The 144,179-nt window shown below is 41.6% G+C and overlaps 1 protein-coding gene across 2 annotated transcripts; it reads left to right on the plus strand.

Annotated features, from left to right (window-relative positions):
• Positions 1-8,683: 8,683 nt before the first annotated feature.
• Positions 8,684-80,130, plus strand: STAC (SH3 and cysteine rich domain). Of its 2 annotated transcripts, none has more exons than XM_042043709.1 (11): positions 8,684-9,203; positions 32,354-32,627; positions 51,887-51,987; positions 54,144-54,225; positions 55,658-55,773; positions 60,117-60,198; positions 64,399-64,463; positions 65,348-65,436; positions 68,660-68,711; positions 68,837-68,974; positions 77,098-80,130. In XM_042043709.1, exons 1-11 carry the CDS (start codon positions 9,087-9,089, stop codon positions 77,194-77,196), a joined length of 1,215 nt encoding a protein of 404 aa, XP_041899643.1. In that variant the 5' UTR covers positions 8,684-9,086; the 3' UTR covers positions 77,197-80,130. The 2 variants fall into 2 exon arrangements, with proteins under 2 accessions (XP_041899643.1, XP_041899644.1); XM_042043710.1 differs by lacking the exon at positions 8,684-9,203 and adding an exon at positions 13,780-13,909.
• Positions 80,131-144,179: the final 64,049 nt, after the last annotated feature.

Genomic DNA, 144,179 nt, shown 5'->3' on the forward strand with positions numbered 1-144,179 from the left:
ACTTTTTATTTTTGTTTCTGAGCATGAGGTCTAGGAGAAATTTTTAGGCGACTAATAATAAAAATTTAAAAAACCCAAAACAAACAAACAAACAAACAAAAACCCCACCAAAACAAAACAAAACAAAAAAAAAACCAAAAAATATACCAGCCAGAAAAATAGGCCTAAAGTGTTTTGGACCAAAGTGGTGGTAGAATTTTCAGCTGAGTGCTTGATTATGGTCCAACTTTTTTGGTCTAGGCCACAGGAAGGCAGGTTTCACATCTGTGGCATAAGAGAAAGGTCCATTAAGCATTTTTGAAAAATCCTGGGATGATCTGAGTACATTATTACAGTTCATGGAGAAATGGCTGTTAAGATATGTTCCAAGCACCCTTATAATTCCACTGGGTGCAATGGATTAAAAAAATAGATCACAAAGAATTCAAAACCTTTACCAGCTATCTGCAGCTAAAGCATGTCATCCACATCACTCTGCATCCTTTGCTTTTCTATGTGGGAGATAAAAACATATTTCCTACACAAAGATCACATAAGAGGGTCAACAAATACAGAGCAGATTTTTTTTCTAAATCAGATTGTTCTCTACTTTTGATGTATGGAGTCCTCAGTGCAGTGATTCTTTTCCCCCATCTCTCCTGAGCATAACTCCCTATCATTCAACGTCTTCAATACATGAAGCCACTACTGTGATAAATATGCAGCCTGTGAATGTATGTGGATGGGTGTGTATATATAATTACTGATTAGGTTCCATCTTTTCATTTCTATGTCTTTGCTTAAGATATCAGGTTTGAAAACAGCAGTGGGCTTCTTTCTAAAAAGAAAAATGGTTTTCTACTTCTTCCTCCAGTTTCTAGTAACCAGTGCAGAACAGAATTCTGTTCATCATATCAAACTGAGAGGAGGGGAGCAGCAATGGGAGAATTTTGGTGATAAAATATTTGAACTACGGTCATTTTATTGCACAAGTTAGATTTACAGTGCCACTGGCATTGAGTAAATGCATATCCACTTTTTAAAATGTTTGTTTGTTTTCTGTAAAATTTAAGACCAGACAGAATCTCAAACTATCTACTAGTTGCTGTACAAGCTCAAAATAGAACAATACGTAGCTGGAAGAGCTCGCAATTTACATACAAATTTTCTGTGTTTGCAGAAGTTCATATCAGAGGGCTGATCACATCACCTCCTCTATATTCCAGTTTGATTGCTAGAACTTTCCTTTTCATGTTTTCTTGTGAATCAAACCCTTTTTCTGACAGAAAATATCTTTTCCTAATGTCTCATCTCTTGAATGTTGAATGTGGAATGCAGAGTCAGCTAGATTTCCTTGTGTCTGGACTTCCAGAGGAAGGCCCTAGTTTGAAACAATCCCTTACATTATGAGATGATGGATATCCCTTCTGCTATAAAATTCTGCTTTCTTTAGTTGTTGGTCTATTGAGTTTACGAAAGTCCGACAACCTGCACTCATTTCTGTTAGTTCTGCTTTTGGCTAAATTTCAACCATCCTGATGCTCATTTCTCAGTTTTCTTTTCTTTCCTCATGGTCCAGGTAAAGAGGCTAATAAGACAAAGAAGTATTATGGATTAAAAATTAAAATAGAATTTTAAAATTATGGAGATATATTACTTAAATCATCATTCATGTAACTTTAAGTGTCTCAGTTATCTTACCAAAATCATTTTGTCCAATTATATGGATAAATCTCCAACCTACTTCAGTACTCTGCTTATTCAATGTCTGAAATCATGGACCTCAGTTATTAGGCATGTGAATTTGAGATACCCCTTTCCATGGAAACAGCAGGAGAGATCCAGCTCTTACTGTGTCCGGTGTGCAATGCCATTCTGCCTGAAGAATTCAGACAGCTTCTGAGACATCAGAATGACAATTATTGACAGGTTTTACAGCAGGTGGTATGACTAACAAACATAAGGAAACCTTGAGCGAGTCTTTCTTGATTCCAATGAAAATATAAATAGTTATGAATGAGGAAGGTAAAAACATACTTTGGACAATTTCCCCCTCATTTTTCTTTTATTTCTCCTTTTTTATGACATTTGCACTTCTAGAATCCTGAATATCTTTGCTAGTAAAATCATTTGCTCTTGCAGCTGAGCTTGACCCTTTGAATAATAAGAGGCTGTGATATGTAACTCTCAAAAGAAGTGGTGGCTCCCGGATGCTCTGTGTTGAGATTTCAAATGGACATCAGTGATCAAATCCTCTCCTATTGCTTTAAACATCAAGATGAAACAATGGTTTGAAATGAAGAACAATAAAAGTAGGTGTTATTTCTATGAAGAAACCAGGTTTTAAAGGTTCTCAACTACAATACTTAGTAGTTTAAGTACAGCTTGTATTCTTAACAGTAAGATCTGATTTTTTCTATGTAAATTGACCTGAATACTATAAAATAGTATATTTCATAGGCTCATGGGATTGTGATAGTCTTGTCTTTATTAAGAAGACAAACTTACCTTCCTATTATCAGTTTTCACTGAGCTCTAAGACTTTTTACTGCTTCAAATAAAACAATACAAATCATTATAGATAATCTCTTGCAGTGTTTTTAAAGTTTATGTTTTGCTCAATTAAGATTTTATTTCCGTTTCTATTTTGAATTGGTAAATATATGCAGAGCTAAAAACCCAGCTACCATCAATATCTTTCAAATTTTGCATCTTATCAAGAATCATGGAATAAACCAAATATGCTTGGTCTGCAAGATATTCACCTTTTCATCTAATTTATAAGGGACTGAACAATTACTTTCTTGATTCTTGTTTGAGAGCTGTGATAGATCTTTATAGTAAGTTACATAATTGTGGGCAACCCTCATCATACACACTTCTATTCCAGTTGACACATGCACTAATCTGATAGAGTGAAATGTTAATCTTGATAATAATTTCTTATATTTCTACAAAGCTTTTCATTCTTTAATGTCCAAAGGCATTTGAAAGATTTGCTGTGCACTACTGAGTTCTACAAACCCTGTAGAAAAGCACCCTGTCCTGACCAAGGTCATCAGCACATTGAGAATTCTTTTTTTCTTCCAAAGCAAAATATGTTAGTACAGCAGTTGCAGGTTTGCAGTCAACAGTGAGGTTCGTTTTGCATTCAGCATGCATATTTGCGCCTAAATATTACAGCGATAAGCGTGCTCTAACTACCTAAGACAGGAAATACTGTGCATGCACAGCCTGTTAAAAATTGGTGCATACCCGTAAGATATCTAAAGAAAAAAAAAAGCAAACGATATAGATATGGATATAGATATAGATATAGATCCTTGTGTTCACCACCAGTTATGCTGGGAATGCTTGCCAGACCTTATTTTGGATTCTATTTACAGTCTAAGCAAAACATTGCTCTCAATGCGTTTTCACTGACATTAGTTAAGAAATAGCTCATGATGATGGTATTCAATACCAGAGCAAATGGAAAGAACAGGAACCTGAAACAAATCCAGTAAAACTCTGCAAGCTGTAATACCCAGCTCATGCCTGGAAAGAATAACAACCAGACAAAGGAATTTAAGGAGCAATTCAGGTCAAGGAAGGTCTAGGGAAGGAAGAAGTGATTGAAGCCCCCTTCTATTAAAAACCTTTCAGGAAAAAAAAAAAAAAAGCCTGAGATCCAGCATGGTTACCCTGTTGGGGCTTCCTCCCACCACATCCTGGAAAATGCTGAGGATAAAAGAGACATAGACCTGGATGAGACGGTATGATTTTGTGAGACCATTTTGACTGCTACTGAGAGTCACGAGGAAGAGTCTTAATGACTATCCCAGGAAACAGAAGTGAAGCAGAGTCTAGAAAGAGTAGAGGAGATTATGTTATTTATCATAACCCTATTATCTCCTTCGATTTTTTGTGGCATGGATACTCTGAAAGGGCTTAGTACATGGCTAAAACAGCACTGCCTCAACCCATTGAACTGGTTCAGGTCATTCCTGTTATAGTCATATTGGATCAAATCAGTAAATGGCTATTAAAAGGCAGGAATTTCTAGGAGCATCTGTGAGTTGCAGGAAATGTTGCTACTGATTCTTCTTTTTATATCACATTCCTATAAAAAGTGAGAAGGAATCTTATTGCCAGCAGAGATGTAAAATCAGGTCGGGACTGTCGCTGGTTATTTAAAGGTATTGCCATGCTTTTTGTAAGACTGAACATATTACACGCTGTATCTTGGCTAAATTCCATCTTTTATAATTACATCCTCTTCTCCCCTTCTCAAACATTTCTCGCTGTCACAAGAGGATGCAGCATTCTTCATTTTCCTAGTCTAGATGCTGTGTAGCAGTGTTTCAATCTCATCATGACCTCCCTAAAAGATATATTCAAGCTACCCAAGATGCAGCGTGATCTCTGCATCACTCCCTGTGGCATTGTGTGGATGGAGGGAGAGAGGGCTTTGAAATTGATACTCAGGCAGAGATTACGGTTTTTTCCCGCTTAAGTACAAGCACAAATCTGTTGGTTTGGCTTCCTCCACAGTTACTCATTCGCTACACTCCCTGGAGCAGTGGGAGGCTTAATACTTTACCTCTAAAAAATACTTTGAGATTATTTAGTCAAAATGCAAACCACCAGTGTTCCATTAGTACTGGGAATGCTTTCAGAGCATTGACCAGCTTTTGCTTCCAGCTTGATGAGCTGATGATTGTAGCCCTGGGATGGCATTTAGATAAGCAGAATCCACAGGGATTTGTTAGTATGTTAGCTGCTCAATGAACTGCCAAGACTGTATAGTAAGCACAAGGGGTGTGTGATTATAAACAAAAAAATCCCAGCCACGTGATACTATTTTATTCTTGTTTTCCCTGTGGGTACAGTGTTTGCTGGAGAGAAGACCCCACTAGCCTGTCATTTGGAAACATGAAAGATACTCTGGGCAATGGTCCTTGCAGTCTAGCAGCCAGCTGTGGGTGAAGCAGATATTTGAGAGAAGAGTCCAGTGAAGATATCAAGCAGTACATCTGGCCAAAAGCACCATGCCAAAAGTAAAATTCCCATCACAGATGGCACTAGATGGGTATCCTGTTGCCAGTTTCCACAATGACAAAGTCTATTCAACAAAGAAACAGAATTATTTCTCACCTGGAATGCTCAGAAATTGGACTGAGGGACTTGGGGTGAGGCTGATCAAGTTTCACTGCAAGTGCCAGAACTACAACTAGGTTTTTTGTGTCTAATAGATTTCTGTGGCTCTCAGTCTGCATCCTCTTGAAAGTTTGACTCTCGGTGGACTTAATTCTGCTTTCCTTCAAGAGTCTGCTTTAGAGGAATCCAGGCTTCAGCAACCAGACTGATTCTTCATTGCTTTGTGAATTTCTAGAGTGGCACATAGTGATTTAAACCAGAGTCATCTATAAGCAATATCATCCCTATATGCTTCCTTAGACCCTCTTTGCTCAGAAGCATGGGATGGTTCATGCACCAAGCTGTGAATGCTGATAATTATATCTCCCGCTTTCTTTTTAACTTATTTTTTCTCTAGTAACATGGGAGTCTAAACAGAAATAAAATATTTGATAAGTACTGATTTCTTATCATTCCTTTAGTGAAATCCAGCACTGTGCATGTATATTTATGGCAGAGAGGTTCTCAAATATTTCAAAGGAATGTCCATACCAAAAAAGAAAAAAAAAAGGGAGGTAAAATACACAGCACGGGCCAAATCCCATCAGCTTAACCTTGCCACTGTGGAGGTCTCCAGCAGGTAGGACTTGGGGGTACAGCAAGTGTGTATTTATATATTCCTGGAGTCAGGAGCCTCAGGGATGCTCTTACCATGCTGGCTTCAGCCAGATCTTAGGAATAACTGCTGGAGTCCCAGCGTAGAGGGCTATGCCGCACCACACCCTGTCACCTTTGTGTGAGGGACCAGAGAGTGGGAGTGAAGGAGAGCAGACAAGACGCAGCACCCATGCAGCCAGCACCAGACCACCAGCAGAGGAATGCTTGGCAGGGACTCCAGGCAATGCTCAACAGCCTTTACACAGCGAAACAACTTCAGCTGGGGGCTGAAAATTGGTGCTCATGTTTTATTCATCCAAATTGCTTTTCCCCACTCCAGAAATCTACTCCTCTCTACACTACAGAAGCTGTTCAATTTCCTCTTGTTTAGCACTGTGCTGCAGTGCTCCCATTTCCACTGAGTACCCTCATGTAGAGACTGATCGGCAGTAATCACAAGTCCAGCTTCTCAGGAGTAAAGTGTGGGTGAGAGATGTAGGTTCGTCTAACTTGATCAGTCTGTTTTGTTATACTGAATATTAGATTTTCGATAGCCAGCTCCTGTGGAAGGAAATAAAAATGTTACAAATCCAGTTTCTTTTCCTTTTTGCTTTTTTGGTAAAATTTTATGTTTGAGTCATCTTTCCCAAGCTAATTGTCAAGAAACTGACAAATCCATCGTGGTTGACAAGTGAGTAATTGGGAGAAGAGAGGGAGTGCAGCAGGTGTTAGTACTAATTTGGTAAAACAATTAGAGTAAAGAGTGGTATGATAGTCACTTACACAGTCATGACGTTACAAGCTCTTCATACAAAATGCATGCAGGATTTTACAACACTTAGAGAATTAACCATTAACCAGCCACTCCACATCCATTTCAAAGGTAACCTGCAAGTTCGCTGTGTTTGTGAACCTCTTAATGGGAAAGACCAGATCACAACACTAGTGGGGAACCAGACAAAATTTAGTTTTATGATTCTCGCCTGTCAGGTTGCTGGGCACACAGAACAGTCCTTGCAGGGGACAGATGCCATGCACTGGATATGGCTTGGCTGTTCTAGGCTGGACCATCAGGGAAGGATGCTACTGCCAGAGCTGGAGCATTCAATTGCTGATGCCCTGCCAAAATCTCCATTGACCACAGCTGCCCTAATTCTCCCAAACTGTGGCTCTGAGCAGTCCCTGCTCATTACTAAGAGGATGATTTTATAGCAAAGCCCAACTCTTACTTGTTGAGTGAATGAATGACCTTTGTACCTGGAGAATTCCTCTGGCTCTGAAGGGAGTGGTCTAAGACACTGCTGCATTTTAGAAAGCAAACCCTTGGAAACAAATTCTTCTACTTACCTGCCAAATCTGCCCCTCTGAGCTCTGTATTTCCTTGCTTCAATCTCAGTTGTCACTGCCACTGCCTCAAGAGCAAGCAGTGTTGTCGTTTAGATCCCTGTAATCGTGTTAGTGACTACAGGCCAAATAATAGGTTCTGCTGGCAGACCCTTAAGACACTCTTTTGTTCTGAAGTAGCTGTACAAATAGCATTGCAGCATTTCATCTTTATTGTCTGCTAAGGATTTTGGTATCTTATATGCTCTGTTTCAAAAACATAAAGATCTTTTCCCCATCTAAGTTCAACTCCTGAAGATTCACTGGGGATTCAAAGAGAAGCTAATTTTTTTTTCTGACTTCTGCATAGTTATTAAGAATAGAGAAGCTGCAGGGCAATTTCTGCTCTGGCTTTCATCTGTATAACCCCTACCATCTTGTAAACTTGCTTTCACTTTCACACACTGATTATTTGAGGTGAAGTGGGCCTGCAAGGCAGCTCCAAGTAGCAGTTGTGTTTCTAAAGGATGGGGCCAGAGCAGAATCTGGTGTCCTCTCCCAGAGCTGCAAAGTACTAAAGATAATCTCTGACTCAGACTCCAGCAAATCACCTCCAAACACCTGTATAGATCCCCTAAGCAACTCTTTTTTTTCTTCTCACTTTCCAGGATGTAAGTATTGCTATTAGGAACACGTTTGGGTTGGGGTTTTTTTGTTTTCTTTAAATGAAAGAGTCATCTCCACCAGCCATATGGAGTGGCTCCCGCTCAGCTAAGCATATCTGGTGGGAAGCACATCCATTCAACCTTTCACAGTACAGACCTTAATTCAGCAGGGAAGAGAGCTGACAGGCACCTTTGCAGCAGATTTAAATCAGAGGCAAAACCTCAAGCAATATAAAGCAATCTGAGCCAGACAGCAAAGTCATGCTGACCTTCTGCCGGTAGTACTGCAGACCCAAGCGTGACTTCGGGTTCTGCATCCTCAGGAATGACAGCACTGGGGAAGCCACCAAGCTCTTCCCAATGGCTGCCTCTGCTCTGCTGCTGCCTGATGGAGTGTTATCACTATGACAACCTACAGGTATGGGATGTGCACGATAGTGGGAGCTCCGGATGACCCAGATTGCGTGTGCATGGCTCAGAGCTGGGCTTCCCTGCCTGGGAGGGAGCAAGGAACACGTGGATCCACAGGTAACTCTCCCCTGACTCTGTCCTATCATTTGCTAGCAAGTTTGGGTTGTGGGCAAGGTAGGAGCCTTAGAGACACTGAGTAGCTAGGATTTTAAGTAATCTGCTCTGAAACGAAGAACGGGAAGACTCATTTTTCTCCTCTTTCTAGGGCCCTTTTCCTGGGCTTTTTTTCTTCAGTAAAAGACATGAAAGAATATAAGGGCACCCTTCAACTCTGTCTTCTCCAGCCTGTTAAAAGGTAAAATGCTTCCAAACTTCATATACACTGCCTGCCTCTGTGTGTGCATGCGTGTGTGTGTGTGTGTGTGCATGCGCGCATTACTTTGTTTCACTACTATGACAGCACATGCTTCTCCGAAGCTATTCACAGCATTAGAAATACAACTCCTCCCTCCAGTGCCCCGTGTGTGTGTGTGCGTGTGTGCGTGTGTGCGTGGCTTGGGCTTGCTGCTTCAGCTCACTCCTCTCAGATTGTGGGGCTGGCGGTCACGACTCTGCTCCACACCTCCAGGCTTCATATGGAGGGGAGGAGTACCGGGGAAAAGCAGGCACACAACTGACCTACAGAACCATCGATAACTTACTCCCTCGCAGCACAATTGCATAGGAAAGGGGAGGGAGGAAGGAGGGGAAGGAGGAGGGGAAGGGGGGGAAAAAAAGAAAATCCAGAGAATTCTAGTCTGGCAAATATAGTGAAACCAAGCGGTCGGAGTTCATTTGCTCTAGAAGACCAGAGAAGAAAGAGGACGTTAAATGAAAAAAGCAAGAACCATCTGTAGCTTTTTTTCCTGATAGTAGCAGTGTTTTAGAGGTAAAATGATTCCTCCGAGCAGCACGACTGAAGTCAGCGTGGATAGTGTGGAGAAAGAGAATGAAGTGGAGAGCACAGAGCAGCCCCCCTCTCCAGCATCAACTACCAGCCAGGAATCAAAGGTACTCAGAGAACGAGATTTGTTGGGGGGTTTTTTTCCGTCTTTCTTTGTTTTGAAAAGAGATGCATTGCTTTGATTTTCATTTGGAGCCCTGTGCCAGGATCAGCGGCAGAGTGCTATGAGCCACCTCTGACTGCGGTGCCTGCTCCGACACTCCTGCTTCTGAATTCTCCCTGTCACCTCAGGAGTCTGCACTGGGAAAATACCTGCCTTTTGAGATGTTTGGGTTTGTGGATTTTTGCCTGTGTTTTCTCCTCCTCATTACAGTAACGTCCTGGGGTAGTGACAGAGCTCAGGGAGGGGATCACTGTCAATGGATATTGTTAGTTATTTTCACATCAAGTATCACTGAAAGGGTTTGGTTGGAAAAATTGATTTTTCTCAAAGGTTCAGGGAAAATAATTTTGTCTGGGGGCTTGGGGTATTTCACCTGATTTTCCTTCTCTGGCAGACTCATAAGTGAACTTTCACTGTTTAATGAGTCTGTTAAAACAGGAGATAAGTGACAGTTTTATCACAATGAACGTTATGTACACCACCCAGAAAAGGATTTTTGTTTTCACAGCCTTTTTTCTGAGTTTTTCAATGTGGTTCAATTTACCTTACTGAAAATCAACTTTTAGCTTAAATGGCATAGCCTCTGAAATTTTAATTGACTCGCATATGAAAAGTTTTTCAGACTGCCAGGATGTTACTCGGAAGACAGAGAGGTAAAAGGTAAAGCAGTAACCTTACATAATGAAAGTTCTGTGCACTGGATAATGTGCTTTTACTGATCCTCTGTTACTTATGATTGATTCCATGATAGCACCTGACAGATCTTTCTGTGAACTTCATAGTGATGCTGTGTAAACATGTAAAAATAGGGAGGTCCTTGTCACTAGGGGCTTACAGGTGGGTAAAGCCTCAGGAGGTACTGTGTGAGGAAAACAGCTGCTAGACAGGGAAGGTTTGTGCTGGCCTGAGTTTAAAGGCAGTGTCTTCCTGGCTTTGATATGGAAAGACTGCTACATTATTCTGCAGTTATAGCTCTCCACTTTCTGGAGAGTGAGTTGAAATTGTCTGTGTGGGTAGAGTTTTGACGTGGGCTTTGGGATTTTTTATTTTATGTATTTATTTAGATGCTATACTCCAAGGAGGAGAGCTAAGGTATTCCCTGTGTAATACACCCTCTTTAAAAGAAAAGAGCTCTTCCAGCAACAATAGCATACAATATTCACTATGCACATTTAGCTCAACTGGAGTCTCCCTGATTCATGGAAAATGTAAAGCAAATGGATTATTGGTATAAGCCCAGGCTGTAAAAGGATATGGTACCTAAATCCCACTCCCCTGAGTCCACTTCTCTGGAACTGCTGAACTGTTACACAGCAGTGGGAAGCTTTGCCCCTAGTGAGGTCCCAAAAGTAACTGCAGCCTTCACTGCACTGCCAGCACCAGCTGCTCCAGTGTTCTGGGCTGTGCACAGGGCCCGGTGGGCTGTGTGCTCCCCGTGATCCCAGCTATGCTCCTCACCCTGTGCCAGAATGGTTAAGGAGCTCCATGTGCCACTTGATAACAATGGTGCTTGAGGGACTTTCCCGCTGGATCACAGAATGCTGTTCCCAAAACAAACTGACTGGCATGGATCCAAAACTGAGCGAAAGTGAAGAGCTTCACAGAGGGTTCCTTCTTGCTGTTTGTGCTTCCAAGGATGACAACAGGAATTAGGCACATCTGGCCAGGGAACAAATAGGCTACAAACTAGTTTATAATCAAACATTATCATCATCTATTGTCTTTTGAGCATTTGAAGCAATACACTGGAATAGGCAAAAGCTATGACCATGCAGTTGATGCCATTACTTGGATAGAGATATTCTTAGTAAACAAATTATCTGTGTGTTCACATTTTAGAGCTGCAAATATGATCAGATAGCATGATGTACTGTCATTTCAATAGATAGAGTCAAAAGAGTCTTCTGATCACTGGGGTAATAAGCTTTCATTGTTTGGTCCAAGGAAACAGGAAGATGGAAAAAATTCTGTGATTTCATAAAGATGTTGTGTGTGCTTGGGGTTTTTTTTTATTTTCTAGGATAATTGATATACTTCAAAAACTAGAGACTGACAGAAGCATTGGTCAGTGCTTTTATCCTGTGGTGTCCCATGCTGAGGGAGCTAGCCTGTCATTCACAGAAAACTAAGCTTTCTTCAGGTACTCTCTGCTGCTTAGGTTAACAAGTTCATCTGCTGCATTTACTGCAGAACAGTTTGTGCAGTATCTAACTACCCCACAATGACTTTTTTGTGTGGCAAAACACTCCAACCTTGACAATTTTTTTGTGTGGCAAAACACTCCACTTATTATGATTCCAAATGTATGAACAGAACCAACACGGATAATAGCAACCTTCAAAATGCATTTGATAACACTTCAGCAGAAAAGCAATTTTGAAAAAATAACGTAGAACTAATAAGCTGCAAGCTTGTGTCCAGTCCAACTGAATCATAGACATTGGTGGCACATAATCCCTTGTCATAATAAAGCCCAGAAATCAGTTTTATCTTGCACCCTCCAAACTGTACTTAGAAGATGTCAGGGAACAGGTACTGCAACTTCTGACTAGCGCTGAGTTTGAGAGGCAGAACTTCAGGCTGCTACAAGCAGCCAAAATTTGGAAGGATGACTCTCATGTGTTAGTCACACACCTCTGTTACAGGAAAGCAGCTCACTCTTAAACTCATGTAAAAGCCTCCCACCACCTTTTCCCATGGATTAGGAGCATAGTTGCAGTTGAGAATACCCTGGCTGCTGAAAGAGCCATCCTGTGGTACTATGGGTACAACTATTGTGCTAAAAACACTAGAACCTGAACGGCTAAGAATGTTGCAAAACTAAAAATTAATTTATTAAATTTATTGGCTCTTGAAAACATTCATTTCACACCTTAGTATGACTTGAGTGAATACTTAAAGTTCACTAGGAGAATGACTTCAGGAGAGTACCACAAAAATGCATGTAATTGCTAAATTTATTACATTCATGTGTTTGTGGTTATGGCTCCCACCTGTTTGGGTCCTTTACATCTGGTTTTCAAGAAGGCAAATTACTAGTTTGCCAAAGACTTTTTTTAATTTACAACTCAGCAAGGGAGGAAGTCATCATTTAATGAATCCTGAGGGAAAATTTCTTCCTGGTGGTAGCAATTAAAGACACACTGCACACTTGTTGAATCACTAACTTAGCAATATAAGCAGAAATCTAGTAGCAGCAATCAGAGATCATATTTCTGATGTCTTTTATCTAAATGTACCTTGGAATTTAATAAAGAAAACTAAAATTTGAAGGAATATGTGTCCAAAGAAAGGAGTCCTACACATGGCATGATTTCTTTATGTTTTGGTGTAGCTGGCACATAATTTTAACTTTGTACTTGTTTTATTTCACTGACATTTGTATATGAAGAGGAAAGAACCCATCTGCTCATTTCTTTAGTATGAATCAAGTTGTTATCACTCTTCTGTGAGCAATGGCTGGGGTATTCCCGGAAAACAGGGTCTATCTTTGAAAATTCCCCTAGCACTTTTACGTTTTAGGGGACACCTGAGCATCTACAATGTTTGAGCTAGTACCACTAGGGTGGATTAGCACTGCTGATCTTCAAGCTATTAGTTTCATGTCAATATGTTAAATGTCTTTCAGGCTTTCTCATACACCTCAGAAGGGGTATCAAGTCCTGCTTCTACCATTTTAGGCAATCACATAAAAGTTACTTATTTAAAAATATTGATGGATTTCTGTGAAGACCAAATTTTATTTCTCACAGTTTTTCCATTTCCACCTACTTTATTTAATAAAATACAGCTATAATTGGGTTGTACTGTAGTCACGCATCTTTGGAAGGATTCAAAATTTTCCTCTGAACCGCAAATTTGTGTGTCTAAGAAATTGCTTACACTCAGGTCAGCTAGGTAATTTGAACAGCTAAAAAACTGAAGAAAAAAAGATAAATTGGATCTCCAAATAAATATGGTATCTGGACTATGTATTTCAAAAAATAAATGAGTCAGTCTCAGTCTGACACTTTCACACACTGACCACCTAGTGGGCAATATTCAGGGAAATGCAGACCATTATCTTCAAATTCAGGTATGGCAATTCAGGAGATGCAGCACAGTTGTTCCAACATGAGCTAACCTGATAAGCAGTACATAAAATGGAAGTTAAAAAGAATAGGAAGCCAATAAAAGGATTTAGCATTGAAGTTCAAGATGTAGACTTCATTTATTAATATCCCCCACATCGATCAAGAAGATTGAACTTACAGACCTGCTGGATCAGTAGAGCAATATTGCTTACATGAGGTTTCAAAACCAGGAGTTAATATTGGATATTGAACAAACATAAACAGCTTGAAACTCTTTGGATTGTGTGGGATTTAAATCACATAGGACTTGTGCTATGCTGTTAAGCAGAGATCTTCCCCACTTAAAGAGTTAATACTTTATGAGGCTCCATAGATGGTTACTCATCAATATTTTAAAAGGGCAGGGAGTATGGTGTGCAGTTAGTGTTTCACTCTCCACACCAGTGATAAATATGCAGCATGTAAACTACTGCTGTAGTCTTCAAAGGAATACCAAACAGCTTAAAAACATCCCGTGAAAGGGGAAGAAAGAACAGTTCTCCTTCTGAGTGTTACTTCCATGCCTCTGTGTAAAATGGTGAGTACATGCTGTGAAGGTAAGACTAAGGGAAAGAAATTAGATTAAGTATTTTTATGTGTTTTGCAACAAATTATGTAAAGGAAGGTTTCCTTAAAGCAGGAAAGTAATACTCTAACCTATCAATGTCTCTTCAGCAGACTCATTCTTGTGTTTACACTTATTTTGAATTTTCTTTCTTACTCTCATTCTGATTGAAACTCTCTGGTATTGTTTTTACTTTGATATATATGTCAGATAAATTTCTAGGCACTTTGGGATATCTAAGACAAAATAGAAATGTGATCAGTTCATTCTCTTCTATCCACACTTTCAATGGTGCCAAAATGGAGAAGACATCTATTATCCTTCAACAACTAAAAATGACTTGACTGAAATCTATTGTGGTAAAAAGAAAAAAAAAAAAAGGATTTTAAAGAAGTGCAAATTTTCACTGAAAGAAAACAAGTTGTTTACACAGATGGAAGAGAGTTCAGTCCACAGTCACAGTCTCTTAAGCTGTATTCTTCTTCAGAAAGTCATTCTGTTGAATTCAGCTTTTACCACTACTTTTAAAAAGCCTTTCCAACACCTGTATGGTCTAATAATGGCATGGGGATGTCCTCTAGCCTTCACCCTCTTGTAATTTCCGTCTATGTTTATTTTTTGCCAGCTTGTGTGGCATTGTAATTTTAATAATATTGCTTTAGTTTAAACATCTCTTTTCCATTCTTGGTGAAGGTTTCTATCACATAAGAATAGACTTTCATCTCTCTTACCAGCCTTTTATTTTCTATACTAAATAATCTGGACTGACATAAAATAAACTCTCCATTCTTCATCTTATTCTAGTAGCAGAGCTGTGCCCCCATTTCGGTATTGAATAATCTTTCTTGGAAAAGGGTGACTGAATTTGTGCATGGCATTCTCTACGAGAGCTTGTACAGTATCACTAACTCCCAGAAACCTTGCCTCTAATGTTGTGTCTCCTAGTCACTCCTTGGTGAACCAGAGGTCTTCATTCTATTTTTCTGCAATTTCCAGGGGATCCAGGCAGGATACATTTGTCTGTCCTCATCTACAGTGGCTTGAATCAGGTCTCAGGCACAGAAGTTTGGATTTCCGCTGCTGAACTTCATCACATTTCCCTGAGCCCATCCCTCAAGATCCAGGCCTCCCCACATGTGACAAATGCCTCCCACCTCATGTTAAAGAAACTTCCCTGTCCAACCATCCAGGAGCCACTCTGGCACAGTCACTCTTGGACCACCCAAGCTGGGACCGAGGCCCCTTCCCAGCTGCACATCCCATACTCATACGGTCACACCAGGTTTCCTTACCCACTTGATCCCAGATTTCCCATAGCACATTCTCAGCCATTTCAATCCTTAACACAATTTAATCACTGTACAATAGCAAAACAACAGCTTGAGGTGGATGCCTCCAAGGAGGGACCCCAAACCAAGGAAACCCTGGGGGTTTATACCTTTACAGGTAAGCGTGGGAGAGTCTGGAGTCCTCGGCTCTTGCGGTGTCTCTGAGTGCCACCAGGCTGTGCCACAGGTCCCCACACCCTTTGTTATGCAAAGGGTCAGCAGTTCACAGTCTTGCCTGGGGTCCTGCCACCCAGAGCTCAGTCTGCAGCTGCACACAGAGCTGTCTGCACTAAATGTATTCCTCAACAGTGCCAGAGGGAAATGGCCTTATGACATGTGTAATCTTTGCAAAAAATCCAGTAATAAGAGTAGAGAGAGCGATATTGACCCTAAGACTACGTCAGTGCTGTTCTCTGAAGAACTCTGCCAATAACCAACCCTCAACTTCATCTTTCAACAGTAACCATCTCCCACTGAACTTTCCATAAAACTTATTTACTATTTTCCTTCTTTTCTGTCTTGGCTAACAGATTTCCTTTCAGCAGCATATTCAATAATTTAAACAAAATCCAAGTAGACACAATCTACCTTTGACCTAAAACATTTTCCAGAAAATTGTCTAGAAAATTGTTCATCTTATTCATTACAACTGATCTAGGAGGATTTATCTTATTTTTATTGTTTCATTTTGATTTGGTTTTGTCAAATTCTCTTGAGGTCAGATCTACAAATCTGTATTTGCTGGGATCACATTTTCTGCCTCTTGACAGAGACCTCCATTTCACTTTACATCATTTCTGTCTTGATAAAGCTTGTTAAGGAAACTTGTTTCTAGACTTTCAAAGTAAAATTTTATAACAGAGTTTAACTAGTTTCTTTTCTCCCTTTCACCTCAACAGACACATTAAACTGCTTTTTTAATGTCATGCCATAAATTTCTGTAATCTCTTTCCTATTATTCCTTTTGTTTTTCCCTAGGATCATGGTTCTGAGAAGAAGGTAAGCTGAAGTGTTTGCTGAAGTTCCAAACCAGTCTTTTACCCCGTCTTTACTGTACCACAGTCTTTTTCTTCTTTTTCGTTCTGTAGCCCAAATCTGTTCATTGACATTTCCTTAAATACTTTTTCAAAGAACTCACTCAGCTTTTCTTGATAATTAATATCATTTGACCTAAGGAACTGTGCTTGAAACATCCGGGGTTTTTTTCCATACCATTTGTTTTACTATTTTCTTTCTCTTGTTCCCCTCCCCACCATTCTTTGCAGACTCTTTTCTTAGTCCAAATTTCCTTTTTGAGGTAACTATTTTCATGCAGTTTTCCAAGAGCACCCATTCACAGAGCCTTTTTATTTATCTTCATTTCATAGCATTCGTATTAGTATTACAGCTTTGAAGAAATTATATATCCCTTACACATCCAAGCACATTCAAGACAGCTCTGCTGCTTTCCAGACCACTGCTGAGACATTCATACCTTCCTACTGATACTAGTTCAGGTCCTTCTGTGCCATGCTCCAAAGAGTGATGGAGTCTAAAATATACCTCTAGGTATCTGAGAGTGCTGAAGGCTTGAACTTTCTACAAGGGAATGGAGAACATCAATTTTGGATTTTTGAAATCCAAAACCTGGCTTAAAGGTTCATTTTTCCCATGCATTTTATTTAATTTAAATGCAAGTAAATCATAACAACTTGATAGAAAACTGTAATTCTTTGTATGACAGGCATTTTGCCTATTGCCTAGGAGCCATTGCTGTATACTCCTGATGGGTAGAAGTTTGCATATTTGATAAATTTATACTCATGTTTGTCAGGCAGAGGACTAGGCTTTCAGATGTGAGCATGAGTTGAATATTCTTAACACAGTACTCAGTCCTGCACAACTTCCAGTTGCATAGGCAAGCAGTCATTCAGTCATTCAGTGTTAAATGAGCACTTCCAAGGCAAGTGCTGAAGCTTAAGCAAACTTTGCACGTTCGTTAGCAAGGAGGACCAGCTGTGAAAATGAAAAATCTATGTGTGAGCAACTGACTTGACTTTGTTTTCCTTTGACATACACCTCAGTTGGAGGAAACTCCCTTTAATTCAGTAGACCAATTGATAGAGTAAATGCTCCTTGTCAGGGAATTTAACTCAGGAATCCTGTAAAACGTATTTACAATGGATGTCTGAAAAAGAGTTTTCTGGAGTCTCTGACATCAGCAGTTAAATACGACAAATGGCTTGCACATCTTCTTATTTATTAAAATGAAATGAGTTTCACGTCTGTAGTCTCACATAAACATGCTAGAGGCTCATGGAATATTTCTCCCTGACAGGTCAGCATTTCTTAGCTGACCTGTTTCTAAGTGATGAGAGTAGTTTGCTAAGTACTGTCAAATGGAAGCATTACTGTTTAGGGGCTGCAGTGGTGTTAAAAATATCATAGCATGAATAATTGTGAGAGAGAGGTATTTCCCAGCACAGGAGGCTGCAAGTTCAATATGGAACTGCAGTCCTTTAGGCAAGTAACAGCAACAACTTTAATGCTTTTCTTTTCTGTAGACATAATATGCTCCATCTCTGAGTGCCATTTAAAAGCTTTATTAAAATGCCACACATGCACTGCTTTATTAATAAAGATCATTTTAGCAGTCTAGTATTCTGAATAGAAAAGGAAAATGAAGCTGACCTATAGTAACCGATGATTAGGCTTAACGAAGAAAGGAGCAAGATATTATAAACTTGTATTCACAAAGCTATTAAAATCTGCATTTAGAATATTTTTTTTCACTTATTCATCAGAGTAAGACAAAGAAATGTGTGTTTTGGAAGCACAGCTACAGGTGAGAGGGCAAAGTCAACCTGACAGATTATTATAGCAAATACTGTTAAATACGATCTTACAGACAGATGCCATTACCACAGTATTTGACTTCTTTTTTTTTTTTTTTCCAAAATTGCTCATTCTTAGTGAAGGGAGGCATCAGCTTTTGTCAACCAAGGGTCAGATTTCTGGCATGATGCAAAAAAGTCACCTTCTAAAATGTCACTTATACAGGTGCACTATTCATCATTGATTTAACAGTGTTTTCCCTGCCAGTTTAAATGCTGTGGTTCCCAAAATCAAACTATCTTGAGACTGAAATGAGAGTCTAAAAGCCCTTACCCAGCCTTTGTGCATACAAAGGGTGAGAAATGGCCTTGGACGGGGTATCTCCATGATCACAAATAATAAACCTTCCAGGCAAAATTCAGCATGGTAAACTTCTGTGCAATTAAATTGAGAATCCAGTTGTTCAGATGTTTCAACCTCATATGCATTTTTAAAATGCACCTACTGTTATCAGCTAGTATCAGTCAACTCAAGGACCCAGCATATACCATTTTTGTTGTACCTCTTAGTGTACTTATTTATATTATTTGTAAGTGTTATTAGATAATTTCTCACTTATGTTCACACATCCTCTTTTAATTTAAATTATCTAATCAAGGAATAATTTACAAATAAACACAAGGTAACTTATTTTCCAGACATTTCTGGTAAGGAGCATTCCAGCGAAATGCGTGCTTTAAATAAAAGCACTTAGTGTTTATTTTTCAATGTCAAAACATCTGATCTTGAGGAATTGTTCAGTTTCTTGATTGTATAAATTTTTGCTGGGGAGGTTTCCCTGACAGCAGGTGAAATTTCCAGAGAAAAGAGAAAAAAAATTGCATCCTAGGTTATGTTGTACAGCCTCACCTGTAATTAGAGACCAGCTATAGGCAGGTAAGTTAGTAGTTCAGTTCCCCTATGTTATAAATGGAACACAGACCAAAACTGTTTTATCAAAGGTGATTTAGAGGAAAAGCCTGCTTTGTGTGATCTAAATTAGCCTCTCTGAGCAGAAATCTTTTTCCATTGACCATAGCAGGCAGCTACAGCTGAGTTAAAAGCTCAGATTTAAGTGAGGTGAAAACCACTGGGATTCTGTCAGAGCGAGGTCTTGAACCTTGCCTACAGAGACTGGTCAGCTGTCTGTTCCCCTGCATGGCTAGTCTGTCTGACTTTCCTCTCTCTGGCCCACAGCTCTCTCAAAGACATTCTGAAAAGCTGCAGTTGTTTTTTATGCATACATAGAACAAAATCATTCAAACTTTGAATATTTTTGCTAAGCAGAACTGCTGTTTTCTAGCCGGTCCTGTAATGGAAAGCTACGCACCTATGACAAAAAGAGAGAAAAGTGTGAGCCTATCCAGGCTTCAGAATGTGAAGTGCTGCTGTTAAACTGTAGCCACAAGATGAATCATGTACCAGTTTCGTGAAGTATGGGCACGCAGGAGTCTTTGGCAGGTTCACAGCAGTTAGATCTACCTCCTGTAGTTAGTTGTAATGATAAATGGATTTCATCCTCCTGACCGTTACACATCCAGGCAAACAGTTACCTTTTTTGCTACCTCACCAACTCACTCTCTGCCTTTCTTTCTTCCCTCTCTGTTCCTATTCTCAAATGCTGTAAACCATGACGAGGCTCTCTGATACAATGAGTCTTTACAGGAAAAACTTCCGTATTTCCAAGCTTAGCCAAGTTTAGAGATTTCTGTTAAGAAAATGGATGGTGGTTCTTCTGTTAGGGAAAAGGCCTTTTTATAAACATTGTGTGGATGCAGACACTCATGCCATAAGTACACTTGGGAAAAAAGCAAACCCACAGTTTGTACTTTCCCTTTCACCTATACTTCAGCTGTACTTGCATTATTCACTTGCATTTAATTTCCTCACATTTTCTGGTTTTACGTAGTCTGTTCCTCGTGTGTGGATGCCTATTTATCTCTTGATGTAACCTCATCGTGCCTTTGTATGTAGATACAGGAAACTATACACAAATTTAAAATGTGGACAATGAGGTAATACAAAACATTCCTTAAGGAGAAGAAATAAAGCCTTCTTCCTAGTTTTTCCATCTTGTCCCCTCCTTTCTGGGTAGGTAGCTGGGGACCAATGCTACTCAGAAGATCCCTTTTCAAGTGCAGTGCTGGTGAAGGGCTTTTGAGCTCCTGCCTACCCCAGAAGCTTAGGCTCCCACAGACTTCCCCAGGCTGCAATTCTGCCCTTCAACAACACTGGCTTTTTTAACAGTTCCTGCCTGGCATCCAAGAAAAATGCTCTGGACATCTTCCTTAGATATTATCAAAGCTAACATGAATGCCAACAGCTGTAATAGACCTACCTGAGTCCTGCAAGAATGTAAACAAATTGAAAGCGTTTCATAAAGGTCCAAAAAAATGACAGTCAAACCTTAAATGAAAAATCTTAATAGAGTGATTTTCCTTTGAGGATAATGCAACTATGACTAGATGCTGGCCAGAAGTAGCCACTCAGTCTGCTCAAAGAAGCATCAGTTCTTTTTTAAACAAGATGAGAAAGCTAGCCTATTTTTTTTCTGGCATTGTAGGGAACACACTGTAATAAATACAATATTCCTGAAGTAGCAATAGAGGTAATGTCATTTCATCTTTACTACCAGCTACTGAATTCCAGGAAAAAAAAAAAATCTCCTTTCCATGAGTTAATATCCTTCCAGTACAGTCACACTCATAGCCTCTGCTGCATATATTAAAAAAAAAAAAAAAAAAAAAAAACCAAACAAAAAACTAATGGGAGAAAATTGATATAAATCTCAGAATTTAGCAATACACTTGATCTTTAGTTCAGCAGTAGGCAGTAACTGTATTTCTGCTGTAATATTTCACATGCCTTATAAGTCAGTGTTACTCAGCTAACATCAAGAATTTTACCTACTCTGACTGTAGAATAAATGAGACAAAGCTAAACTCTTCCTGGAAGTCCCCCCTCTTTTGCAGGATTCATATTCACATTCTTTAAAACTCTCTTTTAACTTGACTTTCCTTTCTTCTTCCTTCTATGTCCCTGCTTTCCTCCCTGCCTGAATCCCTCCTGCAGCCCCATGCAATATGCTGTTCCTGTTAAAGTCACTGATATTATTTTTGTCAGACAAGGCTTCACAGTTTTACTGGTCCAAGATCCCTGACTTTCCTATCAAAGCAGTAACTCCTATTACATTAAATAACTGATAACTTATGTCAATGACAACAGCTCTTTTCTCTTGCAACACCAAAATTATGAAGCTCCATTTATTAGGTGAGCACAACATCATGACAGTATTACAAGCTTTTTTTCAAAAACATTATTACTATTATTAGGTGTTTGTGTGCAGGATTTCATTAGCAACAGTTTGACTTTAGAAAATTTTGATGAACTTAAAAAAGATTCTTAAAATTCAGAAAAAAAAACTTAGTTCTTCAGAAAGAAGAACTTATAGTCTTAAATTCTCTTTTTTCATATGGCATTCTGTATGCAACTATCTTTTTACACAAAACCAGCTATCTCAGTATGAAACCACATTTTTACAGTTCAGTCAATCTTGAAATTTTGATAGAGGTAATTTGAGAAGGAAAGTTGTGCAGCTGGTGAGGATAAAAATAAAATGTTTTTGTTTTGCAGGGTTGATCTTGAAACAGTAGCTGGCTAAAGATATGTTCAGCAGCTTGGAGGTTTAGGAAAAAATATAAAAGAAATGGATTAGCCTGAGGCAAAAGGAGTCAAAAATAGATCATAAATCTCATACTTAACAACTCCTGCTAACATCTCCAAACATACGTATTTACATTGTCAACTTCTTGAAGCAGTGTTTAGGCCTTCAAATGTCTCCATAAAGTGCCAAGTAACTGTGTGTCATCTGTATGACAGTATCATCATCAAGTTAAACAGATTTTCCATGTGGAGAATTGGCCTATTCTTTATGTAGGACATTGAATGCAGTTTTTGCTGGACATGACTAAAAAGTAATAACAAAAAGACAAAAGACAGAGTGAGACGGAAACTTTCTGTAGCAGTAACAGATTCCTTGGAAACTGGTACTACAAGCACAATTTTCCCAAAAGTTTTTGGAAATGCTTTTTGAAAATCAGAGAGCTGCTAGAGTATATTTGCTTAAAGGGATAAATGCATGCTGTATTTTGCACTTTGAGAAGAGCTATAATGGAAAATGTACCAGATCTGGACCAGATCTGAAAATAAACGGTCTTTGTCATGATGGACATTAAGATAACTGGCTGCAGAACAAATGACAAGGAAAATGTTATCAAGGTAGAAAAAACTTTTAATTGACACAGCATTTTTTATGTATGAGGTAGCTGCCATAGAACTTTAGAATTGAAAATACAAGATGAAGGAAACCCTGTGGGTACCCAGGAAAAGCATGGAGAAGCCCAGAAGGATTAACTAACTTTGCTCCTCCTATGCTATCAGCTCTGCCCCCAGATCCAGGACTTCATGCCAGCATGGTGTCAGGGCAGCAATGTGCACCAGGACCATGTGGATCCTGTTAGACTTGTGGTGTCTAAACCAGCATTGCCAGGGTGGCCAAGTGTCCTGGCCTTCTGAGTGGCTGGCAAGAAGCAGCGTTCACATGATGAGACATGCAAGTGTTCAGGAGGGATAAAAGGCAGCAAATTTGCTAGCAGGTTGCAAAAGTATACACAAGAAGAGGAAGGGAACCAAGAAAAAGAAAAATTGGAAGGGAACCAACAAACACTGCTAATATTCTGTGTATAAGTTCCTATGCCGTATCTCACTGAGAAGGGCTTGAAATGGAAACATGGAAACGAGTTATAGGATTTGGATCTGAATCTCTGTTTGTGAACAGGGAGCAAAGAAGGTAGTGAGAAACCTGTGGGATCAAGTGAGACAAAATATCTGCTTGTAGGCTTCTCTTAAGCCAATAGGCCATACAGCACCCGAGTTCTGGCATTGTTTTCTTTCTTTGACTGAAAACCAGAGTAATATAATCTCAAAGTTAAAGCACAGTAGCTAAGCAAGAATTGGACAGAATTTATTCACACAAAGTATGAATTGATACAAGTGTCTAGGAAAGACAGAAGAAGCAGAAGTGTAATGTCTCCTGGATCTATCTATATTTGGTTGTGGAGCAGCAGAAGACAAAGGTGGTTTAAGAAAAAGAGGAGGGAATTTAAAAGTCAGATAGAATCAGCCAGGTAATAGAATGTCAAATGGGGCCAGGTGTTTTTTCATGCTGCATGAAACATAAAAAGAAACATAAAAAGTTTTATTTCAAAATATACAAACAACAAAACGACCCCTCCAACCCTGAGCCATTACTCAGGATACATGCTCAATGAAGTCAGTGGGAGTTAGCAGTAAGCAAAGACCTTAGGATTTGGACCAGTGACAATAACTTTTTTGTAGAGCTGAGTACTTACATGTTTTTGTTGCAAAGCAATTTTAACAGTGTAAGTTCTGAGCCCCAGAAGTAAGAGTGGAAACACTGACAGAATATTAACTATAACAACTCCCAGTAGATCTCACACTTCCTTTTTGTTTTAAGATGACACAAATGTGATAATTCAGTATGTGGGTTGTGGTGTTCACGTTAATTTGCCCTCAGTTAGTATCAGCGTCTCTGCCAGATGTATTTCCATATTTGCTTCAAGAGATATACTACCATTTAAAGTATTATGAAACAGCTCTGTTAACAAAAATAAAAGGAAAAAAAAAAAAAAAGAAAATGGATACAATATATTAGGGGAAACTACTGCTGTAGGTAGCCCAGCATTTTTTTAGCAGAACACTGTCGTGGTTTGGGTTTTTTTTAGAGGTCCAAGGGTGTTATACTGAGGCACAAGATCGATAGGGGAGATGCACATTTCATAGAGGTACAGACATGAGATACCGTCAAGGATGATTAATTTTACATTCACAATCACATTTGCTCCAGATTATTCATGAGAAGGAAAAGAAGCAAAACTCACATCCTGTTATTGTCAATCTTGAAGACTCTCAGCAGGTAGTTACCAGAGTAGCTTCTTTCACCTCATCAGGGCTGCCTGGATTTACATCACTCTGAAACCCAGCCTTTTAATCTCCAAATTTCATTGTGCCACTTCCACCTCACCAAAGATTAGTAAATGACTGAATCAGGAGTTACCAAAGGGGAATCAGTGTTCCATTTAGAAGCTGAAATGGAAAAGAGCTATCCAAAAAGAGATGCAAAAGATGAGATTCCCAGAAGGGACCTCAGAGATAACAGTCCAAATGCCTTCTACACCAAGGGACAAGAGATAACAACATCCTGATAGAGGCAAAGTATGGAGATGACTGGCTGCTTAGCAACCAGGTGCCTGAGGTGAACCCCAAAGTATAAAACAAGACGTTGTAAACACCTACCTGTCTTGAAATTGAAAGTACAGGCTGATTTTTAAAAAAATGGAAGGACTATTCCTAACCATGCATTTTGGTTTCAGGAGGAAAATTTGGAGACAGTTCAGTTGTCAGACCACAAAAGGGAGACAGGACTTACACAGAGGTCTGCACCAGACACCTTTCGTAACCTGAATTATAAAGGATGTCCTGCAGCTGTTGCCACCCATGTGGGAACAGTTATTTAGCAGCAGGGAGAACAGAATCCTGGATATAGGTACAGGATTTGTAGTCTTTGCCTCTGCTCCTGAGAGAAGCAGCCTGTCTTTTGTTAGGTGAGGCAGCAGAGGAGATCAAAGAGACAAAATATTTTGCAACACTGATATTTGATAATGACTGGAGTGTTCCTTAGTTTGATTTGCAAAGTGTTCTGATTTATGCACATGTTGACAAAGGAGGGAGAATTGATGATCATTGAGCTCAACACAATGAACCCAGTAGATCTTACTTTGGGACTGTTAATCTGATTTTCGTCAATTGGATTACAAATTTAGGAAAGCTACAGTACAGATTCTCTGAAAGATATTGTGACTTGTTATCTTGAAATACTGCAAATTTGAGAAAGATTCTCTCCTAGAAGCAGGCTGGAGGCACACCATGGTTGAGTGATATTATAAGCATTTTCCACACAAAAAATAAACTTGAATCAAACCTGTTAGGAAGTTTGAAGAAATACTGAGATCTCATGAAGATAATGTAGCATACACTCTTTTCTTTCTAGATTACTCTTTCTAACACAGCTTGATTAAAAGAAATCAAAGGAATACATCAAAATAGAGCTGTTCAAAAACACAGAAGCAAAAATAGTGTTAGATACAAAATTTGAGAGTTTGGGTGTGGATTTTACTCAGTTTTTGATAAAAAAAGCCTTACATTTTTCTTCATCTTCATTCATACAAGTATTTATTTTGCATATGTTTCCTTCTTTTTATAAGATATTTTAAACTGTTTAAATGACTGTTAGTCTTTTGAAGTTACTATGAAAATATAATTTAGCAGGGAAGGAAACATGAGCACAGGGTAAGTTACAATTTCCTAAAATCTAATAGAGTGTCTTCTCTTTTTATGCCTTAGGACTAAGTAGACAGTTTTGACCATAATAGAGAGAAAAAAGGATTTCCCTGAGATGTGATGGCAATTGATACACTTAATAAATTTTGTTTCCTCAAATCTATCACTCCCTGTACTGCATTACTTTATTCTGTCATATCTGATACTGAATTTTGAAGATATATAAAGAGACTTTTCATATTTTCAGGCCTTAGAACTTTGTGTACTTTATTTCATGTTTGTCTCACATATTTGCCAATCCTGGTTCCTTTCAGTGTTAGAAGATGACTCACCTTAGGATAAGTTCAAACCAACTGCAGGATAAATTGTTGGGAACCATGTGCATTTTTAGCTTGGCTTAAACCAAACCAGAGTCATAGAGAGTGAACAGCTCTGCTAAGCAGTTTGGCTGCAGGCTGACCTCTTGACAATTCAGAGGTCGCTAACTAGAGATGCAAACACACAGGTGGCAAGGATGTAGTGCATCAGGAGAGGGCTGAGGACATGGGATTCACAGAGACATTTGTGGGAGCAGTGACACCTGGGCATCCCTTCAGATTTCATGCTTTCAGACCCTGAGGCTCTTTCAAGGATTTTTGCTGCTACACTCTGTCATGTCAATCAGAGCATTTCATTGTACTTTAGGACTCTGTGTGTGAAGCAAAATCACAGAAAGAGCCTTGCCTGGAAAGGATTATATTCTAAATAGGCCTGAGAATCCGTGAGTGGATTTAAAAAGTAATATAAGACAGGGAGGAGAATCTGAGGACGATGATCAGAGCTGCAAGAGCCAAACAGAGTAGTTTTAGGTACCCAATGAATCACTAATAATATTATTGGTAGATATTATGGAAAATGTCTCCTCTTTGACTATTTCAGTACAATATTCAACCAGAAAGTTTGAATTATTTGCTTTTTACAACAATAAAAAACATATTTGTTCTAACGCCAGCTATGCAATCTTCTTTGGGAAAATACACAAATATAATACGTAGCAGATTCTGCAATAATGAACACTCCCTCTTTGTCTGTAGTGGATTAAAAGGATACAGCTTCCAAGAGAGCTGACTAGAGCAAACACAACTGCATGATAGGGCCAGATTCTCAGACTGTATAAATCATCTGCAATTGAAGTCAGTTTAGCTAATTGTACCAGCAGAGTATTCTGACTATTTATTATTTAGAAAGAAGATGGTAGAAATCAGCTTTGCTTACAAATTTTATCATGGGTGCTTTGCCAATAAACAATACAACTCCTTAAGTATTAGAAAGATCATTTTATCTTGTTAATGTTATAAGACATGGTACTCCTCTCATCAACAGGCAAACACATATATTGTTTATGAAATTGCATACTGCCTTTAGGCATGTTATAATCTTATTTTTGCTCATTAAAATGCCAAGGCAGACCATTTTCAACTCAAAATAAGTAAAAAACCCACTCTTGTCTGTCCTCAAAATTCACTTGCTTTTGTATCTCTCAGTTTTAAGAAGAAAATCATTAGCCTTCATGCTCACAAAAAGTAAGCGCTCCTATTTGAGCTGGTTCCCTGTTGGCTCTGGACCAGCACAGCTAGCTGGAGCCCAGAAATGCCGCCAGGGTATCTTACACCCTGGTAACATCCAGTCCTTCAACAATGCTAGTAAACAACTGAAGTACGTTCTGAGAGTTGCTAATACAAATTGAATGTTCTTTGACCCAGAAAATGGACTGTACTCAGTAGAGGAGATGCCATTCATCAAGGCTTTGTTCTCTCCCTTATTTGAAATGCTTTTGGTCTGAGTCCCTTTTGGTAATATCCCCTGTACCTGACATTTTCTCTAGCCAATCTACACATCATCTGAGCCAGGTGTGTTGAAGTCCTTCTTTTACAGAAATGTTAGAGTCAAATAATTTGGAAATTTGCTATAAGAAACTGCAAGGAAAAAGAAGTGGCTCCTTACAGAAGGTGGATGTTTATCTCACAGCAGAGTGAAATCTGTTGACAGAGCAGTTTTACTCTGCATACTAAACAAAATAGCTACATTTTATAAGGCTTGCGGGATTCAAACTGGCTTGATGGCTCATTCCAACTCTGTTAATACCCTGTATTACTTGTAGTAGATCTAATAATATCGTTAACACCAGTGTAAAAAAAGGGATAGAGAACAGCAAGCAATATTTTTTTTGTTTATTGCTAGCACAGTAACAATATAGCAAACAACTGATGCCTGAAAATGAGGGCTTGGTTATATGGTCGGTCAGTGAATTAGGGTTGAGAAGTGTGTCTCACTTGTTCATTTCTCCTGGAAAATAGTTAAGAGTGGGAAGGTACAGAACCAATCTCCTCATCGGCCCCACACTGCACAGGAGCCTCTGCTGCTGTCAGGGATGGTTAATAGTGTCTGAGAAAGCACCAAGACCAAGCATGTTGGGAAATTACCTGATGTGTGCATTCTGGGGGCTCAGCAGCTCCTGCTTCATTCTTCCCATCCGCTTCTACTGAGCCCTGCTGACTGCCGATGTAGACAAGCTGGAGAATCAAGGGGAAAATTGTTCCTGGATACCAGGGAGCACTTAGGAGCCTGAATACAGTACTCTGCAACTAGGACACATGTCTTTGTAATTGCAAAGCTAGGGATTATAAAACAGCTCAAATCACTTACATCTTTCTGATTTTCATGGGAAGTTCTTAAACAGAAATTGTAGAAAAGCATTGGGTGCTTATCAAATAAAGTCCTGGTGAGGGCAGGTGCAATTGCCACTCACAGAAAAAGCAGAATGAATTTGAATAACTGTTCTTTTGCTGCCTCCTGTTTTCTGCTTATAGCAGCTAAAGAGCTGTAGTACAGGGGAATTAGGAATGGAGGAGTGCTGATAACAGAGCTTCCAGATCCCTTGAAGCTTGAACATTCAGTGACTTGGAGGAAAATTGAGATTGTGCTGCAAGATACAGGAAAAAAGGTTAATCAAGCTCTGAGATTGAGCTATTGCACTTATCTCTACCTTGCCTGTGGGGTTAGTATGTGCAGTCACTGAGAGTCTGTGTGACTGATAAAAAGCCTTTAACTAGAAAAAAAGATTTCCCCCTTACTCTAATTTCAAACCACAGGAACATCCTGGCTTTAATATCAAGGATTCATGTTTCTGAAGTGTCAACATTGTGAAGGCTCCTGATGGTACCACAAGTCTAGAAAACCTCCTGTGCTTCTGCGAATGTTATTTTTATTTAAGTGAAAGCTAAATTGCAGCCTTGCTTACAGTGGAGAAAATTTGAAAGTCTTAAGAGATTTATTTCAAATATGTTTCTTAAAGCCTTTTTGTGCTTGGCTTAGGGGTTGTTTCAGTCTCAATACGTGATTTTTCACTGAAGAGTTGAAGTATTGAGTGTAGGACAACCTTAGCTGCAGGGTTTTTTTCCAAAGTTTTGTAGTGTTTCTTCATAAGGTTTAACTTTGAAATCATTCACTCTGCAGAAATAAAGTATTAAGTAATAAAATTTGCATACATTCCTCTCTATTGAAAGATTTGATTTCCACCTCAGGTGAACGCTCTATTAGGAGTTGTGGCATCACAAGTGCATTAACTCAGTTTACAGCAGACCAAAATCAGACATTTATATTACATGCCTATTACATACATTTGAAATCTTGCAGTAAAAGAACGGGGATAATCCACACCAAATTTCAAAATGAGGAGATGGTACTATTTAAGTAAGGGAAGTGATGCTTGCTCAGCTGTAGCCTAATAATTACTTAAGCTTTTATGGTTTTATTGTTTATACAATATGTATAACAACCAGCCCTTGCGCTTGCTTGGGCCAACTTTTCCTAAGTAAACAATCACATACCATTACCCTATTTCAAATTCTTTCATGAGCCTAATATGAGAAAGGAAAGTTGGATCTGATTTTAAAACCTGATGCCAATCTTCTATGGCCCTGTATACTCTCTCTTACGCATGAAGGGCACAAAACATGCTGATCTGAGAGGTATTTTTAACAGTAAGTGTGTAATTAGCAGTGCAAAATGCTAAATATTGCCAATATTCTTCATTTTCTCAGAGTCACTTCTGTACACAAATAACCTATTTGGGATGTAATAGTCCCAGACTTCCACTGGTGTTTTAGGTATGCAATGCAAGCCAAACATGTAGGTGTCTTCCAGTCTGAATGCAAATGGGCATGAAATCTGTGTTTGGCTAAAGACAAGGATGCCCATCTTGTCTGGGAATTATTGAACTGCATGAAAACAGGATGGTTCTCAAAGAATTTCAGAGAGGGCTATCAGCTTGTGCAGAGATGCCTGCCAAATCTGTGAAGGTAACTTTCTCAACTCATTCTTGGATATGTGTCCTATGTACATTCTGTGAGGGAATGTACAGAATATGCACAGTTTCATGCTCACCGTAGAGTTTCTGCGTAGAGTTCATGTTTGGGCATGTATGGCCTGAATTCTGGACTGTTCTTCCTTGGAAAACTTGACTTTTCTGCTTGGGGGAGGAAAGGCTGCTAGTAGATTCCTCAACTGGTAAATAGCTGTGCACAGGAGAATGGGATAAGGACACTAAATGCAAAGCTTCTTAGAATGTACTATATACATGGTCCAAACTAGCAGGACTGTTGTTTCATGATAAAACAAATATTGCACAGCTTAGGTTTCCTTCTCTGGCAGGAGCAGCATTTTGAAATTTAAATAGCTTCATGTGGGACTGTAGAAATGGATGGCAAATCAATAATGGATGCCATTTCAGTCACCTCGTGGTGTTGTAATTCTCTGTGTTTTGCTACACTAATTAGGTCTGACTTCAGTGAGAAACATTTCAGGAGCAAGGGGGTGAATTATTGCTGTGTCCTGGCTGTCACTGGGGAGATGAAGTAATCTCAGAACTGAATAACCTCAGTGATTTCAAGAGCCTGTAACTTAACATTCAAGAGGAAGAGGGAAGGTCTCACATTCTGATGGTGCATTTTACAGTGAGTTTTGGGCTCAATCAGTTCATGTCTCAGACTCCAGATCAAAGAGCATCAGAAACCATAAACTGCACTTACCTCATAGCTAGCATTTAATTACTTAATTGCTCTTATTTTCGCATTGCCCTAGAGACTGAGAGTTTCCTGCAAATAGGTATTTCCTTCATTTGGATCCAGGGCTCCTTCCCTGAATCCAGAGTGAGTTGTGGGTGAGGTAGGTGCATGTGGGATGGGCTCCAGGCTCTGATGGCTCCCTACTCCCAAAGTCACTGTGGAGGAACAACTCAGGAAGTAGAATGCAGTTTACTTCCATGTAGCAAACCCAAACATTGTTAACTGGAGGCAATGGCAGCTCCTTGCCCATTTATTTGACTCTGGGATTTTATTGTGAAACATTGGGTAGAGAGCTGTTGTCTCCCTCTCCAGGAACAAGCTACTTGTTTCTGAAGGTGGAAGAGCGGCTTCCCCCCAGAGTGTCTTGACTCTCCTCTCCAACAGCATGCTGTCAGCCACATCATAAAGAAAACAGATGGATCAGGAACAGAATCTAGGGAGAGCAAGTGCTCTGAGGCCACTAAGTCAGTGTGACGTACCAGTTCTACGCTTTTTTGGGAAAGCATGTGAACTCCTTCCCTTTATATTAGTGTGAATTATGATTCCAAATAATCATTGCTTCTAACATAAACAGTTTCTAATATAAACCATTCCTGCTGGTTACCACAGACAGCCTGAGAGGCATGGAAAATTTCAGTTGTCACATCACAGTCACCCAGAGAATAGCAGTGGTGATTGAAATTATTTTGCAGTGGTTTGAATAATGCTGAGTGAAAGGTGATACAGAATTATTGCACTTCAGAGAGGGCAATAGCAGAAGAAGCAGACTCAGAGCTGGCTTTCCTTTTACCTGGCCTCTCCCTGTGGGATGTCGGAGCTGACAAACCCACTGATTTGTGTGGCTAATTTCCTAATCCTTTCTTTGCCTCATCCAGTGCCCTTTGCAGCCTTATACCAAACTGGGGAGGAGGATGGATGAGAGGATGGCTAATATGGCACAAGAGAGTTTACAGATAAAGAGTTCGAGCTAACAACTCTAAGTTAGTAATGCTTTATTGTGGTGCTTGATCATCTGACAATCAACACACAATACAATAAACAAGAACATATGTGAATGTGTGTTAACTAGTATTAATTAATGCATTAGCTATCAATTGGCCAGCTAATTACACTCTTACTGCTGTTAAGACTTCTTTCCTTTAAAAAAAATAAATGAAAGTAGAATTTCTTAGTCAAAGCTAATCAAATGCATATAATCTTTGTTTCTGCCAAATTCAAAAAAATTAAGTATATCAAATATATTTACTGAATTCAGTTGGCGTGTACCACCATATAACAGCTGTTCCTGTAATGGTTTTACAGACTGCTTAAGTACTGTTAGAGGGTGAATAATACTCTAAGTTCCCATATGCTTGACTACAAGGATATATTCTCCAATGCATACAACTTTCAGCAATGCTTCTTTGCTTCATACCTGCAAATAGAGACCAAAAGAAGCATTCATTAGTGCTATCAAGTTTATTGTCCATCAGAAAATATATGTAGCGTAGGTTGTTTTCTGATTGGGATGTCTTTTTTTGCTCGGAAATTGCTGGTTAAATTCTAAACTTTATTAAATTAGAATTTAAATTCTAAATTTTATTGTTCAGGTGGTTCAAGGCCTGATGGTAGCTCCCAGGTTCACTTGGCAACAACACACCCCAAAACCAGCAACCTTGCATTGCTTTTAAAGTAGAAAAAAATTGTGATTATAACTGTTTTATTTGCTGCAGCTGCAGAAACTGAAACGATCCCTCTCCTTCAAGACTAAAGGCTTGCGGAGTAAAAGTGCGGACAATTTCTTCCAGAGGACTAATAGTGATGTGAAATTGCAAGTAGACTTGATGCCTGAGGTGAGCACAAGCACTGGGCAGCTCCCCAACTCAGAGACCCATGTGTCTTCACCCACCAGAGTCCAGCAGCTGCCAGAAAACAAGACTCACATCTTCCAGGAGCACATCTTCAAAAAACCAACCTTCTGTGATATCTGCAATCATATGATTGTTGGTAAGAAACCTTTTTTTTTAAATCTCATTGTGTGTCCATGCTAGAACTTGCAGGGTGACCTTTCTCTAACTTCTGTGAGCCCAGATGTCTACTTGAGAATATTCGTGCAGAGAAGTTCTGGACTTACATCATATCTGCCACAGGCTAGCACAAGTTCTATATTGGTTGACAGATGTCTTGCCTTGTAGACACATATTGTTATCACAAATTACAGGTGAGGGATTCAGCTAGAATCAAACTCCTCTGTCATTCAGGTTATACTGAGCACCAAGCACAAGTTCTGTTTTATGCTACACTAGAAGCAGCAGAAATCCGTATTGCAAATATGTCCACTATCCTCACTCTTTTCCACACCAGTAATTTAAACTCTCTTGCTCCTCGTGTCTGCCCTCATAGCCCACATGGCCCCCAATTCCCTTTCACTGTGGTGACCATGCCTACCTTCCTAAGCTGTCCCACATATGACCTAAGGGACAAGAAGTAGCATCTTCGGGGTGGTAGGCTCTTATCTGAGAGTGTGTGTGTGTGCGCACGCGTTGGCTGTCTAGGGGGAATATTTTGGGACACCGGGTCAAAACCCAAATGTAACAGCTGAATTTACACTGCAGACTTTCTTGGGATTCTTCTACCTGATGCCTGCTCTGCACAAAACCTCATATTAACTTTATACCCTTGAAAGACAGGCCTCTCTGCTCACTGAAACTGTCCATGAGTATGTAAGTTCCTGCCAGGGACTGAGTGACAGACACAGAGGAGCTAATTTTGTTATTGTCTCTAGTGTGCAGAAAAAAACTTCATGCTGAGCCCCTCTTGTAAGGTAATTTTCAGTGCAGTGTGAAGATCTAAAAAGCCAGCCTTCATGCAGATAACCTATGGGGCTGTGCAAGGAGATGTCAAGAGAGAAGTGCAAGCACCTGGAGGTGTAGAACGTGCATGGCCACCACAGTGGGAAGCTGCAGGAGTTGCTATTCAGAAATCTGATCCTAGAAACTCACATCCTCATGGATAGTGCTGTGCACGTGATTTGGTCTTCTTGCTTACTTACCATCTCTTTGTCCCAGCACAGTAGAGCAGGAATAATTTCAATGGCAGTTTACCAATGTGAAAGTGAGTGACACGATTTCCAAGCTTTTAGGCAGGACGAGGAGTTAAACACTGATTTAGCTTCATGTAGAAGTAGTACAGGTCTTTGGGTATAAAATATTGCCAGTAATTTCTACAGCTTACTGTAAGAAACTTATGTCCCTTAGCATGGAAGTCATTGCCTTTTAGGTAACAATATGGTAAGTTCTTGAAAGATGCTGAACGGACTGCTCAAGATTTTTCAGATGAGGGTGCTCAGTGTTCCCCACATGGGTGAGGAATTTGTGTTCTTTGGAAAAGGCAGCTGTCTACAGAACATTACATCTCATGCAAGACAATCTTGCTTCCATAAATTAACTTATATTCTCACTGCACCACAGCTGTACTGAATCCAAGGAAACTGAGGAATTTTAATCCCAAATTTTTCATGTAATTTTCCAGTCTTTTAAGGTTTTTTTCTACTTGAAGTGGTAAAATAAATGAAAGACAGAAGCAGTAAAGTATCAGTATCAGGGAAGTTCACAGTCCAGAGATTGACAGGAAGTCTGGGAGAGCAGTTAGTTTATATATGGAAAAAGGCCCAGAATTTGTCTCCTTCAGTAATGTGGATGGATGCTCTATCAAAGCTTATTTTCACAAATATATCCTGCAAATATAAGTTCTTTGAATTTCTGGCAGCTTCTTGTGAAGTTGTATAGAGATTAATATCATCACAAATCTGCATGACTCAGCAGTACTGTTTCAAAATACTGCTGCTCATGACGGATTATTGCTGGCAGAAAACTTTGCAGAGAGTAAATCCAGTTCATAAACACCCATGCCCTTCTCCTTTGCTGGGCAATCTGTGTCCGCCTGGAATAGGAAAGTCCTGAAGCACAGCCCTAAGCTTCAAAACATCAGCTTTAACCCCCCCATGCTTTCTGAAATTTTTTCTGTTCTCTCTGCTGAGGGCTTCGCTTTTCTCTTCTGTATCTCAGCCACTTCGATAGCTAAAGAGGCCTTTTATAATTGCTGCAGAAACTAATGTGACCTATTTTGTCTGGTAGCAGTCTGAGTCAGGTGAATTGCTCTGACCTCCTCCAGCTCATCTTTGCTTGGAGGTAAGGCAGAGAAGATGTTGAGAGTTTTACCTTGTAATGCCTTAGAGTATAGATGCCCTGATTTTCATAGACAAATGTCTTCTCTATTCCTGCAATCTTCTCTCTTTGATCCTTACTGCAGTCATGTGTAGTTTTGCTGTACTGTATTTTAAGCAGCATGGTAGATTTAGGTATTACTGTTTGCTGTTCAATTAATCCATATAAGTTGTGCAACTGTGGTTATAGGAATAGTGAAACGAAACAGGCAGCTTTCAGGAAACCCTGTCAAGCCTGCTCCCAAAGACAGACTGAAAAAGCCTCACTTCTGTTCAGGGACTCTGAATTTATGCTTGAAACATGGAGCCTATTTGTTCTCTCCATTTTTATTTTTCACAGACAGTGACATTTAAGAACAATGAGTCTATGACTTTAAATTCCTCATTGATGAGAATAAAGGCAAAGACAGATACATGTTTTGAAGACTGGAGGAAAGAGTCCAGGAAAATTGTGTCTTGACTTTAGATGGTTTCAGTTTTGCCACCAAGAATGTTTCCAGGCTCACCTTAAATGGCTCTCTGATCTATGAACTAAGCAGCTCTGTTTGGTACGCGGCAGTGTAATGAACAGTGCACAGCATGAATGTGCACCAACTGCTTCAGTCTCACTCGTGCGACAGAATCTCTCTGTAGCTTCAGAGTGAACAGGACACTTGGAGCACAGGCAGCAGGTTCCCTATGCTGCTCTTTTCCCAGCCAAATGAAAGAATTTGAAACATTATCTTACTACAAAAAAATACGTGCACCGTCTTTGATTCCTGGACACTGTGAGCCAAATATTGCCTTTGGGATGCAGTATAATCAGTATATATATATATATATATCAGTAAATTTACTCTTTCAAATGTTTTTCATGCATCCCAGAGTGCAATGCAACATATTCACAAGAAAATCTGTTTATTGATTTGATTTCAAAAAAGAAAAAAGAGTATTAATAGTGTGCTTCATACCTCACTTCAGAGGCAGGAGTCAGAGTGTTCCTACTAACTGTACTAGACTGGAACTCAAGTGCCACCTCAGTAAACAGAAGAAAAATTTCATACAGAAGCAGTAATTTTCTGACAAATTAAATAATGGAGGAAATTTCCCATTTGAGGGAGCTTTGAAGAGTGCAAGCAGAATCCATTTTACAGCATCTAATACTCCAATAAAATCATCAGTTCTAATAATGAATTCAACAGTAATAATTCACATAATTTCAGACCAAATCAATAGTGTGTTGGAGCAGACTCTGTACTCCTCTCTCCCACTCACTGTTTTGCTGCCGTGAGTGCCTAGCATCAGTTCGTTTAGGACTGAGGTTTCAGCTCCATGGAGGGCTACATATTTTCCTAAACATATCCACCCTTGAACATCCTCTCACAGTATGTCTCTTAGAAAACCATTAATTTACTGGGTTTAGTAGTAGTATTTATTACTATTTTAATATCTAACCCCAGCAAGGGAAAATTTTGATAATCAAAGTGTCTTGTGGAATGCATTACTAGATCATCATTTAGGAGGCACTGGATTTATGGGGTTTTTATTTCACATCACAGTGAAAAGAAAACCAAGTCAGAATACCTCTGAGTTTGCTTCATGTTATCTACCACTTTCTGTGTTTAGCAAGAATGTGGTACGCTTTGGCAATGGCAAGTTAGGGGAGGAAAATTGCCTGGCACCAGCAAAAATAGATACAGTTAAATTAATGTTGCATCAGATTACAGTCTTAAACTATGCTGATCAGAAGCAAGTTCTTGCTCTTCTTCAGTCTCTGGTGTGTCATCAATCATCTCTGTGACACTTCACTGTTGAAGAAAACAGAATGTCAGTACTCTATAGTTGAAAAACATTGTGTATTTTTTAAGAAAAACCTCCATCTGTAGACTTCTCAACGTTTTACTCATTTCCAGATCATTTCCTGTGCTGATTCACATGGAAAAAATGTTATTTTCCACATATTCCAAGAATATTACATGTAATTAATATATTCCCATCTTGGTCAAATATAAGTAATGCAGCAAAAAAGTAAGGCGCCTTGCTTTTAAGAATATATTGCTTTAAAGTCAATCTTTTAAAGCTGTGTTTTAAAGAAATAGATGCTCATTTATAACATCACACGTTTCTTTGTGTTTCTAAAGTGTACTTAGCTGTTTCACTCCATTCTTAACTATGGTACAAAATTTTAACCAGACACCTGGTGTTTTGGCATACCTGTCAGAGCATGTTTGCCTGGAACAAACTTGCAGAAAGACCAGAAAAAACTGTGGTCTGCAATGCCCAGTAATAGTCAAAACCAGGTACTTCTGGATCATGCCACCCCTGGCTTAGGTACCTGAGATACATGCATGTATAGATGTTCTCAGAGCAACCAGGTTTCTGGTTTGGATGCAGATTCTCTGGACCTTTGCAGCTCTGGAGGTAAATAACTCAGTACCTGCCTTCTCAGGGAACTAACCAAATTCCACTTAGAGAAACCTGTGGAAAACAAATAAGCTAGTAAAAAAGATAAAACCAAAATATAGCTGTAGCATAATTTCCTTTCAGTCTATTAATCAATAGTGCTTAAGCAGTGAAATTTTGTTATCCCTTCAGTATTGACTCACTCCTATCACCGTCTGTTCCGGTTTAGCCAGTCATTCTGGAGTTTCAGACAGCCAAAAAAGTACCATGAATAATTCTTTCTCACTTCATCTTTTAAAAGCCGCCTGTATTTCTTTATTTCTCTGTGCAGTTGTGGCTGCTAGAACTTTCAACCACTTTTATCCCCAAAGCTGTATTGAAACATCCTCCAGAAAGTTAGGCTCAAAGCTGATAAATTGGCAAGGTTTTCAAATGCAGGAATAAAGGAAAGAAAGAGGTCTGGATTGAAGCCATGGTTCCCCTTTTGTATTAGATCCTGCATTTGAATTTCTTCTCTTAGACTATCAGTAACTGCGACTAATAAGTACTGGAAAAACTCCATGGTTAGAGGAAGTGTTTATATAACTGTAATTTATGTGGATGTTTATTAAATATAGAAAAATTTCACAGGAACTATGACACAGTGCTTTCTGCCTCCAGTCTGATCAGCTCACTCCTAAAAAATACGCTTGAATTTTTTTAAGCTTGCTGCCTCACTTCATTAAGTAGGCATTCTGGTTTGGTCCAAACCTGCTATGCTGCCTATATGCAGCATTATCCAGGTAGACAAAGCTGCAGTAAACAGTCACAGATGGATCACCACTTCTTGGCAGCTAGACAAAGTAGAAGTACTCTTGGAAGCGTGACTCTAACTGACTGCTTTCCCAAGGCTATGGTGGTTTGGAAGATTCCTTGGACAGAGATCTTGGAAAAACCAAAACCAAAAAAGGGCATTTTTATTTATCTTGCAGGATGAAGGAAAAAATAATGTTATTTATTCAGTCCTGCCCTCCACTCTTCCCAGTCTCTCTAGCGTCTCCCAACACAGATGATCTTGAGGGAAGAGCTTCATCAGTATGGAAGTTGCAGGGAAGGGTAAAGAACTTCCAGTGAGGAGGACATACTCCTAGAGCAGGACTTGTGTAGTCACAGCCGAGCCTTCCCACATCTACTTTCCGGATGACAAACTACTGCTACTACTATATCAATTTCTGTGTGAATGGTGTTTGTTATTAAGACTTTTCCCATGGAAAGAGGCTTTCAAAAGCAGACTCCTTTTGTTTTGATTGTGAGGAAAATCCATGAAATTATGCCTGACCAATATGACTGCCCTTCTGTGATGGCATGACTGGCTGGGTAGATGAGGGGAGAGTGGTGGATGTTGACTACCTTGACTTCAGCAAGACTTTTGACATTGTCTCCCCTAACATCCTCATAGGCAAACTGAGGAAGTGTTAGATGAGTGGACATTTATGTGGATTGAGAACTGGTTGAATGGCAGAGACAGAGAGTCTAGATGGACACTCACTGCTAGTGGTGTTCTCCAGGGGTTGGTACCAGGTCCAGTCTTGTGCAAATTATTCATCAATGACCTGGATGAAGATGCATCCTCAGCAAGTTCACTGGCATTACAAAACCACGAGGAGTGGCCAATACCCCAGAGTCCTGTGCTGCCACCTAGTGAGACCTGGACAACCTGGAGAGTTGTACGGAGGGGAAGCTCCAGAAATTGAGCAAAGGCAAATGCAGGGTCCTGCACCTGCGGAGGAATAATCCCAGACACCAGCACAGACTGGGAGCTGACCTGCTGGAAAGCAGTTCTGCCAAGAACGATTTGTGGGTCCCAGCGGAAAACAAGCTGTCCACGAGCCAGCAGTGCCCTTGTGGCCCGGAAGGCCAATGGCATCCTGGGGTGCATTAGGAAGAGCATTGCCAACAGTGCAAGAGAGGTGATCCTGCCCCTCCACTCAGGCCTGGTGAGGCCACGTATGCTGTGTCCAGTTCTGGGCTCCTTGGGCAAGAGATACATGGAGCTCCTAGAGCAGGTCTGCTGGAGGGCTACAAAGATGACTGGGGACCTGGAGCACCTCCCTTAGAGGACAGGCTAAGGGAGATGTGTCTGTTCAGCCAGGAGTAAAGGCAGCTAAGAGGGGATCTCATCAATGTCTATACGTACCTGAAAGGGGGTGTTCAAGAGGATGAAGCCAGGCTCAGTGGTGCCCAGGGAGAGGACAAGGGGCAACAGGCACTCATCTGGCCATTATCCTGTGCAACCTGCTCTAGTAGAACCTGATTCAGCAGGGAATTGCACTAGATGATCTCCAGATGTCACTTCCAATCCCAGTCAGCCTGATTCATTGAAAAAGCGCCATTGTATAACCTTTTCAATAACTGGTACCAGGTGCCATCCCATATATTACTAAATGATCCACAATCCCTGTCTCTACCTCCTCATTCCCTCCACTAAATTTACTCCTGTATTTAGGAGACTTCATTTCAGTATATGACAATGCATAGCTCTGGGCACGTAAATCTTCTTCTTACTCTTTTCAGAGTCAATATGAGTGAGAATTGCTTAAGTAATCTCTGACCTGCTGTATTAAGGTTTAGGGCAAACAAAAACATGGTCATCTGGACTCTCCAAAATTTCCAAACAGTGGATAGTTTGTCTGTTAAAATAAATAAAATGGTAATAAACAGATATAAAGATGCAGAAACACATATGGTATGCGCAGTACAGGTGTACTCCATCTACTTCTACTCCTATTTTTGATAAACATGACAAAAAGTATCCAATTCGCACAGCCCCACATTTGTAGAGAAGCTACAGGGGGCTACACATTATCCCTGCATTAAATTATTATTTTGCTTTGTTAACAAAGAGTTAAACACACTTTAAAGCAAATATTGAAAAGCAAATATTTAGTTTCTTTATCCTCTGGGAGGGCTTCCTCCTCTGAGATGAGGCAAAAATGTTATCAGTAAATTGGATAATCAAGAACTGCTTAGCTGAGAAAAGAGGGTGGAAATATATTTTAAATTCTAATTTGTCCTTGAACAGCATCAAACATGTTTCACATTTGTTACTAGATAATTTTCAAGCTCACTTTAATTTGGGGGAAATTGCTATTAATATGAAACTGCAGTTAATCCTTAGTCAAAAGAGACTTTAAAAAATGTTGACCAACATTTGCTGTTTAATTAGGTGGAAAACAATAAACATTTCTAGAACATCTACAATTAGTATTTAAATGTGATGTTAGCCATGGTGGTTTTTAACCAAAAAGTACATTAAAAAACCACCAAACACCCTTCTCAGTAGTGAGCAGGCTCCTGGTACCATTGCTCCTGGTATCAACTCTAGTGAATAACATAATGGAAAGCTCAAGGTTTTTTAAAGGCCAAGTAATGAAGCAGAATGCAAGTGGGGTTTTAATGTCCTGCTATGTACTTTTCCAGAGCTCACATGGGACATCAGGTGTTTACAGATAAGGAAATTAAGTGCATCTTCTTTAGAGCTGACCTTCTTGTAAGAACATTATTTTTCTCTTTAGAGTCCTTGTCTATCAGAGTGTCACTGTTATGTGGATAATTATAATGCTGAATAGCCGACAAAAGCATTATCTAGAAGCAAAATTATTAGAAGCTTTACCTTACTATGAGTTGTAGAAGTCTTAAAATGAGGCGCTCAACAGAAATGCTTTTGCAGGAAGTAGAGCACTGCCATCATGTAGAGTAAAATGCCTACCCACATTTGCTTGTTGCTGTCCTTAATATAGAAGGATGTCTCAGAGAGCAGTGATCCTTGTGGCTCACATGGAGCATCGCATGTTTTGCTGCTTTGGTAATAGGAATGCAAGTAACTGCAACTTCACCAATGCTCTTCTCTGAACTGCCAAAATTTTAGTTTTCCAGGTATACACAACCCAGAGCTGTTTTCCTCTTCAACATAAGTTTATCTTGTACACTGAAGGATGCTGCAAACACATGGCCTGACTTCTAATTCTGAAGACATGGTCTGTTAAAAATGACATGCAGTTGAAAATTATGATTTCATTGTAGTTTCCTTTATAATATGCAGGGAGTGATCTGTGTTTATCTGCACGTCTGTTTACAGCAGCAAGGTGAGATGTTGTCTGTCTTGCAGTGTTTATTACACTGTAATAAATTCCAACGTGGGGAGCATCTGGGTACCAGGTTTTATTGAAGAAACAATGACATTACAGACTTTACCCTATTTATTTTTTCTCACACTAACTCGCTCCCTCCCCACCACCCTTTCATTCCCTAAGTTTCCCCTTCCCTGCAGGGGGCGTCACTACTAGTGGCATTGGACAGAAAGTCACGTTTGTTCCTGCTGTGATGCTGCTTGCAGTTGCCCATCTCAGACACAGTCCCTCGGCATCCCCTGGCATTGATGTCCATCACTGATGTACAACATTGATGTCCATCATCTTCAGGATCTTCCTGCATTTCCCAGATGCCTCCCAAGGCCAGGATCTTCACCTTCTTCTTCGGCCTCCTTCTGCTTTCTGAGACCACTTCTTCCTTTCAGGAATTCATCTCCTGGGAGCAAATCTTCTTTCTGGAAACCACGTTCCCAGTTCCTCCAGTCTAAATAATATATGGGCATAAGAACAGCACATGATCAGCCTTTTAACTAGTGCTCTGGTCTCCTGTCTCTTTATTAACTGGAGGATTTGGGATACACCGCTTTTTTTAGCCTACGTATCATCAACATTTCCAGCAGCCAAGAGTGGTTGCAGCTTGCAAGTAGCAGCCTTCTGCCTGAGAGTTCAGGGGTTCAGTTTCAGGGGTTCCGTTTCATACATTCACCCACACACTTACACAGCAGTTACCTGCTGCCTGCTCCCGTTCACAATTTCAGCAGTTCTTTACTTATGACAGCTCCTAAATCTTAGTATCTGTATTGACATTTAGCTGTGTGCCAGTACGTTCTGGCACACTGATCTGCTTTTTGCTGGACTTTTGGTATACGTTATAGCTTTGTATGCTGCACAACTGTGCAACAGACTGATACAGCTGCCGAGTCTTTTGCTACTCCTATGGGTTTCCCTACCCCTGATAGTGGTAGCACAATTGTGGTTGATGTTAATTAAGGTTTTTGGACAACAAACCATGTATCCATGCTGGTGCAAAACACATTTGTAGATGAGAAAATGTATGGCTTGTGTTGGTTTGGCTTGTTCCTATGGGAATCCAGGGTGAATTCAGGTAATGCAAATACTGTCTAGCCTTGGACAGCTTATAGGTAATGCACTGAATTATTTCTGTTGATAGACAAAATCCTAAAAAGAAGATTTTTGGTGGTTTTGATTTAATGATATAAATACTTAGACATAGAGTGAAGCTCCAGCTTAATGTCCCTGGTTTTTTCACACCCCAGATTGACCCCTGGGTAGGTAATGTTCTTTTTGCTTTGCTGAGCTACATAAACTTCTGTACAATCATTTGACAGAAGTTTTTCTTACTCATTTAATTAGTAATTGATGCCACATGGAAGTGTACCTGTAGGTGTGCTTTAGGCCAGTACTGCTATGTGTCAAGTAATGAATTCTTTCAGACCATAACAGTGAAGGCTGAGACTGCCTCTTTGAGAAGATGACAGTAGTTAATGAAGTGTTTTTACTGCCCAACCTGTGTGATTTCACTGAAATCGGTAACTATTTCTGGAAAAAAAATATTCATTTCCTCCACACACACACACCCCCCCCACCACCCACACCCACCCTCCCCCCACCCCACCCCAACTGGCACTTGGTGTGAAAGGGGTCACTTGAATGTTTTTCCATTGGTTGGAAATTGGGAAGAATTCACAGAAAACATGATTAGATATTGGAAGGGGCTGCCCAGGGAAGTGGTGGAGCCACTGTCCCTGGAAGTGTTTAAGGAAAGCCTGGATGTGGCACTCAGTGTCATGGTCTGGTTGACGGGGTGGTGTTAGGTCATAGGTTGGACTTGATGATCTCAGAGGTCTTTCCCAAACTAATTGATTCTGTTATTCTGTGATTCCATATTTCCCACATGGAAAAGAAACTGAAACACATTTTGCTATAAAATGTGGTTGTAAAATTATGAAAGGTAGAAGCACACTGTGGCTAACTGTAGAAACAACTTCCCTGAAAACTGATCCCACCAAACTGGTATAACTACCCAGTTACTTATGGTGAGCTCCCTCTAGTCCAAGCAAATCATGCTGTTGATTACACCTGTAGCTTCTGATGAGGTCCTCCTTAGCTATGTGTGATCCAAGGGAAGAAATGGGTTTGGAACAGAAATCTGTCCATGTGGCCAAATCCTGACCAAGCACTAGATTTTAGCCACATGTAGTTATCTTCTGTTGTTCCACTTCCCATGTCCATCACTAGTTACTGTAAAATGGAAAAAAAGAGGGAGGAAGAGTGGTCCTGGTAAGTCACCCTTCAGTATTTTGCCCCATTACCGCAGGCACTGCCAGTCAGTTTGTGCTAACACAGACCTGCAACAACACTGGGAGGCTGTGCTGGTGAGGGAGTGGTTTTACTGCAGGAGGAAAGAGCCAAAACCCTCAGTAAGTCTGAAACAACAGAAGGCCAGTGAACAACTGTCTATATATATACCATGGGGCTTTTTGGGCTTTTTAACTAAACAGTTTATAGTTCTAATTGATTTTCCTGATCTTCTGGCAAATAGCAGTCTCTCATTTCAAGCCCACTGATGACGATGGAGCCACATAAGCAACAGGCTATGTTGAAAATCCATTAGCAGAGCAGAGAGGACGTTAAATCCCTTTGCTGAGGACAGACTGTTCTTTTGTTCTGTAATTCTTTTCCCACATTTTCAGCAAGCTCAAAGTCCTGGTCTTCATTTCACATCATAGTTTTTGTTCGGATTTCTGGTTTCTGTTTTCCAACTCCTCTGTAATGGTGCAAGGCCTTTGGAAGATAAATGCTTTGGCACATGTGAGCAGCCCTACTAATTTCAACTGCTTTTTCAAAGCATTTCAAAACACAGGAAAAAAAAGGCTGCAACTGGGCAACTTTTCATTTCAACACGTGTAAGAACACAGGTGCAGATAACCTGAGCCTGTCAAAACCGAGATCTTGTTTGAAATCTGACTTTCATCATCTTCATTCATCTCAAGAAGAGTTACTTAAGATGCTATGTTTACTAATACTGCAGAGACCAAGATCAGGCATTCATCTCTGCTTGTCCTCATTTGAGATAATGCATAAAGCCTAATTTCTCCATGTTCCCTTGTCCTGTTCAGCTCTGGCACCAACACCTCCCATAGGCAAGTCTATGCCTATCTTCCCTGAACTATTTTCCTTCTCAGCAAAGCAGCCCAGTGCAAAGACTTATAAGCACAGGCTCATCAATTTTGAAAATTATCTAGAAAAGTAGATGTTGATATATCAGTGTCAGTTAGTTCAGAGCAAAGAACGTTAGACATGATTTAGCGTGTTTAGAGCACTGGGACTTTTTCTTTCAATAATAGCTGTTAGTTTATTTACCATGGCTTTCCAGCATCCTAATTAACATTTAGATGATCAAAAACCTGAGATGATATTTTAAGAAATGCGGAGGTGGATATTTCCTTTCAGGGATAGACTTTTATAGCAAAGCTGCTGAATATGTGAAAAGTGCATTTTGAAAAAACTTCTTGTGGCCAAATTTTTAAAAGACTTTATTTTAGCAGGGATATTTTTCATCTCTATAACAGTCTTGCAGAAAAACCTGCCCATTACTGCCTCATTTTTTTCTCAGCATGTCATTTCTAAAGAAAACTATGTCACTAGGAAGTCAGTTCTAATTTTATGCACTGTTTTGTAGCCTGCCTACATGCAAGGCAACTTTTCTTGCTATTTAAACATTGGATATTGTTATGGAGAAACTGGGGTAGGCACTCAAATGGACCCACACCTCTCAGTGACATATAATCTAAAATTTATTCATTTGACAGAATAGGTACCACGTTTGGATATCAAGTCCTACTCTACGGAACGTAAATATACAAGTTCCAGCTTCTCTCCACACCCCATTTGGTTTAGAGTGACACAAGGTGGACTCAAGGGAACAGGACACTTCAGGCAGTCAAGGCATCAGGTCAAGACCTGGCAGCTTGGGCCCAAGTTCAGATGTTCTTCCTCTAGCTCCAACATGTTGTTGGATGTCCCTGTACAGTATAGCCCATCCCAAGAAATTATTGATTTAACACACCCAGAACTCTGTACATTTTGAACTAGCAGATTTAACTGTAAAAAACAACCCAACCCAAACCTTAATAAAGAAAAAATCTCATTATTAAAGAGTAACTCTGTGTCCATCAATTTGAATTCTCCATCAGGCATCAGGCAGCAATGACTTCCAGTGTTCAGCCCTCTAGGGTGGCTGGGGAAATCCGTGTTTAGCCCTTGATCTATAGCTCACCTGATGACCAGCTGAGGATCTGCACCTCTGTACTCTCCAAAATGTCAGTTGGGGCAAGTGATGAGACAGCATCAGTTAAAAAAAAATAATCAGAAGGGTGCCAGGCGTTAGGACAGAGGGTAGTTCCCAAGGTGGCAGGAAACACTTGGGGAGGCTGGAGGCCAAGGAGGGGTGAGAAAAGGACTTCCCAGCTCATTCTTACAAACCTAGTGGTTTGGATGAATTAGGCTCAAGATTTTTACTTGAAAGATCTGGATCTCTCATGTAGAAAATGCCATTTTCTGATCTTCTCACAGCTCTTGATTGAGATAGAGCAGGGGAAGGAGGAGCGCTTGTCCAGCAGCAGCCAGCCACAGGGGCAGGAAGCAGCTACAGAGGAATTTTTAAAAATAGTCATCACTTTCAGCATCAGAGCTTTTATGCAAAACCAGTTAATTAAAAACTAAAAAGGGGGCATGAGAGGAGACTGCACAAAGGCTTAGAGATAACTGCAGAGGCACCAGTCCCATTTTGGGGATTTCCTCTTTTTAAGGTCACATCCTAAACCCTTCACTTCTGCAATACTGGCCCAGCTTGTTTAAAATTCTCAATTTCCCATAAATTTTGGCATGGATGCAGGTTTCTGGTGACAACTGTACATGCATTTAGGGAGAAAGGGGCAAGACACTTGTTATTTTTATCAGCCTCCCACAGCAGAAGTTGAAGTTTTATGGAAATTATGTAATTTTAAATGTATTTGGTTTTGAAAGTTTTAAATTAAAACAATTTCTGACTGGTATGTTCCTCTCAGGTGGAATGATAAAAAATAGTGGTCACAGCTGGATTAGCTGGAGGTGACAGTCTCTCTGTGTCTCTTTCCCTTCCTCTTTCTCTCTTTTATAGACTTGAACCTTTTTATCCTCTCCTTTTTGTTTTTTCCCCACTTTGGCGTAAGTGCCTAATATAGTTATGTTTATACAGCCAGTATAACATCATGTTGTTACCAACATTTGCAGTTTTCTTTGAAATTTCTCCAGGCTGTAGGCCTTGTTCTCCCTCTCCAGCTATTAATCTTATGTTGAGACTTGAAACAACAGGCAAAAAGCATCATCCAACAGTGCTGGGACCATAGCTGTGCTGGCCAAGAGGATGATACAGGTTCCCTTTGCATGTGTGTGACAAGCAGATTCTCATTTGCACTCCTTAGGAAAAATGTGACTTTCCTGAAATGCACAGTAGTTACTAAATTGCTTTTGTAGGAAACACAGACATAAAGAGTTGGAATCAAATTCTGCCCTGTTCCCTCTGCCTTTCTCTGCCTTCAAATATTTCCATTCACCTATATTGAGGTGTTCTGTTTCCATTTTGGCTTCCTCCAAAAAAGACTTAGATTTACAAAAAGTGATGCAGTGTGTCCTTTTAGTGGTATTTAAGGTCATATTATCAGAACAGTTTAAGATTCAATTTTCCATGACTCTTCTGGAAAACCTAGCCACTGGTTTAGATATTCAAATGGGAGCTGACCCAGTCATAGAGTATTTCTGGCAAGGTGTTATTAAACATGACCTGCTTCTCAAAACAATGCATCATTCCAGACCTAGGTGCCTGGATACATTAGCTGATATCTGAAGAAAATGACTGGGGAGAGCCTCATTTGTAAGTTTATTTAAGAGCTACTTGGGTATTCTGACATGAAATTTCCTCTTTTTTTTTTTCTTTTTTCCAGTGAAATACTGTTTCTTTTGTCAGTTTTGGCTTTTTTTGTTTGAGAAAGAAATATCAGCCTCTACAGACTGGGAGATAAATAATACATTAATGAATAGAACACAGAGGACATTTGTTCAAACATCTGTGTGGTTTTTTCCCTATGTGAATTTCATTACTACATTGACACTACTTCATTCACTGAACAGGACATGTTTAGTGTTCATGGACACTATAAGTCATCTAAACATATCTAGTACTTTCCATTCTAAACCCTCACTTTTGGAGTTTGCAATTTTTACAACTTAAACATTGGCATGTGGGCCAAAATAGTATTAGTGCAACCTCTGACAGTTTTACCCCTTAGTCCCTCAAAGGAGAACCATCTCATACAACTTTTGGCAAGAGACAAAGACAGTGAGCCCAAAAGAAAGCTCATGAGGCTATTAATTACTTTGTATTTAGAATAAGGCTAATGTGGTACTCAAGAGATGTTGCTTAAAGACACACACTGACTGAGGAAAGTAAAAAAGAAATGTTGAATAGAACTGCCCATTCACCAAACACTGTCTGTCCTGTTTGGTGAATGAAGGTATTGTGCCTTGAATTAAAATAGTGAAAATCACATCTCCAGACAGCAACCAAAAAGTGACTGAGCAGAACTTTGCTCTGTCCTGCTCAGTATTTAACAACTGGCTTAAGCAACCTTAGTCAGGGTCTTTGGAAAAGAGGGTAGGAGGGATTACTTTTTGAAGGTAATAGCAAAAAGTCCATCAAAGCTGTTAGTCTATTCCCCCTTTGAATGAAAACCAGACACAAAAGTAGTTAGGTTACTCCAAGTGGAGCTTAATTGTTAAGCCTTTAGTTCCTGTATTTCTGATCTACCAGTGACGGAAATTATTCCAGGTGGGCTAAGACATGGCAGTGAGTACAGTAAGCGAGTATCAGTAGCTTCCAGCTTTGCTTTCAGGTTGGCATAGGGGAATACCTGCTGGTGGGAATAAACAGTAGGCTGCAATCAAGCCATCAGCTATTTAGGGGGTCAGGAAGCAACCTAGAGACTGATGGTCAGGCTTGCAGGTTGTCAGTGTGTGTTCAGCAGAAGTCCCTGAGGAGACTTTGTTAGTGTCTGAGACTTCACTAATTGGAACACTGCACCTTCCAGACAGTCCTGTGACCAGCTTAAATACGAACTCTCTCCTTACCCTTCCTCTGCCCCATGCTTCAATACACAGGAAGATTAACCCCGTGGGAATAAGCATGCCACAGAAAGGCTTTCAACTTCAAACAAGGCTTGGTACCCTATGGCAGTGAAGTGAAATTATCCTCAAATAGTCTGCCCTATTGTGTTGTTGTAGCTATTGCTATTATTATTACTATCTTTGTCATTGCCTTTTTTTTTTACCTTTATGAGTCATTAATGCCACTTATTTTCTATTATTTAATGTATGTTTCAGACCAAATTCCTAACTTTCTTATGCTCTCTGGGGGAATTTATTGGAAAATAATGTTTCAACACATTGCTATATCCTGTGCCACTACTTTACGCATAATGAAATAACTCTCTTATACTGGTGCATGACTGTAGAACCCTCACTATATGCACTCAGCTTTAAATAACTTCCTTGCAAGATCCATGTTCTGTCTGCTTTTCTCCTATTTCAAACTACCCAGATGTCTCCCAAAACCAGCCCCATTCAGACATCTGCATAAATGGGAGGCCAGAAATTGGTTCAACGAGTCAAGCCCTGGTCTCATTTGCACCTGTACTGAATGTGATCTCTTCTCCATGATGTGAGCTGTGACTGTGCCTCGGTTCTGAATCTCAGGAACTTTTGGGTCAGATACACTGCCAGTATGTATTTGTCTGATTCCTGGCATGCACTGGTCTCGACACTGGCTTAGCCATGGGTCTCTGAGGTGGTTTTATTTAGTGTAATGGGGATAAGAAATGGAAGAAAAAATTATTCTGTGGAAAAAAAAGATGTGTTTTGTAGAAATGCCATTTTCAGAGCTTGAGATATGGTGGTTAAGTGTTAACACAGCATAAATGCTTCTTCTCCAAGCTCCTTAGTTATTCCTCAGTGAGAGGCAGGGAGACACAAGGAAATTTTTTTCCAAGCTAGTCCCACCATAAGCCAAGTAGTTAGAAGTGAAAATGGATTGAATATTGGAGCTTTTGGTAGTTACAGGGATTTCAATTTGATTTACAAAAACTTCTTGTAGACTCAAGTGTGTGGCTGAAATACTTTTCTTCTCTTTGAAGCCACTACTTAGCTACTCACATAAAAAATATGGCATTCAGCAATGGAAATACAGTGTTGCTCTTTTGTAATTCTCTTACTCATTTTCACATGACCACAGATTATTCTGAAGAAGTTGGGGTCTGATTTTTGAAAGCAGCACAGATGCTTCACATTCATTTTGCTCATCATTTGGACACACAATTGTTTTGACAAATGTGTATATTCTGTGATCACATGGTTATTACATGTAAGGACCAATATGCACCTTGTAAAGTTAACACTAAAATGGCTGGAAGAGCATAACATAGTCAGCAGGAAGGACTGTGAGACTGTCTGCCTTTACACAGCTAAAGCTTAAGAGTCTTTTGGTACAGCAAGTAAGAGTTATGCTACTACAGACCATCATGAGAGGAGAATTAGACCCAGTGTAAGCACTGGGCCAACTGTGATGTCATTTTCCTTTGTTTCATTCTGCCCTATAATTATAATGAAAAACTGTGAGGGAACTACTCTTTTCTTAGTGCCAATTGTTGATCACCAGGAAGGGTGATTCATCATTTCATCATCAGTAACAAAAGCACAAAGCCACAGAAGTCAATATTGGTTTGGGCATGTGTAATTGAAAAGAAACTATAACTGAAAAGATCCTCACAGCACACTAATCCAAGTGCAACCATGCTGAAAAAGAAACCAAACGAACAGGCATGTGTTCTTCTAAGAAAGCTTGGAAAAAAGACCCCAGAAAAGAGGCTAGAAAGGATGTCTGCACACACTGAGAGGTGGCTGAAAGGCGCAACAAGTGGGGAGCAGGCACTGACCCCAGTCTATGGAAGTCCCTAGGGCACACCCCACACTCAACCCCATTCAGTCCCTATCTCTCCAGCAGTCTCTATAAGAAGGTGGGGAGGATCTCGGTTCCCTATCCTACAGGAAGCACACAAGTGAAACACCTGAGCCTGGTTCACTGAAACCACCTATGGCTACCTCAGCCTGCCTTATCTGGATTGAAAGTGGCCACTTCAGACACCCCTTCCTCTGAAAGTGGAACTTAAGGCTTGGGGTTTGGCACCAACTTGATGAAACCTTCCCTGAAGTGCTTCTTTGTCTTTGAAGGTAGCACTTCACTGAATGAAACTGGCAGCATGTACGTGGTGTTGACTACTCAAATAACCAATGAGCTACATGAGTACTTTCAGATGCAGGATCCTTCTGACTAATATTCCTATCATGTCTGACTAATGAGGGCTGGTTAAAATGTTGAGAGTTTTTGGGGGTTTTTTACTACTTTGTTTCATACTCACTCTCACATTAGATATTAATGAACAGATCTGCTGTTTACTTGTTCTGTTTACACAGTCCTGTAGGGATTTAAGAGCTACTGCAGCATCACTGGCTGTATGAATAAAAGTGACTGTTCCTGACTGCAAGCAAGCAGTCTTGGGTCTGTCGTTTAGAAGTAGGTCCATACTGAAGATAATGCAGAACTTCTGTTGGCCAAGTGGAAGAAATCTGCATCTGTAAGGCAAAATTTCTCCTGTAGCTCCCCTACCCGTGACAAATAACTTTTCCACTGGCAAGGAAGGAGAGCACAGTCAAACTCATGGCACCCTCACTGCCCCACTCAGGGACATGCAAGGAGCCCTTCCTGCACCCTCTGAGTAGAGGATGGTGAGAGAAGCAGTCCCTGGGAGCAATTGTCAGTATTGTTTTGAGCATGTGTAATTGAGAAGAAACTAGAACTGAAAAAAATCCTCACAGCACACTAATCCCGTGTAACCACACAGGAAAAAGAAACCACACAAACAGGAATGTGTTAGCCTGTGGGTGGGCAATGGCAAGGGAGCTGGCTTAACCCTCTCACATACCCCTGGAGCTACCTCTCACCCACACAACCTGGGCCTCCACTGATGGCTTGGCTCCCCAGAGCCTGGGTGCTCCTTCAGTGGCTCCCTCAGGCATGCACAGCCATGCCAAGATCTTTCAAAAGAACAAAGGGGTTTTGCTTGGTGTTCATGAGGCAGAGACACTGTTGGTCAGATTATCATATAGCAGAGCATAATCTAATACGTATCTAAAGGCACCAACAGCCTGGGAAAGAGCCTGGGGGACAAATGGCTAAAATGGAGAGGCTGTAAAGAAAATGTGTGTACAAATGTGCACTTTAAAAAGTAGGTAAGGCAAAGAATGCTGTCAATATTTGTTCTACTGCAACTGACCTCATCAGTTCTTTCAGGTCACTTGCTTAAATGGATGGAAACTATTGATTTTGTCTAACTCAATCATTCCCGTGCATTTCCCAGGGATGAACGCTAAGCACGGACTGCGCTGTAAGGCTTGTAAGATGAGCATCCACCACAAGTGTGCAGACAGTATCGGACAGCAGCGTTGCATGGGCAAGCTGGTAAGTGAGCAGCTCAGGGCAGCTTGTGTTGGAGCCACTTCCTTTGTGTGCCTGAATTCCACGTGTGCCTTTAGCTGCCGCATTAACAGAACCCACACCAGATCACTCTACTGAGGTGGGAAAAGCAAAGACAGGTGGTGGGTGCCCTGTTGTGAATTTGGGCAATTGCTGCTGCACAAGAACACAAACAAAACCAAAGCACAAATCTGGTCTGCTTTGTGGATGTGAAAATACAGTTACAGAATACAAATTTAGCTAGCTAACAGAATTAATTACCTTGATTTCAACTGTGCTTGCTGCAAACCTCTCAAAGAATGCTATAAATTAATCATAGTATTTCAGTGGGGTTTAACAAATCAAAAATCCTTCAAATTATGTTTTATTGTCTTCTCCACTGCTAGAGCTTGAATAAAAAAACATAATTCACCTTAAAAAGAAAACCAAAGGATATTTCACAGTAAGACACTACAGAGTTTGAAGTAATCTCTCAGCAGGAGGGGCTGGGAGGAGCCTGCCTCTGTATGGACACAGCACATTAGTGCCTGAGTTGCCTTCTGAGCAGCAAAATCTCATGACTGGCAATGGCAGCACATTGTGTCTGAGATAATTCTAACCCACCGTGTTGACTGTTATGGGAATATGGTTCTTTTTGGTTACTTTTGGAAAAGGAACTTGGAAAAATACCAGCTGGAATGTGAAAACTGAATACATATATTCATGTTGCAGATGTTCTCAGATTTGTTGCAACTTGAAGACACTTGAGACAACTATGAGCTAAAACCAAAGAGTTTCACTATGTTAAGTGATGGGAAAACGCAGGCATTGACTTCAAAAGGGCTACAAACCCCACCTTTCCCTGGAAAGATCTTTTCTCTCCAAGAGTGTTCACTGAAAGCTACTGTTGTTTATATCCCTGAGGCAAGTCTTTAGGTATCTAAACCATAATCATAGTTCTAGTGTGAGGCATTCTGGTATAAACAGTTGGTCTGTGAAGAGCTGAATGACAAGCCCTGGACAAGGCAAATATTACATCATGTTAATCGATTCATGCATTTCTTGATTCCAGCCTCAGCTCTTGTGGTTACCAGTTTACAAAAACAGAAGAGTAGAGACCAAATTTACATCAGGAAGTTGTCAGCAAAGTCAGAAGTTTTGTAAGCTCATGCTCATACTCTGTCTCAATCTAGCTTGGAGGTAAACCAAGGCCAAAGAATCTGGAACTTATTCCTCTAAGACTCCAAGTTTATCAGTCGCCTCATTCTTTTTTAGTCTTTTCTGCAGCTCATTACCTAAAGAACTAGTTGTCTATCAGGTTTTGACGTACACTGGAATGAGGATATGGAAAATACGCGTATCTCTGTGAATCTTCCCCGCTTCTCACTGTGACTAGAAGTTCTCACAGCCTGCAGACATTAGAAATCAGAGAGACCATTTGTGAAGCTCCAGTGCCTCAAAGGCATTCATTTTGAGTACTGAGCATTTGCCTGAACTGAGATATGTTTTTAGAGTGATATGGGCCACTATTATTTGCCATATTTTGGTATTCTTTAATGGTATAGCTTGAGTTGTTACAGTGCATTTCTCTACAAGTGGACACTGTGGGGATATCTGGTAACAGCTTGGAGAGTTTTTTGACCTTAGAAGACAGAAAAAAAATAAAGCAGTGGAAGTTGCAGTCACACAGCAGTAAACCTTAGAAAAGCCTATAGAAAGGTTCTAAATTCCTTGGGTTTCACAAGTGCTTGTGTGGGAACATGAGGATTTGGAGTTAGGGTGGGGAAGGATAATCACATGTCTAATACAACACAATGAAATTCACATTATATAAGAAGATAGGGAGAGGGAAGCTTCCCAGAACCTCTAATGATTCAGCACTTCTGCTGTAATTAATGAGTGCTGCTTTTGTGTAAGACAAAGGAAAAAGGGGAGCTGAAAATGAGCCCCTCCTCCCAGATAAATATGGGTAATTGTGTTTTTTCTAGGAGAAAAATCAAATAAATCTCTGATCTCTAAACCTCACAGTGACTGAACAACAGGAGGCAAATTTCCAGCCTGACCACAATGTTCCACCATTAACCAAAGAGCTGAGGCTATTTCTACTTCATCAATCAAGGCATGCAATGCACTTCACTTGGTTTTGTTTTTTCTCCCTCCAGCCAAAGGGATTTCGACGGTACTACAGCTCACCACTACTCATTCATGAACAGTTTGGCTGCATCAAAGAAGTGATGCCTATTGGTAGGTTTTGATTGCTTTTCCATTCAGTGTTCTTTTGGCAGGGCTCTGCAACAGCAGCAGCAGACTCCAACCTTGGTCTTTACCCTCAGCAGCCTTCCAGCTCCTTTCGGTGACTGGATGCCCTTCTTCCATCTCAGGAAAGGACCACCTCAAAGATACAAAGCTGGAAGAGGAGAGGGTGTGTCTGTTGTATCTTTCACTCAAAATCCTGTACACATACCTTTTAGCAATTACGCTGTTTATAATAACAACTACCTGAGATCAAGGTAGGAACTTGCAAGGGGAGAAACACTGGAATATTGAGATGAAGGTCAGAGCTGGGAAGAAATCGATAAAAGACGGGGAGATCAAAACAGCAGGGGGCATTCAAATCACTGGTCTGGCTTTTGAGGGATGCTGCTAGGTTCCTGTCCTTTTTCGTCCACACTTTTTACTTTCCTCATATTTTTCCTTATTTATCATGTCTACACATTGTCTAAGAACTTGAGAGACCACTTTTTCCTCACTGTAATACCAAACTTCTGAAAATAAACATTTTGAAATGGAGAAGTTAAGTTTATTCTTGTAAATATTTTTACCCACCAGTACTCTAACCAGGCAAAGCTGGAAGTACAAAAAATGAAAGCTAAAACTAGGCAGGCAGTTTAAAACTACTTGTCTGATAACATTTGCGTTGTTACTGTCAGCAGTTTAAAAAAAACTGATTACAAGGATTTCATCTAAGTTTCTCTTTCTAAAAACACCCATCATTTTTATCAGAATAGAAACATTTTGAATAAACTCTGGCTAAAAGATAAGGGGTGCTTTGCTCTAATCAAAATCCAAAATCTCTTGTATTTTCTCAGATTTTGGATAAAACTTCTCTCCTACATAGTGCTACAAAGGTACCGTATTCTACATGCCCACTGCCTTGTGTCACAAGAGAGGTTGAGGTCTAAGAATGCAAGATATAGAAGACAGTTTGCACTGAATTTGCATATGCCCTTTGAAGACATCCATTTCTCTTCCATGGGAGATGATTTTTGTGGCTAGCTATGAGGGAGACCCGCTTTTGAGAGCAATCCAAGGAGTCACTTGTAGAGACAAACATGGATTAGAACCTCCTGGTACTTTGTCTTCCTACCTCCACACAGGCAGCACAAGTGATGATTAGGGAAAGAGAATGACAGGTGAAGAGAGACAAGGTGATGGCCAAGAATTCAAGAGCCAGTATGAGAAGAGGATGATCTTTATGGGAGTAGAGAGGCAACAGAAAATTGATAGCAATTCCACTAAGTTCCACACTCACTTTTTATCAGGATAGTCTCTCAACTTGTGTCTAAGCATACGTACATGTTGGTAGAGGCAGGTGTTGCTCCAAGTTATGCAGGAACATGAAAAGAAATACCCTCAAGGGTATTGACTGATGCATGTTTTGCTCCTTCTGTTGCAGCCTGTGGAAATAAGGTTGACCCCGTGTATGAAACTCTCCGCTTTGGGACTTCTTTAGCCCAGAAAACCAAAAAGGGAAGTTCTGGCAGTGGCTCTGACTCTCCCAACAGAAACTCTGTAAGTATCCCACATCTTTCTTCTATTTTCTTTCTGGAGGAGCAACGGATACTCATTCACATGAGCGTGTATCAGAGTTCACAAAATTTGTATTTAAAACTGTAAAATAAACCCTAAAATCTTACTCTCAGCTTCCATACAGAGACCAGAAAACTTGTTATTTTTGCAAATTCAAGTTTTATGTATCTTTTAGATGACTCTTGGGAAAAAGAGAAAAGTACTAATTAAATTAGTAAGCCGTTTTCATCAGATTGGGAAAGGAAATAGTAATCTTTTTTTTTTGCATATCCATAGAGAAGTGTAACAGAGATATGGAACTGTCAGGCTGGAGTAGATGCATAACGCCTGTTGTTGATGGTGGCCATTTGCCCTTCACAGAAGTGATAATGATGAGTTAGGAGTCCTCAGAGCCTAGATTTAAAAGTGCATGACCCCAGTACAAGCCCAGACAAAATTAAGACACTGCTACTGCCATAAGGCAATAGAGTGGGACCTCCCCCCCTGTCCAGCGCAAAATCATGAGGGAGGTATTACAGATGGGGGCTTCTCTCTCCAAACCCCAAATACAGACAGGTGTGCTCAGGTTGTTGTATGCAGACAGGGATGTTTTAGCCTTCACGCTAATGTTTGTCATTCGCTCTCTCCAATCATAAGTCACTTTCTTCAGGACCATGACAGGAGAAGTGGAGAAGAACAAGGGAAGCTATATCCTACATTTGCTATATCCATACCCTGTTCAATAGTAACAATTGCCAATTTCATCCTTACAGAAATGGTTATTTATCTCAGTATTGGGATCCATGAGATCAGGAGCTCCTTCATGGTGTTGAAAGAACATTTCCCACCCTCTCAGCCTCTCATAAACAGGCACTTATGCCTATGTTTGGGGTTCTCTTCCATTCCCAAGAGATCCTCCCCACTCCACCACTCCTCCACCCCCAAAAAATAATAACCAAAAAAAGAAAATCACACCTGAATCCACTGGAGGCTAAAGCTGATTGTCATCTCTAAAAATCAGACCCATAGTATCTGACAATCTCTTCTGCACTCATCTCAGAATAAAAATCACTAGGTACAGAGACATGACGAGCCTTGGTCTCCAGGTCTCAAAGCAAATACTTATATGCTTAATATCAAGTCACGCTAATATCTGTGTATGTTTGTTACAACATTTCCCTGGCATTTAAATGCATTCTCACTCACACGGCTGACCTATAATCTCAGGTGGTATAGGTGGACTCTAAACAGACATCAATTCATGTCAGATGGGAAAGAAGACAAATTAATTTAAGCAAGAACTAAGTGAAATCTGCAAGGGATTTATTAAGGCACATGTCCTCTATCCACCCCTATTTGTGCCTTAAAAGGAATTTGCTAATTCTCATTCTTTTTTAAAACCCAAAGTGACTCTACCACCTGCCGCATTGTTATTACATTTATTTCTTTCAATTATTTAATTTCCTTTGAAACAAAATTTCTACAAATGTAATTATTGCTTCTAAATCAATAAATTTTATGTTGAATTATAAATGACAACTCAAGCATAGAAATCACTAATGCTGTGTCATTTTACCCTAGGGAGCTGATCATAACTAGGTGAGGTGTGGGTGTAGAATTTAAGAATGCAAGTTCATTACAGGAATTTCTCCAGGGTATTGAAGCTGAGAGAGAATATAATGTGTCAGCATACAGGAAATAGAAAACATTATAGAATTGAACAAACAGACTTGAGAAACCATAAATTTTGCCAGCACAAGACTGTGGATTGAGACAGGGATAAAAAACAGCTTAGACACAACCCTGAACAAAATTATGGGGCCGTGGTGGTTTAAAATTGACTTGTGACCTGGGAATGGGTACTAACCAGTGGCTGCCACAGGGATGTGGCACAGGGGCCTGAGAAGCATGTGTAGTTAGTAACTCAGAGGGACTGAGGCCTTTCCCCAGTGATCCTCACTTCTGGGCTGCTCTGCTCCCCTCCAAGAAGAAGCAGCAATGCAGCTGTGAGGCTGTGCTGCGTCCCAGGCCTGGGAGATGGTGTGTGCTTCAAGGTTCTGCCATATCACCTAACCAGGAACACCAGGGACACAGGGACACGTGGGATACCACTTCACCTTGCAGGTGGTGTCCAAGCTGTCGGAGGCTTTGCTCCAGGTCAGCACAGCAGAGCTGCTCCTGCTGAAGGTGGTGAAAAGCATAGGTGACTGGCCTAGGAAGCCATGAAGCTTCCATACTGCACGCAGTTCATGTCTCTGCAGAGAGTAGAGACAACCACCTTCCTCTAAACTAGCCAAAGTATTTTTAACACGACTGAGCTGTGTGGACGTACTCACTGATTTTTCCGCCCGGATTCTGCATTTCCCATAAAAGAAAGTGGCCATATGCTCCAGATTTACTACCTACTGCTTGCTTCAAAACTGTGCTTTTGCAACCCACATTTAAACAAAAAGGCACTTGAGGTGATGTAAATGTGAATCTAGTTCTTGTTAGCTTTTTGTGGATCAGCTCCTCTCAAAAGCACCTTTGCACCTCTATTGTTTCTATTAGACCATTTGTCATGCAGCCCTTGAGTGAAAAATCATTAAGGGTAACTGAGGTTACCTCAGAAGGTTTTGGATGAGGTATATACTGAAGAGACAGTCAGAACGCATCCCATATGCACTAGAACCTAACAAAATGACATTAGCTGCTAATCAGCAATAACGAAGCTAGTCCATGAAAACTGAGGAATATGTTGTAGCAATGAGCTGAAACATAGCTGGGACTTAATCTTTTCAACAAAGCCCGTCTTTCTCTTCTCCACCCAGCAACCAGAATCCATAGATATGCTCTACACTGTCTCTGTGTAAACTTTGCTACTGCAGTACCTTCTCATCCTTGGGTGACCTATTTGGGCAAGATGCAAGACAAACATGACCTGCTGCAAAAGGCAGGGTCTAAAAACAAGGAGGAGCAACAGAGCAGCAAAGTAGAGGGTTCTTAAAATAGCAAGGGAAACAAGACAGCCACAAGATACCTATGGTACAAATCTACTTTCAACCTCTTTGTTCATTAGTTTCCTTGGATGGAGAAGCAGCTAGGAAAGTACTAGATAGGAGAAATAAAACTGTGGAAGTACTTTCTAAAAACAACTCTTTTGTCAACGCTAGTAGAAGGAAAAAACCCCAACGTATAAAATCTGTAAAGCAATTCAGATTCTGCTCCCTGAACAAAAACAGTGAATGTTCCTGTGATGCAGGCAAAGCTCTGCAAAACAATAGAACGAGCTATGTGTACAGTACAATTGTAAAGTGTCATACAATAACATTAAATCCTTCTTATTACTTCAAATCTAGAAATAACTAGATTTAACTAGATATTACTAGTTATAACTAGAAATAAATAAAGATTAGGAGAAATGTAAGTATTCACAGTTCTTCAAATTAGAGAAAGCACCTGACTCGAGTTCAATCTATGGGTTTTTTCTCATTATCAAAAACGTAGAGAGTTCAGTAACTGAAGTTTTGCTAAGGTCAGACTCACACAGAGTTGTTGGAGCAGCTCCTCATTCCTGTTGGGCTATACAAGGAGAAGCTGACTACCCAGCCTAGGAATCTGGTGCCATATGCAGGATATACTTCTGAGGCTTAAGATTATGTCATCCCACGTTTTCCTATACCCTAGAACACTGGGTCCCTAATCATGATTGACATTAATATGGTACAAAGAAGAAATCATACTAATTCTAAAAGCAACACTTAGGTTTCAATTTCCCTAACCATACTGGCCAGATGACTGTTTAAAAAGAAAGTGAGGACAGATATTTAAAGATTCACTTCATCAACTCCATTGCACTCCAGCTCTTTCTTTTACAGCTTTTTAACAAAATGAAAATGATCCTTACATTACAGTTATCTTACTGAATAATGTATTCAGGACTAATATATTAAAAGTCAGTAGTTTCAACTAATGTTCAGTCTCCTTGGTAGATAGCTATTTAGTATACCTGCAGAACCTGCAAATTCCCTCATGCCCTCTCTGTTTTGTACAGAGAACCACATTGCTTAGCATAATCCTTTTTTCCTTAACTTTCACTTTATTTTATACTGCAGAAATCTTTTGTGCTCCAGACTGTAAACTTGGTCTGGTGTTTTTTTCTGGGCTTTCTCTGCTCCCTGTGCAGTAGATATGTCCTGTGCATCACCAGACCCAATGTTTCCTTCCATCCCATCAGGCTGACTCTGCTCTGCTCTGACACCACTCAAGTACCACATTTCCCAAAGACCCTTGCTGTAGTTTTATTTCACTTCATCAGTCCCTTTTTCTGGCTTATCCCATCTCATTTGCTGTTTCTGTCCCTGCAGACAGCTGACCTGGTAGAAGTTCCGGAGGAAGGCAATAGTTCTGCAGGCAGCCTTGACATGAGCAGGAAACGCAGCAACAGCGGTGAGTGATGCCAAGCCAGAACAGCACCTTCAGGTGTAAAGGCCTGTGTACTGCCTGTTTCACATGGGGGGTTTTGGCATGTCCATGTTGTAGCAGCCATTCTGGTTTTCAAAACAGGAGGTGAGTTGGTGCAAGAATTTGGGGAATGCTTTTTGCCATTCAGATGAAATTGAAGCCACCACTTTTCTTAATTTGCTGTGTCCAGAGCTGCCACTGCACAAGGTTCAGGTCCATTCCCTATCTCCTGTCTTTACTTCATGATTGTAACTCTAGACTTAACATGTTTCACTTCCACATTGGCAAAGTGGAACAAAAGTAATACTTTCTTTCTTTTCCATGTGTTTGATTTTTCTGCTTGATTTTGTATATCATAATCTCTTTGGGAGAAAAAACAAATCATAAAAGATCTGTGTGTCTGTAAAATATACAACACAATGAATTTTGATTGTAATTGCAACTTCTCAGTACAACTGTAGTATGTGCCCAGTAATGTTAATGGCCCAATTCCTTTGTTTGATTTGCAGTACAAAAGTAATGTTTCTTACAGCATTGGCATGATGAGATTTGAAAACCATCATAGCATCGAGATCTTAGTAATGAAATCTCCGCCACTAAGAGTTGGTGTTTGTTACCCTGTTCTTGAATTCAGTCATGGTGGAGGAAGTCATAAACAAAAATATTATTGCTAAGCACAACTTCAGGCCCAAACCATCAGAGCAGCTTCTCTAGCAGCACTTGAAATCTGCTTTGCTGAATCTCACAAGATATACAGAACAAAAACAAACCACACTGAGCATACCTATCTTCTTCGTGCCACCCCCCGTACTCCTTACGTACTGCTACCAATTCATGTAGGTGAAATGCCAGCTTCAGCTCTCTGTTTACATATTATGTTAACTCCTTATTGCTTTCCTCCCCTCTTGGTCCTATCACCTCTCCTCACTGTGTTCAGTCATTTCCTTCCTCTCATTTTGTGAATATCTCATCCATGTTATCTGATTTCTCCTGAAAATTTTGTTAGGTTTTCTGTCTTGCAAGTGCAAGTTGACCTGACCTGGTTAAAGAAAATTCAGTCTGTACCACATTGTTTAATCCCACCCACCTGAGATTAAATCGACCCTGTTTGAGTGTTCAGATAAGTTTTTATTTCTTTGGAAGTCAATAGTTTCATTTCTGAAACCCAAAGAAACTTTTTTTCTCTGAGTTCTGTATTCACTGAATGCACAGAAAGGCATTCAAGGAACTTACTTAAAGAGATTAGTTTAAAAACTCAGCATGTGTCAAACCACCAAATAACTTCTGCGGCACATTAACGATTCCTTTGATCAGCACTGGCTTTTTTACAATCCATCCTTCAGAGGCTCAGGCTATAAATTATGCATCAGTCACTCCAAAAATTTCCTCTTGGTAGATTTTTAATAAACTGCCTGCACTGTTTGCACAAGCTATGGAAATGGTAAAATCCTTTTCAGAGTGTAAAAATCCCTGGTTTTTACTTTTTTTTTTGTCTGCTGCTGCTAGGACAAACAAATATGAAAATAGATGGATTCCTGTTGTGTGGAGATATGAACGACATACCTCTATGGCTTTCAGGTTCAAGTGCTTCCTATTAACATCCAGAGACCATGAACTAAACATAGATTAAAAATTTAACAAAGTACATTCAAAATATTGTTAGAGTGACTCATGACTCCTTTCTCCTCAGTTGTCCACTGCCTTTTTATCAGGAAGTTTCACATTAATGCTTTGATGACTCAGGTCCATTCCAGTTGGGTTTGTGTTCTTTGGGTTTTTTCCTATTAAAATACTGTCCTCTGCAAATAACTATTTAGGAAAATGTATGTCTGATGCTCTTCAGTAAAGGGGAACAGCAGAAAACACAGCTTGCAGAAGGGTGAAAGGACCCAGCACATGTGTGCCCATGTAATTGCCCATGTAGAACTCCTATGACAACAACTTCAAGGGGAGACACTTTCATTCAGGCCCTGGTGTAAATCCTATGAAGCAAAGCTTCCCAGTTTACAACTGTGAGATGGCATACCTAATTTCCAGCCCTTCAGCCTCCTCTAAGCCAGTTACACTCTTTCACTGCTATGAATTGCCATCTGTAACAGAAGTCCCAAAAGCCAAAATGCACTTTAGGTGACATCTATGAGCCTATTATCAACAATGATTTGAGCACTTTCCCCTTGAGTCAAATATGGGATGTCCTCCCTGCAAACCCAGTTTTGGTGAGCACTTCTCAGCCACAAAAGGGTACAGTTCAGCTCCATCCACATGTGCTGGGTCAGCTCCACAGTTCATGAGGCTGTACATTAGAAACTTGCTTTATTTTCTGTCACCAAACAGGAATTACTCCAGACATGATGCTGAAGTACTTTTACTTCATTTGGTGAATGACTTTTTGCAAGTCCAAAAGATTCCTAATTACCCAACTCAGTATTCACCAGAATGTCTTCAATTTGCCTCCTAACTCCTTTTCCTCTGGACATGAAAAACAAAGCATAGTGATTTGAGTAGGATTTGAACACTGCCAAGCTGTAATAGCACCACTTTAAAGCCCTTCATACCGATGCTAGACATATATATACCCCTACATTAATGATACAGGAAATTAGGTTTATTTCTAAGTTTTTCCTTCTGGTACATCTGACAGTCTGCAGGGTCAGAGCCCCTCTGCAACAGGAGCTGGTGAGGAGTATACTGAGGCCCCAGGTCCACTGCAGTCAGGACAGCCAGACAGAGCTTGTGACATTTTCAGGTTAAATGTGGCAGGTATCAGCTCACATGCTCCCTTCACATTCACACATTGAACTTTATGACTACAAGATTATCTTATATTTTGTCAGAGAAGATGTGTGTGCCCATGAATGCCTGTCACTTTGTACAAAATCTTTCTCATGTGTGTTGCAGCTGCCATTTCACTTGTCTTTTATCTGTTACAAGAACAGTGTCTTGTTTTTCAATATCCAGGTACAACTCTCTACTATCAAAGAACCTTTCTATTTCCCTCAAAAAGCTTCTCCACAGACTGTTAGGTTGTCAACTACCATGTAGACTAGTCCCAGAAATACGTGTTAATGAAAGAAAGGATGAGCAAGTGAAAGAGCAGAGGAGCAAAATTCAGCAGTTTGGTTTTCCCTGGATATTTTTCCCCTGAATGCATGTAACTGCATGACAGATAAACAAAAAGAAAATGCCCCCAGTCAGCCTGATACTACCACTTTGGAGATTTCCAAATTGTTAGACATTACAAAGTCCAGCTTCTGCTCAAAGCACCTACAGAGGTAAATGGTAGGAGAAGACACTGATGGTTCTAGCTGCTCAAAGACTCCAGCTATTAAAATCATATTCAGACTTTACCCAGAAGCAAATAACACTGGGCAATTCTTAAAATGTGAAGGGGGAATTCAGTCAAAATGATAAAGCCACTGTGTTTTTTCTTGGGAGATAACTGAGGACAGGTATCAGTCAGCTCATGAATCAATTACAATAGTGGGTAACTGGTTATCTATCAGGTGTGTTAGGTGCTGTGACTGTTGTCTCATTCCATGAGTTTCTGATTTAGTAACTTAAAAACAAATTTCAGCGTCTACAGGCCTGTGTCTGAGTTAACCCATCCTGATTTAAAAGCAATTCAGGTACCTCCTGTAAATTCAGAGAGAGAAGCAGTGTATCCAGTGCACCCCAGGCATGGACTATCAGAGAGAGGGACCAAAGAACGCTATCAAACACTTAGAGATAGAGGTTAAAGAGGGGAAGGAAGGGGTTTTGCATACAAACTTCCCCAGTATTGCTCATATATGATCATCAGCTTTTTCAGGTGCTTTAACATGGAAATACTGCTTATCCTAAACATGAAAATACAGTACTCAGTGTGAGAACAACACATTTTAAATAGCTGGACTTTAAATAGTAATGCACTTCTAGTACCTAAGTTCTGTTTGTAGTGCTGTACTTGTGTATATTCATCTGATCAAAAGGGTTTATTTGTTACACTTTTAAATTCTTGAGGACAGAGATTGTGTCACGTGCCAAAGGCATACGTGGTTTTTTTGGGTGTGGAAGGGTTCAGAGGAGACCACAAGGAATCAAAGAAAATAAGGGAGAAAGGGAAGAGATCAGCAAAATCAAGGGGATCCTGTTAAGGTGAAGAGTCTTTAACTACTCCTAAAATGTCATGTGTTTTGTTTATTTCAGTGTTTACATACTCCGAAAATGGAACAGAGCACTTTGGAGAAGAACCAAAAAGCATACATTCCCCGGTATGAGCATACATTTTGTGAAGATGCAATGGTAATGGGAAGTCATGTAAAATTCTTGTTTTTATGGCTGGCTGAGGACCTTGAGTAGGTCTGTTGGACCACTGATACCTGACTGTTGTGTTCTTATACCATTTCTGGGACACTGGCCACAGCTGAGCACAATATACAGTACTAGATGGCTTTTGGTTTATCCTTTGTGGTCACTTTTATGTTTTTCTGCTTATTGCAAATTGATTTGGGAATACAAAAGATCCAGTGTGCAGGCCAAGTAATTACAATAGAACTGCTGTAATGCAAAAATCACAGACTTCATTTGGAAAATTATTTAGTATTTGTTTTAGCTGCTTTTTCTTTTTTTCCCCCAGATTAATAGTGGAAAAAGCGAGGAGAAACAGTAGCCAGTCTTCTCCGTTGAAAACCCAGCACAAAAAAGCTTTCACACATTAAAATCACTTTAAGAAAGTGATTCTCCTGCTCTGAATTTGGACCTGTACACTGTACAATTCTAACTCCATCCATAATGAGGACTGTAGACTAGACACCTTATATAATGCCAGTAATACACTACTGGGCTCATAAGAGCCATACATACCACAGAGAGAGAAAAGGCAGACTCATTTTTAATACCTCATCCCAAAGACCAGCCTATGCAAATTTCTGCTTGTGTTCCTTGGAAGCCTGGAATTTGATCTTGGAGTTCAAATAATCTTATTTCTAAATTAAGACAGTTACTGCCTTAATGGCCTGCAATGTACCTGGGCCATGGTCCTCCAAGCTGTGAAACAGTGAGATGATTCTGGCTAATTTATTGTAAGATCAGGTTCAGAACCAAATTCCTTTACAGAGCAAATACTTAAATTTTCTCTTTCTCTTTTTTCTTAAAGGGACCATTTTATAAAAGCACGTTACAAATGAACACCTATGTTGCCTTGTACAAATTTGTACCACAAGAAAATGAAGACTTGGAGATGAGGTAAACCCCAAAATATTTGTTAGTTGATTTGACCCATTTGCACTGATGGTCATATGGTTATATATGACTTTGGGGAAGGGAGGGTTTCTTCTGACACTTTCAATACACATTTTTAGAGAGGTAACCACTTACAGATAAAAAGATATTCTCACAGTTAAAAAAACCTGATGACCAATTCTTTTGGCAAGGATACAATAGATTGAAAGTTTCAAAAACACTTATATCACTTTAGGAGCAAGATGGCTTTCAGCTATAAAATGTTCTGGCTTTCAGTTGCTTTGTTTTTCAATCAGAAGTTTTCAGCTAGGAATTCTCCACCAGGTCTCATGCTATTGCTAAAAGATTTACCAGTCCTGTTTGATCCTCCCTCTTATTCAATTATGTCTGAAAAAAAAGAATGATGTCCAGCTGCTGGATGGCAGTGTTTTCACATGAGAGTTTTGCAAAATAAACTTGTTAATTGCTATTTTTAGCACTTACTTCCTCCATTCTGCATCAGTTGCTTGCATTCATTACAAGGTTTAATCCAAGCCCACTGAAGGAAAATGACAGCTTTTCTTTCACTGAAATTATTTTGCTCATGCTACTCACATTCTGAATGGTCTTTCTAGCGTTCTTACTGTGAAACATGTCAGCTATCTTCAAGGCATCCTCTCTATCAAAATAATCATGTGTGTGCCACAAAATTTAGGGAATTGCCAGAGAAATGCTCCTCTCCTCAGCATCTGCAACACTGAAAGTCCTTTTCCTGTTCCCAGCTGTGCCTTCTCACTGCTCTGGAACTAAAGGGTGCGATGTAAGAAATTACAAGTTCTCCTATCATTCTGCTTTGCTGGCATTTCCTGATCATTATTTTAGGAATGTCAGCTCCTCAGGAAATAACCACAGTATATGGTAACCTTTAGTGCAACTTGCCAGCTATTCTGCTTGCGGGATTCCATTTTTGCATCCTGCTCTTTAGGAGTGTATTCCATCTTGCACATTCCTTCTATTAAATAGAACACCTCTCAGACAAGCCTGAACTGGACTACCATCCTCATCCAGACACAGAAATCCAGAGAATACATCATCCTTCAAAATTCTCCTGTCCCTCATTTTAGGGGAAAAAGCAGCCTGTGGTCTGAAATGTGCTGTTTCAGGGGATACCAGGCTCTTTCCGGGGATACCAGCTAGGTTTTAAACTGGTATTACTCAGCCACAGCACCACTGTTTGTCGTCCCATGGTCAGAAATTCAGTAATGTACGTGTTAACACTGTTCCATAAGGGATGCCCAATAGCTGGTAATGCTGTTTTGTTACTGCAGAGCGAGGCAGGATTCAGCTCAGTTGCAGGAGTTCCCATCTAACATAGCTGAGGTGCTGGAGGTGGGTTCTGCAGAGCAGTATTGTCAAGACTGACAAGTACTGTCCTGGGAACCTGAGCTGGTAACCAGCCAGGCATTGATCAGCTCCATCATAACAAAGGCAAATAGCAGGGGAAGGACCTGAGTTGAGAGGAAGAGTCAGGGCAGATTTCTGCAGTTCCCGGCTCATCTCTGAGAGGATACCGTGAGTGTCAGATTACTGCAGCGGAGGTGTGTAGCCCTGATTTCAGCTGAAATTCGAATTTACCACAACCTGGATTTCTTCCCTAACAGCAGGAGGAGCCAGTCAGATTTTCCAATGCTCTGGCATAAGTAAAGTAGGGCATTGCAGTAATACACTTATTCTAAGAGATGGCCTATTATTACAATAGAGAATCCTGAAGACAAGCAACCCCATGTTTCAGACACTGCAATGAATAGAATAGAACAGAACAGAACAGAACAGTTGGAAAGGACCTACACAAGCACCTATCTTGCCACCTCCTCAAATCTAGATCACTGAGGCAGAGCAGACAATTTATCCAGGGTTGTGATTTACAGAAGAAAAAGATGAGACCTGACTGATTTCAACCAATAGAGAGAACCAAGTGGATTAGTAGCCTAAATCTAGGCAGCAAGAATAACAGGTCCAGCTTGGATTTCTATTTTGATAAAGACATCAATATCAGCTCTCTCCTAGAAAAAAAAAAAATCAGCAAAATCAGCAGGTCTTCAATCTACAGTTCTCAGTGCTCAGACAAGTGAGAGGGAGAGACTTTAGGTTCAGTTGCCATCTTTCTCTGACAGCCAAATGAATTTATATTTTCTGGGTTATTTTTCTAACAACCAGGCTGAAGAGTACTGGGTGGACAAGGCTCTCTTAATCCTTCTTGTTGAAAGTGGTTTTCCTTTCAGTCTAAGGGCTCCAATGATGTCCTAGAAAGAGCCACGTTTTCTATGCATGTTCTTAAAGAGCATGTTAAATTAGACCTGTTATCCATCATATGCTTCAGATGTGTTTTCAGGCTCTTCTGCTGATACCTTAACACTACAGTGAGCCTAACAGGGAAAGCTGAATAAATAGGGGTCAACAATTAATTTTATTAAGATCCAAGAAATGTCTGTTATCAAATAGACAGACCTTTCTGGAGGTAATCCCTTTGGAAATGGTCTCCCACTTACTTTCTACAACATACCACTATAATAATTACATAGGAAAGTTGATGAAGTGCCAGCAGTGGGGGAAAAAGGTCAAATAACTGTTCAACTACCTGCACAAAATCAGCTTAGCAAATTTTGCTATTAGTGTTTCCAGTCTAATTATCCTCCTAGGTCTGCTTTGGAACTAGTCAGCTGGATGCTGATACTTAGCAATTACAACCCAGCACCACACATTATAAAGGTAAATATGTCCCATTCAAATCAAAAATACATTCTTGGGCAGAATTATATCCCTGCTGACTAATTGCCTTTGTCAGTAAAATATTTTCCTGCTGCCTTCCTTCTGCAATCACAGCTTGAAAACACAGATGATGAAGTAGTGTGTCCCAACAGTGTGAAATGTCTTAAAGCCAAGCCATAATGCCTTTAACAAGTAGGGACTGTATTTTAAACAGCCTCTTAATAAACAAGCAGCAAAACTTCCAGTTCACAGATGTTGTCTCAAAATAAAGATCCAGCCCCAAGACACAGAGGCTCTCTTTCTACATTACCATGTGTGACTGAAGTACACCTTGCCACCTTATTGAGCCTACCTGCCGTGAATGCTCAGACAAAATAACCATGGAAGGACTGCCTTCCTATTTAGAAGGGAATTTTGGAAGCTGATTCAACATGACAATTAAGAGTCAACTTACATACTATTCCTCTTCTAATTACAGGCCAGGGGATATGATCACTCTTCTGGAAGACTCTAATGAAGATTGGTGGAAGGTATGTGCTAGTCATTTTCTATCTGTTTTCTTTCCACATGGAAAAATATCTTGTTTTCAATACTGAATTTGTATTAAAGCTGCTACAGTTAACAATCTTTTACTATCAATATGTTTCCTTCACAGGGGAGAATTGATGACAGAATTGGATTTTTTCCTGCTAACTTTGTTCAGAGAGTGCAACAAAATGAGAAGATTTACAGGTGTATCAGGACATTCATTGGCTGCAAGGAACAGGGACAGATAACTCTGAAAGAGAATCAGGTAAGATCCTCTGTGCTGGACCCTCACTGGACTAGAGCATCCAGCAGTCTTACCAATAACTGGAGGGAAAATTGTGCAAGATGAGGACAGGCAGATTTTTTCACTGCAATTTTGCAAGATTTATTATTTGTATGGTAACAGTGTCTAGTAGCCAGTTAAGAGCAGTGGTCGCCTTGTGCAAACACATACTCAATTCCTAACACAGCCTGAATTTCCAGTGTCACGGACATTCATAGTGATACTTTACATATTTCACACTCTCTTCCTGACTTCAAAAGCGATTAACACAGAGTCTTAGCAGTAGACCTTGTGTGCCTGAAAAATGATCTGGTTTTCTCCTCACTATTAGAGCTAATCTAATAAAAGACACTGGCTCCCTCCTCAGACCTTAACTTATCTAAAGATCTAAACACAGCCCGTTGTCTTTGCTTCAACAGGAACAGAGTTAAGACAGCATCACACAAAGCTGTAAATCCTAACTGTAACTCTTCTTCGCCAGTTGCAAGGTATATTTAATCCTTAATTTTTTGTGCCACCACTTCCATACCCTCTCTACAGGCCATATTACATCCTAAACTATAAGTGCTCCTGTGAGCTAAAGGACACCACATACAATGAGGACTTGCAGGGTCCATTCACCCTGGTGTATTTAGAGCAGCTCCTTCTACTTTATGTCCTTCAGGTGGGTTCACTAGGCACAAGCCAAGACTCAAAACATGCATTAAGGGACAGATTTGTGGCATAAGCTAATGTAAATAGGAGGATGACATACTAAGAGTGATGCACAGCTTGAGTTCTCTGACACCTGGATGCAGTAAAAAGATATTTTTCACGGCATCTTGTGAGGCCTAATGTTGTTCCACATCATTAGGTCTTTCCTTTCCTGTGACAACTGTGTCATATCACCAGAAATGGTTTGCCTTACAGTGCCTGGACAGCCACTGATTTTAATAAAGTAGAGAAGAAGCCAGAACCAGTGTGGACTTCAGGGCCATGGATTTTTCCATGCAGAACTTCTTTAACACTTCACTCCATTGGAGGATAAGATTAACTTACAGCTTTGCTGCTGCTGATTTGTGGCATAGCAAAACATACAAGTGCTAACAATCCTTGGGTGCACACACACAGTTTTTAAGGAAGGCACACAAAAACAGTGACCAGAATATATTTTAGCTGTCCCTGTACGCACAGTACGTTGGGAAGCCCTGCAGCTGCTAGAAAGAAAGTTCTTACATTCTTTTTACCCAACATCTCTTTTAATTTTTTTTCTGTCTGTGCACACAGACAAAAGAAATATTACCAAAGTAGAACAAGAGCCTTTGGAGGCTTTGTGTTCTAAAATAAGCAATACACAAGGGCAAAGGTAGGAAATGGTAGTGTTGGAATATGGCATGCCAGCATGAGGGAATGGTCAAGATCTGCACCACTTCTCATTAGTGGGCATACCAGATCATTTCTGTCAGCATGGCTACTGCTGCAAGCAGTGAGAGCCCATTTTCTCACAAAACCACAGTTTCCAAGTGGGCAGGTCTGGTAGCTTCATCTAAACATAAGGACCTTCCTATTGTCCCTACTTCATAATAACCTCACAAAGGGAGCTCGTAGTCAGGGGTGCGTCATCGTCTCTGGGAAGACAGGAGGTAAAGAAAGGGATGAATCTATCCTGTCTCTCTAATATCTCCTTTTTTTTAGAAAAATTTTCATCTCTATCTCAAGCCCACAGAAATGCTGAGGCTGAATATGAATGCTGTCGGGTGCTCATTTGATGTGGGAGAGGCTACAGTGGAAGAAAGAAATAAATATTTGTTGTGAAACAGGGGGCAGAGACCACACTGCACAAACACATGAATGCAGAGACATGAGAGGAAAGTAGCACAGCAAACAGACCCTGCCCCACTCTCACACAAATTATGCAAAAGGGGAACATTTAAGTAGCTCGAAGGCCATTTTGGGTAATTTCCAGATGGGATGGCCACAGTGAGGCCATGGGCATTCATCTGCTTCCTGCTGTCTCTCCATATAGGGCATAATTTTTCGTATTTTTCTTATAAGAGAACAACTCTGCCTTCACTGTGGAAAAACTCTTGCTGTGAAAAACATTTTAATTATTATTGGGAATTTTTGACTTTAAAAATTTATTTTATATTTCCAAAGTCAAATTTCCTTTCTTCTTTCTTCAGCCATTTCTCTTATTTTCCATCCTTTAGTTCTCCATTGTTTTCCATGTGAAGCAGAAAGAGAGGTGCAATAGGGGAAGGCATGAAACAAAAAAGTCATCTGAATGGGAGTTGTGGGAAAACTTTGGCAGAATTTTTTGTTTGTCTTTTGTTCTATTGGGAATTTCTGTGGGATGTCATCAGCCGTTTTACCTGTCTCTGGGCACAGTGTTCAGAGTGCTGTGAGTGCAATTTATCTACTATGTGCAAAACACTGACTTCTTCCAGATCAGCAAGAAGGGGAGATTATTCGTCACTACTAATTCCTGTCAAATCTCTCTTTAGCTAGAAAAACTCATTAACTGGTCTAATAAATTCCTGTGACGGTAGTATGGCAAAGTCACTTCACTGAGTCACTTTCCGTGTGGTCTAACAAGAGTACAGAACCATTCTGACAACGAAGACAAGGATGATATACTAACAGAAAAACTAATCCAGTGACAATAATATGAATTTTCTTTATTTTGCTTGATACCTTCCATGGTTTATCCTTCAGGTCTCTGTCCCCATTATGCCCTATATGAATTTTTCTGGGTAGAGTGGCTACTCTCATAAGGCAAGAGGCAATACATTAACCAACAAAGCCACATGACTACCCGAAGAAAAGCCGTTTCAGGCAAGCAGAGATATTTTCAAAGTTTGAAGCACAGTGAGTGAGACTTTTTCTGGAATCGTTTGGCAGTTTCATGCCTCGGAAATAACATTTGGAGTTTCAGCTTCATGTAAACCTTTTTGGCAAAGCCAATATTCAAGGACAGGGCTGAAGAATAACCACACAATTTGTTAACCCATCTTGAGCAATGTGCATGAGCTAGTCTTCACAAAGGATCCCTTGAAAATTTCACTATGCAATATGAAACCCAGCCTGGAGAAGAAAAAGTGTACTGCTTCAGAGACACCAACATCTTGGAGTTTAGGGTTCACTGACAGATTTTTGAGACTTAAAACCAATTCAGAAGATGACTGGGCACCACAGGGCTCAATCAGGGATCTGTAGGAGGTAAGCAGGCATAGTCCTTCACATAAGTAAAGCAAGATTATCAATAAGGAAACCAAACCCCACCAACTTCTGTGGCCTTCCACACTTTTAAGCTGTCTCAAAAACAATATGAACTGCATAATTTCCAACTCTGATTGATTTTACCATCACTTGTATAGATAACATTTTCTCCAGCCTGTAACTTCTGCCCTAGACTACCCAAATTCATTACCATACATTATACAAATACTTCTTTGCATGACAGCAGGCTCTGATTTGACCTCTGTTCACAAAAGAAAAAAATCACAATATCTAATACATCATCAATAGTTAGAAAAGCATCTCTTAAAATGTCTTTAAGGTATTTGTTCATCAGTTTTAAAGAAGTCAGAATAATCTGCTGTTTGAATGTCTGCTTTTACTTTGAAAAAAATAGCTACTCACACCCTTTCCTGGCTGCATCTGACATCTACAGTCCCACTAATACAAATTACTTTAGAGATGGGCTTTTTGTAATTAAACACAATTGATTTTAAATTGCACAAGTGATCATGGGCAACAGAAATTACCCCAAACTGTGGCATTTGTAACAAACTGGGAATCAGGAACTCTTTGCCTCATCCAGATATGCACTGTGAGTTTACATAAAAGTCAGTGCAACAGATCCATTTCATGATGGGTGTTTTATAAATGTCACATATCCACAAGACTAGGCTTAATAAGGCAGGATTGGAGAATAGGTCTACAGACTCAGAAATCCACGTCTCTCAGGTTTTCTGATTAGCCTGGATGCTTTGTTGCTACCTGGCCTTTCACCTCATCTTCTAGGAGTTACTTTATGTCCCCATATTTTTGGGATACTGTAAAAGAAGCTGAGATTCTAAGAGCATGACTCAGCTGCCTTTGAAAACCAGTTTCATCACAGTGACTTATGCATTCAAATTAAATCACTTAAAAGGCAAACTCAGCACTGAAAGCGATGTTGCAGTTCTGCATGTGCTCCCCAGCTCAAAGTGCTGCACTTCACAGCCAGGCTGAAAAGGAACAGGGTCTTTCTCCAGCTATGTCTGATTTCTATTGACATCAGTCTTACTGAGAAGGGATTGGTGTCCCCATTCATTCAGGGATGCTAAGTGGCACACAAGATTTGCAAGAGTCCAAAACAAGGGCACAGATCATTATGCATGCACTTCAGTCCAGGTCTTCTTTAAAATCCTAAGTGACATAGGTAAAACAAACCGGTGTTCTTGGTCCAAAAGCCAGTGAAACAACTGACATAAAACCGTTCATCATCGTTTTCACTATAAATGAATGGGTATGGAAACTGAACTGCTTAACATTTCCATCCACAAGGGTCACATAGGCAAGGACTTCAGTGCACTGGCAGCAGCAGATGTAGAAGCTCACAGTGTCCCTGTGCTGTCACTCTTGCAAACAGAAGACTTGATCTTGCAGACCTCTTGACCTGGCACTGTCTGCGGGCTCCAGGACAGCTCTTGAAACTGTACTGCCCTCATAACCAAGGTCCTGCTTCATCAGAACCAGTCTGTGGCTGACAGGTTAATTATGTGGAGGAAAGAAGACAGCTGCAAAAAGTTACAGCAAGTTCAAAATTACTCCCAGAAAAAGAGAACTGGCCACTTCAGCCCAAATTCAAAGCACAGGACTTAGAAGAACAGGAAAGTATTAATGACCATACAGCTTGAAGGACAATTTCCTAATTGCTCATCTCCCCCACCTGCTTCAGGGCTGACTGACAGATAAAAAATTCTCAGGGAAGATGTTGACAAGTTCAGACAACAGCCACAATCTGAACATCTGTTTGTTTTGTTTTTAGCGTTTTGAGTATTTTTTAAAGAAAATTAGACTAAAGAATGGGGAAGTAACTTTATAATATTAGATCCCACTTTCAGATAGTTCTGAAGATAACTTGTTGAGTGAGAAATAGCCTGAATTGTGGTTTCTTATCCTCTGGCTTACTCCACTACTAATCTCTTGAGCCAGAGTGCAGGGATAAAAACCCAACTCTCCCCCTTTGTGTTCCTACCAAATTCACTGGAGAGTGGCTGCTCTGGCTCACTTTTCTAGTCAGGCCAGTGGCCTGCCCCACAAAACATGCCAGCCTGAGTAGCTGCCATTTTAAGCAGTTTCCAACTTTATACCTGTCAGTACGTGTGGCACCTCATGCCTTCACAACCATCATCTTTGCCATCTCTCATCAGGGCTGATCCTCAACAACAGCTGATTCATTGGGTGGGATCCAAAACTCTGGATGCTACCATACCTCATCTGGGATTACTCTGGATTTACACCCATGTAAGAAATTCAAGAGCCAAATCCCCAGGCTACAACTTGTGGGTGATATCCCTGGCAGCACTCATAAAGGGATGAGAGCAAAAGTGGCCATAGATGGTGTTTTATTCAGTCTGCTCTGAAAACTGCAGAATTTGGAGCAGCTCCAGGGCTTTGCAAAGTTCCAGCAGCTGTCACAGACCCAGGAGACCTCCTGAGTCACATGGGATTATGAAAGTGTGGCATATTGTGGCCAAGCTTACTCTGCCCCTGAACCCTCCCCTTCCTTGGAAAGTAGTGGGGAAAAAACTCTGCCATCTGGGATCTGGCACATGAAAGGCTTCGTGTCTTAGTATGAGAGAATTTCAGCTGGAATTTGGGAGAATTCAGACCTATGTATTGGTATGTAGAGTGAGAGTTCTTACATAAAGGCATTGTACTCCTCATGCCCAGTGAAAATCTAAATGTATTGCTGTAGCAAAGCACTCTCATTGATATCCAAGGAGCACTCAAACCATCAACAGAAAAAAAAATAATAATAATAATACCCCACACCACTGAAAAAAGAAGAAATTTTCACTACAAAAACAAAGAAAAACAGTTTTCAGAAAACTCGGTATTTTTCTTCTGTCCACAAATCATTCTGCTGACAATACGAGACAACAGGGAAAAGCACTCCGTTCTTCCAATATGTTCTGCACAGCACCAGAGAGGTTAAGCAAAAAAATGCATCAGGGTCAGTGAGCAATGTAGACCTGCTGGAGATGTGATTATTCTTTGGATCCTATCAAAAAGCTAGATATCTTGCAGACATCTTCAGTTAAGAGAAAAACACAGTGGTGGAGTGAATCATTCGTATTAACCAGCCAGGTCTAGGTGCAGGAGAAGGTGCAAAGGCACACGGCAGTAGGAATCAACTGAGAAGGGGAACTTTTCAACTAGTGCTCTTTCCCACTCTTGGATAGTCTTCCATACTTGGCCATTCTTAGTCTTGTGCTTCTTTGCAGGCTTTCTTTTCTCATTGTGTCTTTCTCAGAGACAGAGACCAACATGGAGCAGTAGCTAGAAACACCGTTCCATGTCCATGTGCTTTGCACCTCTCTGTTTTGAAGGGTGATGTGACTGCAGAGGAAGCAGATGCTGTGCTGGGGATTCATGACATAACTGAGTTGGGCTGTTTTGCAACAGAACCTAAACTAGACAGCATCAATTCTAGACCGCTCCCACGCTTTCCATGTGGTTTAGTCCAAACAACAATACATCATTCTTTCTAATTGCATGTCAGCCCTGTTGGTGTGCTCAGTCATTCTGCCCCAGGGATCCAGTTCAGTTAGTGTTGAGTAGGCAGGTTAAGTAAGAAAATTAATGAGTCCATTTACTTTCCAAAACTTTGTTTGCAGGTAAAGAGATCAACCTCCCTATTTCCAAATACTGGAGGTGACAAATATGAAGCAGCTTCACCTCCTTCTTATGACATTTCATTTCCCTCTGGCAACACTAGTGTTGCTAATAAATTTTATGTACGCAACAACAGGACAAGCTGGCCCAGAATTCAGATGTGGTATTTAGGTGTCACCCATAATAGTCATGCTGAAATGGATTTATCCAGGAACACTTTGGAGCTATTTTTGTTCATTTCATATCCTCTGAATTATTGTAAATAAACATTGCAAATACTTATCAGACAGAGATGAGTGTTAGTCCAGATAGAGGGCTGGCACTGACATCATGAGAAATCAGTTTGTGGAGTGGTCTCAATAGGACTGTCAGTTTTCCAGCTATATTTTAACCGTGTTTGACTAGTAGGAAATATATAGTTCTTTGGCACAGACATTTGAAAACAATTCTTTATTTGGTGTGGTGCTGTGCCCAGTCTAAAGTGCCTATGCCACTAGGCTTCCAAATGGTTCGGCCATTACCAGATGTTTCAAGAAGGGCCTTAAAGCGGAAATGCCTGAAATCACAAAGGTCATGAGGAAATGTAAACCTTTACCACAATGTAATATTTGTGCTATTATAAAGACCACATTATAAAGATTTCACAACTGCTTCCCTGTGGAGTAGGTGTTATGGAAACACGCTCACAGAGCTGGATTCAGGTCACACATTTTGGTATCCAAAACAGGCATCTGTAGGCGCAAGGGCTGAGTAAATAACATAATCCTCTGCTCATTTGAGAAGTGCCGAGGCCTTTAACATGCAAAAGAGAATATGCCTGCATTCAGATCAGCTGCTGGAAGTGACACACAATTACTTTTTGCCACCAGGTATTGAGGGAGTCAGATAGCTCATGATCTGAAAAACCCATTCCTCTCATAAACAGACAAACTAAAGCATGATCATTACAGTAGGCTGAAGTCATAATTCAAGTTTCAAAATCTTTTATCCACCACAAAGTTCTTTGCAATTTTAATGTCTCTCATGTATATGTGGCACTTCAGGGAGACGGGGAAAAGGTAACTCTGTAAATATATGAGTTTGAGATTCTTATCAAAGTAGTGAAAGTCCAACAGGGATTGTTCTACTTACAGAAATAACTAGCGGGATGTCTAACCTACCTGATAAATACCCTGGAATAATTTGTCTCTTTGATCATGGCAAAGAGTTTAACATTTTCATTTCTTTTTTGTATTCAGATTTGTGTGACTTCTGAAAAGGAACACGATGGCTTTATCAAAGTATACAGCGGGAAGAAGAAAGGCTTTGTTCCCATAGATGTCTTAGAAAACATCTGATTCCAACAGCCCACTCACTGCAGTAGGAGCCCTTTGTTGGCAATGCCTGTCTGCCTCATCTCACACTGTGTCAACCCAGATGGGCTGTCTTGCAGATGTTCAGGGAAATAGTGAGAAAACTGCAGCAACAAGAAGAAAAAGACATTTAGACTGCCACAGCAACACTAAAAATAAGAAAAGTTGAATGTTTGAAAGAAAACGTAGTCAGAAAACACCAGGGAAATGAGAGGTCCTTGGATACTAACAGGAATAAGGTAAGGGGGGGAAAAAAGCCTGGGCTGATCTCTGGTGCAAGATGGCTGCTACAGCCCTGATGGAGACAGACAGCTCGTTCTGAAGGACTAAACTTGCGTCCTGTTCTTGTGTCTTAGAAAACTGTTGGACTGCTTTCTTGTTTGAAGTGTGTATTTTGGGGGAGGGGGGGAAATACAGTTCAAACTGTCCTCGTACTACAGTCCAATGCTTGTAGTAAAGTGTGGCTGTGGTTCTACAGTTTTGTCCCCAATACCAACCGAGTTTAAGCGTTTAGTCCTGGTGTTTAGTCTCACAACAAATCAGTTTGGATACACCGTGTGAATGTCAGTTCGAGAAATGCACTGTGCCCTGGAAGCTGGCAACTTTCTGTGCAATCTTCCCATAGGAAAGAGTAGCAAACGTGTGTGTCCTTTGTTTTCTCTGTATATGAACAAAAGCTCTCAGCGTATGTTGGGTGTGTGTTGGCTGCTCTCATAGGTCACAAAAATAGCTGGTCCTTGGATTCACAAGCCTGGTTGGAAGCATCGCTCTCTGTTTCCTTCACCTTTATCTGGTGATACAGAAAATGGGCAAAGTGCTGGGAGACAGCCACAAGCTTGAAACATTTTATATTTTTCTGTGTTTATTGCACTTAAAACATTTTATATATTAATCCTATTTATAAAAAATGAAACAGTTATCTAACCCACTGGAAGACTGAAAATGTTAGGAAAGGACATTAGGCTGCACACAGGACTGAAGTCTGTAATTATCAAAATGCAGAACTCCTGACAGAAAGGCACTGAGTGTCTTTGTGGTGTGTTCACACACCAGAGCTCCCTTCTCCATTTGCTAAACAGAAGTTTTGCAGATTCAGCAGTAAATACACCAACATAAATTTTTCCTTGGCATAAACCACCATGATCATCCCTTGAATCTTTTCCATGCTAGTGAGACTGTGCAGACATCCCTGTTTTGTCCATATAAGCCCCCATTTTCAAACGCGTTTCGGGCGCAGGAACCTTTTGGTACTGGGGAGCAGTCTGTGAGACCTGTGGGTCTTGACCAAATTACACAAGTCAGTCAGTGCCAGTTCTGCTGTAGAGCAGGCACCCTATGGTATTTGAAGACAGGGAACCTAATTTCCAAGCATTTAATTGGATGTAATTGCACCAAATACACTTAAACAGCTTAGCATGTATTATGATGTAGAGATTAAGCCCTATCCTAAAGCTCCCTGCTGAATTCATGCCTTCTTTGACTAGCTTGAAACTGAATGCCTGTCTTTTCTGTGATTAACCACAAATTGGTGTCCTAAATCCTGATACTGCATGCCAGGCTAGTATAGGCCTTTGCAAAGTTGATGCTCTTTCTAAAAAAAGCAGTTACTGGTCCTTTTCCCATATATTGAGGTAGTTGGAATCTGTGTTGAATAATCCAGGTCTCAGTAGCTGAGTTGCCCTATTTGAATAGCTGATCTTGCTCAAAGCCTTATAAAATCCAGGGGAACTCTACCCTTGACCAGAAGTTCTCAGAGCAGATTGGTCTTCAGCCTCTTAAAGATATGTTTTGCAGCTCTTATGTATGTATGATTTAATTGCAGAAGAAGTTGCAGGGCTGTCAGCTCCTGAAACATGGCCCTTTGTAACGTAACTGGTCCATACCGATTATTGACAAATTCCTGGCTGATCAAAAGTATCTGATTTCATATCTTCTGTGGGAATATCAGTAGGCTTTTTTTCCACTTCAAGCAACATTTGCTCAGCTCATTTTCCTAAGTAACCAATAAACTCAGTGGGAGAGGATTCTGATAAGATTTAAGGATCAAGAGGAAAAGCAGTAGAGACGTATTAATCCACTCTGCTTTATAAGATTATTTTTTTTATATATTCACCCGCTCAAAGGAAAAACTCAAGTGTTTGTTACAATTAAAGTATTTCCTATCTTTGATCAGGCCTGTCAAGTGGACAAAAGAAAATCTATTTTAATCTATACATATGTGCTACTGTTTACATGATTGCATCATACTGTGATTCCCCCTTTTTCAGTCTTCTATGACTTTGATTTATTCCTACAATGTGCATCGTACTATTCAGAGAATTATATGAATATTACCTACAAATCACGATGGCCTTTAATCAATGTCAGTTTGATTCCTTTTGATACTGAGCAATAAATAATAAAGTGACTGAGTAAAAACAAAACAGGCCTTATGTGGACTGCATTATATCTGAGGAACTATTGCTTCTGAACCAAAGCTTTCATGTTTATCTTTTCTTTGTGGTTTTGGTTGGTTTGTTTTGTCTTTTTACTGGGCTTTTGCTGCTGTTCAATATGTAGATGTAATTTATGCCTAATTTAGCAAGAAGCACATATCATACATGAGTCTTACTTTAAGCATGTGATTCATTGGCTATTTCCATGCTTAAAGCTGAAGTACTTTGCTAAATTAAGGTCATTTTACTCAAATTTATTTTGGATGCCTTACTCTGAATCCAGACAAGTATCTCATCACTTTTTTTACTACCATATGCAGTTTGCAGTAGGTACTGTGTTAGCAAGCAGTTAAAAATCAGACAGAAGATGGAATGGATTTTATCTGACATATGCTCAGAAAAATTGAATTTTAGGAGACAAATGCTGCTCAGATTTAATTTAATATTCTGCTCAATAAAGACTATGTGATGGTTGGAAGGAGAATAGAAGTGTATGTGTCTTAGCTTTCTTGCATCAGACTATGGAATCTTCAGTTACCCACCTTGAAGAACATCCACTAAACCCATCAGCAATAGCTGCTACTGAGCATTTCCATTTAAAATTTACAGCACTTGCATTTGCCACATTTAGCAAACCATTTCTAAAGTATTCCTGCACTGTATGTAATATGTGTAGACTCAGAGGAAAGTTGTGTGGTGGGGGCCACCCTGAACACTTGTTTCTGGCATATCAGAAAGTAGTTTTAGCCATTCAACATCTCATCACAGCATAAAACTGGCTCTAGAACATTTTTATAAGTGCTAGGAACAGTTGACCAATGTGAACTGAGAATGAGCTTCCTGAATCATGATCTTCTCCCATCAGTAAATAACACAGTATCTCAGTTTGCTATGACCTCTTTCTACACCTGGCCATTTTGACTCAGTCACTCCATCTGCAGATGAGTGCTGCAGCACAACACCATTCAGCTGTGGATTCATTGCCCCAGAGGAACTACCACACTTATGCCTACAAACATTGGATACCTTTAGAATTGCTTACAGGCCTTTTCTCTAATTATTTGTTGAGATTCAGTTGACTGGATATAGCACTCGGTGCCATCAGAGGAATCTGCACAGGGTCAGCAGAAAGTGACATGGGAGATTTGGAAGAGCTGCAACTTTCTAAAGAAGCCACTGGAGACCATGTAGGTTTTCTAAAATGGAACTAGACAGATGTCTTTGTAAAATGAACCCAACTCATTTACTTTAAATACGTGCAGACAAGTCTGATTTATTGAGCATTTAAAAGACATCTTTCTTTCCATAAAGGATGCTGAATAAATGGAGTATGCCATCTCAATCTTATCCCATTTAAATCCAAAGGAAAAAAGAATCCTTGAATGCCACAGGGACTAAAGATCATTATCTCGCAAAAGGTTCATCAATGTTACTGTTCTCCCAAAAATCTATGATGTAATTTGTCTGATCTAGTTATATATCTGTACCAGATAACATCTGACTACCATATATCTCATATTTTTTACAGTACCTCTGAAGTTACTGGTCATGATTACTATTAGAAATAAGAAAAGATGTGCATTTTTCCCCCTTTTTCTTTCTATAGAATTTCCTTTACTGGCTGGTGAGTAAGGGTGGCTTCCTAAATAACACACATAAAGTAAAAGGAGGGAAGAGTGTGAATGATATTCCCATGCATACTCCTTCTGTACTTTGCTCTACTACAAATAGGATCAGACCAACACAAGTGTTTCATTTCATATTTGAGCCATTTCATAATAAATGTGGTCCCAAATTATCATCCATATTTTGCACACTACACTTTGCGAAGCAAGGAGAATAAATATTTTCCCCAGTGGGAATATGTGTCATCACAATGTTGAGTTTTCCACGGCTAAAAAGAGCAGCTGGATCTAAGAGGTACATGAGAGTTATTTTTAAAACCATCCTTTATATAGAAAACGGTTATGTGCCTAGAGAATGAACACTTGGCAGGGTTGATACAAAAGAGGCCCTGAAAAACTTTAGTAGGACTGCTGCAGGTCAGCATGTACATCCATCTCCTGAGTGGCCCAAGAAACTCCACACAGAACTTGCCTACATTAATGTCATTTGCTCAATCAAATAAGATTAAATTAATTTCTTATTTTATTCATGCACATAAAAGCAACACATGCATGTGTAAATACACACGTGTATCTTACGTTCATTAACATCAACCCAACTGCAAGAGTACATGCCCTTAAAAAATACGTCATGAATTTTTCCTTATCTTACTGTGCTCAGCACCAAGTTAAAGTGGTGGATGGTGCCCAGTAAGTACTGAGACAGGCAGCTAGATGGACAAAGTCTAGAAGTTTTATCTGTTTTAGACAACGTAGATAATGTAGAAAGCCAGAATTGCAGCAGCTGAACTGGAAATAATGCAATACATTGAGCAGAGTCTAGATGCTCACTGAAGTGCACGTCGTTCATCAGGCAAAGAGAGGACTGCATATCATGTACAAAGTGGCAGCCTGAAAACATTGTCAGAACATCATGTAAATCATACTGCTTTGACCCAGGTGCCTCACAATAATGAGATATTGAAAATAAGGAATAACTTCTCCTGGGATGCCTGAAGGAGAGGAAGCCAGGAGGCCTTAAAAAGTGCTAATCAGTCATACATGCACACTGTGAGAAGCACGCCTAAATCTACCTTTGTTAGAATGAAGTAAATCAACGTCTGGATAATTACTATGCTACCAGCAGTTTGCCTGCTGACGGGGTCAGAGGCTGACAACACAAAACTGAGAGACCGTGAGAGTTGTTTCAGTTTTGCATCACAAACAGGAAAGAATGAGACATAGCTGTAGGTAAAATTCAATGTTTAACCGAAGCAGTGCAGCAGTGGTACTGAAGCAAACTCTTCAATGCGTGTTGTCTATTCCATGTAGCCCTCTCTCCCCAGCAGGGCCAGTCGGGGTGGCCACAGCAGCAGATCCCACCCCTTGCTCTCTTCCAAGGGCAGCACTGCAGGTGCATGGGCACAATTACAAAGCAGACCACTGGGCTCTTTCCAGACTATCCACCCCATGCCAACTGAGCCAGCCACTCTTCATTTCAGCCACTGTCTTTCCAGCCACTCTTCATTTCAAGCCAGTTCAGTTGCTGTCTGGCAACTGCTTGCCCTTGTGTCTGGCAGAAGAAAATAATAATAATAATAATAATATAATCTCAAGGAAAACAGGAGCCAAACAAAGCAGCAGTCTCCAAAACCTTGGAGTGTGGCCTTCCTGCACACCCCTACGGTATTGCAAACTGCACTGCAAAAAATGGTGGTTCTTTGTGCCTCCCTGAGATGTGTCACTCACCTCTTCTGCTCCTGGTCCTTCTCTGTCTGGGCAGGTTGCAGCACCTTTCTCACCAGCCATCCTCATTTTACACCCACCAAGTCCCACTCTTTCCTGCCAGGAGAAACTTGTCAGGCCCATCCAAAGCATTTGCTCTGTTAAATATTTGCTGTCAAGCTAGTTGTCCCAAGAAAGGCAAGTCTGGCACTGGCCCTGGCTCAGCAGCCTTCCCACATGGACATCTATGAACCGCTTGAAAAAGCATCTTTCAAAGGGATGTGGGCCTTCTGTGAGCCCTCTCCCCACCAGCACAGGGGATGGACAGGGTCCATTTCCACATGATGAAGGATGGAAGGGAGAAACCTACCTTATTTTGAGCCTTTGGAACAAGTCTGTGTCTCTAAGCTGAAGCGTTGCATCAGTCATAGTAAACATGGAAGAACAACTTCTGGTTTTAGCCCATCCACATTCTTTATGTGTACTTCATTCTTTAAAAAGTACTTTATGTCTACATCTTGGCTCAAGAAATGCAAAGTGAATGCAAACCTCTCCCGCTTTCTCCTTCACTCACTCCACATTCTAATCAGCTGTTGCCTTCTGTCTTTCTGCTCAGTCTCCCCTCCTGGCTTTTCTCCTCCTGCCACAGGTGATGCTTTCTGCATATATTACCCAAGGTACAGCAACATCATCCAGCCCCATTGGTGTACCTGTATCTCAGCCAGGGCTGAATATGGCCAGCACAGCCATATGGACAAATTCATCCAAGTACTATTAGCTAAACTGATAGCTACTACTGTGGTGTGACAGTCTAGAAAAACCCACTGGAGCAGGGAGGGGTGGGGGGAGTGTTATTGGTATTTATATAGTTTGTAGCATTTTACCATGTAAAATATAATGGTAAATACACAAAAATATAATGGTAAATACACAAAAATAGTCCAAGACAAAATTAATAGCTTACTCGTATCCCTCATCTTATACCTGCAGCTTTTAAACTGCCTGCTGTAGTTTTCCTGTAGAGATGCATACAGTCCTGTGGCTTCTAGAGGTTACTGTAATACACATTATTAGTACAACTGGCAGGCATATCTGCTTTACTGACATCCCAAACTAACTCACAGGTGTTTTATGGAAAGAACAGAAAATTAGTTTCATTCCTGTATTTAAATTTTCATTGGATGCTAAGGCATTTCTTACAGTTTTCCTTAGGAGTGCAAAAGCTCCCACATACCCAGACTGGAATAGAGACATTTCTTCCTGAAGACTGCAGCACCAAAAGCACTTCTATCCTCCACATCACTTGCAAGGCTCTGCCCTCTGAAGACCCCAGAGACACCACAAAGAACCTATGCTGATTCTCCACCCAAGTACCAGGAGTGCAATGGGACATGCAAGCCTGCATGCAATGTTAACTGGGACAACTTCTGTATCCTGCACTCTTACCCGCATTTTGTTCAAATAAAAGCTGGCAGGCTGGGCCTACCTGTATCTACATGCAAAGCCTTGTTTGTAGGCTAGGTCTCAGCTACCTTGCAGCAGGGCTGGAGTGCAGGGTCAATTAGCTGTGCAGAAAGCACCACTTCCCAGTCTGGGGTCAGGCAGCACCCACTCAGGTTTGCCCATATTGTATTCACAGGTCATGATGCTATAGCTTGGTTTCTCAAAAATCCCAGTGGCCTTTATGTTAGCTCATGTGACATTAGTAAAAGTTGTAAAAACAGTCTGCTTCTCTGCATAATGCACCCCCCAACACACAAACCCAATTACCATAACACATCAGCTGAGAGATCAGATGCTGGAGCAGACACACAGTTCTTTATCTGACTGCACTGTACTCACCCCTCAAACTTCAGTTACATGAAGTCTGTTAACTGAGAAGGAAGCACCTTAATTTCTTCTGTTTTAAGTGCTTTTTAAGAAGTCTTCCTGCTTCAGTGCTCCAATTACATCCCTCATAGATTTAGCTCACTAGTCACATTTAATGCTAGCAATTAATGAAACAATCTGCAGCAGGCCAGAGGCATCAAAGGAGCCTCTTGCCTTCAGTGCTGTCTCTGTGAGTGAACTCTGCCTGCCAGATCAGTGCAGCATTGGGTGGTAAACGGAGTAGGAATAGTCACTTTTGCTCTCATGGTGGTTCTACCTCCAGACTAAACCAGATCATCCTCAGCCCCTGAAAGTCCTTTTTTGAAAGCACGCATCAGCAGGTAGTGGTCTTTGCATGTTTTAACTTAAAGATCAGGATGATACCCCCTGGCCCTTCATAGCCAGCTTTCAAAGACACTGCCCTTTTGTAAGTAAGATTTCACCCTCTTTTAAGCAACGTCACTGTGGTCTTGATCTCAGACCAGTCAAGCAAGGACCTGACAATTAGACAGAGCAGCATACAATGTAATGTAGCCTCTGAGTCTCCCTACAAAAAGATAAAGACTCAGCACCCGCTTAGTGGAAATCCAAACACAGATGGGATAAATGCCTTGCCTTCCCCCCCACCCCCACTGTCTTGGGAGCCAAGGAAGGAAGAGCTGACAGTGCTAATGAGATATGTAGCAGGTGATGTAATTATCATCTGAGAGCCTGAGTAGGATGAGACAGATGTTACTTTTAGGGTTCATTTTTCTATTAGTGACACCTGTTAACTAGCTTATGTCATCCACCCCTTAGCACACCAGATACAGACTAATATTAAAAGAACTGTTTTGAGTAAAATCAAATAAGTGTAGGTGATACCAAAGCCATACTCGAGGCTTCCCTTACACAGTGGTAGGAACTGTAAACAGGGACATAAATGGCTCTTAAATAAAGTAAGTATGCCATTCCTGCTTCCTGAGAATCTGTCTTGAATATATTACGTCACCACAAGTCCCTTATTCTCAAAACAGAATCACCAGTTTTGCAAAGATGTCTTAGTTTTGGAGACAAAATTTCAGGAGGAAACACTCCAGAGTGAGTGTCTGCTCCGAAGGGAAAAGGGCCTACCCTTTTCCTCCACCAATAAGACAAGTGGGTCACAGCAAGTGAAAGTAGGAAAAAACAAACTGTTTATTAACACACAAACAAAACAGGGTAGAACAGGATAAAAATAAAACCTCCAAATACAACAAATTCCCGGAGAGGGAACAGACACACAGGCTCGGACCAGCCGGGGCCACCCCGCAGGCTCCCCGGACTGGCGAGGAGGGAAGGGAGGCAGTGAGGCAAGGGAGAGAGAAGAGAAAAAGAACAAGGAAAAAAAACCCAACAGAACCTTTTCCCAGCTATGCGGAACACAAAAGAAACCCAAAGAGCAGCACAGCGCTCCCGGCGCACTCCCTCCGAGCCCCAGAGCCCCCCGAGCCCTTGGGCTGAGCCATTAAAGTGCCCCGCACTCGGTCCCACGGCCCCACCCCCCGGGCCCATCTAAAGGCACAGCGGCCTTGGGCGGTGAGCGGGCGGTTCAGGAATAAAGCGGCTTCATAACATCACCCCAGGACAACAGAGCTGCTGGGGAATGGTGACTCTCTGCTCATCTGCAGGCCGAGAAATAAGCTAGTTAACCATGGGTTTGAGTTTATTGTAGGAAGGAGGGCCCAGCTGACATTCAGCCGATCAGATTATGTGGTGCTGAGGAACGTAGGCAGCTCTCACCATAGAGGGAACGGAACAAGGAGCCTTCAAGTGTGTAAAAGCCACAGGTGATTGTCAAATCACAGTCAAGCACTTGCAAAAATACCCAACATAACAGGTCATCACTAAAATAGGCAGGATTTGTTTGGGTGCTTGATTTTGCCCTAGAGAAGATGAAGGGAAGCAAGAAGACTTGATGGATCAATTTAATTCCCTGCTTCCTGTGTGGAATATCACAACAACAGTTGTATTCTGTGTGATGTTTGGATCTGTGTTCATCCATGCTACTGAAGGCTGTGGACAAGGGTGATAAGAAATCCATTAAACATGGGACAAGGTAAGTGAGTTAAGACTGTAAAGCACTTTGAGTGTTGTACCTCTAGAGTCCAAAGTGCTACCACAAGACAGACACTGGGCAGCAACTAGTGCTCTATAAATCACTGTAGACTGAATTAGATTGTCTCTAAAATTACACCCACAAAAAGTGTTGCTCTTGCTCTTAGGCTTGTCTGGATTGTGGGGAGCAACATAAGAGCTTAAAAGAAGGTGGTGTTAACAGTGTCAACAGGCACAGAAATCTATTTTGTGCCACCAGTCCAACTTGACAAGAGAAAAGAACTTTACCTTTCCAAGCTGTGTTCCCTCATTTAAATATTTTTCAACTAATTAACACTGGGCACCAACAGATTTGATGTTCCTTGAAGAAGAGTGAAACATTTATTACCCTTCTTGTCTTCCTTCCTGAAATGATTGAGGTGAAAGAAAGGTTAGAAAAGAGAGTCTTTTCTTGGTTGTCTTATTTCTCTTTTGTCTTTCACATTGGTTCCAGAAATGGAAAGTCATTAATCACCTATCAAGACAGCAGATAGGAGTTGCCTTGGGGTTAGAGAGGATTGGAGAAGATCATTTAAGCATGACAATTAATTGAAATGAGTAAAATAGGGACAGACTCTTCATTCAAAAGTAAGTAGCAGGTGATAGGCAACAGATTTGGACTGGTATTAAGAAAAATTGAGTGAGGAATCTTAGCTGCTGAAGATGGAAAGTAGAAAATTAGTTATAAACTAAAAAGAAAACACAGTAAAAGAATGGAGAAAAAAGTTTATAGTGATAATCCCAGTTTATTTATTGTTTCATTCAGCTGGAAACCTCTGGCTCTGCCTTTCCTCCTAATTATGTTAGCTGTGTCAGTACTACACAGGTGAAGCAGTGGGAGCCAAACAGCAGCATTTTGAGGCTCCCGAAGAAGAATGTTTCAGGCAGCAATTGCATTAGGCACGTCTGTGACAAAGTTTTCTCTTCCAGTTAGACTCCAGAGACACTGCAGGTATATATCCTGGAATTCTGCAGCTGCTGACTTGCATGAGCTCTCATTTTATCTTTTGCTGATTTTATTCATCCTGTGCTTTTGGCACAGCTGCCAACAATTCCACCATCCTTCTCTTCACACAAGCTTTCCTCTGTGTAAAGGACACACTGGGCAGCTCCTGCTGACCACTCACCTCTCCCAGATTTGCTGCAGACTCAAAGTGAGGTTTTTACTGGGCAGGCAAAATGACTGCAACACCTCCTGCTTTTATGTCCTTTCTGAAGGAAGTGCCAAAAAACTGAGGAAACAGACTGCTTTGAAGAGCCAACACAACACAATAAAACCTGCCCACAATCTAAAAATACCAGAAAGATTCCTGTGAGGCCTTTCCTCTGAAAAATCTTACGTTAAGAACAACTGGGGATTAAATGCTTTTTACCATGTTCACCAATTAAAAGCCTGCATTCATAAAAGTCGTTGGGAGATAAGACTTGACCAGCATACAATATTTTAATTGCAATCAGTTTTCACGTGGCTTACTTCTACCTCTTCATTAAGCTCAATACATTCTCTACTACATAAACTTGATGTACAATACCCCTGCAAAATGCAAAAAATTTCCCGTTGGAAGCTCAAAAAATCCCAACTTCAGCTTCTATAAAGTGCCATTTCTGTAAGAACATGGCATTAAAAAAAAATTAACATGGCAATGAATGTTGCTTCTTATATACTTAGATGTTTAAAGATGCTGTAGGGCTACAGGGTTAGGTGGTGTATGTTTGCAGGGTCTGCTATTCTTTCCTGTGAAGATTATTTGAATTTTCAGCCACGGTCTGGTGCAACACAGGGAAAACACACTATGCTGCAGTCACAATCCAAATTTTCCATTGAAGCAGCTGCCAAAAAAAACCCCTTTGGTCTCAGAGGAAACTTGAGAAAGGGAAAGGTTTCCAGGAGGAAAAATTAAATTCACTAATATTATCGGCTGACTATGAATTGTTTCTAACTAGAAGAAAGGAGGAAACAGGACTGAAATTTTATTTCAGAGGCAGCCACATTTTCAGAATTTCTCTCCTGCCTGTTACTGAATAACTCACAGTCTTTAAACTAGGGTAGAGGCAACCACGACTAAGTGTCCATCTTTTCATCTTCATCGTGTCCTGAATGTGCATCTCTAAGTGAATCCTTGCATGCAACCATCAAAGGTTAGGGCCTATTGAAAGTTACCTCTTGGAGCAGACTTTGGTCCCAGAGTGGTGGTTTCCAGGTAAATTAGTCATTACTCTCCCTTTCACCTTCATTTAAAAAAAAAAGGCAACTGAAAGGGTCCCCTTTGAGTTGTGAATGGCTTAATAAAAAGGCATCCACCCACCTCTTGGAGCTGACAAGAGGTTCCTCTGCTACATGTGTGAAGAATCCAGCTATGACTTCTTAATTCCTGCTGAACAAAAGACCAATTTTGATCCATCTTTGATGACTTCTATTCAAAGTTCAGTATTTGGTGCAATAATCATTTTTTGCATAAATATCCTGTTCAGCTCCTAGGCTAGAGCATGTGGAGCCAGGTTGATCTAAAGCATCCATCTTGAGGAAATTAGAGAAGTTCATCATAAGCTCTCAGACATATTTGCACTGCAAAGATAAACACCATTTATGCATGACTTGGCTCATTCTAAGTCTTGAAAGAGTGATAACACCCAAAACAGCTGTGACTGAGGTTCACACACACTGGGCTGTCATTTAGTGGACCTTATACAAATTACAGTCCTGCTGGCTTCAGAGAAGAATTGTTCTGCAATGATCTGTGATGTCTTTTAAGGCTGCTGTAATCACATGTATCACATTTTCAGGAACTGGAAATAAATCTCAAAGACCTGCAAATAAATCTAGGGAAAAAAAGTTCAGGTAGCAATTTCATTAAGATTGGGAGCTTGAAACTAGCTCTGCTGCAACATGGCAGATTCCACTTTTCAAAAATGATGTTTTCTTCGGATATGTTGGCTGGTACAATTCTCTTCACATTGTCGCGGGTTCAGTTTGTAACCGGGCAGAAACACCAATTTAGTGTAGTGGTTTGGTCCAAAATACTCATTACTGTTTATCTGCTGTGAGATAAGAATTAGGAGAAATGCAAAGCAGGCACCAAACTTGAAAGAATATAAAGCAGTTTATTAACAGACCTAAAAGAGGGAAAAAAAGAAAAAAAAAGTTATACCACCTTCAGAACTCTCCTCCTCCCCCCACCTTCCTCCCTTCTCCCACTGACAATGTGAAAAGACAACCCTTAAGATGTTCAGTCTGTTTACCACTTCCATAATAACCTTGTTTAGTCCATTTAGAAAGAGAAGTCTCTTCTTGCTCATGCTATGAAAACAGTATCACAACGAGACAGCCGCCCACTTCCAAATATTGTTCAGTCCATTTAGGAAGAGGAGTCTCTCTGCCTGCGTGTGAGTCCTTTCCCCCGACTTGCAGCTTTTCCCGCAACTGCTTTCGAGGGTCCACTCTTGAAGTTTTTTGGGGTACAATTTTAAGGTTGAGCCGTTCAGAAACAAAAACAGAGGCCCTTCTCCTTCCCTGGGAGCAAAGGGTCTTCATCATCTTCATCTTTAGGACTATCTCTGGGAGCATCTCTAGGGACTGAGGTTTTCTCCTTTCCCGTTTGGAGCAAAAGTCCTCATCTGGTCCATCTCTCCCTGTCCAAACTCCTCATGAAATTACAGCTGCATCAGCATCTGCCTATCTCAGCGCAGGTGCTTTTGCTTACGAGTTGAACACTCCACCCCCCATATCTTCATGAAATTACAACAGGATACTCTGATATATCATAGCTTCACAACAGAATTTCAGCTTTAAGCATCTCCTCTCTCTCTTCCCTCAGGTTTTCAGCTCTTCACAGCAATAAAAGGGTTAATCTCACCTCGGCCTTGCAGCTTTGCAGCTGGAATGTTGAATTTTTCTTATCGCAGCGGAGAGGGGGGAGAGCCGAGCTGCTCCGGCTGCCCACGGCAAGGCAGTGGGGGGGGTTCCACGGCTGGAACAGGTCCATCGGCTCCAGGATGGCCGTGGCCTGGCCGGGCCTGGCCCAAGCAGGGCCTGGCCGGGCCCGCTGGCCCCCACACGGGGCCTGCAGCCACCTGTCCCAGTGCCAGAAACGAGAGAGAGCTTGGAGGGGGAGTTTGCCTATTCTTAAATGTGGATCACAGAGGTGGTCACAACTTTAAGTGGCTTAGAGAATTGTCCATATTCAAACTGGCCAGCTGATAGGTTCTATCAGTTCCCAGAGGAAACTGTAAGCACCCCTTAGCAAGGACATCCCTTCCGGGACTATGCTTGCTAACCTATGACACACATGCACTATTACTGCTCAGTATATGGGGCATGACTCATGATATAGCACAACACAGAATGATAGCTAGAGAAAATTGAGCTTCTGAAAAGTGAAATTAAAGGGGAAAAGCCACAGGAATAAATAATGCAGTTAATAAATAGACAGACAAGGCTGGAGCATACAAATGAGATGTCTCAGGGTAAGTTTCAGCCTGTTGTCTAACCCCTGGCAGTGGGCTGTGGACATGCTTTATCTTTCTAGCATCCTCAAGGAAGAGTCAAATAGTTAAAGAGCAGCATGAGGCCACCTGCTACTAAGTGCAGGTATGCTGGTACTTGAGGATCTAAGATTTGTATTTTTTTTCCACCATCCACTTGTCTTTAGTCCTCTGATAAGCAGTCCCAGACTGCCAGCCAGCTCTGCCCACCTGCATCCTGCAAGGACAAACACCCACTGCAACTCCACTATGATTCAGGCCTCAGCACTGCAACCCATTCCCACCCAGAAAACCTCCTGTTTGCTCTGGATGTAGTGGGTCCAAGCCCTGCCACACACATTCCCTTGGGAGGAAAGCCAAAGTCCAGCTTTGCCCCCACAGTAAAGACATCTGTGGTACAAGTACCACAACTTTTTTAATGTTGTTTTTTGATAGTTTGTTTGAGTTTTTTTACTGAATATCTCAAAGTTCTTACTATGAACTTCCTATTTGTCAGGTGGGGTCTCTTATGGCATCACGTGACTTCAAGCACTGCTTACAACTAATAAATATTTGTGCAAACTTTGCCCTGTTTGAAGGAAAAGACTTTTTCTTACTTCCAGTATTTCATACTGAATGGAATACACATGCAGAGCACAATGCAGGAGCTGAGCAGAGCATGACTTACCGCCTCTGCTGCTTCCTTTGGAGAACAGAAGAGATGGCACGTTTGGCAATTGGAAGGCAAACAAACAGAAGGAACAGTCCTCTCAAATCTCTTGCTGCTGTACTGGCTCTGTAGATAAACACACAAAACTAAGTTAATTATCAGGCCTCTTTTTTTTTCCCAAATGACTATCACTCAGTAGTAAGATGCAGAGGCTGATGTTATAAAAGGGTGGACAGTTTTAAATTAAATTAAAATAAAACAATAACTTCATAATGGCTTTTCCAGAACATAAGCGTCCTTCTAGAAAAAAATAATCAGATGTTATTGTAAGAGCTGATAAGATTTCACACCCAAATTGCCACAACATTGAAGCCTAAATCCAGGCAACTCACATGTTGTTTGTTATCCTTAGCCATATATGCCTTTCACTGGGCATGCCACATGCCCTTTCATTCTGCCTTGTTTTCCATACTCAGAAATGAGCTGCAAAAATTCTTCTCAGAAATGCTAGGATATATGTGCCCAGGAAAGTCATCTCGTGTTGGCCCACCCACTCACCCTCCCACTTGACAGACATCTTTTGTTAAATCAATACCACAGAAAAGCCCACAGAACAAGTTATATCTTTCTCTGAGCAAGTGCATATAGCACTTCAGCTTTGATCACCCTTGAAACAACTGAGAGCAAAATAACACTGACAATGCCCTCTATTTTCCTGAAGAGTTGAATCCGAGAGGAATAAATTAAATACTTGTGCTCCATCCTTACTTTTAATATGATGGCCTTCATCCCCATTGAGTGAAGTCCCAGAGGTGCCATCGGGGTTTTGTGTAGGCAAAAGTTTTACTTGTCATGGTTCAGACTAAACAGGTCCTAATCCTGCTTCTGTTGATGACAGCTGAAAGACTCACAGAGAATAGAATCTGACCTCTCACTGCCTGTGTTATAGCATTGAAAAGAGTTAAAGAGCAGAGCAAGAATTAAACAAGATGGATTAAGAAATTTATTTTTCAAAGAAGGTACGATGGAAGAGGCAGAGAAGGAAGAGATGGAGATTCATGCATTTGCGAAAAAGCTTAAAATTTCAAGACGAGAAGAGATACATTAATGAAACATCATCATTAATAATTAGAATGTTTAAGGTGAATGCATATGTATGTATTCCTGAAAGAAAAACATATTGTACCCAATGAAGTTCATATATGTCCACCTAAGAGGTTACAGCCAGGGTGAGGGTGATGCTATGTAGATTGTCACTAGAGAAGAATGCGTTTACAAGTCAGGTCTATGGGAGAAGATATGTTCTGGGAAAAAAGGATGCCAGCCCAAGGACACCATCAAATCCCTGTCCCTGTTTATGGAGGTACTCTAGTGCAACAAAGTGAAAGCAATCCTTTGCTAAGTACTCCCTCTGGTTCTCCAATAAAGGATGCACTTGCTGATATTAACAGACGGAGAACTAGAAACTAGTAGAAACTGACATGGAACAAATTACAACACCTAAAAAGTTATTCTAGATTTCTCCTTATCCTTTGATTTTCATTTTTTATGTTCTATAAATAAAAATTCTGTGCTGAAGATACCAGGTTAAGATCTAGGATGGTCAGGATTGGGAGAGAGGAGTTTTCAGAGTACGTCTGTTCAACAGAAGTTTTATTAAGAACTGCTAATGTTGATGCTGAAGTTCCAGTTCAGTACTAGGCAAATACAGCTCTAATCTTTTTGGAAAGTCATGACAAAAGATACTCACAAGGAGGTGAATCACCTGGAAACAGACCCATTCAAACATGCCCACAGACACAAGATGTCTCCCAGACATACCTTTAGAGATACCACAGACCTTCAGATCAGGACAGTCATATCCTAGAACTCACTGAAAAGAATGTAAGTTCTACAGGTTTCCCACCTAGCAAAACAGAAGTTTGAGCAGGAAGCCCTAAGGATTTAATAACAGATCCTAGGACACATTTGAAAAATAAGCATGTGACCTGCTGTCAGGGAGATTGTGCCACCTGTGCAGGCAACAGAGAGAAGTTGAATACCAGCTACAGAACTAGTTACAATTTTGGTGCTGAAAAACCTAGTGCTGGAAAAGGCATAAAAAATGATGCCAGACACATCAAAAATTACTTTCAGCAAGACAGTTACTCAGAAACTCATCAAAAAGATGGTTTCTAAGTAATTTTTTTCACCTGGTGTTATTGCTTTCAGAGAGCAAGGCCAAGGCCAGTGACAAGTTCTTTCATCCAAAGAAGACATAAAAAGCACGAAGAACTCAAAGATGAGAAAAATTCAGACCTATGCTTTGAGGAGCAAGGGTAACTGACTGATTGGAAAAGATGGCAGAAGAATGATAGAATTTGACAAAGAGAAGACTTAGAAAACTACCTTCATTCTGCACAGAAGCTACTAGCCTCAAAAAAGCAGTAACACTGCAAGACCACGAATAACCCAGGAAATGTGACAGATGGTGTAAGGGTCATGTCAGAACTTAACCTCTGACCTATTATTGAAAATCACTGTTATTAACCTGAAACATAAAATGGGAGTCAGTCACTGAGAGGTGTTTCCCTGTAAGTGTCCTTGCACTAAGCTATTCAGAGCATTCAAAGAAACAAAAAGGAACAAGGAGTTTAAATGATTTTAAATGTTAAAAATGGCACTTACTTTGTCAAGAAAAGCTGCCCAAGAGTGCCCAGCTGCCATGGTTTAGCATAGTTTGGGGTTTTAGTTAAAGAGGGCTCCATCAGTCACAGAAGTGATTCTTTGCAAAGAGGTGCTTACAGTTTCCTCTAGACACAATAGAACCAATCAACTGGCTAGTTTGAATATTGGCAACTTTTTTAAAGCCACTTAAGAAGCTTGACATGCCTCTGTGATCCACATTTAAGAATGAACAGAGCCCGGAAAAGCTCTCTTGCTTCCAGCTTTTGGACAAGTAACTGGGGGGCCCGCGGCGCAGCCCAGCGGGGCCAGGCCGGGCCCTGCTCGGCGCAGCCCGGCCAGGTCGGCCATGGCGCGGCTTGGCTGAAGATTTCAGCCGCTTCTGCTCGCTGGACACCCGGTGCAGCCCCCTCGGTGCGGGTCGGGCCGGCCGGGAGACAGCCACCCCGGAGCCTCGGAGCCCTGTTCCATCTGCTGCCCTGCTCCGTGCAGGCCGGCCCCCGCAGCCCTGCTCCATGCAGGCAGCACGGCCAGCAGCGCAGCTCGGCCAGGCCGGCCCTCACCCAGAGCGGCTGAAATTTATCTGAGGCCGCTGCCCTGCAAAGATCATGTGAGCAACAGCGATAAGGGAATTCCAGCTGCAGGGCCCGGGTGAGATTAACCCTTTTAGTGTTGTAAATTTCCTCCAGAACAGATGAAGCCTGCAGACGTCAATCCTCTCCCAAGTCAAAAGAAAAGGAAGGGTGAGGGCACGTGAAGAAAACACCATAAAGACACCAAAGTCAGTGAAGAAGGAAGAGCTGAAACCCTGAGAGAGGAGAAAGAGGAGATGCTTCAAGCCTAGAAGCTGAAATTCTGTTGTAAAGCTATGGTGATGGACTATGATACATCAGAGTACTTGTTTAGTATCATAAAAGCATGGGGGGGTGGAGCATTCAAATTGCAATTGTGATCAAAAGTAACTGTGCTGAAACAAGCAAATGTTGAAGTAGCTGTGATTTGATGAGAAGCTTGAACAGAGAGAGATGAAAGTGATGAAGACCCTTGCTCCCAGGGAAGGAGAAGACCTCTGTTCCTAGAGATGAAGACACTCCCAGAGATAGATGAAGAGAACCTTTTGCTTCTGAACAGCTCATCCTTAAAATGGTACCCCATTAGCTCAAGATTGGACCCTTGAAAGCAGTTGTGGGAAAAGCTGTAAGTCAAGGGAAGGGACTTTCACATGCGAGCAGAGAACCAACCCAGGCGGCTGGCTCGTTGTGACACTGAAGCCATGAGAGAACTGTTTCTTGTGGAGATCTCCATAGCATGAGCAAGAGAGACTCCTCTCCCTAAGTGAACTGAAAGAAGATATTATTATAGAGGTGGTAAACTGACTGAAAATCTCAAGGGTTGTCTTTTTACATTGTCAGTGGGAGAAGGGAGAAAGGTGGGGCAAGGAGAGGTGTTCTGGAGGTGTGGTCTGATTTTTTTTTCTCTTTTAGGTCTGTTAATTAACTTCTTTATATTCTTTTAAGTTTTGTGCCTGCTTTGCTTTCTCCTAATTCTTATCTCACAGAAGGAAAATAAGTAAGTTATGGATATTTTGAACCAAACCACTACACTTAACTGGTGTTTCTGCCCAGTTTACGAACTGGACCCGCTACACCAGCATTAACCACAGTTTTCAATTGTCTAACCACAGTTAATCTCATCCTTGCAACCAGTTAATAGTCAGGCAGTCATTGGGAAAGGAAGGGAAGGAGGGGAAGGGTTTGGTGACACAACCCTAACAAAACCAGAGAAATCACAATAATGTAAAGCACATCTGATGTAAAACACACACATATTTCAAACCACACATATTCTAACTGTGGGGATTGCGTCCATGACACCATGACTGGCACATGAGTCAGTGGCTGTAAGAAGCAGCCCTGGGTGCTGACAGACACCTGCTCAGCCAGTCCTGTAATATGCAAAGAGCTTCCCCAAAATGCACTCTCCTAGCCAGGGAGGGGCAGCAAGCACTTGAAAGACTGGCACTGGAAGGAAGTACCAGAAATTAATCCAGCAGACACTTGTACTCTCCTATACCCTGAGGCACTGGTTTTATGGAGGAAAAGCTGGTGGGATCAGACAGGTTCCCTTGCTGGCCAGACCTGACATGGAGTGATCAGCCATATGAGTTTATATGTCATTGGTGGGAGCAGAAGACACAGTGGCGTGTCTCTGCTGGAGACGACACAGAACATCCCTGATCAATGCTTTGAAAGCAGCTTTTCTCCTCCTCTACATAACTGTGCAATCTTTTAGCATGGTCCTGGGAATTATCCTTTTTCCACTACCCTGTTTGACTTTGTTGTTGATGTCACGGAAAAAAAATAGTCAGTTGTTTACCAGAGCTTTTGATTTCTTATCAGCAGATCTGGCTATGAATAATTATATCACTTATTAATACCATAGTAAGCCAGCTAATGGGCTACAGATGCCTAACAAATAACAAGATGAGAGAAGAAAGGGCAGATTGGCAGGAGGTTGTTTGCTTTTGCGAGAGTTGAATTATAGAACTGGCTAGGATTCAAAACGATGAATCATTAAGAGCATGCACACAGCAGTTTTACATCAGTGAGCTCTATTGACTGTAGAGGAGCTAATATTGATCTACTACACATATGGGAATGGGGAAGCAGGTCCCACATAGTTAAAAATGTGTTTTAATGTATGAATTTAATGTTTGAATTGTATTGGTTCCCTGAAACACCCACACATTTCTGACATCTTGACCCAACCTTTATCCAAAGCCTTTGAAAGCATAGATGTGTCTTTTCAGGTTCACAGCGACAGAAATCTTTGAAACATGACTAGAAACAAGATCATTGTGACTTACCAGGCTTATCTTGTCTTGTATCTCCCTCATCACATTGGCTCAGTTTGCAGTACCTACACTGATGTTTCTATTAACAGAGGTGTTTCTGAATATAACATAAAAATAATTAAAGCATTATCTTACCTTTCCTTAGTAGTTGGGATTTACTTTTTTTTGTGCAAATGGGACAAAAAACTTGCCTCACTAGGCTGCAGATGTAACTGTTGTGAGCTCTGACATCAGCAAGAAGCTGCTGTACAGTGCTTTGTTCTTCACTCCTGAGAGGGAGGAAGAATGAGTGTTGCGTTCAGGGAAGGGAAGTCGAACTAGGACCGCTTTTCTACCCATAAATTTACTTCATTGTCCATTATAGGAGATAGCACAAATTAGCCTAATGCTGCTAGAGGCTACTTCATGGGGCAACAGCAAAAACAATTAGACAGAAATTATACTTAACCTGTTTTATTCACAAGATTTAGAGACCCTGGACTAACAACAATTAGACCATGATCATATGGGCTTCCACCACTGTGTTCTATCACATATTTGCATACAAATAGTAAATAAACATTTAGCATGCTGGCATGTAGTAGGTAAACAGTGAGTTTGGGATCTTAACTATAACATGAATTTTCTTTATGTGCTCAGTTCATGCCACAGGTCATACACAGATCTCAAGTACATATTTGCATCTCTCCTCAGATCTTAACATTTGCTTGAATTTGTACATAAGACCCCTCAGCAACACAGTCTCCCACCCCCAGTGACCTGGTGCTGACACCCTCTTATTTTATTATTCCAAATATCTCAGTCACTGTGTCCGTGTCACTGTGAGCCATAGTACAAGCCTAGAAAAATGGAAGCGGAACATGGTCCTCTTCTTTCATTCTGACAAGCAGGAGCACATCCACAAACTTTACTGTCTTGGCAGCCTTCAGTAATAATAATCAGCCTATTGAAATACAGACAAGAAACTCTCTGCAGGGTAGGGTTACTTGAAATACAAGACATTGTTCAATTCAAATGCTGATCTTCCATCTCTTCACTGTAAAGAAGCAGTGAGTGTGAGATACGCATCAGTTTCAAGGCAAAGTCTGTTCACAACATGATCTCCAAACATTGTGGTCTATGCACCAGTAAACAAACTAAGCCTGATGGAAATCTGTCAGTTCAGGTTTGGCTATTGAAAACCAAGAATACGAGTGATTTAATTTTCAGCTGTTTATGAAAAGGAGGAACAAGGTACAAGGCTCTTTCATTTCTCCTGTTAATCCAACCTGCCTCATCGAGAAACTGAGCCATAGCCCTTTGTGGCCCTTTTCCTTTGCTTTTATGTAAGAGAAAGAGAGGGAGACTAAAGGAAATTTAAAAAAAACAAGGGAGATAAAGTGATGTCTCAAATGACCAAGGCATTGAAAAAAATTCTAAACCAGCAATTCACCTTAAAGTTTCCAAGTCTCCAGTTTCCCAGACACTTTCAGGGAGCCAAACGTCATGCCTTGCTGCGGTCCACAACATTATTGGCCTCTTCTACTGAGAAAGCACGTAAGCTTTTAGATGATCAGGAACAAATACTTGCTCTAAGACTAATCTTGGCATGAAAGGTCCCACAGAAGGACTAATTTAGGGCTGATTGGCCTCACACAGACATTTGGTACTGTAAAATTTGACCACTTTAAGTCACTCAGTCACAATCAAACTGTATGCCTAATTGCATCCCTGCTTTCCCTAAAATGCTTTTGGAAAAAAATTACATCCCTGAAAATATAAGTTAGTGCAGAATATATTAGATATTTATAATCTATGTGCAGTCAAGAAATTATTTTACCATAGAGAGGAGAGTGTAAGATAATGGAAACAGACAGGGCACAGCAGAAGCTTTCTTTTACTATCAAGTGCATTTAATGCAACTGTTTTATACTTCTGAATAAAATGCAGCCTTTCTGACTGCAGTAGACCTGCATCTGCACAAATAAGAAGAAAATCTAGCTTACAGAGCAAGAGATAAAAAAATAAGAGGAAACCGTTATTTTCCTGAAATAAGGTGGGAATACTTCACTTAAGGAAACTGAGCAGCTTTCAAGAACTGGAAGTTATTTATGGCACTTATACAATAATCAGATTCACACTTTTTGCTATATGATACATTTTAAAATATAGTTAATCAGAAACTGATTAAAAAGCAATCTTTGATATAGTGTCAATTCATTTATTTTGTACAGGGCTTCTAATATTTCTAATTATTGTTGTAATGCTCCTAACACCTATTAATTGTCCTCCCCTTCAATTTCACATTCTTTAGCTCAGACAAAATCCTGGTAAAACTTTCACATCAATTCTTCTCAGGCATTGTGACTGTTGGATTTAAACCACTGTGCTGTGGTGAATATCCTCTGTCTTTAACAGGTCTTGCACCTGCTGGACCTTGAACAAACTCTATAGAGGTAACCAAGCAGTCCTATTGGAAAAGGAGACTCGAAAGTTGCTCTGTCAGAGGCTTCTGTCACAGTGCAGCCACTTGGCTTGTTGAAAGGGAAGAACTGACCAGGAATGGTGGGCAGAAACCAGAAGAGGTTAGATCTTCCCCGTTTTGCAGCACAAGGCAATGCAGTTCTTCAATAATCACAGGGTGGGAGAAGACTTGTGGTGTTGTATTTCACACTGATTAATTTATTAAATGCCTTTCACATTTCCCCACCACCACCACCTTCCCCTGCCCCTAGCCCTGGCCACTCCCTTGAGCTCTCCCTATTGGTTCCTGTACCCCAACTCTGCCCACGCACCAGCCTTGGGCCCTGAGAAAACCCCCCTGCTCCCCGACTAAGAGATCTCTCTGCCTCTGGGGGTCTCTGGGACAAGATGTAACTATTAAAAGATCCTCTGAAACCCTCATGGGGAGACCCTTCTCGCCTCCTTCGCCATCACTGTGTTGTAAGGCTGATAGCTGCTGGAGCAAAACCGTGGAGCCGTCCGAAATGGACTGCGGGAGGATGAAAATGGTCGCACTGCTCTAAGCAGCTCTGCTGAGCTCTCAGGGAAAGCTGCAGCTTGCTAAACTAAACCTAGCATTACAACAAATACTCACTTTAAAAGGGATAACAGAAAGAAGAACCAGGAGTCTGAGTGTTCATGAAGACATGAACGAAAACAAGGCAAGATTCTTGCTCTTCTCCATCTGAGATCTGGATACCATGAGGTTACCCCATTTTCAGTCTTGTGTTTCTCACCATCAGTTTATTCGATGCTGTCAAAGTAATACAGTCCAGTGAAATGATATATCCCCACTGCTCCTTTCCACAGTGATCCTGCACTCCGCTTAGAGCTTGGGTTTCAAAGTTTTATATTCATTCCCTGTACAGAGAACTAATTACCTTGGCTAGACAGACCACATTACTTGCAGAGTGACACTGGTCAACCCAGAAAATTAACTGAGGATCTCATAAACTTCACAAATCCCATTTCAATGAGATCTTAAAGTGAAAACCTGAAGAGAGTTGTCATTCTCTGGCTCCTCTCCACCTCCCAGAAGAATTCTGTTCAAGAAGGGAGCAGCAGAATGGAGATTGCTATCAAGAAAATCAAATTTGCAAGAGAAAGGGCTATACTGCTAGCTTCTTAATGGAAGGCTTCAGTTACCTGCACTGTTGATTTGCTTTTTTTAATAGAAATAAGTACATGGAATTGGAATAGAGATTTGATCATAGGAACTAAACTGAAAATAGGAAACTGTAAGCATTCATGTGGTATTATTCATAATAGAAGAGGACATACTGCTGCTATTGGAATTAATGACCATTAATGACCAAGAAAACCTGAAACTGATCCCCCCAAGGAAAAGGATTTACAATGCTGTTTCTCCCTGCCCTCATTTTAAGACTCAAACTGGTTCACACTGTTAATGGGATAAATATTCAGCATTTTTCTCTCCTCTACCATCTGCGTCTCCTATTTTTACCTTGGCAGGCATCATTACCATAATACAGTCTCATTATGTTGTGCATTGGACCCAATTTTAAATGTTTAATAAGAAATCCTCCGTTGTCCATGTACTGCTGTTGAACCCAAAGGGACTATTTGTGGGGTGATTATTTACATAATTAAGGATTGTGCTACAAGGTGGGCAGTTGACTTAGCAACATGTACTGTGTATTTAACAAATTCTCTTAATATATTTATTAAACAAATAAACATGTTATAACATAACACAGTCATTATTATTTGACTCTTTTAAAACAAGTGAGGGAGGCAGAAGGGAGGGGCAGAGAATCCACACTTACAAAAACCTCAAGGCAGGTCTCAGAAAAATAAAGGAAGGAAAGGAAGACCCTAGGCAAATAGAATAATGAAGAGAGTAGATAAAAAGGAATATTTAAAAAAAATTGTATGAAAGATGGCAGAAGAGCAACTCTGATATCCAGTGATTTTGCAAAGCATCTAATACCATGTCGCAAAATCTCACTGTTAAAGTCAGTTCAAATTTCTTTGGATGTGAGCACTGTCACCTGGACAGAAACTTGATAAACCAGCTGTGAGTTCTGGGTGACGACAGCAAGCAGAAACATGAAGCTGAGAGATGGCAGAGTTGTAGAATCGTTAAGGTTGCAAAAGTCCTCTAAGATCATCAAGGTCAACCATTAACCCAGCACTGCCAAGTCCGCCACTAAACCATGTCCCTAAGTGCCACAGACAGACATTTATTGAACACTTTCAGGAATGGCAATTCCACCACTTCCCTGGGCAGCTTGCTACAATGTCAGAGCAGCCTCTCAGTGAAGAAATTTTTCCTAATATCCAATCTTAACCTGGTGCAGCTTGACCTCAAGCTGCATGCCCTGTTGTCCTATTGCTTGTTACTTGGGAGAAGAGACAGATCCTCACCTCACTACCACCTCCTTTCAAGTATTTTCAGAGGGCAATAAGGTCGCCCTGAGTTTTCTTTTCTCCAGGCTAAGCAACCCGAGCTCTCTCAACCTCTACTCATCAGACTTTTTATCCAGAGTCTTCCCCAGCTCTGTTGCCCTTCTCTGGACACACTCCAGCACTTCAATGTCTTTCTTGTCATCAGGGCCCAGCACTGGAGACAGGATTCAAAGTCAGGCCACACCAGTTCTGAGTGCAAGGGAATGATCGCTGCCCTGGCTCTGCTGTTCTTTTCCATTAGACAGATTTCCAGCCAGATTCTGCCCATATCTGATGTTTTGAGAGCCAGGACACTGTGGCAGTGTACTACAGAAGTGAATTTAGAAGTTTGATTGAAAAAAAAATAAATGGTATTTGCAGATTTAGAGAAAAGGAAAAAAGGTCAATGAGGAAACAGAGCAAAGAGTACTTAAGGAGAAATGCACACATTGGTCAGAATGAAAGCACAGGGATTTAGATCTGTTGCAGTTGTCTTACCAGTGGGTATTTTAGTTCTGACAGTATGACAGCATTACACCTTATTTTGTTCTGTAATTGGAAAACTCAGGATTCGTGTGCAAAAAGTTATTTTCATGTCCATTTTAGTAAAATAACCTTTGCAAGGGGTAAATGCTCTGACATCAACAGTAGGAATGAAACAGGTTTCTTAACCAGGTTGTCTAATTGCCTTTCCATAGACTCATGGGGGACCACCTCAGACCCAGAAGATGCACAAACACACTCTGGGGGCAGGGGCTTGTGTCGGCTTCCTGCCCTGAGTCAGTGCTCACAGGCGCACCTCTTTGTTTTCCAGGTCAACATCACACCTTTCTGCTATGCCTCATCGATATGTTTCTTGCCACCTCTGCTGTGCCTTCCCTCTCCATCACCAGAGTTCATCCATCAGGATTAGGTCAGTGTGGGAAGGTTCACCCTCCTTCTTACCCCAGGACATGCTTGCTGTAGGATGGGAGACAGGATGTGTTGGCGAAGGCAGGAGTGCTCCTTTTCCAGCTTCAGTTACTTCCCATCAAACTGGAATAAATACTCTGCTGACCCTTTCCACACCTCTCCACTGGAGGGATAAGGAAAGGAAACAGAGAGAAGCAGAAATTAATTCCAGCTTGACTTCAGTGCACTTGTTAAGAGTGCTCCCTGCCTGCCAAATGAGAGCACCATGGAAACAGCAATAAGCAAATTAGTGAATTAGAAAACACTGATCTTTGCAAATTATAGCTGTAGCCACAAAGCCCCATACAAGGAAAAAACATACAAATTCAGAGGCATGCGACACAGATCTAATACAACTGCAGAGCTCCCTTGCCCAGCCAGAGAAGGATGCCAAATCATAGCTCAGTGCAGGGATCTGAAGGACTGATTTCAGATGGGGAGCTGTTGTTTTCTGCACTCTGATTTTGTGGTTTTGTTGCCATAAAACTCTTGCCATGGGAGGCCTTTGAAGAGGAATTAAATCTCTTGCTATCAAAACAGTAGTTGGATTTACAGTGAAAATCATGGGACTGTTCTCCATTCCAAACCACACTGCTTTTAAAAGTGCCAGCTTCTTGCTCAAACAGCAATACTAGCAAATTTCAGGAAAAAATCTGAATAATTTGAGCCTCAGCTTAGGAAAGAAAGCACTAGTAATTGTAGGTATTCATGAGGTGCTTGCCTTTTTTTGTTGTTTGGTTTTTTGAGGGGTTTTTTGGCCTCCTACAAAAGAGAGTTTTATTGGGAGATTCAACAAAAGATTAAAGATCACTTTTCTGGATGCTTAAGAAGTATCTTTTAAATGTGAAGATGGAAAGAACAAGCAGAAAATTCAAAATATTTGGAAAAATACAAGATATGGGCAACCTGTCAAACAGCAGAGCTGCCCCAAAAGAGGGAGAGATTGTTGATAACAGCTAAGAGTTGTGATGAAGGATGAACAGCTGAGTTTTAGCTTTCTTGAACTGGAGCCGGGGGTGACACATCGAGAGGAAATGCCAGACAGACAGGCTGAAATTTCATTTGGACACAAGCAGATGGGTCTGGAACAAAGAGATTGATCTGAGGCTTGTCCATATAAAGACAGTAATTAACTTTGTACTTACAGATGAGTCAGGTTCATGAGCAAAGAGAAGGAAACCACAGGCAGACTTCTCTACAAGACTCAAAGTGTGAGCTAATATTTTCCTTCCCTGTTTTCCTGCCCATGAAATAATGTGTGCACATTCACAGCATGTGCTTCAGTGATTTCTTAAACACAGAAACCAGATTTTCCACAGACCTGCTCCTTCAGAGGAATCCTACAATACTAAAATAGGGTACTGACGACAGCACACATTGTCAGAAAAAGAAGATGTATTTCAGTTTTGGGAATCTAAAGGGTTACTGACATATGTACAAACTGTGAGTTATGTATTAAATACTGCATGTGAATGAGAAACATTTTATATGACACTTTGAGAAGAGAAAAATAAGTCCCACTCGTGCACCTTACTGAGAGACCTGGAGACTGAAACTGCTGATCTTCCTTTTCACTGACCAGATGTGGACTTCAGGTTGTTTCTGGAGCCTGTCAAGAGGGCATCAGACTGGTTTAGATGAAAGAGGGTAATTCCAGCACAGAACTTTTGTGGAGCATGAAGAGGTTCTTTGTCTTCTGTGGACACTCAGAAAATGAGCATCCATCACAAGACAGGGTCTGAAGTGCTCTATGGTCAGCTCATCTTCATAGAAACACAGCTTCTTCAGTGAAATTCCCAGTAGGACATGAAAGGTGTGGGATGACCCGTCATATTAACAGCAGGGCACCTTAATGTGAGCCAAAACAAACAACCTGTTCTGGGATGTTTCAACACCCCTCATTTGCCCCACTCACTGGCCAAAATCAGTCCTGCAAAAGTCCTTCTTGGACAACTTGGAGATAAGACTACCTTGAGTCTGGTGCTTGGAAATGAAGCCCAGTTGCAATACCTCTAAAAATCTATGTTCTGTCAGAAACAGGCACATCCATGCTTGTTCTCAACATCTCTGTCAGCATCTGTCTGCCTCATGCTTTTGCCAAAGCCCCAATACCCACCCACATGTAGCAGCTCTCAGCTGACTTTGGCTGCTGCAGTCCTCAGCAGCCACCACCAATGAATGCTCTCATTGCTGTTGACTTCTGCACATCCCCTTTGGTGCCTCTCCCACCTGCAACACCTTCTTCAGGTGAAGGCAACACAGGTGCCCAGACCCTGTGGAGATGTGCACTGCTGTTCTCCACGGGTACCACAGCATCCACAATGTCCAAGGGGACACTAAAGCTGTGAGATGGATAAGGATGTAGGTGTACACCTGTAGAGACAGCTAAAAACAGGAAGATTCTACTGCATGTGAATTTTTCAATGCAGGGCTATGTCTTTGGAAAACATCAATTTTAGTAGATCCAAATTAAGCATATACTGTTAATTTAGTTTGCCATTAAGCACATTTTTCACTGATGTATCAGAATTTTCCTCAGCTTCTTTGTCTCCCTTTTTCTCTTCAGGTCATTTGATGATTGACAGCTCAATGTACTGCAGGAACATTGGAGGGTAAGAGATAACTGTGTGCTGCAGTCAGAAGGTCCATGCTCCATAAAAATGTATTCTCTTCATTATTACCTATTTGACAAAGATTTAAGAGTGTTTTGCAGCTAAGGGCCACATATAAAAGACTAAAGATCATTTCCAAAAGACAAATTGCAAAAAGTCTGGCTAATTTACAGTGAGATATACTCACCCACTTTAAGGAATAGATGAAAGCACATCTGCAGGGTGCACCTCCACATCATGGGAAGGAAATTGAAAATAGCAGACAGCAGTGCAGCTGGTTACAAATTCTAGGAATTATATATGCTTCCATTGGAAAATGGGAATTTGTCAAACTGAGAATCAGTGCAATCCCCAACGTCTGTTTCTCTGTTTGTTTTACAATTAGCAAAAGGAAAGGCACACATCGTATGCAGCTTATGTGAGAAGGAAAACCTGCTTCTTCTGAGCTGCTACTGAGCACTGCTGGAGTTGCAGTTCATTTCCCCATTGCTCTCACTTTCCCTGTGGATCCTCACCCCAGCTGGATCAGACATCCCTGGAGCCACATCTTCCTTCCCAGAGACAGTAGCAGTACTCACTGCACTGTGTCTCCCCAGCAAGGCAAAGGAGAAAATGTGTCACTGGAGGCACAGCACATCTGCACCGGTGCCAGGAGTGAAACACAGCCTTCTGTCCTGCTCTCCTCTTCAGTCCTCACCTTCCTACCCTGGTGCTGGGCCCAAATGCTTGCAATTTCATGGTGGACATAATCCCACATGGCACAGCCTGAGAGTCAGTGCTTGGCTAGAGAGCAGTACAGGAGGGAGGAGGGCCAGGGAGCCGGAGGTCTCATGAGGGTAAGTCAGGCAGATGGAAAAATTAATAACAGATCATAATGCACAAAGCACTCAGAGAAAGCCAGTGTTACATTCTTGCATGTTGGTACAGACTATGGGAACCCCATTAATCTCCTATTTAATGCATGACTGCTCTGTAGCACCAGCCACCAGGAGGCTCATGTGCTCCCTGGTTCATCTATATAATCCAAAGGTGCTGGCAGAGGTCTTTGATGACCTGAAAAGTCAAAGAGATGCTAACCCACAATGCAGTAGATCACCTTATATGTTACAGAAAAAATAGAACTGGTGGTCAGATGACAGATGCAAGAGGGGGCTATCCACAAGCTTCCGAATTCAAGCTGTTCCCAGTTATACACATGCTTTAGTCTGTGGGCTCCTTTGCAGAACTCCTGTATTTAGATAAAACACACCAAACATGGTTTGAATGTTCCATTAAACCAAACGTGCCTTTGCAGGAAGCATGCAAGGCCTGTATTACTTTAGCCCATGAGTGCTTTGGTTTTAGTGTTTGAACAGCACTGAAAATGCATTCTTCCATCTTTGCCACCTTGTAACACCAAAACAAAAGTAACTACTATAAACAATATTATAAATAAATGCAGAGGAAAGTAGGCATGTTATCAGGAAATATCCCCTCTTGCCTAAATGGCAGTGACTCCACTCTAGAAGTAATTTCCACGAACAGTGTTGCCAGTGTCTCTTTACCTTAGTGTATCTCTGATGCCAGTGTAGCACAAGCCTCTCCTCTGTGAATGCATCAGTCTCCTCCACAAGACATTTTCGTAAGTCTTGTAGGACATTTTGATCTTTGAGACAAATACACCTCTGTCAGATATGACTGATGCTGGCACAGAATTTTTAGGTAGGTGGACACATCCTCTGAGAGTGTGCTCACACAGGCTCATTTCCATAGGGACTAAACTGAAGAGGGTAAATCTTTGTGATAGGAGGCATTTGCAGCCAGAATGTGATGCCATCCCATCAACCTGTATATCCAAAGAAGGTTGGCCGCTTGGAGAACCTACAAAATATGTAATAAAGGGGCAGAAAAAGGCTGAGAAGTCAGCATGAGAAATGACTCAGTTGTCTGCTTTGGCACATGCAAGGAAATCCACAAACCTCCTTGTTCACAGCAATCCCAGTGCCTGCACCAACAGCATATTTGTCTCCTAGACCTCAGCTAACCCATGTTCAAGGCAGAGAAAGGGACAGGTGGATTGGCTGCCTGATCCCAGATGCACAGCTCTCCCCATTGTCCTGACTGGCCAGACCCCACAGAGAAAAGAAGCAGGGACAGCTGTCAGAGATGACATCCCTTGTCTCCCTCCCTGCTTTGCTGCACCAGTGACCTTTCCCCACCCCAGCTAACAAACTGGAAAGGGAACATCTGTTGGGGGACTGCTGGTGAGAGCGGGACCAACACAGCACAGATGCGAGGCCACTGAGCAGCAGGGAGGATGAGCATGAGAAGAGAGAAGGGCTGTCAGAGGGCAGCTGAACAGATGGAGCAGCATGGATGCAGCTCCAGGAGTGCCACGGGAGGCTGGCGTGCAGGTACTGCCTTGCACATAGATTTGTTCAAGGGTTTACTTGCCTGGGACCTTGTGTTGTTCTTTTGGTCATTTCTGACTGAAATAAGGAAAGCACATAAAGAAAGAAAGAGTCATGGAAAGAAGAGCATCTCTAGTGCAAAGCTGTCACTGAGTAACTTGGGAGGCTTCATCCTAAGACAGAGGATCCAGTTCAGCTCACTCTCAAATTACAGGAAAGGCTCTCATGCTCTGCTCCCCTTCTCCTTGCTTAGCAAACTACATCTCTGCATCTGCCTGGTTTCATCTATTTCCATTCCTCAGTTTTTAGAAAATTCTCTTCACCTTGAAGTCAAGTCATCAAGAGATATATTCAGACCTTCTAAAAGTTTTACCCCACAATCCTCTTGCCTTAAGACAGGCAAACACCGATGGGTGCACTAATCTGGCTTCTGTCTCACTCACCTGGCCTGTGTACTTCTGCCTAAGAATGCAATCCTGTCCTGCCCTTCCTCCTCCCAAAGATGTTCAAGCAGACAAAAACAGAGTAGTTGTTTTGTCGGTAAGACAAAAGCATATTTTCTGTAAGCCACCAAAATAGATGAAGTTGTCTAAAAAATCCCAACAGCTCTAAATTTAGTAAGTGTCAGAGCATTGCTGATGCAGTGCTCAGCTGATGGATGGGGTGCTGAGAGCAAACCAAAAGTCAATGCCACTCTGAATACCATCTGCAGAATAAACTACCCATGTCATTGACATCAACAGGCAGCTGCATTAATGACAGCACCTTGCCTTGTTTAAATCAGGGCCAAGCTTTAGTCAAGCAAGGGCAGGAAGGGAAATTAGAGCCTGAAGCTGCTACAGCTTGAAGACAGAGCACAACTCAAAGGCCATACAGGGCAAAGAAGCAGCATGGAGGCAATTTCCTACCTTCATCCCAGGTTCAGTAAACACTGAAATTATATGATCCCAAGCTAATCTTGGCAGAACTATTTCACCCAGACAAAGGACCACACTAATGCAGCTGTATTTGCTCCATTATTGGAGCATATAATAAGTGTTTTGTGGAAACAACTTTGTCTTAAACAGGCTTTAGTACCCACTGGAACAAAGGGAAATCTGGAGTTTTATCCACACCCACATTACTGTTTCTTCTTCTGTCTTAACCTAGAATTTGGAAACAAAAGTAGACATTGAATTAGGTCCGATAAAAGAAATACGGAGACTTTTTTTTTAACACTTTTTCTCCATCATCTTTTCTGGATTTTGGTTCCATGGAGTGCTGAGGAGACATTTACTTAATGGTTCCTCTGACTGGCCTGTGTTCAGTGTCCAAATTAGATCCCTGATTTAGTCTCCCAAGGGTTTTGAATGCTTTGCATTTGAGAGAAATACATCTGACTTTGGGTCTTTAGTAGGAATAAGTGAAACAAATGCTATGTAAGACCACACAGTCAGTCTGGAGAGGTGGAAGAGAGTCTCAGATGTTGTTAGAGCAACAACCAGTGTCTTGTCTGGGTCTGGGTTGTTGTATGTTGTCACATAATCTTCTGGTTCTACAGCCCAAGTGGCTTTTGTTATCATTACAAAACAACAGGGAATCTTCCAAAAGGGAATCTTGAACTTTAGACTTTGCCAGCTAATAAGAATAAAACCAGTGCTAAAGAAGAGTCCTACTGACGACCTCAACAGAGGGTGGAGAGTAGGAGTTTAAGTCAGTCATGCAGTAAATTAGGATGCATTAGTGGAAAAGCATAAAATGTTCACAATACTACTGACAGTACCAAAATTATCAGAGCATGTGCCTGACCCAAGATCCATCTTTGGGGCTTTCCTGGACTGTTCCATTCACATATCAAGAAAAAAAAAAAAAGCAAAGAGTTGGAATAAGATGAAATGGGTACCAGAAGATTCAGTTAGGAGAGAAATAAGGAATACAAACACTACCAGATCCGTGTTCTCCATTGCCTAGATGACAGAGAAGTTTTGAGGAGTTATAAAATTATGTCAGAGAGTGTGAATGTCTGTTTGTTAGAAGCCTTCAAGTTTCATCAGGAAACAGTTCATTAGAAATTCCTCCGCAGTTAGTACAGAATGTCTGCTCTGAATGACTCAAATATTCTTTAACCTTATTAAAAAACTCCAGTATAAGCACAGTGTGCCTAGAGTTGCAGTAGCAGACATAATAATAGTTATTAAAGTGTATGTATGATCAGCTTCGTGGCAAGTATTGTAATGGTAGTGTGGGGTGCTACTAGTAATGTAATTCAGTGAGTGTGATAGTTTTGACTACTTGGTATTTTTAGAGAGCATTATATTCTACTTTTTAATAGACATCTGGGTTACCACCATCAAAAAAATATACCATCTAAAATCATCACTGTAACCTAAATGGTGTTTGTTTTTAACTCTCTTTTTCTTGGTACCAGTATCAAATTCTCTCACTCCAGTCTTTGGCAGTACAAACCAGGTCTTAACCTGATTTGTTACCCAGAGGAAGAAGGTGGAGAGTGTCTAGCAGGGAGTTAAATCAGTCACATTCAGAAACACACAGGTGTCAGGCACATTGTACACCAGGAGGTTTCCTTTGCCAGCTCATCCTTTCATCCTCTTTCCTTCTAGCTGTGGAGGGGAATCCAGGTCTCACTGCCTAACATCTGGGTACCTACCTCCACAGAGCAGCTTTATTCCCTTCTCTAACTCTGCTGGCACCTGCCAGATGCCTCTGCTACCTCACTGGCAAGCAATCTCTTGACTTGTGACTGTGGCTGGCACAACTGCAACCTTGTGCATCTTTGACCTTCCCAGATAGTGCAGAACAGATCTCTATTTCTTATTTGTCCTTGGGCAATGAAACTAGTATGCAGTAACTGTCATTGGATGTCATTGATTTAATGCTTCTCCAAATTTACTTCTGCCTTATATAACTTTTGGGGTTTTTCCAGTAAAATTCAGCAGGATTCACATGCAGATATCTTCATGCATTAGAGATTACAAAATCAGATACTGTTGTCATTCATTTTACCTTTTCTCTTCAAAGGGAAAAATACAACCAATAATTAGTTATGGGTAATGGCAGAATGGATAGCTGTTCCTTGTAAAGAGCACTTTTTACACTACATTCAGACTTCTGTCTGCTGCAATTTCATTAAGGTTTGTAAATACCTGTGTTTTCAATGGAGGTTGATCTCATCCACCACCAGAAAGTTAAATGTATGTTTACTGCTCAAAGCTACAGGTCATAGAGTCAAATACCTTCTCTGCTCTAGCTAGTTGTCTGACAAGCAGGAGCATTGTCTGGCAGCATCCCATTGGAGATGAACATATTCACATACCTCAAGCACCCAAAGCTTATTTCTCCCCGGTAGACAGATCACAGGCAAAAGCAGCACCACAGTCCAAGCAGCTTCCACATGCTAAGTTTCCTTGCCCCAGAGTCCAACAAGCTCTGGAACAGGCTGATGCCTATGCAGTGGGGCATCAGACATCTAGCTCTTTTTTTTTTGTTTTTTGTAAGTATACTCATTGTTGGGGTTTTAAGAGATCTAGGTTTTTTTTCTGTTAAAGGAATTTTCCCCTATTCTGTTACTAAGATGATAAATCGCTGGGTGCTTAAGAGAAGACAAAAGGGCCTGGCCACTCTTTTGTTTCACCTGGGTGTGGGTTCAGTTCGCTCTCACCGTCCGGAGAGAGAAGCTGGAGAGAAAGGAGCTGCTAGTTCCTTTTTTCGGCCGTTTTTCTTCCTGCTGGAAACAACGCCGGGATCCCAAAAGCCGCTTTCCCTGCCCTGCTGGAGGCCAGGCTGTGGCCACCCTGCCCCGCTGCTGCTGCTTCGAGCTTTCGCTGCGTTGTAGCCCTGCTCGCCCTGCCTGCCTGGACCTCCGGGGGGTTCCCCTTTTGGATACATCTCGTCTGCCACCCGGGATTTGTGTTTGCGCCTGCCGCTCCAGCCTGCCGTTCCAGCCTGCCGTTCCAGCCTGCTGTTCCCGAGAGTCCAGGATCGGCTGCCCAGGGGTTTGTGAAGCTCCTTTGTCCCATCCCTTCCCGGGATCCCAGGGCACCGGTGCCGCGTGCTCCCCGAGCTCGCTCCGGAGTGCCCCCTGCAGCCGCGGGGGAACCATCGCACCTGCCCTGCTCACCGGGAGTCACCAGCGCCCCTGCCGGCTGCGAGCGGAACTGCACCCGAGGGGAAAGGGCCCGACAGCCGAGAAGGCTGGGACTGGGTTTGTGACTGCTGTTACTGCCATTGTTGTTGTTGTTTTGTTTGACTGGTTATATACATATATATATATATATATATATATAGTAAAGAACTGTTATTCCTATTTCCCACATCTTTGCCTAAAGGCCCTTGATTTCAAAATTATAATAACTCAGAGGGAAAGGGCTTATATCTGCCACTTCAAGGGAGGCTTCTGCCTTCCTTAGCAGACACCTGTCTTTCAAAACCAAGACACTCATCCTCCATTATCTCTAAGATGCGAGCATCGCATATTTTACATTCATCACTCATCATCAGTCAATTAGATTAATAGAGATGGGGTACATCAAACATCATTTCCATAACCTCTGTGGACACCACTGGGTAAATTTCACTCCCAGATGTAAGCATTGGCACACCCAACACTAGAAAATCCAGGAAACAGAATAAAAGTCCTGTGAACGGCAGCTACATGACAACTACTTAGACCAAGACATGCAGAGGAAATTGGACACAAATGAAGTACCGGGAAACATTAGATATGGATGGGATACCTTGAAAGAGAAAAGATAAGGTGATGTGTCACAGCCTTAAAAAATGCACTGGGTTGAAAGATTCACTGCTAGGAAAGTCCAGTACTATCAGAGACCTGCTGCATTACCTTGACAAAAAAAAGCTTGACAGTCTTTTGATGTATTTCAGGGAAGACCTATTCATCTGAAGGGTGAGGCCAAAAAAGGAGGAAAGAGAAAAAAAAATCCTGCCTGGAGAGCTTTTTTTAGTGCTTATATTTCAGAATGATGACAGCTAATTATAGCAACTGCTCTCGTTATGGGTGACCTGTGCTCACAATGTGTGGTATCTTGTTACTGGAGCAAGCCAGGGAAATTAATTAAATCACCTCAGTCTAAGTCCTCACACCTTCAAAGCATAGCAGAATCTGGCCCCTGGTTAGCTACGAAGCCATCCTGTCCCCCCAGATTTCCACTAGAAAGGGCTTCCTGCTGTAAAGGAAAATGCTGCAGCAGTACATCTCTGAGTGGGCCATCTGAGCCCAGAAAGCTGCAAAAGAGTCCCTAACAAAAAGGAAGAGGTAATCAACATACCTAAGGCCTTACTTCAGCTTACTGTCAGGGATAAACTCATGGCTGGCTTTCTGATAAAGCACTAATGCTTAAGGGAATGTCTGTATTCCTGACTTGTTTCTGTCTCCATGAATAAATTCATGTCACAGACTCATGTCACAGCTTGGTTAGCTGGCTACTCACAGACATCAAAGGAGACATGAAACTTTGAAGGGAGGGGCTGAGACATCACTGTGAAAGGTGGGCAAGAGAGATTTGTCTTGCATATTTGCTAAATGGTCATAGAAATGAAATTAAAACAAGTTATCTTTTCTCTGAACAGAGGAGGAAAGTTGTGCCTATTTTCAGTGAGGTAGGAAAATAGAATCCTTGTATCACAACATTGTTTGAGCACTCGAGCATTTTGGAAGAAAAAAATCCTTTTAAACCCCAGAACATTTTTTTTTCTTTGAGAAATATTGAAAAGGTTATTTAGACAATGTGATGTTTCTTTGGGGTTTTTTTTTCCCAAACAGAATGTTTTCATCTCTGCTGCAATTTTTCTGCGGTCCAGTTTGACTTCCATTTTCATTCCATATGAGTCTCCATTAACCTCCAGGCTTTATTTTCTTATTCTAAGTCAAATTAATTGAATCACATTGCAAACCTGTAGCTTTTTGGCAAAAGAACTATGATAAACCTAAAGCAATTTGAATGACATGTTACTGTACACCAAATTACTCTGCTAGCAGAGAGAGGAGTTCAAAGGCTTTAAAAATACAGACTCCTTTTTCTTTTTTTACAGTTTGTGAAGTTGCTAAGAAGCTTAATGCACTGTTCAATATCTGTATTCAGTGATAAAATAACTCAAATATGATGATGCACACATACACTTCAAAAGTAGTTTCAAAGCTTTGGTGGAGCACTTAAAAGACTTTGTGTACAAGCAATGCAAAGGGTTAAAAACTACCAATTTGACCCAAAAGGGGAACAAGTGTGCTTTTGTATTTATTGTGCTGCACAACAAAGCAACATGTCTTTACTTTTAGAAAGGCTGGGGTTAATACATTCAGAAAACGTTAGCAATGCTATCAACCCAGAAGGTTAAGAGAAGGATTTACTTATCTGTAATGATTTATTGAGCTGACAAGACAGTGTACAAATGGGGCTAGGAAATGCATGGGCAGAAAATCTTAGAAGGAAATCACTGTGTCAGGGCACTGAGCAGATAGATCCTTTCAGTAATGAAGCAAGTATTCTAATTCATAAATCACATTTGTCAGGAATAAATAAAAACAGAATCAAAGCTGGTACCTCCTTGTCTTTAGCACGCACTGAGCAAAAAGGTCCTCTCCCTGGAGGACAGCAGAGAAGGAAGCATTATTTGTTGATCTACTCCAACAAGGCATGTCTTGTGCCATTTTCCACCTTTCCTGTTGAGTTTGTGCTGTATATTATCAATATTGGCTGATGCCAAGATCTCTGTTGTCACCTAAGTGCTCTGCTGTGACTTGGGTTTTCAGCAGCAAATTGTCAATGTCCCTCCAAGAGATGGACACTGCAGTAAAAACTGTCATTTACTTTAATGGTCCAGATGTCAGTGAGAAGTTTTGTCATGGCAGATGAGGCTGTCTTTTAATTCTCCCCCTCCACACCGAGACTGATGGGATTGCATTCTTACCCACCTAGCAAAGCTCCACACATAAATTAGCCCGAGCAATTTCCCAGAGGGTAATAAACAACCATCAGCCTCTCACTGACGTTCACTGCATGGCATTACAGATGAGATATGTCCAAGGACACTTTACTGCGGTTCAGCAAATTTCAGCCTTGGGGCAAGAGCAATACTTGACATAACGCAAAAACTAACCAGAAATACTTCCCAGATACACACAGGATAACCATGATTTGAGTGGCATACTCTTCATCTTGTATCTATAACATGGTACAGCTTAGATCTTGGATCTAAGTGCTGGATCTTTCCCTGCCATTAAAAGAGAGTAGATGACAAATGTCACTACAAAAAAAAAAGAATCATCTCTCTTAAGTTTTATGATTTAAAATTTAGACAGCTATTTTAAGGCAGCTGTCTGGTTGCCTTCCATAGCTGACAAAAAATCATCTCCATAGTGCAATTCATGCCACTCCTTTTATGTATTTCTGCCAGTGTTCTTCAAAAGTGCCTCCCTTTTACCTTTAGGAAGGAAAAAAAATTCACCCACCCTGTTTGAGATGATTTAACTTAACAATGCAACTGTGCTCTTGAGCAACAGACACATTTTGTTTGCCTGAGACTGCTCACACTCTGCAAGTCTTCTTCAAACAAGAAGTGCAAACAACTATGCTGGAGCTATTAAAAACAGAAGAACAAAGATACTGGGTCTGACCAAAAGTCTAGCTAACACCATATCCTGAATCTAACAATTCCCCCATGAGACGGTCAGACACACAAATTTTTAAAAAACCAGGATCACATAGTTTGATATTTTGCTGATTTATCTAGCCACCATCTAGCATCATTTTATCCTCAGCACAGTCGTACCTCTTTATGTACCTTTTGTCTCACCAGAATTGAATCAGTGACATTTTAATCAAAGCATGTGCAGATTCTCTGTATAGCTAATTCATCAATAGTACAATTTCCTGTCCATACAGGCAGTGTGCACCAGATCATCAGTCCATTTGTACATTCAGGTAGATTTAATTGGTGTGTGGATTTTTCTAAAAGTCTTTTTTTATAGAAGATTACTTCATTCATCCGCATTTCTGACACAAAGCAAAGGTTAAAAAGACTCTCTTTATACCAGACTACAGGGCAGTATCATGACCTCCATACCTGCAATATAACCAGCAGTATGAAAATGGGAAACCAGTCCTGATGAAAAACACTCAAAAATGCAACTATACTGCAGTGGACCTTGGTTTGGAGCAAACGTACTCAAAAGCGAAGATGTTCACTGTGCATCAGTGTGTCAGATGGGCTCACATTAGAGAGAATGGAGAAAAAAATGTGACCCATAAAACACAGAGGAGAGACAGGTTTGTGCCATCAAGAATAACCTTTTGTTTTGAACCTCCTGCCTTCACTGGACCTGCCAGTCCTAGAAGGAGTGTTCCCTTAAAATCATAATTTTGCAGGTTTGGGGCTCTATTTCATGCAATGCTGTGTAAGACAAGATTGATAAAATTGAGTCAATGTTTCCCTTCACTGAAAAAAACTTCTCAGTGACTCCTGTTAGCTTTGGAGCAGGTGTGAGTGAGGAGTCACAGAAAACACTGTGTGCATGTACAGATGCAGACACAGCTTGAGCAGAAAGTGTCAGTGCATTCTGTCTTTGCTCAGGACATGAATATGTAGAAAAAGTCCGCAGGGTTTGCTGCATCACAGAGATGACAACAAATTTCAGGAGCTGAGCAATGAGAGCTACTAACGACTGGCACTTTTACAGGCAAGAGAGAGTAGACAGAAAAGAAATCAGCTCCTTCTAGAGGTAGAGGTAAAGTTAGAGGTAGAGTAGAGGTGGAGGTGTCCTTGGCCAAGATAGGAAATGTTTGTAAATCAGGGCACTGTCTGCATGCTGTTTCAGCTTGTTTCCTCCAGTAGCAGCAAGCCAGTTCACAGCCCTCTATGATGCTCCCATGGATGATTTACAGAGCTGTTGACTGGGAGTGTCCAAGCACACACACTGCACGTGTCTGTGCAGAGCTGTTATGGGGACCTGTGTCTGTTACCCTTCTGCAAGGCACAGAGACATGCTCAGCATTTGCAGTGAGCATGTGAGGGAAGTGAGGCTTTTATTCATTTCCCTTTCTTCCTCAGGAACTTTCAGTATTTAGCCAAGCCTGTGAAAACTGACCGGGAATAATGCTAGGAGGCAGAAATGTGTGCAGGGATGTTCTATGTTAGCCCTGTCACCAATGTTTCTCTTCCATTCTTTCCAGATGAGAAATAACAAGCCAGAAAACTTTTTGACTATTCTAAGAAACTTTCCTTTCCCCAAGGGCACCAAGCACGCATCACTCCATACCATACATCACTGTCTCTCACTGGCCACTCTGTTCCAAAGAACACAGGTCAATTTGCAAGGGTGACTTAGCCCAGTTAAAATTTCACTCAGGCTTAAAGTTGTTAAGGTACTATACATTTCACTGGCATTTTAGTGCAAAGTAAGCTGATTGATGGGGTGAAGGAAAGATTTGACTGAAGCACAATAGTGTTTCTTTTCTGTTTTTCTTACATTTTCTATAATACTTCGCATCTGGAGAACTTAAACTCCTTTCAGATATTAACAAATTATTCATCCTAAATAATGTATCTTTCCCCATTTTGAAGAGGCATAAAAACATCAAATGAGGTGTCTGATTTCCCCTTCTGAAAGAGCTAGGAACAAACTTGAACCATCCCTGTTCTCAATCCCATCCTTGGGGCGCATGGAAATATTTTTGAACCAGAGTACAATATGGGATCAACACCTCTCTATTACACAAGATCGAAATGAATCTTTCCCTGCATGTGAGGAGCAGGCTGGAAGATTCCTTTGTTCCTCCTTATCTATCTCACATGAAGAGATGAAGGAAGGATAGAAATTGCTCTCTCTAGCCTCTAGGAAATAGTTCCAGTTCCTCAGGCTTACCCATGCTCAGATAAAAGTGGAAACAAGAAACTCTCTACATCCAAGGTATTTGTGAAATTTCCCCAGTTTTGCTCCTATCCATTCACACATTACATACAGAAGCAGAAAGGAGGGGGGGGGGGGGGAAAAAAAACTGTTAAAAGGAAAGAAAACCTCAAACCTCTTTTTGCTATGACTTGAAAATTTTAGAATTTTGTTCATAATTCTCAACCTACACTGGTTCACAGTGTAGGCATGGTGGTTCACCCATTTCTAATCCTGTCTTATAGACTAGCAGTGGCAGAACTTGCTAGCTTCCAATCAGTGCAAAGGAGGAATTAAAATATCAGCTGGCAGATTGCATCTTGTGTCTCCTTCCATTTTATGCTTGAACAATGGTAAAAACATAAATTTTATACATAGCTCCTCATTAAAAAACAATCAATTTCTCAGTTTTCTTGCTCCCAAACTATTTTAATAATTAGTTTTTCAATTCAAAATCCAGTTCCAAAAAATACAAGAAAGTACAGACAGCAAATACACTAAGATGTCTCCAAACCTTCCCTTCTGAGAGGTGTATGGGGATCTTCTTCCTTCTATAGAGATTTCTGGAGCCTTCATCAGAGGAAAGTTATATTGAATTAAGGTCAAAGATAATCACTGCCCATTTTTCCCCAGTATCTTTGTCATCCTTCGGCAAATGCAAAGTTCTACATGTACATTTTTATGTCTTAATTAAGGTAGTTCTCCACAAGTACCTCCATATAAAACCACACTCACAGAGATTAAATAAATTAACAAACCCACTAGCTAAGGAAAAAAATAAATCAAACCTGAAACAAACAAACAAATACCAAAGAAAAAAACAATGCAAAATAAATCCCTTTTTGCTTTTTTAAACCACCAACTGAAATATCACATGATGCCTAGGAGAAACTGTGGTTTGGATGTTTTGCACCCTTATTTTCTCTCAGAGCTTATGCTGGCTGGATCAAGCTACAGCTCCCAAGGTTCCCTACAGTATCTCTTGCTGGTCTAAAGGGACTTGAGATCATAGCAATGACACAGCAGCTTTGGGAGCCAGAGAATAACTGTGGCACTGGCGAGGAGTTTGGAGCTATGACGGCTGTAATGTAGCAATGAGTGGTGTTCCAGAAATGCTTTGAGTTTAGGCTGAAACATTTCAGTTTGGAAACAAGAGGTGCACGTGGGTGATTTTAACTTTCAGTTGCTCCCATTTTTTGAGTAAATAAAAGGTGCTGAAAGGCATACATGGAAAGTTTCAATCCAGCAGGGAGAAAAATGTGCAATAAATCATTATTTTTTGATAATGTACTTTCAATGACTGTTCTGTCAAAAAAAAAAAAAAAGAAGGAAGAAAAAGGGGATGACAGATTACGGTTTCTTTACAGAACCCTTTCACAAAGTGGGTTGTGCCCTTCCTCCTCCCCACCACATCCTGTTGCATCAGGAAACTTCAGCTGCTGTCAGTTAGAGACACAACTATCATGCTTAAGAAGGAAAAAGAGGAAGGTATTTTCCCGAGCCTGATCTCTTCAGAGCTATTGCCTGAGCAAACACCCAGTGCTCCCACGGCTGGGAACACTAATCCTGCCCATGAAGTTTTACCCAGGGAGTTTGTTGATAGGTGACAGTGTCCTTTCATTGCAGCTTGATGGGGAGTGCCTTCACACTGCCCTCCATGCATTGTTAAACTCACCTACTGATTTGCTAGAGGCTTGCCAGTAACATACCTATCTGTTATTACTGCACAGTTATGAGGCAACTTTACAAGCAGTCCATCAAATTACTAGCTTTCGCGACAAACTCTTACTAAACTATTAGTTACTTACACTTTAGTAACAGTGTTTTCTATGAAGTGATAAAAACAACCTGATGGACACAAGGTTTATCTGTGAGAATTCTTGAAATTGTGGTTTTGGAAAAATGATGTTGTCATCCTCAGGCTTCAGTACTTAAAAATAATGAATTCAAGGAATATTAAATTGAAATTGGGCTTATTTTAGGCAATTCAATGGCCCTTCTGTCCTTTCAATCTGTTAATCAGAGCTGACACTGAGAAACTTATTGGAAACAAGCAAAATTGTGCTGCAGTTTAGAAAGCACTATCCTCAAATAAGGTTTTGAAAAGTGATGCCACCATCTCACATTTTTCCAACTGGCTAGGATACGAATGTTTCAAAACATTTCTAACCATTCAAACTGAACTGTCAGGAAATATCCAGGACACCACTGGGAAAACTGTGTTTAAAGCAAGTTTCTGTGTTCTCCCTGAGATTCCTGTGAGGGCAGAAAATCCACACACAAAACAAAGATAAAGAATAAAGTGGCCCAGCCCAGGTTTAACAGAGTAGAGATGATATTCTTGCTGACTGCTGATATTACAAGTAGAGCAAATCATCCTCTTTTAGACGGTCATGGCCTTTTGGCTATGGGTAGTATCACTGGACCAGTCTTGTACCTCAAGAACTTTGCATGCACCATGCTTCACCCAGGGCAGTGGAAGAAGGCTGCAGCACACACTCAGCTACCAAAGTAACTTTACTCTTCTTTCTTGACCTGTTTTTTCTCCCCTCTCTCCTCTTTTGTGTCTGGTCAGTCCCTCTTCACTCCCCGCTACAGACTGTAGGGCCATGCCAGCCCCTTCCCACTCACCAGTTTTTGGGGGATAACATATCATGCCTTTCACAGGGCAAACTTTTACTGCTGAGGCTGGAGAGCAAGGAAGGGGGAAACTACAGAAACTAAATACAGATTCTGATGGTCACACACTGGAACAGGCCTCTGACTTTTCCTAGTGGTTTAACTGCATTGGTTTATTCAGAGCTGTGCCTGGCAGATCCAGGAGCAGCCAAGGAAAACAATGAAGGTTTTTCCTAAACATCAATAAAAATGCATCAGCTTAAACAAACATTTAGGGAGGTTTTGTTGCTCTGCAGCCCTTGTGGTAAATATGATTTTGCTGTCTAATGCACACATAGACAACTTGCTGAGAGCAGCACCTCTTTTGCTAGACATGAATTAGGTCCTTCCAGAATTTTTATTTTATATGTTTTGTGTTCATTCAAATAATTGAAAAGGTTATAGCCTTTGTAATAATTATCTCAGAGACATTAATGAATCATTCATCAAATGAAGGGGAACAAGTGTTATATAAAATGCTTTAGAAAACTTGCCTTTGTTCCAGTAATTTAGCAGCTGGCAGCTGCCTCATCTTCATGCACACACACACACACAGAGGGATTAAAACAAGACAAAAATTGGGCTTAGAGCTACCATGGACAAAGGCTAGGGGGTAAAATTTTCAAAAGACTCTGTATGGTTTACAAACTCACATCCTACCCAAGAACACAACTTTTGAATTTCCATGACACTTTTCTAGGAAAATTATCATGCAGAAGTACAGTTCCCCTGTTGGCACTGCAGCCCCAAGGCACAAAGGATATAGGGACATCCCCACCCATAACCACACTACACGGGCCCAGGAGTATGGGCTCTTCTCAGAGACTGGTCCCTACAGGGAAAGACCACTGTGACCAGAACAAAAGCACTAACACCCCATGCCCATGGCTGCTTCCCCAGGCTGCATGTGAGAGAATTTCGATCCAATACTGGAGTTGAAATACTCCTTCTGCCAAAGGGTCAAAGCTACCCACTTCTACAGTCACATTTGCTTGCTTCATACCTGTGCTTTATCATCATTAGCTGCTTAAACAGAAGGCAGATGGCTGCTATTGTGCTGGGCTGGGGATTTTTCCATTTCTCTCCCTAGTGTGATGGGTAGTGTGTTATTGAATAAACAGACAAGACAGATCCTGGGAAAGGTCAGAATTCATTATGAGTAAGAGGAAACAACTTATCCCCCACATGCATATAATTGGGCCTGACTTCCATTAACACAAGGCAAACAGGCAGCTTCCAACTGGGTACCTCAAGGGAGTGTTATAAAAATAGCTGCAGGCTCAATCAAGTTTATCCAGACAGAAGTGAAGGCTAACACAATAGCTAACAGGGAACCACAAAGGAGATTAGGAAGATGTGCAAAGCAGACTGCATGTGATTGCCTGCATCCCAGACAAATATTTTGCTCCATTCATTGCTAAGCCCCCCAACAAAGGGGGGAATAAAAGGAAGGAATAAAACATGGAATCTTCCAACTATTTTTGCCACCTCTTTTGTGAAGATGTGATACTAAAGCAATATTACTCCTTCTTGCTAATACTCACATGTTTTTGACATTATTCTTTCCCTGCTGTTAGTTTTCAGACAGACAGAGTCTAATTCAGTTGTCAATATCTCAGGAGGATCAGCTGGTCAGATGCCTGTTGGCTTTAGGAGGACTGGGGCACCAGCATAATTGATGCTACAGCCAACCTTCCACTCTGGTGGGGTAAAGGCCATTGTAACCAATGCCTCCAAAAAGTTAATTGAAGTCTTACGATGCCCCTGGAGAAGATAGGTGATGACAGTGTTTCACCAGCATATTTCTCCTTTGAACTGAGACAAAACAGAGAGAAACTCAAGCATGACCTGTCACAGAGTTTGCATCAGTGTGCCTAAATCCATCTCATATCATGTTAATTGCACTGTTGTAACTCCCAGGATAAACAGCTGCACCTGCTTAAGATGCTTTAATTTAAATTTGTTCAGCAGATATTTCAAAACAGTGCAAGCCCTCAGCATAGTCAACCAGGCTGGCTTTGCACAAACACATCAGAACCATTCTCACCCGAGAGTCATTTGTGGGAGGACTGGGGAACTCAGTGTGAAAGGTCTGGGCTTTTCCTGGTGTCCTCAAAATCTTATGTGCCTCTCCACTGATTTAATTTGGACAAGGACAAATGCAGCAGACTGGATTTTACTCCACATGGGTTAGAGGCACTGCAGCTATTGCGATATGATATTGTTGGAATTGTGAGCTCACCCACTTCCCTGGGCATAGAAGTGGCACCAATGGAAAGTGGAAGCACTAATCAATTGGCAAGACTGCTAAATAAAATTTACAAAATAGGTGATAAAATGATGGGAGTAAAGTAAAAAGCCCTGACTCCTAGCTTAGCTACTACAGGGAAGATTCTCAACATTGCGAAAGCCAGGTGAGAGCTTCCTGCAGGTTTCTCACTGACAACAAAACTGGTAGGTAGAAAAAAAAAAAAAAAGTAGATATATTATATACCTGTCTTACAAAAATATCGTAAGAAATCCAACATAGTAGTTTGCCAATGGTAATTGACTGGAGACATTACTCTGCCCTCCAAAACACTTTGGTGGCTTTCTCAAGAGAGGTGTGATTTTTTTCTTAAATCTTTAATGACTCTCAAGTCACACAACAGGCAGTTCATGTAATTCATTAAGTTACATTGCTGCTTGTCTTGCCAGCAGCAAGCAGAAAAACACAGACTTGCCCTTGCACCATTTCAGTGCCTATTGATTATATCATTAGGTAAGCAAATCGGTTACCTCACTTCAGACTTGATACTAAATTACATTCGCTAAGGTTTGCCATCACCTTCATAGGGTATCGACTGCCATGAAAAGAATATGTTGAAAATCCCTGTATCCCAGGGGTGAATTGATTGTAAAGGAGCATCCCCAGCTCAGATTTACTTTCCAGCATGACACACATTGTCATAAATTGTCATTTATATCAAGGTCAAAATTCAAGTCATTGTATGTACTGCAAGTATTCATTTTAACAGAACAAGTAAGCTACCCATCAAATACAGATTTCCCTAGTAGTTAAATTGTTCTGTCAATGGGCAGGACACTGGCCTCTCTGCAGACAGAAGCCCTCACAATGTGTTAGTAATGGCTGAACATCCTAAGAGACAGAGGTATGGCAGATTTACAGGAGTCTCCATCTGCAGGGATGCTTTTCTGGTCCTGCAGGTCTGACTCTTGGGTTTTATCTCCAGCTCTGCCAGTCCCTTTACTGAGGATTTTGGGCTCTGCTCACCTCTGTCCTGGTGAGCAAAGGGGATTGTGCTACTTTAACCCACCTATGAAACAGTCCCAGTGAGGGGAAAAATTGGTCAAAGTGACAAAACCTTACCAGGTACAGGAGTAGCCTAACCCCAGGTCTGGCTCTTCCTCCTTACAGAGCATGTGCTTTGAGCTGGAAATATAGCCAGCAAATAATCTACTCCAACCAGTGCTCAGATGCAATTTTCACCTTATAGCATAGATATAATGAGAGTGTTTGGTTTTGATTTTTTTCTAGGCATCTCATCTTAAAATCCTTTAGTAGCCCCAGAAGGATACAGCAAGACTGGGCGGACAGCACATCCTGAGTTTAGCCTCAGGGAAAGTATGTTATCACTGCTCTGCAAAATGCCCCAGCCTGTATTAAAGGGACAAAGTCACAAGGCCAGTTTGTTTAGGTCCTGAAAGCAGGGAGATGGGCAGAGATGGCTTTTGCTTGGGTCAGGAAGATATCAGGCATCCCAGAGGTAACGTCTCCCTCCAATGCAAACATACACTTCTGCTGGGCTACTGGTGAGTGAAAAAGTAGATACAGTCTTCTGAAAGGACCTCTCGGTTAGTCACAGAAAGCATTCATTGATTAGGCCCATAATTGTTACTAGCTCCAGCTGGGGACTGCAAAGCAACTCAGCAAAGCATTTTAGCAACACAAAGCCTGGCAAATACTTGAACTGCTCTGCCACTCAATGTTTAGGTTCAGTTCAAGTTTGGGGCAGACATATAGGTTCTAACCTACTTAATCAAGAAAAAACAGGTTGTCTGCTTTCTGACTTTGTTCTGTATCTCACAAATTGGTATTCCTTCTCCACATCCATGTACAGTTTTCCTGGGGTTTTTCTATACAAGAGAGTTAGCCAGTGAGTTTTGTATTTCCCAAGAAGCAGTGTCAACAGTGTGTGACACCCTGCCTGCAGCACTGTGATCAAAGTGTACCCCAGAAGGCTGCACAAGCAGGTCATATGCCACAAACCCCACAGTGGAAGGAGAGCAACACATGGAGGAAAGAGGTGGACATGGAGGACTTTGCACAGCTATGGTGCTAAGGCTGGAGGAAAACAGCTCCTTTGCCATTCTCCAGAATCTCAACTTCATTTTTTCCAAGAAAGAAGCAAAGCTGTGAATTTCCCTGTGCAATTAGAAAAATTGGTGGAAGACAAAGCACAAGTAGCTCCCACCATGGGAGAGTCCACATGTCCAAGGCAGGACAGAAAAATGCTTACACCAGGGAGGTGTCTCATCCCCTGCAGCCTCCCCCCAAGCTCAGAACAGACATTAGGCAAATCCATCAAGGAAGGGCCTTGTCACAGCTACATAACCCCTGAGTAGTTTATTGCAGGATAAATATAGCCTTGGCTCTCTGAACCACAGTAACTGGATGATTTTAAGTATAGTTTCTTTGTAAAGGTATTAAGAACTCTTATCGTCATCTCAGGCATTAAATTCAATGAAAGATTTACTCAAGCACAAACAAAATTCTAAGTAGCTTCAAGGAAAATAGGTAACTTAGAAGGTCTGACCTGCACCACAAAAATTAAAGAGTTTGAGGCATATTTATTAGTGGAACATACACTCCCAAAAGAGCGGCCTAATATTTACTGAACTAGTGTCTAAACAGCTTTATCAATACTGGCTGTATTTAATAGGTATCTTTTATGATTTAATTTCCAGGCAAGGATCCATGGATCCTGTCAGAAAACAATTCTGCACAGCAAGTTGACACATATCAGATGTGCTTATTTCCCTGACATTTGAATTTCAAAGGAAATTCATTTTTTATTCTCCTCATTTTGTTTGTTTCCATATTCCCAAGAAGTTGCAAAGCTCAGTGCTTTTTCTGGCACAGCATCCTGAACCCAGAGCAGGGAGGGTGTCCTTCATGCTGTCTAGAAATGAAAACGCAGACAAGCACACCTGCACAGACAATCTGCAAACACTAACTTCTCTCTCAAAAATACAGCAGGAGACAGCAATTGTAAGGAGATTGCTTAAACCTGATTGTTCCTCAGGCTTCATAAACACTGTGCCTGAGCATGAGTGGTTTTGCAAGGAAGCCATCTCACTCACAGTTCCTTGCTGCACTGAGGAAGATGCAAGGACACTTAACCCACTAACTGGGCACCAGCATGAGGAATTCATCCCTGCTGGAATGTGGGCCAAGGCTCCCTGCGTGCACAAGTTGTCATTCTGCCACCTGAAACAGTGGTTTCCATGAGTGTTTTCCATGAGTCATTAGTGGTTTTCATGAATCATTGCTTGCAGAGGCAGCTCCATCCCCAGCTTTAGCCACAGGACAGTGCACATGGACCCTACATCATTCTACTAACCCCAAACCAACAGCAGCACTCTGGCCAGGCTGAGCTGTTTGTCTTCTGAGGGCAATGTCTTTACATTCCTTCGTAAAATGCTCTAGGATCTGACGTGTGCAATGGGTGGACGGGCCTCCAGCTAGGATTACAAGACCCGAAACTGCACATTCTACATGTATGCTGAAGAGCTCACAGCATTTTTCACTCAAGGTGCTCTTTGCTGAAAGAGTGCTTAAAAAAAAATCACAGTGAGCAGCTGTGTCAATAGCATCTTGGGATCCTGAGTCCCAGTTTCACAAAGTGACATGCTTCGGTGTGTCTAGGCCACTTAGGTGCTTTAAAATTCTCCATCAAGAGATCTTTTTTGACTTCCAGTTCTAGGAAGAAGCAGAAATTACATGAACATGGGGGTGCCTGCACCTGGATAACAAGGGATGATGTGAAAGGGATGCAGGAGTCAACAGTGCTTGCAAATGAAGTCCTGAGAACCCTGTGCTGAGAGAGTGCCGGCCTCAAAACTCACATTGCCAGGAAAAAATCAACAAGAGTTAACAGGGTTTGCCTAAGACAACGATCACATGGATCAAACAGACATGCATGGGCAATTCTGTAGAGACCTGAGGAAAGGCATCAGCTTGGAATCAAATGTGAAAGATGCATGAAAATTTACAGGACTGGGGAGAGAAGTGGTAACAGCAGCAGATGAACCTCAGTTCAACATTGCCAGAAAGTTAGGAGGGTTGGTTACAAGAGGAAGTTTAGGCATTTACAGAGTCTAACTATCATCTTGAAACTATCCAGTCCCATTTTTAACCTGTTGTGCTGCTAATACTGATGGTCACCAATTGTTGGTTTACAATTTACAGGCATCTGCCTGTAAGTGCTTTGATCCTGATTTCATTTAAACCATGTGAGCCAAGCAGTTGTTCCCTGCAACACATGAGAAATTTTCCTCGCTGCAGGGGACAACATAAGAGAAGGAACAGGCTTCTGGGTCCAAATCCCAAATCCTTAATCATCTCTGAAAACATGACTCACCCAGCAGTAATTGTCCCCATCATCTGGAAGTTTAGAGCACCATTTCAGTGCTTCATGGAGAGCTTTGTGATGAAAAATGCCATAGAAAAATATTTTATGTTTAACACTTTGGCAGGTGTGACATTCCATCTCATAATGGATAATCAGAGTGATATACAAGATAACATATTACAACTTTATCTTATGAGTCAACCCCATCAGAATTTAAGTGCTTATCTAGCAAATAGGACAGAGCAAAATCAGAAACAACCTAGAAGATTTGTTTTTAATGTTATATTTGATTCCTTTCAAACCCTTTTTAAAAATTATTTTTTAAGAGCTGAAAGAAGTCAGATTAGATATGTAAATTCGGGTGTCTTTTCAAATGGGAGCAGATAAATCCAGAGCTCAAATTTTAAAACCTACACAAACTTAGGGGTCTCTGGAGCTTCAAGCAAAACCATTTATGCTCCATTCATTGCAAGACAGATGAAGTCCCAAACCCAAATACGCCTGGATCATACAGACTGCTCTCATTCAGACCTTTGCTGACCTTGTGCAATCAGCTCTTTCTCTGACAGAAACTACTTGGCAGCCTTTTTTAACACACATAAATGACCCAATCCTGAAGTTTTATTCATGTGAACTTGTGAGTATGGCTGATCTCAAGCCTCAGAACTATGTGTTGAGATTTCTTTTTTCCTTCAAAAAGTTTCTTACTCTCAATATTTTGGAGTGGGGGTTTTTTGTCCGTTTTGTTTTTGTTGGGGTGCTTTGGCTGGTTTCGGGATTTTTTCCAGAGGATTTATAAAACTAACATTAAAAAAAGAAGAAGGAAGATATAAATTTGTACACATGAGGCAGTGTATCCACTGAGTATCCACCAAGATTTGAAACAGGGTGGGAATCAGTAATATTTGCAGGTTTTTCTGTGTAGGAAACTGCAGAAGAAACATGGCTTAAAGCAATGTCTGCAACACAGGGGCAGGGATAAATATTGAGAAAGCACAGGAGTGTCTGGTTTGTCTTCTGAAGCTTCTCTGTGTTCTTCAAGGATGTAACCAGGCCCCAGGTAATGAACTGCAAAAAAATTTGTTTATTCCCACAATTTTTTATTAAGCCAATGCCTAAAGCTCTACAGTCTAGGATGCACTTCCATTAAAAGAAATTTTTAAAGTGTCTTTCCAAAAGGCTTCCCTCCAAAATGTGTTCCCTGTACACCGCTGAATGCTACACATAGTCTATAAAGCAGGATATCAAACCCACCTTTTAGTGATGAACAAAAGGAACAGACCCCCTACTTGCTCACAGATTATGTATGTACACAAATGCTCAACAAATTGCCAAGCCCACTACAGACACAGGGTCATGCCTGACACCTGTCAGCTACTAACAAACTTTCAGGGGCTGCAACGGCCTGTTTTTGAGTAAAATCTACCCAGCAAATCTAGAAAATTCACCCTTATTCTCTTGGTCTGAATATGCAGACCAGGCAGCCACCACTTCTAGCACAAACATGTATTTTCTTCATGGTTTCATAGAGTGTAGATACAAAAATGCTGCTAGCAAGGATTTTCTTGCTATTTTCTAAGTCCATGAGAGACTTTTCTCTCTCACAGAAGAGGTAGCAGTTATGCAAACAACCAAACCACCTGCAGCCTTGAAAAGTCTTGTTTACGGTATAGTAGAAAAATATTTTGACAATGGATGTTTTAGGTTTTTAGCCAATCACCCCAAGGGGTGGCTGATCCTTTGTCCAATTAGACTATGAAGAAAAAAAGTCTATAAAAGAGTTTGTAAAATAATTAAATAAATCAATCTTGCTGCACAATTCCTGCCTGCTGGATCTTCTCTCCTCCTCCTCCCTATGGCTGCGGGACACGGTGATATACCCTAGGGCCCAGGCCTGCGGTAATATTTGGTGCTGCCCGACGTGATCTGCACTCTCTGATGTGTCCTGCACACTGCAAGCCAAGCCAAATTCCTCTAGAGGTACGCTGTTCCCCTTCGCCCCTGGGACCGGGAGGTCCAACAGGACTGAGAAATGGCGAACAGCGGCTCACAGAACGACGCTGTCGTACTGGTCTGGAAAGGTGTGTTTAGTATAATGCACACCTCCATTCCTGAAAACTCAGTTCGGGAATTATTAGATTGGGCTACCATAAAAGGGATTTCCATGGACAGAGATACTGCCCTGGACTTTGCCTTATGGCAGGAACTTGGCTGTGCTGTCTGGCATGAGCTCCCGTTTGGGGACCCAGCAGTGTTAGAATTATACCAGACCTGGCATTCGTTATTTATTCTGCTGACCGATCTCGACTGTGGCAGCAGGGCTGGCTCGCCTATTTTGGTGATGAGTGACGGAGGAATATCCGAGGGGGACTCCGCTGACTGGGCTTCCGGGGCAAGTGATGGTGAATCCGAAAAAATCCCCCTGGCTCCACAGGCAGAGCCTGCACCCCCTCACCCTGCACAATCGCAGGACTCTGCGGCCCTCAGGGACCCCGCACCGGCAGAGGTGGGGGTGTTGGGGCAGTGGGAGGGTGCACAGCCTGCCTTACCGCTCAGCTCGGTGGCGGCCACGGCTTATCCAGGGCCCCGAATTAGCGGCTTAGCAACTTGGACCCCCGTGGCGGCTCCTACCCTGTTTGCGTATGCACCAACAGAGCCAAAATCGCCCAGATGTCCCTTCTTAGCCGGCGTAGTGCCGGGCGTGACTGCACCGAGACTGGCTGAGTGTGGTCTGCTGCCCTCCTTGGCGCTGGACTGTTCTGCACTGCTGCAGAACCGAGCCATCGACCTTTTAATACAGCATCTGCCTTTGCTGACAGAGTTACCAAACATATCCCGGCAGCTGGAGGAACTGCTCAGCTTGCAAAAGCAGCTGCTGCGGACGCCAGCCCCGCCCATGCCGCCCGCGGGAGACGCGGCTCCAAACCAGGAAGCGGCACAGCCAGCGGCGAACCTGGAAGTAGCGCTGCCGCAGGAAAACCTGGAAGCGGCCGCGGCTGCAGAGCGGCGGCCGGGGGCAGTGGCACCGAACGTGGCTGGGGAGCGAGAAACAGCAGCAGTTTCAGCAGCGGTGCCAAGCGCGGCCACGGAGCAAGAGACGAGCGCGGCACCGGGCACGGCTACAGTCCCAGAGACGGCTGCAGCAGCTGCAGTACCAGTTCGGTCAGGACCGGCTGAGATGGCATCCCGAAAAGAGGCTGCTGTCCAAACTGCAGCGCAGCTGGCTGTAGTCTGTGCTGTCTGTTCTGGCTCTAGCAAACCTAGCCAAAGTGCCCCTCTCCGTCCACCTCTGTTCGCTCCCAGTGTCTCAGAGTTGCCTTTGCCTGATGATTCCTCGTCAGGCAGTGAGGCAGATGAGGTTCTGGCCCCAGGTCATAAGGCAGCTGTAGCTGGGCGGCGAAGAAAAAGGCTGCGCCGGTCTCACCCCTGGACCTTTCAGGACTGCACGGTAACAGTGTGTCCAACCCACTACGGTCGCTTCTTAGAGTCAGTTAAGATGCGAGCATTGGAGGAGGGTGACTGGAGGTTATTGGAAACACTTGGAATGCCAAATAGATTTGAGGATTCTGGGAGTAATCGGGAAGCTGTTACACTCCATCCACAGGCTGTGCCAGAAGTTCAGGATGGTAGTGACTCCCCAAAAGGGAAGATCCAAGCTTTCCCAGTGTATAAGGCTCTCCCAAATTCAGGCGAGCATGATAAGCATGAGGTGATTGCTTGGAAGGTTGCCCAGGATCTGCAATCCAAGGGCTAGGTTCTGCTGAGGTTATGCAGATAATAAGGGTGATAAATACAGATTTGCTAGCTCCATTTGATATTAGACACTTAGGTCAAATTCTATTTCAACCTATACAATTTACAGTTTTTGAGAAAACCTGGAGAAAGCTGGCCGGCAAGGCTGCATTAGCAAATATGCAGCTCCCTGCTGCCGATCCTAGACGGACAGCAGGAATGGATGCTTTGATGGGGACCGGTCCCTTCTCTGATCCCGGTCTACAGGGTACGTTGTCCTCTAGCATCCTGCAGCAAGCTCAACAGGTCAGCATGGCTGCCCTGTTGAAAACCATAGAGTTGTCTGCACCCAGAAAGCGATATACTGAAATAGTTCAAGGCAAATCAGAGTCATTCCTCTCTTTTGTAGAGAAAGTCGCTGCTTCTCTCGAGAAGCAGATTGAGGATGACAGGTTAAGGCAGATGGTGTTAAGGCAGTTAGTGAGAGATAACGCAAACGAGGAGTGCAGAAAAATCATAGATGCCTTACCAGGGGATCCTGAGGTAACAGACATGGTCGAAGCCTGCGCTAAGGTGGGATCTGGGAACCAGAAAAGGTCTGCTTTGGCTGCGTTCCTGCAGCCTGTTCATGCATCTTCTGGTCGTGAACCAAAGCAACCAAAACAGGTGAAAACACGGAAGCAGCCTAAGCCAAGCCAAAAAGAAAACACACCGATCCCCCAGTGCAAGAGGTGTGGCAGGCCAGGGCATTGCACGGGCTACTGTAGATCCCAGACTCACGCCAATGGTTGGCCTTTGTCGGGAAACTTCCGCCGGGGTGTAAGGAGGGGGAATTGCTCTCCGATGCAGTCGCTCCCCCAGAGAGTGTCACAGGTACAGGCACAGGCCTACTCAGCCACACTAGAGACAGCACCCAGGGATCAGACGGCACCCACGGATCAGACGGGTTTGACATCCACACTGCAGCCGCAGTCGTCTTAGACTCTAGCGGTGTTTATAAGGTTCCTTTGGACGCATATGGACCCTTAGCCCAGGGATCCAGTGCGATGCTGGTGGGAAAACCTGATGTTGCCCATCAAGGAATCTTAGTGCACTCAGGAGTTATTGACGCTGACTTTACAGGTCAGATTCATGCTATGGTCTCCACGCAAAAACCCCCTGTCACTACTCCTGAAAAGACCTGCCTTGCTAAATTAGTGCCTTTTAAGTCTTGTGTCCCCAGGATAGAACAACAAACTCATGAAGATAACGGCAGTGGATCTACGGGACTTCCGCAGGCCTTCTGGACTGCAGACATCTCTGACCAAAGGCCACAGATGACGTGTACCCTGATCCTGCCGAACGCCTGTCCACCCCGGAGCTGGCTTCGAGGTTTGATTGATACGGGTGCTGATGTAACTATCATCTCCTTCTCTGCATGGCCTCCCTCATGGCCTTTAGCCCCGGTGGGATTGGCCATAGCAGGAGTAGGAGGAACCACACAGAGCTATTGAAGCGAACGGCCTGTGGTGGTGAAGGATTCAGAGGGGCACGCAGCTACAATTAGGCCTTATGTTACTACCACTTCCCTTAACCTTTGGGGACGGGACATGTTGGCAGCTTGGGGGGTAAGGATTGGGACAAATTTTTAGCAGGGTCACTGTGTGTAAGGGCGCACAGTATCCTACACTGCCTTTGCAGTGGCTGACTAACACACCAATCTTTGAGCCACAGTGGCCCCTACCAAAAGAGAAGTTAGACACCCTTCATCAGCTGGTTCAAGAACAGTTACAACAGGGGCACCTTGAACCTTCTACTAGCCCCTGGAATACTCCTGTTTTCGTAATTAAGAAGAAATCAGGGAAATGGAGATTATTGCAGAACCTCCGGAAAGTTAATGCAGTAATGGAAGGTATGGGGGCATTGCAGCCTGGCAGGCCCTCTCCCACCATGATTCCTATGGGGTGGGACATCCTGATCACTGATTTAAAGGATTGTTTTTTCACAATTCCTTTGCATCCTGATGACAAACCAAAATTTGCCTTTACCGTGCCTGCCATTTACAATGCTGAACCTGCTAAGAGATACCAATGGAAGGTCCTCCCTCAAGTGATGAGGAACAGCCCAATTATCTGTCAGTGGTATGTCACCCAAGCTTTATCCAGAGTTCGCAAGCAGTTTCCTGATGCACGCTGCTACCATTACATGGATGATATCCTGGTGGCAGCGTCCACTCGGGACGAGCTGCTGGGAATACAGCCTCAGCTGCTCGCTGCTCTGCATGCCTATGGATTAGAGGTAGCTCTGGAGAAAGTTCAACAGCATCCTCCTTGGAAATATTTAGGAGTGAAAATTTTGGACCAAACTATCCAACGCCAAGAGGTGCGATTCCCCGATTCGATTAAAACCTTGAATGATGCTCAGAAACTGCTGGGTGTCATCAATTGGTTACGATCTTATTTAGGTCTAATAATACATTAAAAGGGGATCCTGATCTCAATTCACCTCGGGAGTTGACTCCAGAAGCGCGACAAGCGCTGCAGGAGGTCCAATGGGCTGTTTCTGCTCGTCAGGTTTATCGAATGGATCCCTCCATTGCTATCACTGTTTACATTACTATTCCAGACCTCCATCCTACAGGTATCATTGGCCAGTGGAATGCACAATGGCCTGATCCTTTGCATATCCTAGAATGGGTCTTTTTGCCTCATCAGCCAAAAAGGACTGTGACCACAGTGTTTGAATTGGTCGCTTCTCTGATCAAATGCCGTCAATGGTGTTTGCAACTGATGGCTGCGGATCCTGAAGTAATTGTCATTCCAGTCTCGAGGGAATACTTTGAGTGGAGCCTTATCCATGGTGCTCCTTTGCAAAGCATGCTGCAAAACTTTTCAGGGCAGATCACTTACCATCTGCCCAGCCATAAATTACTGCAGTTGGCAAAATCGACCGTACTTTCCTTGCGGCCGAGAAGTAGTCGAGTGCCGGTGCAAGGACCCACCATCTTTACGGATGGTTCTGGGAAAACTGGGAAAGCCATCGTTACCTGGAAGGAGGGATCAGAATGGCAGGTGCTGAAGGACCATGAGCCAGGCTCTGCTCATTTAGTGGAATTAAGGGCTGTTACCATGGGTTTTCAACAATTCTCACAGGAACCTTGGAATTTGGTTACTGACTCTGCTTATGTAGCAGATATAACCCAACGCTTAGATTGTTCACTTCTGAAGGAGGTGAACAATGCGGCTCTGTTTTCACTGTTGCAAACCTTGTGGTCTGCGATTCAGGCTCGAGTGCATCTGTATTACATTCTGCACATTCGAAGCCACACCAATTTACCAGGGTTTCTAACAGAAGGCAATGCCAGGGCTGACATGCTGGCCAACCCTGCGTGGGTAGGGCCTCAGCCTGACAAAATTGCACAAGCCAAGGCATCGCACGGTTTCTTCCATCAAAGTGCACATACCCTGCAGAAGCAGTTCCATTTAACGCCAACCGAGGCGCGCGACATTGTCAGCGCTTGTGCTGACTGTCACGGACTCGCTGCGCCTTTGCCACTGGGGGTAAACCCCAGAGGGCTAAAAGCCTTGCAAATCTGGCAAACAGATGTAACTCACATCCCTGAATTTGGTCGGCTGAAATATGTGCACGTGTCTACTGACACTTTCTCCTCAGCTATGTGGGCTACTGCTCACACTGGAGAGAAGGGCCATGATGTCATTGCCCATTGGAAATTGGCTTTCTCAGTCCTGGGCATGCCAGCTTCTGTGAAAACAGATAATGGTCCTGCCTACACCTCGGAGAAGACGCGGCAGTTTTTACACCTATGGGGTGTAGACCATACCTTTGGTATCCCACATTCTCCTACTGGCCAAGCCATTGTCGAACGTGCTCATGGTACCTTGAAGCATGTTTTGGACAAACAGAAAAGGGGAATGCATGGTAAAACCCCACAGAGCCAACTAGCAAAAGCTTTGTATACAATTAATCACCTTACAGTACCACAAAATTCAAATAATCCTGTTATTCTGAATCATTTTCTCTCATTGCAGTCTGCAGGTGAGACACAACTGCCCTGGGCAAAAGTCTGGGTACGGAATTTAATCACTAACCAGTGGGAAGGCCCTCATGAGCTTATCGTTTGGGGTCGTGGGTATGCTTGCGTTTCCACAGATACTGGGATATGGTGGCTACCTTCAAAATGCGTTCACCCTGACCTACGGCACCAGAGGCAGAACAGGCAACCTCCAAATGATGACCAGAACGCCAACCATCCAAATGACGACCAGAATGTAGATCATCAGCCTAATGACTCTTCTGATGATGACCAAGATGGCAACCATCAGGCAGATGGTCCTTCTACAAGCAGAGACTGGGATGGTCTTTCCACAAGAAAAGTACTGGGATGGTCCTTCCACAAGCAGAGACTGAACTTTAAATTTCTTGTTATGGAGTCAGATAGTTAAAGCCTTAAGGACATATTTAGAATTAATAACTGATGCAAATTTCTATTTAGGATTAATAGTAAAGTTGTTATCTTATCAAACAAAAAGGGGGAATTGTAGATACAAAAATGCTGCTAGCAAGGATTTTCTTGCTATTTTCTAAGTCCATGAGAGACTTTTCTCTCTCACAGAAGAGGTAGCAGTTATGTAAACAACCAAACCACCTGCAGCCTTGAAAAGTCTTGTTTATGGTATGGTAGAAAAATATTTTGACAATGGATGTTTTAGGTTTTTAGCCAATCACCCCAAGGGGTGGCTGATCCTTTGTCCAATTAGACTATGAAGAAAAAAAGTCTATAAAAGAGTTTGTAAAATAATTAAATAAATCAATCTTGCTGCACAATTCCTGCCTGCTGGATCTTCTCTCCTCCTCCTCCCTATGGCTGCAGGACACGGTGATATACCCGAGGGCCTAGGCCTGCAGTAATAATAAGAGTTCTAGCCATTTTTCTCCTCGAGATGTGCAAAGCATATTACATTTCATTTGTAATTTTTTCCTTCAAGCTATGCATGTGAACAGCTTCTGCAACTCTTTCAATAGCATCTTCAGAACACAATTTCTTGTTAAAAGTATGTTGTAGACAGGAAATCTATTTTAAAGCAAACTATTTACCAACAATTCAAGTCAGACCATTTAGTGCCCAGGACACACCAAATTAGAGAAATTACGATCCTTTTCAGTAGCCAAGTGTCCTTTTACTTATGCCAGTACTACACTGGTGTAATCCCTCACCTGTGCACACCCAGTCTCCCACATCCAGAGGCAGCTATTGATGCCCACCACAGGATTTCTCAGACAATTCCCTGTTTAGAAACCCCAAGATCTTGTGCCTTTTACTAAGAAACAGCCAGCAGTGCCAAGGAAACAGAGCAAATGCTATAGAACTCACACCAGGGTGAGTTCTATAGCAAAGCTAGCCCAGAGCAAACCTCCTTGCCAGCTCAGTGATCACCTCTGGCAAGGGAAGCAGGTCACCCCCAAGGCCTGGGGCATGAGCACTCCCCAGGGTCAGACAGTGCTCACAGGACTCCGTCCTTCAGGCACTGCCAGCACAAGGGCTCCAACTTCCACCTACAGATGAAAAAAGAAAACATAAAGAAAATTTTTTTCCATTTTACTTGGTGCCTTCCCAGAACTTTGTCTCCCCATGCTTACCCCTTATTTTTGAGACAAGCTTGTTCACAAGAGAGCTATCCATAAGGGGCCTTACAGCCCATGGTCCACCTCAGGTCACAAATCTCTGCCTCTGACTTCTTCATTCTGACATCAGACCCCTTTTGGTGCAGGGTTTCCACCAGAAATGCTGATGGTTCAGGGTCTTGGGTTCTGCTTTTGGGCACATGCTACAACTAGCAGCAAAGCACAAGGCAGAGAGGCACAGAAAAAGCAAGCAGCATATTTGGAGCTTTTTTCAACCCAAACCAGTTTCAGCTGCTGCATAGCCAGCAACACTGTCATTTTGGTAGTTCAAGTTTCTGGGAATAAGACAAATATTTAATTTTTTTTTTCAGTTGCAACTGAACAGTACATTTAACCTCAAGAACTGGAAAGTCTTGATCTACTATAAGGAGAGGGTCTAGTAGATCCCATAACCTATTTCCTTTCCAAGCATGATCAATTCCATTTGATTTTGAAATCCAACTGTTCTAACAGTACGTGTTGCTAAAAGGGATGGTCTATGAAAAAAAAATATCATTGTGTACAAAACACATTTTCCCTGTCCCAGTCTGGCACCATTTTATGTATCCAAAACATTTTTTTATAAATAATAATAATCTGCAGAGGGGCTCCCTCAGAGCTGAACTTTATTTAGCAAACTCATTTCTCCCGAGCTTTGGAAGACAACAGGGAGACCCCTTGTGAAAGAAGGACGCACTGCAAGCACATACACCACAACACCTTCTTAGCAACTTCCTTGTCTTCTCCCTCTTTCCATACTAATGGGGTCTTTAAGTGAACAACCCCACCACAGCCTTGTGCTCAAATAACAGAAGGAAACAACCTCAGAGGTCCTACCTCTCCCTATCCTGCCTGTTTGTTAGGACAGCGCTAGAGGAAGGTCAGTTTAACCCAAGAAGAAGAATGAATTTTCATCCATCATGAAAATTTAGATTTATTTCAACAGGCTTGAAATCAGATTTATGTATGTTTTCAAAGTGCGATGCACCAAGCCCAGTGATGGCCATTTGTGACACAGACTCAAACCCTGGATTCAAGAGGGCAGGTCCTGCACTCAGTATGGGACAGGGACCTGCAGTCAGTCCCTCAGCACTGCCCTGCAGCGCAGTGGAACGGCTGAAATCCATCACCTGGGTGATCAGGTCTCAAAACTTGGGCAAAAATAACCCAGCAGAATTCCTGATATGGCCCAAAGAATCAGGAACCAGAGGTGGATGCAATTGTTTTACTGGACTTTGCAAGGGAAATATAAATATCTGAGGCTCCCCAAACACAGTATGGAAATAAAGAAATAAATTTGTTGTCAGACCCTGGCTGCTCATCAGTTAAGAGCAGTGATGAGCCATTAAAGGATGGCTGCACTCAGACAATCCAGTGTTTCATTCTGGTGTCATTTGTTTTTTTTGGTATCACCTGTTACAACAGTAGCGCCAGTGGTCTTTTTTTTTAATGCAGGGGCAGCTGCTTCCTGCAGTAATTTGGAGAGGCCAGTGCTGTTGCAGCACGTGTGCCATGACCAAAATGAAAGGTAGTGACCACATACTGGGCTGCCAGCAGGAAGAGAATTGCTCACCAGCACCTCAAAGGCCTTTGCTCTGCCAGGTGCCTCACCTTCTCATGAGGATGCTGGAGGCTGTGAGAAGAAGCTGGGTAACTTGAGAGGAACTTGAAGAAGCAAAGTGCTAGAAAAAAAAAATCAGTATTTTCCCCCTAGCAGAAGTAAAACATCAGAAAAAAAAAGCTGAGGTAAGGGAGGTTGCTGAGGTCCCAAGTCCTCCTCTGACACTCTGCCTGGCAACAAGCCCCATTTCAGCTGATGCCTGCCTATCCCAGCAGTTTCAGCTGCTAGGGAATGGCTGGTCCAGGACCAGTGTCCAGGCTCCAGCAGCGCAGGTCAGCTTTAGTACAGCATAGGAACAAAGCTCCTCAGCTCTGACTCAGAGGAAAGCAAACAGCCCACACTGCTCAGTAAGACAGAGAACAAAATAACACATTTTATCTCCATCTCCATCCACCCTCAATCTATTTATCACTCTGGGACATGACTTACAAGACTGTCCCCTGTTCACCTCTGTTTGGATCCTTCTTTTATCTGATGGTGTTAGATGGCACATCACTGACAACCTTTCTACTCATCACAGCAATGGGCACGAATCTTTGATTTCATCTCTAAAACATCTCTAAAAGGCTGAATGGGAGGTGAGGGCAAAATAGTGGCCAAAACAGCTCACTCTTCAAATTGTGAAAAACACAGGGTGCCATTTGCTGCCAAAGGGTGACTGCTACAGGCATGGTTTGCAACAGGAAAATATCCAGAAAAAAAAAGGGCTGTAGAGTTTTCCAACAGGGAAGTCTTAAAGGATTCTCAGTAGGAGAAGGAGATAAGACTACCTTTGCAACCACATTCAAGGTGTCAGCCCAGTTCCCACAAGGCAGCCAAGGGATCTAACTGAGTACTGGCACAGGCTGCTGGGATGGCTGGACTGTCCCTGCTGGGACCTCCCCACCAGGACAAACACTGTGTGAGCTCCCCGGGGCAGACCCTTGGGACCAGAACACTAGAAAGCCTTCCCAGGGAAGCAGGCAGAAGGAAGGCATCTTTACATTTTCCCCTGGGGAGATTTAAAACAAAAAGACCAAATTTCCACACCCACTGCCCACGGCAGCTATGGTACACGTAACAAAAGCTATGCTAGCGCAACTGGTCTCCCAGTCCTCTCTTGTGCACAAGTCGAGGCATCATCAGAGCCCCCCTCAGGACCACCGTCTTTGCTGAGGGAGTGTGAAGAAGATTCCCATTTTAAAACTGGTCTCTTTTTTCCCTTTGGGAGACATTGTAAGAAGATGTCTATATTTAAAATGCTTTTTCTGGACTAATTTCAAAATCAGGAGACTTTTGTGCATCCTGGAGAGGAACAGCTGTTGGCGTCAAAGTTCATTTGTAAATTATTCCTGCAGCCAAGCCCAAACCTTTACACAGAGCTCAATCCCGAGTGGACAGCAGCGCCCTGCAGTGCCCCAGGCCCCCCATTTCTGTGCCAAGAGCACCACCCGGTGGCCTCCCCGGCCATGGCTCGCTCCGTAATAAAAACAGTAATAAAACTGAAACATTTGAAGGAGAAGAAAAACCAGAAGCCTGTAGCCGGGCACAGAGCTGTATGGATAAGCTGCGCATAAACCCTGGTGTGTTTATTGTATGAAACCCAGCCAGGACATGAGCAATCTAAAAAATCCTTACAGGTGTCTTGCAGAAGAGGGAAGAGTCACAGGGTGGGTTTTGCTAGGACCAGGTGGAAGTGCAGGGCTGCAGAGGCTTTAAGAGAGCAAGTCATAGCCCTACTGTGGCTGGAACTTACTTCCTCTTCCTCCAGCACCTCACCTCCCAGGACGGCAGCTCTGCTGCTCTTGGCAGGGCAGGTACCAGCACCCCAAAGGTGCTGCATTGCACAAGAGCTGTCCCTGCTCCTTGCACAGATCCTTGCACCCACAGCAAGCCAAGGCAGGTCTGGTACTGCTGGCCTGGGCAGCGATGGGCCACCACCTCCCCTTTTCTACCCTCCCTACACTATCAGTTTACCCAGTGTGTTTCACTGCAAGTTTTTCGGAAGCCTTGATGATCCTGAGGCCTAAAAGTGAGGATTTAACAAGTGTTCATGAGTAGTTTTCCATATATTGCTCACAGACTTTGCCTGGAGTTGTGCATTCATCAGGTTCCCTGGGGCACGCTCACCAGAGAAGACCTCCCTGAGCACTGGGATTTCTGTGTGCATCCTCCTGCTGCCTGAAGCAGGAATACATTAAATAATTCAGTCCTGGCAAGGAAGACAGCCTTGTGGGAAACAATTTATACAAGTGTTATTGGCTGTTAATGGAAATCTTTGGGAAGGAAAAGAAAATGTACACTTCTATTAAGATGAAAAAGGAATGTGTCCATATAACAAATAATTCCCAGTAGCTATGCCTCGAGGCCCATGTGCAAAGGATAAGAAAGGTCCATTGCTTTTAGTACTCTGTGTTCTGAAGGTTTTATGTAAGAGCTGAATAGATCAGAGGGAAAATTGAAGAGGGTTGAAGAAAGTCACACTCTGCCTGGCACTAAAGACCTTATCAAGCAGGCAAGTGAACTCACCAGTTACCTCAAGTATTAACAAATAAAAAGAGCTCACAACAACATGAGCAGGAAGGAGGCAAGGGCCAGACAGAGCTAATTTGGGAGTGAGCAGCCTGCACCAAACTCCTGTGAGCTCAGCCCGGCAGCACAGCACTATCTGATGTGCAGATTTGGGTCACCCAAGGCACCTTTAGCTTATAGGTCACAGGAACCATGGCAAAAGCCTCTGTCAGCTTAGACAGTCCTTCACCTCTCTTCCTCCTCTCATTTCTTTTTGCTTTCTTGTCCTTTTCACTTTCATTTTCCTTATGAATTTAGGAAGAGCACTTTCTCTCATCTGCAGACAGACCAGCTGGCAGGTCACACAGCCATAGCTATGACAAATACTACAAATGTGGGATGAATACATCCAGCATACACTTGTCCTGTTTATCTTCTGGATGTCACTTTGCCTAAATACAGTCGCACCATGAGAGGTGTTTTCTTACTAAAATATCAAAGCTGCTTTAGTAAAGACAGAATTACCAAAAAAGGCTCTTCACTTCAAGAGACACTTCAAGACACCACAGCACTGTAAACCTTTATCTTTTTGGTTAATAGAAAAATCCTCTCAAGTTTTTTGTACTGTGAGCAGTATTGTTTCTGGGACAAGTCAGCATCACGGCAAAAAATGAGATAAGTACACACGCATGAAGATGTTGTGTGACAAAAATGTAGTGTTGCTTTCCTAAATTGCAAAGGCCCAATTTTATTGAGAGACACTGAAAATTGAAGCCCACACTAATTAGAAACCTAGAGTAATATTACCTGTGTACATACTTTCCTCCAGATTTACCTGATGTTTGATGAACATCATCTAAATTATCTGTCTTGTGCTTAAAGCTCTTTGGAAACGTATTCAGTAATTTTTGTTTTAAACCACCCTTCCATTGTTCATAAGAAATGGGGTGAATGGGAAAGGAACATCTGTGCTTAAAACATAGTAACATCATTGGATTTTACTTTGACATAATGGTTCTTGATGTTACAGTATGAAAAGCAACATTTTTCACAGGCTAATACAGCTTCCTAAGTCATATCCTTTCATATACATTCTTCTTCAAATTTTCATTTTTTCCCTCTGAAATGAATTTCCTATTGCAATCCTTTTCAGCTTAAAACTACAGCCATATCTCTTTTTCAAAGCTGTTTGCAGATTGTAGAAAGGGATGCAGGCAAGAAGATGGTTTCTCTGCAGCAACTGCAAAAAAATTACCTGCTGTTTACTTTCACTGTGGATTTCCACAAGGATTGCTTTCAGTAGTGAAATTTTGAAGGATGGGATGGGAGGTTTTTTTTTGTTTGTTTCTAAGCTGCTCTTTAGCCTCTACTTACACCTCCCCTACCACCACAAAGAAGGTCTCTGGATGCTGCTCCGCAGAAGGTATTTTAAACACTCTTTGTAGACCTCCTTCTTAAACCTCATGGGGCTCATCTAAGCAAAGTAGCTAAAATATTCATATAAAGTACCACTAAAACTCAGTTCTCAAAAGCATTTCTCCAGCAGCAATGTCCCAAGCTATAAAGGTTTTCTTCTGCTGAAGCCACACAGAAAGGAATGAGCCTAGTGCGAAGTAGGAGGAAAGACCCAATCTGGAAAGTGTTTGTAGCTTACAGCTCTGAAATGAGGTGCAGACAGTGAAGGAAGATGAAACATGCACTCAAGCATAGACAGCAGTCCCAGTGTAGGCTTGATCAACATAAGCCATTGTCAATGAGAAAAGGATAGGATCCTTTTCCTTAAGCTTTTAAAGATCAGGCTTGCCAGTGGCCAGAAGGAAGGCTACAGGAACCTTACCTTGGAAGAAGATAGAGGAGTGAGTTCCTAAAACACTTTCTAGTCCCCAGAAGAGTCATGGAAAATGTCTGGAGACCACAGCACAACACCTCTTTGAGCCTGGGGGTTTCCCTTCGCAACGCCTGTCAGCTCAGGTCTCCCATTTATAGCTTTTTCCCCTTCTCCACACCCCCATGGCAGACAATCTGAGCCTGCAGCACACTTAGACACTAACTACCATTCAACACCACAGTAAGCGTTGCTAGAATCATAGAATGGTTTGGGTCAGAAGGGAGCTCTAAAACTCATCTAGTTTCAAGATGCCAGCCTCCTGCAAGATGCAAAGGGTAGCTGTCATTCTCTAGACAAAGGGCAGATGAGAGAGTCAGAACTCATGCACAGAGTAGCCTTCCTCAGTCCATTACTGCTCTCCTTGATACTACTACTCATTGCTACTACTAAGGATTTTCTCTTTGAATTTCTCCTGTTGAAACCAACCCATTTACAAAGACCAACTGTGCAATTCTAGGTTATTCAAACCTCTTTGAAGATACTTTGCTGCAATGAAAAAATAGCTCCTTGTCTCTCCAGCTGCTTTTAAAACCGCCACTGACAGTTGTCCTTGCCTTTCCTTGGTCGAGAATTTCCTCTTGCAATGTTTTTCTGCTCTCCATTAATTCTCTTCCCCAGGCTAACCTTTCTTAAACAGAACTTACTTGAGGGAATCTACCCAATTAGACATTTAAATCAATTAGGCTGATTGACAGGAGGATTAAGTCTAGCATATTCTTGATTGCAGACACAAACACTCAGCTGGAATAAATAACTGCCTCATAAGGACTTGCTGAGGCTTAACTAGCTAATGTTTGTGAAGAACAATGAACACATGAAGCGCTGTACCTGCACTGTTATTCTCTCTGTTCCTAGTAATGGAGGCTTCAAATTTGGACATGGCAAAAACAAGGAGACCAGAAGGGGACCTTGACCCAAGGCCACTGGAGACCACAACTGCAGGAGAGGACAGTGATGTCTGGCAGGGCTTTGCTACAACTAAATAGTGGTGCTGCTCTGTGCTCATAAAGCCTCTCATTCTTCTGCAGGATGGCAGCAGCCCCTGACCTCCAGACCTCTACATCAGGACTTTTGCTCACACCAGCATCAGACCAGCAACCAGAGCATGAATGAATCCTGGATGCCAGTTGTTCTGCACCACG

Source organism: Corvus kubaryi, unplaced genomic scaffold, assembly GCF_017639235.1.
Source record: "Corvus kubaryi isolate FWS band 111438036 unplaced genomic scaffold, C.kubaryi_AGA036_p1.0 37398, whole genome shotgun sequence".
Taxonomy (NCBI): domain Eukaryota; kingdom Metazoa; phylum Chordata; class Aves; order Passeriformes; family Corvidae; genus Corvus; species Corvus kubaryi.

Bases quoted from the DNA above. Each gene is read 5' to 3' on its own strand.
- STAC (XM_042043709.1), top strand. From the start codon at position 9,087: ATGATTCCTCCGAGCAGCACGACTGAAGTCAGCGTGGATAGTGTGGAG. The intron at 51,988-54,143 runs GTAAGTGAGCAG...TTCTCCCTCCAG, and splicing joins AGCGTTGCATGGGCAAGCTG to CCAAAGGGATTTCGACGGTA. The intron at 55,774-60,116 runs GTAAGTATCCCA...CTGTCCCTGCAG, and splicing joins ACTCTCCCAACAGAAACTCT to ACAGCTGACCTGGTAGAAGT.